Genomic DNA, 141,524 nt, shown 5'->3' on the forward strand with positions numbered 1-141,524 from the left:
TGTTTGTAGGGAACAAAAGTTTTTTCATATCAATGAATGTATTCAGTTCAGGACAGCTAAATATTTGCAGGTTTAAACACAAGCAGGGATTTCAGGAAAACTTCTCTAACACACAGGAAATGAACATTACCATCAAAAACTCTGAAATGCAGAAAAGAAAAAACTCACCAGCTTTAAATACTTAAAGTGCCCTCCACTCACAAAAAAGTTTAGCTTATTATTACTGGACTTGAATGTTTGACCTCTGCTGAGTTCGACACTTTTTACACATTTATCTGAGCTCTTTTTAAATCTAATTTTAAAGTGTGTGCTTACATACTATCACAACAATATCAAACTTACACAAGAAACTCGAAACTTCCAACACTCATAAATTGAAAAGGAACTTGTGAGCAAAGTAGGAGACATCTTGTATCCAGAAGGTACAAGCCGGGGCGGGGCGGCTGTGGCGTAGTGGAGAGCAAGGTAGTTCTCCATTCAGAGGGTCGGTGGTTCGATACCCGGCTTCAGCAGTCGATGTGTCCTTGGGCAAGACACTTAACCCCAAGTTGCTCCCGAAGGCTTGCCATCGGTGTGGACTGGATGATGAATGTTAGTTAGAGTCTGATGGTGGCACCTTGCATGGTAGCCCAGTCATCGGTGTGTGAATGGGTGAATGATATGTAATATACTACTGATTGTAAGTCGCTTTGGATAAAAGCGTCTGCTAAATGACTGTAATGTAATGTAAACTTTTGAAATGAGAAATATTTTCGATTTTTCAATGTGCAAGAATTAATAGATGTAATTTTAAAAATTGTTAACAGGGCCATTTAAATCTACAAATGACAAATGATTATTCAAAGTATATTTCATGTCTTAAAACATGTCAGAGGATCTTTAACTTTACCTTTGTAACAATATTAGTGAAGACTGGAGCAGTTTACAGAGGTTAACACTTTATACCATTAAGGAAAATTCATTAATATGATCAGCCTTTTCTCTTTCAAATCACCACATCAGCTGAACAAACACTTCCAGTAGAATTCAGAGATTTAACAAGCTGTGGTTTACTTCACATAGAATATTTTGGTTACTGACAAAACAAAAGCCCAACAGCAGTCTTTGTATGTGACAGGATATATATGTTGTGTTTTATGTCCTTGTAGTATTTGCTCATAAGGCTCTATTTCTTTAGTCCATTTTGATTTTTATTCCCAACTGTTGCTGTAAAGGCAGGATTGTTATCTTAGCGTTTGACTGTCTGCTTTTATTTGGTTTCTTTTCATTTAAGTTGTGTTTACTGTGCAGGATGTGTGCTTTCACCTTGTTTGTGTTGTAGCCCATTTCCACATGGAAAATAAAGGGATGTAATGTTTGTAATGACAAAAATGTAGAATATTAATTATGAGTAAAAGTTATTAGATACTGAATTAAGATTGAGACAATAAATCGACGTTTGGACTTCAGGTCAAAAGTGATAAATCAAAGTCCCAGGATAGGACGTAAAAATGATACTAAATCAAGATACGGTAAAAATTCTGACTTGTATACCAATCAGTTCAAGGTTGTGACTTACCATCTCATAATTTGAGTATTAGAGTATTTTTATCATTACCTACTTTTCATACAAATTTATTTTCTCTGGGAAAATATATATTTTTCTGAATACTCCATTAAATAATGATGACCCTTCTGTAAACCAAAAATAAACAGTTACACCAGTCAAATGTAATGCTGGACCTGGTTCTCTAGACAGTAATTGAGACGTATACAGTACATACGGTGTTTGTGCTCGGTTAAAATTTGACAAAGTCTGTCTGCAAGAACTCACACAGATGGCTGTTAAAATATGAAAACCTTGTCGCGTAATGTTGGGCTTTTTACAACCGAGCTGCAATCGATTCAAATAAAAACACCATTCGCCTTCTTTTCATTATCTTTTCCCCAACTGCTGTGTGTGTGTGTGTGTGTGTGTGTGTGCGTGTGCGTGTACGTGTACATATGTGTGAGTGCAGTCAAACGTGACCCTTCTCCTCCTTAGTAAAGCAGCGCCTTGACACGTGTTCGGGTAATGGCGCTAATACACTCATAAATCGAAATAAGCCCGGGACTGTCAAATAAAAGAGAGGGAGAGAGGTTGTGTGTGCCTGTGAGTGTGGGTGTCTGTGTTTCTGCGTGCTTGCAAGTAAAGTCTCTAAAGGCTGCCAACAGTCAAACGGGGCTTATCAATGGAATCTCGCTGTCCTGCTGCCGTCTGTCTAAGGCTTTAAAGCGAACACATACACCTCCTTGATTTCTCTCTGATAAGACACTGCTGTGTGTGTGTGTGTGTGTGTGTGTGTGTGTGTGTGTGTGTGTGTGTGTGTGTGTGTGTGTGTGTGTGTGTGCGCACCTGAAGGACGTGTCAACTACACTCATTGAGACAGCTCAGTGCTGTTAACCTGTGTGTCCTCCTCATTACGACCGATATCCGCGTTGCTATGGACGATATGAGAGGAGGCAGATAAAGCAGTGGGAGGGATTTGCATGGTAAAGCCCCCTCTCTCTCCCTCTCCTTCTCTTTCTCACTCAAAGCAGAGTGGCTTGCCGTACACACACACACACACACACACACACACACACACACACACACACACAAACACACCGTCTCTCACTCTTTACAGGGCTTGAATACATAATCGTGCTCTTTCGGACCTGTAGCCCAAGTACATGAAGCAGCAGTTTGAAAAGCTGAAAGCCTGCAGGGCGAGATGGAAATAAGAGAGTGAGAGCAGAGGGGGAGACATCCGAGAAGGGGGGATTTTCTAGATGAGAACCGTCTATCTTCAATATCCTTTCAGGAATTAAGAAGGAGAAAAAAAACAGATTTAATTTCAGATTTATGGCAACGCATTCTCAAAATGGTATCATTGCTCTCACCAAGGTTTCTACCAAGACCTTGAAGCTCTCTTTACTTAGCAAACATGTGAGCCCTCAAGTAAAAATATTCCAATTACCAGACTTGCAGTGAAAGTTTTTTTGTGTTGTGTTCACACCCCATGACTGCCTTCTGTACGATTAATTTTGAGGTTTAGATCTCTCAGTGAGACTGTGACATATGGATGTTTGGATTGGTTTATTTGATTGAAATGGTTTACACATTATGATTACCTCAACATTATTTAGGGTTTGTGGTCGAACCAGTCGCTTTGTATGTTGGATGATTGTCTGGTGTTTATTTAACTCTGGCAACAAGTATTTTTTAGCTATGGTATGTTTTTCCAACAGGTGTAGTTTTAATCTGTCATGCCTTGATTTGTCATGACAAACACTGCAGATAGTTTCAGGATCTAGATTCCATGTTAGAAAATGTCTCAAAAAGTAATATCTCTCCTAGCAGAGCAGCTGCTGCTGCACTGGTGTGAGTGTTTACCGTGTTGGCTACACGACAACCACTCAACTGTGGTCGTCTGAACCCAGACAGAGTTAAAAGTTTACACCTTGAGTCTGCCGGCTCTGCCAATTTTTTTTAAAAATGCTTCAAAACCCAGGCTGGAGCTTATTACTTATTTTTATCAAACTTGACTCAAAAACATAAGAGAGGAGAAAGAAGGGACTATTGTTTTATTTAATCCTATAAAGGCTAAAAAAGTGTGTTTTATAAATACAATAACATGTAGGTATTTATAATTATATGACTAATCTGAGCTGTCCCATTGCAGCAAATCATACTCTTTGAGTGGGTTAAACATGGTGGAAGTTTGCAGTGTGTGCGCTGTCTGCATGTGACTGTGCGTCTGCCTGTTTACTTTATGCAGCAGCCTTTGGCAGCTCACTCTCCCCTCCAAAGCTCTCCTCCCAACTTTAATTAACACATGCACACACACACACACACACACACACACACACACACACACACACACACACACACACACACACACACACACACACACACACACACACACACACAGCACCCACCCCAGAGAGCACAGGGGAGTAAAGAGAACCAGGGAAGGAAAACAAAAATATTTCTCTGACTGAAAAGGGGCACAAGGGAACCTGCTTCCAGTGAAAGTCAATGAGGATGTCAAAGGTTGTGTGTGTTGTGGTTGTGTGTGTGTGTGTGTGTGTGTGTGTGTGTGTGTGTGTGTGTGTGTGTGTGTGTGTGTGTGTGTGTGTGTGTGTGTGTGTGTGTTTTTGTGTGTGAGACCTGGAGGATGCAGTGACTCACAGCTCCTCTGAGTCATCACTAACAGCGATGAAGGGATAGAAGGTAAAGAGACAGACATGTGATTTGGAGAATGAAAGCATAGTGAAGTCGAACAGGACTCCCTTCACACATCAGTGTTGTTTCAGAAAACACTTAAGTGTGTCAGAGTGCACATGTGATTTTGCGCTGACCACAATATGGAGGGTGTGTTTATGTGTTTAAGTGTGATTTCCCACTGAGCACGTACAAAGTGTTTATTTGTACAGCGCTACAGTGAGTAGGAGGACTGTCCTTCAACCAGATGTCTCACTGTCGCTGAGCACAGTCGTGTGTTTACATTAAGTCCAAAAGTTGGCTGCATTCATGTGAAGGAAACATCCAGGTGCTTAACAAGCTGACGTTAAAGCTGCACTAAACTATATTTATATATTTCCAATGGATCTATTGTGAAAGACGTCGTTCATAGCCATGAACCCACAAATAATTATTACCGTACTGTGCAGCTCTACAGAGCTTTGTGGCCTCATTTAGCTCATTGTGTTTGTAATCCACCAACTCCACACTAATCAGCCTTGTTTCCATCCGCAGCAAGCAGTTCAGTGTTTTTCTTTTTTTGTCAGCAAGCAAGCTATGATAAATCTAAACCAAACGAAAGACAGACAATGTGTAGAGACTAGCGGGTGAACAATGAGTAAAATGGAGTAAATTTGGACTCTGATCAGCTATTGTCACAGCAGAGAGTTTGACTTGTCAAAGCAGGAAAAGCACAGGTGTAAATAAAAAACAGACCTAATTCAGTTCATATGTCGCAGTGAGCCAGTGGCCCCATTGTGAACATGGGTAGGCGCGTGACTCTCTATACCAGGAGCCGCTTAAATATATGAACTAACTAACAGAATTAAGCTGGAGTGTCTGACCTTCACATATATACAAAAGTCTGTTACATTCAAGCCCTTGCCAATCAAGTTCAAACAATGCTGATAAAGCTCTCTGTATTTTACAGTATACAGGAGTTTATGCTCTCTGTAGCACCTTTTACGGGGCTAAAACGAATAGTCACACTCACTCTTAATACACTGATTTCTACATGAATGCAAATAGGAATACCAACATTTGCAAAATACTTTTAGTTAAGGTTAATATATAATTTAGCCTCCCAAATAAATGACAAATATTACAGCTTGTGATGCCACAGTAGCTTCCTGTTTACATAGTAGATAGCTTTTAATTGGACAGCGCTACATATGTTTCATAGCAACCATTTAACACATTACTAGTCGTCACTATCCCTATCGCTAAGTTTTACTGGTGCAACTCGATTTAGTATATAGAGTATCATATATATATATATAAATATTTATTTATTTATAAAGTGTATAGAATTTAACAAGGTAATAGGTCAGACTGTGTTTCAGCTTCTTGCATCAATGAATGTAGCTTCAAATAAAATAATTGCAACATTTTTTCTTAATTCCGCAGTGTTTTTTAGCAGTGACAGATGCTAGACTTTTAAATATGGAATATAATGTGCTACTTTCTGCTTGTGTCAAAGTAAAAAAAAATTCAACCATAAAAACATGGATATCACACTGTTTCCATCCAATTAACTAATGCTGATTATAGAAAATAAGAAAATACAATGTAACTTTATTTAATAATGAAAACTTTAAAAAACTTAGAAAAACATTCAAAACAAAAGCATAAGAAACTTGTAAATTACAATACAAATGACATAAAAATGATTAGGCTAAAATTTGAGTTTATGTCCTGGCTTCTTTCTAGTTGTATACATTCAATATTATATTTCGCATTTTATAAAAAAGGACACATAACATATATGTTTGCACATTAATTATTATATTTCACATGTGATATATGAAAGTATTTGAATTTACCACATGTGTAATTCTGTTTCAAATGTGTGTTTATCTTTCCACTAGGAATATCTTACATTTTAAATGCTAAACATCCAGAAAGCATGTTCCTTTAGCTACATTTTCATACATGAAATTACTTTTCATATGTGATAAATATATGAAACAAGTTTTACATCTGATTAATCTCATATGTTTCATTTCATACGGTAAAATTTGAATTCAGGATTTAATTCAGTCAAAAACACACTGCTGCGTCACCTTCTTCCTGTCTGTGGTTCTCCACCACATTGCTCACCTTTACACCTTCAACCGATAACGTGCCGTGTCAGCAGCTTGGTTCACAACATCAGGATGAGGCGTGGTGCAGCTTTGTGATAAAAACTTTTTATCTGGGCGGATTGATTGAGATAAGAACGCGCTGCACATGGGGTTTATATAACAGTTAGTGTTGACTGGCTGTGGACTCCAACCAGCTGAGTCATGTGGCTCCAGCTCTGTGGATGATGTGTTGGTCCAGTGAGAGAAGTAAACAAAGCAGAGAGGACGAAGGGAGGACACATGTGAAACACACACACACACACACACCTGTCCGATGTTTTCCCCAGCTGTGAGTACAGTCTGTCTCTCCCAGGGGCTCTGACAGAGAGACTTTGAACGCCACACAGACTCCTCTCCACCCACCCCGATCATGTCCACACACACAGTCAGACGCACACATGAACTCACTTCTCTCTGTGGTTTAGAGATGTCACGTCTGGCTGAGTTTGAAGTGTATCTACGGGGCTATGATTATTATTCCGCACTACACACACAGAGACGAACACAAACCACACACTCATCTCTGGAGAGCCTCAGTGGAGCTGGGGACTCATCCAGTACGAAGGCTGCAGTCGATGACTCTGCTCGGTGTGGTTTAACGTTGCCTCGGGGCCGGTTTGATCCAGACTTGTGTTCACTCTCTGCCCGCTACACACAACACACACACAAAAACAAGCTCTGTTCACTTCAAGGAGTCATGAGACAAGGACTACTCTGTCTACGGCGGAGTGGTGTCTGACAAAAACAACACAGGTGGTGTACTGTACTCCATCTGTATCATAGTTTTCCTGTTGTTTCTTTCATATAAAGGTTTTGGTGATTGTTATTGGTAATCCATCCCATAGTTTGACTTCACGTCTCAGCTTTTGACTCCAACGCTGGTTGTTTTATAACAGATGATCTGTCAGTCCGGCCCTTCTGGCCTTGTGATTCTTTTTTGCGTTCAAACCTTACATTATATGTATATGTATTATATAAATAAGGTCACTGCCAAAGTTAGGACTGTTTTTCATTCTTTTTCCTTGGTTGTTTCTTTTCCCTTTTGTCTCATATCTTATCTCAAATAATAATAATAATATCCAGGAAAAAAGTTGGGTATTATGTTACCGTTAAAACACATCGTACTGATAAACATTTCAGATGTTTTTCCTTAAAGTAAAATATAAGAATTACACATACAGTTTCTGCAAGGGTTCAAGAAATGAAGATAATATCCAGCATTTGCAGCAGTTAGAATCAGCATGAGTTCTCATAACAGGAAGCCACTGAGAGTCCAGCTGGGTTCAGGTGTTTATATGTTTATGTGTATTTTGTGCGTTCGTAAGTTTCTGTTTTAGACCCTGGTCAAAGTCAATATTAGTTTCCTCCTTTGAAAAACAGAAGGTTGCTGAGGATTTACTCGTCCGTTCACAAGTGGAGGCTAAAGGCATTGAGAGGAACTAAATGTCCCCAGGACAACGAGTCATAAGGTCATGGACCGTTAAGTCATCTTCCCTTAGGTGGTACATTACATGAGACAAACAGCATAAGCCATGGAGTATATCTTCTCTGTGTGTGTGTGTGTGTGTGTGTGTGTGTGTGTGTGTGTGTGTGTGTGTGTGTGTGTGTGTGTGTGTGTGTGTGTGTGTGGTGGTGGGTGGGGGGGGGGGCTGGGCTGTGTGTGTGTGTGTGTACTTGGTGACATTGGATCAGGGAAACAGTGACACACTTTTTCTGCTGAGCTTTGTTAGCAGAACAAACATTACATGTTTTTGTCAGCTTCAATTTCTGTGTGTGTATGTGTGTGTGTGTGTGCGTGTGCTGTCATTACTAAAGGACTGTTAGCAGAAATGACACAGCACCTGCTGATTGTGACATATGAATATATTTTTACAAGCTCTCTGTTACAATTTCCTGTCTGCTAACAGGTCTCGAGGTCGTGACAAACACTGTGGTCAAAATTCACTGCTGAGTAAATTCTAGGAACAATACCACGTCTGAAAAACATTATGTAAGGATTTCCTGTGTAAATGTGCACTGTTTCTGCCGCTAGATATGAACATGTGTATGTTGTATACTTGTCCGATATTCGTGCATGGAAAATCTTGATCATCAACCAATCAACCGGTATATTCTTTGCAAACTCCCTCAAAGAGCCGAATCCAAGCGATCTTCATGTCCTTAAAGAACTTCAGGGTTTTGTTGGTTGGTTAAATAACTGAAATGATAAGCAATTATCAAAAATGTTTTCTACAGCTACATGTTACTGAATAAAGTTGAGCTTTATTTGTTTACTGAGCTCTCCCTGGTCTTTCCAAGTAGCACTACTCACTTTCACCATAGTGGGATCAACTCTGCTATAAACATTATTAAAACCAATTACCAATCCAGACTCACCAATGAGAAAAAAAACTGCTGAGAGAAAGTCAGTCTTTATAATGACTACATACTAAATGATCCGCAACATTACTTAAAACTATTACATTTTACACAATTTTGGACCATTATTATTACTATAGATAAGTAAGTTAAATATTTCAGAAAACATTGTTTGATCAGTTCAATACATCACATGTTAGTGTACAACCAGTTCCACCGCGTCATTCTAACATAATGACTTGCAGGACGTGAACATTGTATCAATAAATACAGCACCAACAGCAAACTTGAGCATCAACATATTGTATATTGAAGCAAACACATACAAGTTTCATACAAGTTCTTTGTGTCTCTAAAAGTATCCTACATTGACAATTGACAAATATTGTTGAAATGAAATAGAGATGTACTTTGTTTTATTTGATAAATGTAGGGCAAGGCTACAGGACACAATTTCTACATTATGAGGTTCCGACCTTTGCTGAGAGGAAAACTAATACTACAGTACTAGTACTGCACTGCACTTGTCTGCTTTTTGAGAATGATACAAGATTGATATCAATAACAGGTGCTGGGCAGCAATTAGCTTATGTTAGATTAAAAACTGGAAGCAGGGGGAAAGAGCCTGGCTCTTTGCAAAATTACACAGAGTGACATCTCTGAAGCTCACTAATTAACACGCTTTGTTTAGTTTAATCCGTCAATTAAAAGTAACAATTTGTGGTTTAAGGGTGGTTTAATCTGTTTCACCTACATGTAGTTTTTTATTGTTACAGTTACCCTGTGGACAGAAGCATAAGACTGCCAGCAAGTAAACATGGATGTAAACAATGCATCATTTAAAATTGCCTTGCAAATGTTTTAAAAGGAAGGAAAAGATTTCAATACATTTGTTAGGCCTCAAGGTTACACACAATGCATTTTGGTGAGTAACACTGAACATTACTTTGGTTTGTTTGCAAGAAAAAACACTCCTTTAAGCAAAGTCTTGCCAGTAAATTCCTGTTCCTATTCACAAGTTTTAATAATACATGTTTCTATCACAGAAGCTGAATGATTACATTTGCTTGACAGTGTTTTGTTGCTGTAGTTTTGACACTTCAGGTATGCAAATGTGGGCAGAGTTCAAGAGTCTGTTTAACTCTTCCGTTGGCCCTCATCCACCTTTAATTTGTCTAAGTCAGTCATTTTACCAGCAGGGACAGTTACTAAAATATGCAGTAACTATGCAGACAGCTGTTAAGGACATAAATAATCCTCATGGGCTGTGTGTGAGTGTGTGTGCAAGCATGTGTGTGTGTGTGTGTGTGTGTGTGTGTGTGTGTGTGTGTGTGTGTGTGTGTGTGTGTGTGTGTGTGTGTGTGTGTGTGTGTGTGTGTGTCAAGGGGATAGCCTTTCGGGATAGAGCAGCAGTGACACCCTGATGTACTGCCAGGCCTTGAGCATGACCGTAAAAAGAGACCTGTGTGTGTGTGTGTGTGTGTGTGTGTGTGTGTGTGTGTGTGTGTGTGTGTGTGTGTGTGTGTGTGTGTGTGTGTGTGTGTGTGTGTGTGTGTGTGTGTGTGTGTGTGTGTGTGCTTTTTGGAAGTTGCAGAAAAGCAGAAAATAATGAAGAAAGATGAGAACAACAGAGAAGAGTGGAATGTGTTTAGATTGGCAGTTAGCATACGGCACTAAATCTTATCTGTAACTGCTAACACCTCAGATGTGTGTGTCTGTGTGTGCGTGTGTGTACACAGACGTGTGTGGAGGTTATCAGCTATCCAGAGTTTTACTGCCCGTGTTAAAGCGCTTCCACCAGAAAAATGTTTTGATCCGCTGCCACACATGGTTAAGCATTCACCATCTGACTCTGCTTCGTTTCCCACAGCGGCCTGAGGGGGAAAGACAGAGAGAGGCAGTGCAGGAGAAAGTCCAAACTGTGGAAAAAGAGGTGTTGAACTGGTCAGGCATGCCTACCCTCACTCTTACCTGACCCCCGAGCTCCCTAAAGCAAATATACCGGCTCACCCTTTCTCTCCCTCCAGGTTTATACAACCTACCTGGACATTTCTTTCCATTACTTCCCCACTGTCTCTGTCTTTCTCTTTCTTTTCTGTTTTTTTTTTTTATTTTGGCTTAATCCTGTCTCTCTCTGTCTCTCTCCCTCTCTCTTTCTCCTGCAGCAATGGGAAATCCTTCAAAATCCATAATTCACGCTTCACTGCTCCTCTCCCTCTCTCTCGTCTCCCCCCATTTCTCCCTCTGCAGGCCTCTGTGTGTGTGTGTGTGTGTGTGTGTGTGTGTGTGTGTGTGTGTGTGTGTGTGTGTGTGTGTGTGTGTGTGTGTGTGTGTGTGTGTGTGTGTGTGTGTGTGTGTGTGTGTGTGTGTGTGCGCGCGCGTGTGAGTGAGAGACCTGAATGTAGATGCAAACCCCTTGTGGAAAAATACTAACAAACATATGGTTCAACACACACACACACGCATAGAGTCACGCACGTTTCCAAACACACATCTTATTAACATGCACACACCACACTCTTGTGCAAATAGTTGCCCATTTTAATGATTCTGTAAGCAAAGCAGAAAAAAATACATTTTAATGATACTGTATGCAAATGAAAGAAGGATTTCCACTGACACATGCTGCACAAAGCAGTATATCAAAGAGAAATCCATGGCACACAAATTCAAATGCATGTAAAGTACCGCCTAGTCTGTCCAAACCTTCTGGGCGTGCACGCCATTTGGGATAGATTTATTACTAAAAAGCTGGTTCAAAGTAGAGGCTCTGCCAGAACGTGTTTTTCTGTAATGCAGAGTAGAGGGCTAATTTGCTGTTTAAATAATTTTTATTGTATGTATGGAAAAACAAATTCCCAGCTGACAGAATAGTTCACTTATATGATAATAAAGCTCTATGTTGAATTTCGGTTACAAGCTGTCGTAAACCCTTTACTCATAAGATATTAACTACGGGCCTCAGAGCAGACATTTTGACTCCTCAAAAGACAAGCACATGAGTGGATGAAGATCAGTCTTTTCTCAGTGCATGAAAGATGTTTGTGGAATAAAATAATCTCTTACATCTCTCTCTCTCATAAAGGATAATTCTGCTTTATTACAACTTGGTTCTTATTTATGTAGTTTTAGTTTTGGCTCTCACTCCATATGGGAACAAGAAGATTGTTCTAACCAATTTCATTTTATGAAATCTCTAAATGAAAGGAGTCAAGACAGGATGTAAAAAAACTCCCTGGTACAATTAGTTCCCAAATTGACCTGATCCATCACACCAACTTCTTACACAACTTGTACATAATATGCACCTGGTGTTGTGTGCACACAGTTTTTCTGTGCAATGAGAGGTAAATTGAGACATTTTGGATATGCAAATTTCAATTTTACCTCAGAATAAATAGTTTCTAGATAATCTGATTTAACTGAACATTTGTTTATTGTGAACATTGTTATCATATTTGATAGAACTGATAGCCAAACCGAAAAAAAGATGCAAGTCAAGAAAGTTCATTCTAAAAGTTAAAGCAACGCTCATCTCTCTCCCTCATATTTATATATCTGTCGGTAATTACACAGTAAATTTGCTGTTTTTTTAATTAAATTGTATCTTCGTCTTATACACTCTCATTTCCTCAAACAAACACCCACACATTTACACACACGCGCAGTAATCCATCTCATATCAGTAGACTCTCTGAGAGGGCCGGAAAGCCAAGGACAGCTCAGACATGTGGAGCAGACGCAGCCAAGACCTCCTGGTCCCACCCCGCCCTCTCTCCCTGTGTGTGTGTGTGTGTGTGTGTGTGTGTGTGTGTGTGTGTGTGTGTGTGTGTGTGTGTGTGTGTGTGTGTGTGTGTGTGTGTGTGTGTGTGTGTGTGTGTGTGTGTGTGTGTGTGTGTGTGTGTGTGTGTGTCCGCCCATATTTATTGCTGCCCCTGAATGTTCATTCCCGTGTGTGCTCTCACACAAGCATGTGCACTTTTATCTGTGTCCGTTAGGTATGTGCACATTTGTGTGTGTGTGTCCGTCCGTCCAGTGAATGTGTGCTGCTGTCTCTCGCTGCCAGATTGGCCTCTTGTCTTTCTCTTTTCTCTCTGGGCTGTGTGGACTTGCACAAGGCCTCTTAGTTATGAATCTGCAGACCTCTCTCCCTCTGTGGCCTCTCAGCCGGTCTCTGCTCCGCCACTTGGCATTTGTACATGCAGATCGTTCAATCACCTGTGTATCTAGGTGTGTGTGTGTGTGTGTGTGTGTGTGTGTGTGTGTGTGTGTGTGTGTGTGTGCTTGTTTGGATGTGCGCATTTGAAAGGTGTATGTCCATCTTGGTCTTTTGGGCAGTTGTGTCTTTACTCATTTGTTTATTTCTTGTCATTTTCTCCAAGCTCACCCCATTTTTATGTTCCTCCACGACACACACTAAACTCGCACTTAACGAGCTTTTGATCCCCAACAGAGCCTGACCCCCATTAATGGCCACCTGTTCTGGGTCTACGGGGAGCGTGCTGTAGTCAAACACCGTGTTGTTTAACATGATTAACACACAACAATGTGGGGGGACGGGGGATTGGAGTGTGCATCAAAAGGAAGCTATTGGTTTTTAATGATGTTTTCAGCCTCTAACTGACTCCATGCAGCCGCACAGACTGGAGAGCATTGAACTGAAACAGCAGCAGGAGAGCGTCCTGTTGTCTTTTGTGTGTCTGGATGGGACTGTGAGTTATTTATGGGGGTCTTTAACACACTGTGGAGACAAGTAGGAGGGCTGGAGAGGTGAGCGTAGCGTTGGATGGAGGGGACGGCTCATTCAGCATAGTCGGTGCCAAAGCGGAGCAGCTTTTCTCCGTCTCCTTTTACAAAATTCCTTCTCAGTCTTACCCGACCCCCCTTTTTTCTTTTCCTTTTCCATCTCTTGTCATCCATACCCGATACTTTCCACAGATCTAAGAGATAATTCCAATTTTTCCCCCCTCAGCCTCTGAATCAAATCTAATTTCACTCAGGTCCACTCCTGCTAATTTACCGTTAATGCTACAATCCTGCTCCACCTCTCTTATCTCTCTGCGGCTCTTTTACTCAGAATCAAATTCAACAGTTATTTTAAAATCTCCAACTGAATCAAATCTAATTTTTCTCACCATCTCTCACACTAATGTGTATTTAAAAAGCTCTAATGCTGTAGTTTCCCTCTGGTGATCTCTTTGTGCTGCAGGATATCCATCCTTCTCTTATCGGTCTGTCTCTGATTCAAGGGCAAATTGGGAAAAGAAGAACGTTTGATATTATGTGTTTAAAGATATCGGGATTATTGAGGAAGGGAAATCTGCAGAACGTTGCATAAACATTGTATTAGATTAATATGATTTCAGTCTAATTTATTGTTTGATTTGTTAGCTTAATTGCAGCATTTTAGTGCTTAAACCTGAAATCATTTTGTAAACGGACCAGTTTAAATTCAGGTAATATCTCATTTCTTTTAATTCTCTGTCCACCTTTTTTTTCTTCTTCTCCCTCTTCTTCCTCTTCTCCCATGTCACTCTCTCTTTTGGTCTGTCTCACACTTTATTTCTCACCCCGCTCCCCTCCCCATCCCACCACCTCCATCACCCCTTTCTCCTTTCTCCCCCCCATACTCTCCTCCAGTGTGTAACCATGGGTGCGAGATGTCCGGTCAGAGAAAATGTTCCCACATATCAAAAGGCTCCTGGGTTCCGAGTGGAAGCGGCCAAGAGAAGGAAAAGGTCAAGTTGAATACAGTGGTGGAGGACGGAGACACGAGGGCAGGGCTGTGAAGGACGGTGATTAATACCAGCAGCAGAGAGGCTGCAGCTCTGAAAGGGCACAGAGAGAGGGAACTCATACTGCACTGCTCTGTCCTTTATTTCCTTCTTTGAAATATCCTTTCATGGCATTGCCCCATTGTGTGTCAGTGTTTTGCAATCAACTTCATTTTTGTTAGATCTATGCTTTTGATAACCTCCACAGAAATGTTAACTCAGTAACGACACATACTATTGCAACATTGCAAGGTTTTTTTATTCATTAGCATGAAGAAACAACCATATTTTAAAACATATTATTTTATATTATTATTATTGTGGACAAATTCCAGGAAAAGACCAAAACCAACATGTATTGGGATTTACCTACCCAACCCAATCATTCATACTTAAGGCCGATATTTTTAACTGTAGTATTTACAGCAGCTGGACAGTGTATTTGACTCAAAATAAACTACATTGCTCATGCTCATTCCAATGAAGGATCATGTCACCCAGTGAACCAGCGGGGCTTACAGTTCGGACAACAATGGAGCTCTGGCACAGAGAAAGAAGATACAAATCAGGTTTTGATTCCACAGACAGTCAGTAAAAATCAATTCAATGTTAGTTTTGGCCTTTTTATAGCATTTGTTGACAATAACTGGTATAGAATATTCCCAAACTTATTCTTTATGCTTTTCAGAGCATTATTATTTATTATTTCCAAGTACGTTACACATTAAAGGAATTTGGCTCTGTGATTAATGGTGCGTACAGTAAATAACAAACACAGTGCAATAATAAAGACATCATTTAAAAATAGAAATATGAAAATATACAATAAAATATGGTAAACAAGTAATTGTAAATATTACCCTTTTCGAGGAGATTATTTAAAGTATTAATACAATAATCACCTCACTCCATAAAATGGCTCTCAACATCCCTATCAGTGTGGCAGCCATTTTTTATTAAGATGCCTTGTGATATTTCTCTCCTTGCTCCTTACTTTCAGTCTTGTCTATCAAAACACCACGTAGCGCCCTCAAAAAAAAAAGAAAATTCAATCACAATAAGCAAATTTGCTCCCCCACAGGACATCATTGAGTGGCACGCAGCAACAGTGCAAGGTACTCCAATCAATGGCCTTGTTCTCTCCACACAGGCCTGGAGCTCGTAATTTGCATGACATTGGACGAGTTAGCAGATAGTCTCTCTCCTCTCTCTCTCTCTCTCTCTCTCTCTCTCTCTCTCTCTCCCACGGCCACAAACACAATTGCATGCATATTATGATCACACGCTTATTGCGCTCCATAACACACAAAAGACAAGGATACTCACACAGGCCCAATGCGCCCCATGTGGGTTCTTAAACTCACACACAAAGTGAGAGAAGAAAACTACAATAATAAAAGAGGTGGGTCGTTCTTATGACACGTAGATGTGAAGTTTCCACTGAACATTAATCTAACCTGCTACAGCCCTCATGTTCTGGTTCCTGTCTGCTGCTGCTGGTGGGCGGATAATAGACTTTGACTGGTGTGTGTGCGTGCGTGCGTGCGTGCGTGCGTGTCTGTGTCTGTGTGTGTGTGTGTGTTCTCTAAATCATCACTTTGTTTATGAGGGCTGGGTAATATACGGTTGGCAAACCCCTCCGTGAAATAGCAGTTGTCCAATCATAGTTTAATAACGAGTTTCAACCGCATAAAGTGGTGTGCAGGGGGCTCTAGAGAGAGGTTTATTTAGTATGCAAAGTTTGTAAGGGTTTGTGTCTTTTTTTTAAGCCTTTCCAAAACACAAGATAAGTGTGAGGAGGTTTGATGTGCGCGTTGCAGGTTAAATACGAAAAGCTTGGTTAAGAAAAGGCACATCCGCTGCATTGGGGCTTAACATTAGCGACTCTGTGTTTCACTCACACTTGGGGAATTTACCTCAAACATGTTTGCTAAAATCATTGCTTGGTCCACATCTTAAAAGGCTTTTGTTTTGGAAAAGTAAACCATGTTGTTTGAAAAAAATTAAAGTTACAAGTACATTTTATCTTTGGGTTTCGTCTCTGCGTTGTGTTGCTCAATTCTAAAACATTTATTTTACATCCAAATGAGGTTATCAGGGGGATAAAATGCAGTTTACAACCAACCTATGAAGTTACCCTTAATTAGCTAGCTAGTAGCAGCTGATAAGATCTGCCATTTGGCTGTCTTCAGTCTGTAAAATCAACGGCCGTTGGCTACAAATGAGAAGGTTGTCCACCTCTGCGTGACATCATGTCATCATGTTTTTTTGGTTCAGCTTGTTTGTCAGCAAGATTACAGAAAAAACTACTGTCCCGCTTTTTATGAGACTGAAAGAAGGATGTAGCATTGACCAAGTAAACACTCATTACAATTTGGAGAGGATTGGCCTTGGTGCAGCTCTGTGCTCTCCGAGTGCCATTCTAGTTTCAAAAGTTACTTTGAATTCTTGAGTGGTAGTACTGTTATCATTGTAAGCTGTATATGTGCTATGCCAGAACGGAAAGCTTGACAGGCATAGCAACAGTAACTAAGGGAAGGTGGGCCTTGTAAACAGTACAGATAAACAACACACACACACACACACACACACACACACACACACACACACACACACACACACACACACACACACACACACACACACTCTCTCTCCTGTCTTCCTGCTCTGTCTATCAGGTGAAGGGCAGAGAAAGGGTTTGTGCAAGCGGCAGCCGGTGGCTCAATGCGATCGACTTGCTCACCGTGGCAACCTGCAGAATTCCACCGCCTCCCCACGAGCCTGGCAGACTATCTGTTCACCCTCCCTTCCCTCCTCCTTCCTTTCCTACCTCCCTTCCTCCCTCCTCCCTCTCTCTCCCCTCCCCCACTCCAGCAGTGCCGGGGAAGCGGTGACGTGGGAGCTCTCAGCTCTGAGAACAGAGAGAGAGAGAAAGAGGCATGGAAAGAAAGCCTGGAAGAGAGCGAGGGTGAGGTGAGGGAGAAAAGACAGAGCTGCTGCACTACAGAGAGAGAGAGGGAGGGAGGGAGGGAGCGAGGGAGCTGGAAAGAAAAAAGATAAAGATCCTCCCTCTCCCAGCACTGGCTGACAATGACACTGGGAGAGTCATTTCGAAGCAATGAGCCAGAAAACGCAGAGCCGCCACTGCCATTCATCCTCCTAAGCACGACACTCAGTCACCACCTCGCCACAATCACATTAATCTCCGGGAGAATAGCACCGGCTTAATAAAATGTATAGCAGACCACTTGTGTTATAAAAACAGCCCATCTGAATTCAGGGACTCATATTCTTTAAAAAAAGAATAGAAAAGTGGATATTGATTGATTTAAAGAATAATAACGTGTATTTTTTAAAATAATAAAAATAGAAAGGTTAGCTCATACCCTGATTTAATTAAAAGATAATACATAATATGTTGTGAATATTTGATTGATTGATCATGACTCGATCTCTAGTCTGTGTGGGCTTACAGGATGCGAGACAAAAAAAAACAACCAAGATGATGAGATACATAATCATGAAGTACTGTGACACAAAGTCAAATAGACGACAATACATTTCATTAAAAAGTCAACTCGACGAAGAAGATAAAAAATAAATCAAGACTCTTTAATTGCATATTTAAAATATTGGACTCCTGAGGTTTCTGTAATGAAATGTACAAAATACAGAAATACATTACAAGTAAATTATTTATTCTCTTGAACCAATCATTCAGAATGTCTTAAATAAAATGGCACAAATATGACTACATACACGGCAGTAAAGTGTCACATCACTTATCCTTCTCCAAGTAGGACATCTTGTAATTGCCTGAATTGAATATTCATGTCCCAGCTACCAGCCCTTCTCCACTTTCTCTTCCTCTCCACAAAATAATCAAAAATACCATTTAATTTCCCCCAATCAGCCCCAGGTCATGTGCTGACGATGAGATGGAAAACACAGCGTGTCGTTAAGCTGCCAGCTAATCAGCGTTGGCTAGTAATCCCCCCCCTTTCTCCATCATGTCTTCCAAACAGGCCCCTTCCCTTCCTCCTCCTCCTCCTCCACCACCACCGCTGCTGCTGCTGGTGTAGTCTGCCTGTGAGATGGATGGCACAGCCCTAATCACCCCCCGCAGTGCACTGTCAGCATGGCTGCAGGCCGCTCTTAACATTTACATCACATGATCACACACGCACACACACAATAAACACCAGCCAATAAGTGAGAAAAATCTACTCTCACTCCTCTCCCTCTCTCTTTCCTCATCCTTCGGTTTCCAGCTCCCTCAGTGTGCCCTGCCCAAGGCCCACCACTTCTCTCGCTGTCACCTTGGATGGATTCAGTTGGATGTCCTGAGGGTTAAGGCTTCTCCTCCTCTTCCTCCGCCTCCTCACACAGCGCCTCGCTGCCGTTACCTCCGGGGCCGGAGTCTCATCAGTCTGCGCAGTAGCTCACCACCAGCTCCAACAGGGGGGAGAGGCTGCCAGAGGAGCCGGGAGGGAGGCCGCTCCCATATCAGCATCCTCTCATGTGGTCCGCTTCAAGGTTCCTCTCAGGCAAGCTTTCAGTCAAGTCTACATGGAGACACACAAACAAACACACACACACACACACACACACACACACACACACACACACACACACACACACACACACACACACACACACACAGTGGTTTACATTTGTGTGTCAGAATTGCAGATTTATAGCACAGTTTGAGACTCTCAGATCGTTCCAGTGCAGCTACATGGGAGAAATGTACAGCATCTTTCTGCACTTTAACATTCACATGGGGGGACAGCTATCATGAAGGAGGCAGAGAAACTAGTGCCCACCCTAAGAAGTCAGTAGACCAGGGTGTGTACTTATGAAATTATGAACTAAAGTGAAAGATACAAGAAAGAAATATTCCTGCAGATCTCTGAATGGGCATCCTGAAGACAGGACGCCCCTGTGGAGGATGACTGGAGTGATGTATGGCATCCCCATGAACAACTGTGGAGAATGCTAAATCAGTGAAGAGACCGAGAACCCTGGACACAAGACTGAGCCAACTCTGTCCACTGAGGAAGAGTGTGAGCTTTATCATTTTAGTTTATATTGTACTCACATGGGGCATAATCCTCTTTAAAGTTGTGTTAGATCAACTCACCATAAACTGACACAGATTAATTATTATTCCAGCATTGGAGTAATGGTTGCACTGCACTAGTTAATAGGAACTTGGAGGTGACAGGGTACATACACAGTGCTCAGAGGGCGGTAGGTTTGGGGTCAGTAAGGGCCAAACACTACATTTTTGCCATGAGGCCCTTTAACAGGTTAATCCGGCCGTGATCTTAGCCTGGGTTTAACAGGAAGCATGTGTTGCAAACTGGAGGTGTGGAGATTTATAGAAATAGGAAACCAGGGAGGTAAAGTCTGAAGAAACATGATATCAAGTTGCATTGTGGGAAGTGTAGTTTCCAGCTTTTTTAGAGCTCCACACCTACTAAGTGATGATCAAAAAGTGAAAAAGCAGCGTTCCGAGTAATAATTATTAATAACTTGAAGAAACAATGCAAGTAATAGTCCACCTTCTCTCCCCTTGTCTCTGCCTCTCTCTCTTAAACACACACACACACACACACACACACACACACACACACACACACACACACACACACACACACACACACACACAATGCCAGCCAAGGTGCTGGAGAGTGCTTGTCTCTGTCCTTGTCTCAGTCCTCATTCCTGACATTTGTGCTACTGCTAAATTGTTGGTTTGGGGGCCTGGTTCAGGTGGTTGAATAACCCATATTTTTTTTGCATGTTAGACGGTGCAGATTGGCTCTTAAGGGGTCAAGTGGGTGCAGGTGATAAAAAACTCTTACTAACCCATCACTAAAAGGGCCTAAATGTTATATCTCGGGCCTCTGCTGCTTCGGTGTTTATTTGTTTTTTTCAGTTTGCCTCTCTTTTGGCACTCTACTGTAATCTAGTAGAGTCCCCAGTTACCTGCTCTGCATCACTAAAGGTTTGGGTGAAAAACAGCCTCCATCTGTGTGACTGTTGTCATTTTATGTATTTTACTGTCTGAAGCGGCCAAAACGTCACTACTGCAGATCATCCTCTACAAGCTGCTGCTTCCCCCCTACTACAGTGTGCTGTTACGAGACAACACATTTCTGAACCCTATCCTAGATGTTTTCTCTAGAAGACTTTGATGATATTGTTGCTGTGAGCTTTATTCTTCCATGTACAGCCAAAACGTTTAGTTCTGCAGATGTGGAGGAGAGTGTCTCCTTGTAGAGCTATTCCATTAGACCGTCCTCCAACAGGGGATAGGTTGGCTCTTTCACCTGCGGGCAAACTTTTCTCGTGTAGCCCAATCTTTCAACCACTAATAAACAGGAATGTTGAATGTTATAAATGAGCGTAAATATGAGTTTTCCTGGAAGAAATTGTGATTTTCAACCTCTCATTTTAAGAAAACCAAAGGCGCTGCTATGATCCTGGCAGAAAGCCCATTTAGGCTCGTATATATGTGCTGCTTATATTTATTTCAGTTAACTATTTTTAGCAGCAGCCCCCCTGCCATCGTGTTTATTTTTGAAAATATCTAATCTTGGCCTGCCAGCTCCTCTCCAAAGCTTTTTAAAGTCTTGCTCCTTCTAAGGGAGTTTGTTTTAGGAGCTCCTTCTTGAAGGCCTCCTCTCTCGTACAACTCTCTGTGGAAACTCTAGTGTTGAGTTTAGTTGCCCACTTGTCCTCTTTCCAGTTCAGAGGGGGGGCTCAGAAGAGCTGGTTCCTGATGGTGGGCCTCTGTGTGTGCTCTTAGTTTTTCCATCCTCTTCCTCTTTAATTTCAGCTCCTAAAAGTGGCTCACCTCATTCAGCAGCCATTCTCTGCTGCTTTGTGGCCTCTATTCAATCTTTTCCAATTATGAAATTCAACTACTGTTATAGTTTCTCAAATTAATAAATCCAGATATTTTGGGAATATTCTTGGTCCTCCTGTGGGTGAAGATTTTTCAGCATCATTTGTTTGATGGTCATGTGGTCAATGGCTTTTTAAGTGTGCTTTTACATATGTAGTTTGGTTCATTTGGTCTGGACCAAGGTGAAAAATGATTCATCAAAGCATTTTAGTTCTGGTCCGGTTCCTGTTCGCACTGACTTTTAACAAACAAACTAAGAGGAATAAACATGAAGTTATTCAGACTGACAGGTAACTCACTGACTGGACAGCTTTGGCGATTGTCATCCTCCATCTTTGGGACCCACGTGGGGAAATCAAATTCTGTTGTCGGATAATAGATTATGAAGCATGATGTGTGTATTTATGTCCTTTGGTATCAAAAATAGCTTACAAAGAAATATCTGATTGTAGGCAATATCGTATAATACATGCACAGCAAAAGGGACAAGAATGGTCTAATTTCAGGATTAATAAATGTTATTTTCTTTAATTTCTTCATATTTAGTCTGAAGCTTCAACAAATGGAATTCAAACAGTTTGTAGACACTGTCTGAATCCAGGTTTAGTGTGTAGAATATATTATTAGATTACTATTTATTTAGTTCTTAGTTTAATAACGCGAAACAAATTACAATCTCACCAGGAATGCATGAAATAAAATACAGAAAATCTGCAATAAGAAAAACTCAGAGGCCCTCCCCTGCTTTCCTAAAACATTTAGACTGCATAACCCTCTGCTTATTCTGACCTCCAAAATCTATTCAGTCCATTTCAGTGGCAAAATGGACTTAAATTTAAAGCACATATGGATTTGAATGCTGATTTTAAAGCAGTTGTAAAGGCTGTTTAATGGCAAAAAGTGTTTTTACAATGATGGGAAAGGGCCAGGACATGTGGGAAATTGTAAGACTTCTCTTTATGTTTTTATAGGCTCTCTTCCAGCATGACATTCACATCATTTGGTTTACGACATTTTACAGCTCAGTTTTGCTTGGCACCTCTCTGCGTGACTTCCTCTCGTGCCAGCTAAATGAATCCCCTGCCTGTTCTACCTGTGCACACACGCGTGTCTCCGTCTTTATGGTGCATGTTCATGACTGCTGCCTCTTGACCTGTTGACCCGGCTGTCCAATGAAACCATGTGTCCACTCAATGCCAGGCTCCACTGCTGTCTCTGTCTCTGTCTCTCCTCCAGCCTCCCCGTCAACAACACACATGTCTCCTACACTGCTCCCTGCCAGACAAGCAATTATTTCCATGTGCAGCATTGGCATCGGAGCTGCAGCGGACAAAGACATACATCTCCCAGGAGTCATGTGATGGCCAAGTAGGCATCGGTTTATGGTTCAACTATGAGTCAGGGGGGGAGAGTCACTGTTGACTGCAGATTGACCACAAATAGTTGAAAAATGAATCGATATGATAACTAGTTTCACTGTGTGTGTGTGTGTGTGTGTGTGTGTGTGTGTGTGTGTGTGTGTGTGTGTGTGTGTGTGTGTGTGTGTAAGCACGATGGATGAGGGAGGCTTAACCCACGTCACTACCAACGCAAGATCTATTATGACCGTGAGTCACCGAGCACAGCGGTCACTGCTCCAGCCGTCATGACTGATACCTGCGTCTGACGTGGACAAACACACATCTTTATCAATTACACGTCTAGATAGAAGTCTGAGTCACTGATGACAGTGCACACCTTCCTCTCTCTCTCTCTCTCTCTCTCTCTCTCTCTCTCTCTCTCTCTCTGTCTGAACGCACAGGCGACACAAACAGCTTGTGTCGTGAGCAGGAGCGCCGTTGACGTAAGCAGGAGGAGTCTTTAGAAAACCTCCCGTGAGACTCATTTCACCCATGAGTCATGTACACCCATTAACTCCTACGTCATTTCAGATAAAAATAACCCCAGTATCAGGATTTGCGTCTTGAATCTCTAATTGCACGCCGGTGATTTATGTATAGCTCTCGCTTTGTGCAAACTCCAAAGCCTTTAGAATTATACTCAAAGGAGGAGATAATGAGTGTGTGACTTCATGAATCCCAAAGAATTGACTCTGTCTCCTCGGCAGGTTAAAAACATTTGTCACACGCCGGCACACGGAGGGAAATCAGATTCTTTAGAAGGCGGCTCTGGAGATTACATTTTTCCTTTTTGTGGTTGCCACAAAGAGAAAACCCCAGAAGAAGTGAGATGTTAGAGGTGTGCGTTCATTCAACACATCACTGCTGTTTATTACTGGTCTGATATGCATCATGTTCATTTCTAGTTACTTTTCAACACATAACAGCTTATAACACGACATATAAAGATCCAATAAATGTAAGAAACTGACAAGTGAGTGGTCGTTATTCTCATGTCAGACATGTTTTATTTAAGCCACATGATTAAGTTTTGTGCAATTAATTATTTTACAAATTACATGTCACATCAAATGGTGAAAATCTCTCTAATGATAAAAATTCTGACAGGTGCTGTGTCAAAGAAATGAATATGAATGTGTGTCTTCAATTTACAACATTATTAATCCAGTTCTTCTTTTCTACCTCTCGCTAACCATTACTGCTAACAAAACCAATAAATAACGTCATGAGCGGGGGCTGAGCTGTTGTTAAAGGTGCATTAAAACCTGCCTGCAGTTCAGTGGTGACTCACTTGTTTGATCTTTGTAAAGAAAGAAAGAAAAAAGCTGAAGTCTCTGATGAAAATGAAACAGTGAAATGAAGCGATGACAGTTTGGGCTGTTCAGCTGTGGCCGCTGACAAACCACAACTACAACCTTTGCACTGCTCTAATGCCGAAAATAACATTAACCCCACTCTGAATGATGTTACATCAGTTTAAAATGTCACATTTAACAGGAGCTGCTCGTTTCAGGTGAAACATCAAGCGTTTTTAGTTTGGTTTTTGAAAAGGTTTAATTAAAAACAAACATCTAAGTCAGAATATCTAAAGCCGTAGGGGAATATGCAGGCTTTCATCTGACGTTAAAATCTGAAAAGCCTGGAATTATTTTGTTTATATAACTGAATCAATTATCCTTTCTTTTACAACAGGAAGTACTCAATCATCTTTTCATTTTTTATAAAAAGCCAGTTCTGTATATTTAGTTCTTATTGAATTGTGACGGTCAGAAGTCTTTTATTCATGCTTAAGAAAAAGAGAGTCTTCTATCTGGTTCGTTCCTCTGAGGTTTAACAATCAAGCTGATTTGAAAAAACACATCTTTATTTCCTTTTGAGCAAAATGTGTGCTGTAATTAATCATATCCTTTCCACTGGACTTTGTTGCATGACACCTCGTCTCCCTTCCATCTTCCTGTTTTTCCTCTGCTGTCATTTATTCTGTAGTCCGGTGCTGTGACGCACACAGTCACTTTTTCCTACGTGGAAATGTCATCTTAATCAGATGCCCTGACTTACAGGGGGAGGCAGTGGCGTCATCGGATCCATGGATCCAAGTCAATTTGTCCATAAACATCAGCTCTTGTGTTCACCTGCTCCTCCTCTTCCCTGTATGTGCAGCAAAAATGCCCTTCACTAACTCCTGTTGATTTCAGCTCCTCTTCTTGTCAAGTCCTAAACCGTGTTTGTGGGTTTCTTTCCAGCACAACACATTTACTGTAAATTGTGTTCTGTTTATTTGGTTTCCTGCACACAATGGTCTCAAACACTCTTCTGACAAAGAGATTTTAAAACGTCTTTAGAAACGAGATAGTCTCCATTTTGTGTTTCCCTCCTCCTAATGCCATCAACTTATTTTCTCCCTTCACTATGTCACTGTTTATGATTATCACTTTTTCCGTTTAAGTTTCCCTTTTCCATAGCAACCTTGTGCTTTAGTTAGTTAGTTGGTGTAGAGGAGAAATGTTACATCAGTGTCTTATCTCACTGGTGAAAGGTGCAGGTGTGGAATTAACTTTACATATTAAAAACTGAACAACTGAGACTGCAAATAATTACCTAAAAGCTATAAGTGAACAAGAAATTAGCTAAATATTATACAACAATATGATTGATTTCCAAGTTATAACTTCCTTATACATTAATGGGTTTGATAGAGTTTTAAGACCAGGATATATCTAATGTTTAAGCGGTTAGAGTTACATTTGCCCCATTCAAAATACTGTCTTCAATCAGCAACTTTCTCTAGAATTTCTTGTGGATTTCTCATGTGTTGCTTTTACTAGATGAAGTGATCCTCTTCATAAATCATTTCATGTGCGGTAATTCTGTCAGTTTCTCTTCAGTGTGGCGTCTTGCACCTGCACAACGCGCTTTTGCAAGAAAACGACCATTTTCAAGATGATAAATTAAGGAATGGAGACACGAGGAGATCGCCATATTTATTCTGAGAAATTGGCAGCAACCTAACCACACCTCTGAACTTCTATTTCTATTATTTAATGACGACCTGAGGAAGAGTTTAGATGTAGATAAGTGAGCAGTTCTACATCGGAATTTTTTTTTTTTATCAGTTACTGAAAAGACACCAGACCTGTTTGTTCGCCTCCTGCGGCACGTGTTTTATTTGCTTGCTGTCTTAATTTTAACAATTGTGCTTAGTTTTGCATAACAATATCAAATGAATCATGTTTTAAACAGCTCAAGAAGCGCCGGCTGCGTTGACGCTGAACGTGATTGTCTGCTGGTTTTCGTTGATCTCGTTAATGCATGAAGCACTGCGGACAGTGAGCGGGACTCTGCGGTGTTGCTCAGGTGAAGTTTCTGTGCGCGCGGTACCATTTAGAACACACGCACGTGCTGCATCACATTCCGTCCGCCCGTGGAACACGTGCCATGTTCCAAAAGCGCTTACATTTGGACAATGACCGTCGCATGAGCGCTGGGTGTGTATCAACATTTGGCATCATCGGCCATTGTTTCCACAGCTTTGATCTACTGTCTACCTAAATACCACATATGTGCTCAGTGCTGGTGTCTGTGTGTGAAACCATCTTGTTGTGTGGCGGGCTGAGCAGCAGACAGGTGACACAGTGGTCGCCTGTTCAGAGCTTCCTGGCCAGTATTTCCTGAGACTAACCCCTGTAATGAAAGCCCCTTAGCTTCTAATTGACCACAGTGTTTCTGTTGCTCGTCCTTAATTTAGGAATGACGCAGCTGAATGAGCAGACTCTGCATGGCGCTGCGCCCTTGCGCGCGCCGAAGCTGCTGAAGCGCGAGCCCCGCCGTGCCGCGCCGCATGCAGAGGAACGACCAGTGAAGAATAACGGCTGTTTTGACACCCAGGGTGCTGACGAAAGGGGCACTTGAAGCAAATATGCACGTGTGAACGAGCTATGGTCGTTTATTTCACGAGATATTTCGCCGCCGATTTGCTCTCATTACCTTATAAGGAGAGACAGTCGTGCCTTTCTGCAATAGGCCGAGCGCTGCAGCCTGCGGGATCCCTGCTCTTTAACCCTTTCACTGCTGAATTTTATTTGGTCCAACCGCCTTAAACAATGCAAAGAGAGCTTAATAGACTAATTGAATATTTTTAATTTCAAAGCAATGCATCGAAAATGTACCCCTGCTGTAGATATAATGTAATGAATAACACTAAACAGTTGGATATAGGAGACAATGGCAGTAAGCAACTGGATGTGTGATTTGTAATCGTCTCTTTGTCCATTTATGGCAATATTTTTTAGGCTGTCCTTAGGCTGCCGTTATTAAAAACTCTAAAGGTTTGGAGCCGGACGTGTGTAGTGTGTCGCTTCAACGTCAGGCCTAAAGCCGGCTCACACCGCGAGTCATGTCTGCACGCTCCCCGTGCCACGCGATAACGGAACCGGCTGGTGCCTGTCCTGTCGGGACTCCCGTTAGTCACAAATGACCCCGCTGGAGTGAAAGCCGGCGGTGGAAGCTGACCTACATCGAGTGCCACACAACCAGGGGCCATCTTTTAACACCGCGAGAAGAACCCACCAGGAAATCCCCGCGAGACGGTGCCATCTGAAATGTCATCTCTTTGTGTGACCTTGACAGGATATGGGAAATGCTATTCATTGTGTAATGCGCACACCAGTGGCCGGGCTCTGCCCTCAATGTACCCATACACGAGCAATGATTCATTATACATAAGCGGCTCAGAGCAGCTCCTAATGGGGAGTCCGTTCCCCTTATTTCACCGGAGTCCCGTAATATACAGGCCCTGTTATGGCGGCGGGGATTAATCAGGGTCCAACGGGCTCTGGCCTTGACGCTTGTTGGGCCTATCGGGAGTTGTCAGGTGGAATAATTCGTTTTGTGATATTGATTGTCTTACAAGAAGAACCCAAATGTATCATATGCCCAAATCATAAACAGATTTTTAATCCCCTGTGTGTGGTCGGCTACACTGAAGGCGCAGGGATGTGAACCCAGCCCGACGTGTCGATGCTAAAAAACACTAAATGAAGCTGCAACATTTGAGCTGGTGAGCAGCACACTCAGGCCATCACGGTTTAGGATAAACACGCTCTCCTCTTTCATAGCACCCTCTTGCAGTTAGATCTCGCTTCACATCCAGCAACACGAGAGGCAGGCATGATGCGTTCAGGATGTCATCTCAGCTCGTATTTTAGAGAACCACATTCAGTTTTTTTTTGTTTTTTTTTAATGTGCTTCTCTTTGGTTGAACATTATGAAATATGTCATGTGGGCATTGATTGTTATCTGTGTGGATTCATGTGTCAGAGGAGTAAGTGTGGGTTTTTATTCCAACCCAACACAACATTATCTGACTTCACATACTGGCAATCCTTCTCATCCAGATAGGGTAGACTGAGTGAAATAACCTGGAGCAAAAAAACTTTATTCCATGGTACACGTCCAGGAACCCTGTCAGAGAGGATATATTTCCTGTAACATTTTTTTTTTTCTCATGGTTTGTGTAACAGCCTAGCAAAGAAGAGGTGTGAACGAGGTTGTGTTAAAGAAGCATCATTCATGGTACCAGTTGAATAACTAGTTACTAGCTAATTTATTCTTGGTCTAATAACAAGTTGAATAATCTATGATAATATAATTCACTCTTGTAGGCTTCAACCAGTTGTTGCCATTTATATACCCTTCACTAAATACCACGCACCTAAGTGTTCTCATAGACAAAGCTGTCTTTTCCTACATTATAACTATTTACATATTTGTCCATATGCCTCCGAGGTCGTGATTACACTGTTTTTCCGACAGCCCCTGAAGTCAGCACGGGAACACCCCCCGCCCCTGTGCCCTCCCACTTGTCTGACGTCACTGCAACTGCTATTTGCATGAAGTGTTTTCTCGCTGCAGCTTCAGCGCGCCTGCAGAACGAGTGTCTCCGAGGAGGAAAGCGAGGGAAGAGGCGCAGTGCAAAATAGGAGGAGGAGGGGGGCTTGTGTTTCACATCAGAGGAGCAGCAGGAGAGAGAGAAAACAACGGCCTGAAAGTGAGGATAAGGTGTCGGATAGCTAAAGCAGAGGGGGAGAAAAAACAAAAAACAGAAGAGCCGCTACTCTTGTATCGGAAAATGGAGCTGCCCGCCGCGGGAGAGCACGTCTTTGCGGTGGAGAGCATCGAGAAGAAGCGCAGCAGAAAGGTTTGTCACAAGAACACTGAAGGACATTTTTACACAAACATGCACATGGAAAAGAGGATCAGTACTCGTTGGGGTTCCTTCACCTTGTTTCGGACTATATGTTCTCTTTTTTTAATGAGATGATTATTATTAAGGGGGACGGTGCAGTGCTGCGTAAAGTAACGTTGCGCTGATTATCTCGTTTTCTCTCCATTCTCAGGGGAGGTTTGAGTATCTGGTCAAGTGGCGAGGATGGTCTCCAAAGTAAGTCCCTTTTTTCTTTTTTTTTTTTTTTTTTTTTTCTTTTTAATAATAATAATACTCATGATGTTGTGAATGTGTGCGAGCGTGGGCGCGCACATGGGCGGTTGCGCGTTCTTGCTTTGGGCGCTAGTCGCGTTGGCCTCGATGATGGATGTGGTTTTTACGATGTATGCAATCCCCAGTGTGCCAATTAAAGGAAGACATGTCTATAATTGATCCCTATGTTTGAGAAGTGCCCATATATCTACAGTTGAGTGGAGGCTGGGCCATTGAACTCCCCCCCTCCACATCCCCCCCACAGCCGCGCGTAAAAGTTACTCATGATTTATTACACGTGCATCCACAGGGAGTGCAAGTGTCTCAGCATGTTGTTTACACGTGGACGTGCCTGCAAGTATGAGCTATGGGAGGATTTACGAGTGGAGAGATGTTTTGGTGCAAAGATAACATTGTGTCCTCGGCCTGTGCCTGATAATGTCTGCCACTGATGTGTCCTCACTGCTCACTGTCTGCTCTCTGAATAGGTACAACACGTGGGAACCAGAAGAAAACATCCTGGACCCAAGACTGCTGGATGCCTTTCAAGACAGGTGAGTTAAGAGTTAGATAAACCGGCCTCACAACTGAGGAGTTTCTCATTATTAATCACACAATCAGGTTTGGATTCCACCTAACCTACATTTCCAGTTCTTCACACAACAGCTGTCTGTTACTCATCCACAGGTTTAAAGCAGGAACTCCCTGAGTGTTTGTAGTCAGGAACTATGCTGCATGTGTACTCTATCTGGATAATCCCATGCGGATGATAATAATAAACTTGCTACATAATGTGCCAATGAAGAAATGCAGTGCCTGGGGGGGGGTTAGGATCAGGATTAACACTGGTGTCATCAGAGGGTCAGGGAAGGGTTAAACTCAGGTCAGGGTTACCAGAGCAAACCGTTACACTGTGTTGCATCTACTTTGTCACCTGATAGTTATTCGAGTGTCAGCATAAGGTTATCATGCTAAATTGCTACCTGTTGTCCCACTATTCAGTCACCACATGCACCTGTGTCATCTTCCACAGGACATGGAAACCACTTGCAGTACCCAATAAAGTCATTATTATTGATTATGCAAAATGATAAACCTACTTTCATAAAAGTTTTATCTGGTCAATTGCTAATTTGGCAAAATGAGTAGAACATTTTCTCTCTTATTGAGTCCAAAGTCCAGATACTATGAATTAAAAAGTATTGTTGTATTCAAACGTTTAACTACTAGAGACAAAATGTCTCTTACTTCTTCACTTAAAAGTCCAGACATGTGAATGTGTTGCATATTGGACCACCATCGGCTTCTAAACCAGTTGTGATGTCACAAACTCTGCTCGTATGACCACCTCTTAATCTCATTGAAGGGGATCACAATGAAACTCTCTCCCATTTGGCAGATTAATGTGGAAGCAGCATTCAAATGTCAAACTCTACTCATACATCATTCTGCACAGTGGAGGTCCAACATCCAAGTGAAGTAACAAAAAGTAGAAAAACATGTTTCTTTCAGTGGACTGGGGCTTTAAATTATGATGTACATCTTTTCTTGATCTGCTCATGAAGTAATGGAAAGGCAAAAGGGAAATGAAGATTGAAGTGAACAGCGAACTAAAAAGTAACTTAGTGACTGTTATAAATCAGAGGTGCATGCACTGTCTCAACTTCTAGCCATAGGAACTTCCTCATGTTCTCTATTAGAGGGAAATGTGTCCATGCTCTTCAAAGGTGGCTACTATGGTGAAATTAGCTGCTTGGCTAATTGCTAAATGGTCCGTTGAGTGACTGACCAGACAGCTCCACAAGAAGGACAGTGTAATTTAATTTCGTCAATGCCTGGCGTGTTAAACTGTCCCTGTCTTTTCTCTTAGCCCCCCCTCACCTTTTGCTTGCAGCAACCTTTCAGGCGCAGGTCACACGTTAAAGCAAAACACCGACGTCACTCTGTGTCTGTTTTTGCGATTACCTTTCTCTCTCTAAAGAGGAGCGATTTTATTGAAACTAATTGCGCGTCTCTCCGGGGAGCCAAATCGTCTGAATGCCAGGCTATGAAAATACACTGAGTTGTCATTGTAATTAGATGTAAGCGGGGAGAGTGGGGGAGGGGACTGACATCACTCCTGTCTGTGGTATTGAGTTACTGCCTTGGAGAGTCTAAGAGCAAAGCTAAGGAAAGTCAGAGAAGGGCTGGTCTTTATCTTCTACTGTGGAAACAGACGTTACACAGGATATAGAGTGTTATTTAGGGTGGAAGGAGCCTCATTTGAATCCACTGTCGCAGTTCAAGTGTAATCAGATACTAAACATAAAGAAAGGTTAGGATACTGTAAAAAGGTAAATACATAACAATGACATAAAGAAATATGCTCCTTTTTAATCTGAACTGAATGAATTTCACTGCATCAGGAAGTGTAACTCCAACCTGTAACACAGGCTCAGCGTTTCCTAATTGAGCCTGAGGAGGACACCCGTGACGTTGTGTTGCCATGCAACGGCGACTCATCTGTGCTAGACAGTTTCACTGATTGGCTGCTGCTTTGTCTCTCCCACAGAGAACGCCATGAGCAGCTGATGGGATATCGCAAGAGAGGACCCAAGCCCAAGCACCTTCTGGTTCAGGTGAGGAAGTAGTGATACTCCATACTTCTGCTGTTTATCAATATTGTAAAATATGAAATACAGCTTTGCTTAAGATCCATTGTGCATCATTCCCGTTCAGATCCCAGGAAACAAAATAGAAAAAGCATGTTGATTTCCAGATTAAAGACAGATTTAAAGGGGCACTCCAGGTATTGTATATCCAACACAGTCTCACAGCACGAAATAAAATGTATTGTTTCTTGTGTTCAGGGACACGGATTGCGGGTTTTTTTTCCCGTGGTCACTCGGCACAACATTTTTTCTGTGACGACCTAGGTTTAGGCAACAAAATAACTTTGTTAGGTTAAGGAAAAACATCATGGTTGGGCTTAGGTTTAGGCACAAATCCAAGAACTGGTTTAGGCAACAAAGGCGACTCTTAGGTTATGGCAACAACAAGGTGTTGAACATGGTCCTACTGGTTGACAGTCTTGGTCCCTCCCATCCGTTAGTAGTGTTTTTTGAAAATGATTAAGTACATCACTAGCTACGACTGTTGCTTAGTCAGGTGGATGCATTTAATTCTTGTCTCCACCACAAATAACACTCCTAATTGACTCTCCATTGGCTTTATTTTCATGCTGAGTGACACGAACCAATAGATTGAATATTACAAACTTCCATGATACTGGGCTGTAATATCTGTTGTGTGTACCTGTTTAACTAAGGTGTTTATTTGAAAATAAGAATATTGATTACAAACAATATATATCCTTATTTTTAGGGACCAGCTCCCTGACCTAACAGTTGTAGCTAAACGCCTGTGAATTGTACATTTAGCGCATCAATCACGGGTCCAAAAGGCTGGGGGAACACCTCAGAAGGGTCTTTTTGTTCCTCTCAGGAGGGTGTTGGTGGTAACACATGGGATAAAGTCAATGACGGGACACAAAGCAGCCAGTGACATTCCTCGGAGCTGAGGTCACAGCCACAGGAGACACTTTGAAATGTGGCTCTGAAGGCCCGGCCGGTGGCTGAAAGAGCTGCACAGTGGCTGTGGGAGGGCTGTGAAAACATGGACGAAGGCCCCTGAAATAAACGGTGTGCCTCAGAAGAGCCCCTCACACATTCCAAGCACTGTTCCTCCAGTGTAACTCATGGGCCCCAATGAACTATGGCTTTTTGTTGTAGCCTGACACAGACACATGTGTAGATACCCAAACAGTTCAACCATTAACCATCAAATGCCCCACTGAGAGGGATGCTTGTGTAAAAACTCCTGTAATTCTTCATGTAATACTGATGGAGGTTTATGTGATGGGGCTTTTTTGAATAACACAAATTACCGTCTGGTTTCACAGGTTCCTTCTTTTGCTCGGCGATCCAGTCTTCTGGCCGACCTTCATGAGGCGTCCCTGGAAGAGGACAGCTGTCAGAAGGCCAGCCCCATCCAGATGCTCCGTCCCCAGGGCCAGCACTACCAGCTAAACAGCAAGAAGCACCACCAGTACCAGCCGCTGTGCAGGGAGCGCGAGGCCGAGCAGCAACAGGCCAACGGCAAGAAGTTCTACTACCAGCTCAACAGCAAGAAGCACCACCACTACCAGCCGGACCTCAAGGGCCAAGAGGCCATATTTGTTAAACCCCGAGAGGTAAAAGCGCCAGAGCTGGCTAACAAGGGATACAACCTTCCCCCAGTGCTGCAGCAAAAGTGGGTCCGGGACAAGGACTCTGGCTGCCTGACCAAAGTCAAGGATATCACCATGGAGCTGAAGAAGCTTCCGGCGGACCTGAATGGCCACAAAGAGCCGGAGAAGGTGAAACCCAAAGAGGATGCTCTAGCGCAGTCTAATGGTGTCAGCAACGGCAAGCTAAAGATCGTGAAGAACAAAAACAAGAACGGGCGGATTGTTATTGTCATGAGCAAGTACATGGAAAATGGAATGAAAGCGGCTAAGGTTAAAAATGGCGACTCTGAAACCGCTGGAAGGCCGTCGCAAGGAACCGACAGCAGCACGGAGAACCACCTCGAGAAGATGAAGCTGGTCAAGAAGCTCGGCCTCATGAATGGATTTGCAAAAAGCCCCAAAGACAAACCAACAGTTCCCAGTTCTGGATTTAACGGACGTTACCCCACAGAAAAGGAACTGTGCCCCAAAACGGCGCCAACTGTGACGGAACAGGATAAACATGTCGAGGTCAGGGGTCAGGGGAAGCTTTCAGCGGATCAGCCTTTACAATTGACAACCAAGCCTAATCTGCTCTCCCTGCCTTTGGATAGGGGAGTTCCCTCCCCACTGGACAAAAGAGGAAGCCAAGGTGGATTTCAAGGTTTGAAGCGGCACCTCTCTGACACCGACAGCGAGGATCACGGGAGCAGTAAGAGGTTTTTGAGCTCCAGGAGTATTAGCGCTCCTAACGCAGTGTCCTCGCCCACCCAAAGCATCAGCATCGACCAAAACGGACACCAGAGTCACATCGGACTGCAGGATTGTGGGTACGCAGACCAAGAGGAACCTATCGACCTGAGCATTGTCAAGTCCAGGCCTAACGCAGCCCGGCCTGAAACACACACACAACCTCAGACTGAAACACAAGCGCACACACAGGATGAAACGGACACACAAGCTCTAACACAAACGGACGTGCAGACAGACACTCAGAGTGAAACTGAAATCAATAAAGAGGAGGAGAATATTAACTCATTGTCGGTTTCTAACCACGAAAAGACAAAAGAAGAGACATTTCCCTCTTTACAGCCTTTCCTCGGGAATATAGTGATCACAGACATTACTACAAACTGCCTCACAGTCACGTTTAAGGAATACATCACAGTGTAACTGAACTGGATACCAACTGTATAAATGTACATTAGATATATTTGTATTTTCGGATGCTTGAATGTACTAATGGACCCTTGATGTTGTTTTCATTTTGTATAGTTCAGATAAAAAAAAAGGTCCTTTAATTGCATTTTTTGCATATTTCTACTTATAACTCTCTGTTGTTATTGCTGGAGATTTAATCACATGCAGTATCTAATTTTTCGCTATTTCAAACTTAGTTTAAAAAGCTAAATTAGGTAAAATAAATGTCTGAACTTTGATTGAAGATGCACTTAACTCTTGTAAATAGTCTTCACTTTTCTATGGATGTAATTTGATTATACACTCAACTGTCTGCATCTCAGAAACAAATGTTAAACAAATGTAGGCTATAGAGAATTTTGTAAGGAAGAAAAATTATATTGAAACATGGTAAATTACACTGTGTGTGTGTGTATGGGTGTGTGCGTGTGGGTGTGAACAGATGGACAGATTTAAACAAGGATGCATGCTGCTTGGATAGATTATGCTATTAGGCATGCTTAAACAAGCAGATAAGGGGAAAAAAGATGCGCCTTTCTGTCAATAAATGTGATTTGTGTTGTTGAAAGGGAACGTGGGATGTTCTTTAAATGAAAGATTATTAACGGTTAATGTTTGATACCGATTTAGTGTTTTTTGAGTCATGCATCTCCAGATCTGATACTGAGCACAAGTCACTTCCATTAATGCAGCAGACATACAACCCTGGGACTCTTATTTATTTTATGTTCTGTAGCAGTGCAGTTACAAAAAGAAATCCCCTTTTTTTTCAATTGAATCACATATATCAGTCACGAATCTGTGTGAACGCTGCCAGTTGAGCTGTGTAATCTAATAGATTAGTACCACCAGCTGGGTGCTCTGTGATCCAGTTTGTCATGTTTCCGTTCTCTCTGCCTCCACAGTTATGTATGGGATTGAATGGATTTGTCCTGGTGTCATATTTTAGTAACTTTTGCAACGTTGCGTTAATGTGAAAGCACACATTCTTGTTATAATCAGATCTGTTCCCTTGTGTCATACATGCCCCCCCCTCTCCTGTTTTCAAAATCCCTTCCAGCACTATGTGATCTGAGGTGCATTGAACTGCTCTGAGAACTGTGATCAGATGCACTTTGGATGTTTTGTGTGCAGACTAAAAAAAAACATGAAGGCTTCCTATGATACATTTTGCAATAATAAAATTGTTTGCAAATGATGTTATGGGCTTGTGTGCAATGTTTCCTTTTTTTAGACTGACATAATCATAGACCAGGGTCATGGCTGGTATCCTATACATCACATGTGACCTTGGCCTCCCACGGGGAATCAAGATTGAACCAGAAAGGGAGGCTGCTATAACGCTCTTACAAGGCCATCCTTACCTCAGAAGTTGCTAAATCTGTACGTGGCTCTATTTGTGGCCGTGTGTTGTGTGTTGTGTGTGTGTGTGTGTGTGTGTGTGTGTGGAGGCTGCAGGCCGTGAGGATTATTACAGGGAGCGTTTATTTTCAGATTGGCTACCAGGACCAGCTATTTGCCTTGCGGGCAAACTGTATACACAGGTCAGTCCTGGTTTACTGATGCAAACAGGAAAGCAATGCCCCTTTAATTAATTTGAAACATTCACAAAAAATGCAATTGAAAAGCAACTGAAGAGGCAGGTTTGCGGTTTAATTCTGGCATATAATAAACGCAACTGATGGTATGGTACATTGACATAACAGGTCTGTGTTACACAACAGTTAAATGTGTTATACTTCGAGAAAACTTTATGAATAATAATTGTTCTTAATTGCCGTTCATTAAACTACATACCGACAACGATGCGTACTGTGAGCTGCAATGGTTTATGGTTTAACCAACACTCATATGTGCCCTTGAAGAGGCTTTTAGTCGTTTAAAGCTCATCATTTTGACTTGAACAACCGTTTATGTCCGATGTGACTTGAATAAATCCTCCAGACCTGCTGAGAGAGACGCAGCAGCAGGAGGCTTCTGGTTTATTTGCTTGACCAACAAGTTCAGGGGAAATGGCTACATACATAACGCAGGGTATTATTTCCACGGTTTCCCATTTCAGCCTTTCATATAATGAGGCTGACAGTTGCTGTTCCTCTTAATAACTGGAGGGAGCTCCGTCCTCCTCTGGTTACAAAGAAACATCCCGAAACATCGGTGTTATTTGCTAGCATTTGAATACAACCTTTGCCTTTTGTGTTTGTTTGTTTGTTAGGGTAAAATGATCGATATTTGCCCTTTCCCGACGTTGTGAACACAACATGACCTGACGAGCGAAATGACAGGCGGCAGTTCCCGACCATTTCCTGGGCTGCAGCCCGCCAATAAAAATTGCTTTCTGTGCGCGTTAACGTGAGCAACGACAGAGAAAATGGCTGTCCTCCCTCTCTGCGCTCCCTCCAGCTTCTTCTCTGTCGTGTCCGTCCGAAACGCCTCGCAGCTGCTGCAGCTGACTAATAATTGCAACAATGTTTTCTGCTGAGAAATTAAAGTGGCGAAATGCCCCCGAAGGATGCACGTTAGAATAACGTATCAGACGGCGTGTTTACAGCTCATGTACAGGCAAAGAAAAGAAAACCGCAAAACCCCAAATAATGTGCATGCTGTGCGTAAAATTAAGCAAGAGCTGTGTAGAATGGGGTAATAACGTGTTGTTGGTGATCCTCTGGTTTCTCTTCCTCTTATCTGCGCGTGCTGGATGTGTGCGTGCATGAGTGAGGCCTGAAAACGCTGTTTTTCATCAAAGTCACTGATGTAATCATGTGGATCCTTTTTTCTTTCTTTTTTTTTTTATAGAAAACTGGTGCTTTTAAAGGAACTTTATGTTAATTATGAACCAAATGTTTTCCACGGAGAGCCTGTTCAGTGTAGGCCTATGGGGGTCTTTCCACGTCCACATAGAGTGATTTTTAAACGTTTCTAAATCCAGTCACACGTGTTTAATAAGAATGTAGGCTTTAATAATACACTTGCAACAAACACAATCTTTCCTTTACTTATGGTAATTATGAGGATTGCTCCAAGTCAGTAACTAAACACAAAACAGGCTTTAGGCCTCCTTGTGCTTTACCATGACGATGTATACATGTGCCAAAAATAGCCTTAATTGTGAACTCCACTGTTTAAACCCTGTGCTATAGAACTCCATTATTTTATGAAAATAAATTAATTTTATAAAAGTTAAAAAAAACTCAACTTAGGTCGTCTGTCATAAAAACACCACATATAAGTCCACTATCAGAATGATACTAAATATTCATTTCTAACTCTTCACTGAGCTTTCTATTTACAATGTCACATCTCTTTGCAAAGGCCAGTTCAATGACTGTATTTGCCTCTTGTGTTTTCAGCCTCATGAGTAACTCGGTGGTAATTTGCTGCAGAAGCAAGCACAGAGCACGTGCAACTTGCTCACAATGCTTCATTTAACCTGCTGCTATCTCCCAGCTGGATCCAGTTCAGTGACAAACAACGACTAAAGCACACATCATCCAGCAGTGACTGATGCCTTCGTGCTGACCTCCGTCCGCGTGTATCATTCAACGGGAGAAACCACACAGGTGGTTTTAACGCAGGCCTGCACGCGCTGCAGGGGTTCATATGTTACCCCGTCATCTGTCGGCGTTTTACGTCTGTAGTTAATGGGATTAGATTTGCTCGTGGCACGCGGACAACATTTGCCAGTAGCTGGTGTGGTGATAACACGTAACAGGCCAACCCTTCACACCACACAGCCCACGTGTCTGCGGCTTCTCGGAATAGGATTTGTAACCTCCGTGGAAATCTGTTTTCCTTCATGCCAAGGGGGATTTTGGGAAAATAAACACCAATAATTAGCGCGTGTACGCATGATTACCTGTACGTTATGACTCAAGGGCTAAACTGGTAACACTGCCCTGCATCACATATCTATTAGTTGCATATGACTTGTAGTAGATTCCGGGTCTGGCAGCGAGGGTTGCTAGAAAAAGACGCATAAATAGGAATTCATCTCCGTGTTGGTTGTCGCACTTGCCGATAATCATCCCACCTCTCAGCCTCTCTCTGTTGCTCTCTTTTATTTGACTTCATGATCCATATTGCCCGTGTGTTGGTGTGTATTTGGCCGGGCTTTCCCATTTTGAGTGCACGTGAGGATCCGGCGTCTTGCCCGGATACAAGCCAACCAATAGTGTTTTAACGGCGGCAGCAGTGCTGCACTGCAGGCGCGCCGAGACCAATCGCATCCGGAGTCTGAGGAGCGCCCGTCTCCCTCTCCGTCTCCCTCTCCGTCTCCCTCTCCTCTCCTCTCCCTCTCCGTCTCCTCTCCGTCTCCTCTCCCTCTCCTCTCCCTCTCCCTCTCCCTCTCCCTCTCCTCTCCGTCTCTCCTCTCCTCTCTCTCCTCTCCGTCTCCTCTCCGTCTCCTCTCCTCTCCCTCCCTCTCCCTCTCTCCTCCCTCTCCGTCTCCCTCTCCTCTCCCTCTCCGTCTCTCCTCTCCGTCTCCTCTCCCTCTCCTCTCCTCTCCTCTCCCTCTCCTCCCTCTCCTCCGTCTCCCTCTCCCTCTCCGTCTCCCTCTCCTCTCCCTCTCCGTCTGCGCTGTGTGTTTGTTTGTGGATTGCAAAATGAGACAGGGACGACAGAAAGAGGAGTGGAATGATTAAAGTACATGTTACAATCATAATTAGACAAACGTCTTCCTCCATTTGGAAAAGCATTCATTCCAAATGCAATGGTGTATTTATGCTCTGAAGATTCCGATATTTACCACCACGTTACGGTTTCACAGTAAAGCTTCATAAAATGTGGATATCTTATACAAATCAGTAGTTTGGTCTTGTGTTTTTAGATGGATGAACTCTCCCTGTGGTCCCTGTGGTCTCTCTGTGGAGGCTTTAGCTATGATTGAGTGGAATAGTCTGGTTTATTTGGCAAATGTGCGCGTGCAAGAAACAAATTAGCAAAGAATGTGAGACTCAGTGTTCTAATGAATATGATTTATCTTTGTTAGGCCGACGCTTTGCTGTCTACAAACGACTGGAATGTGTGTCACAACAGCCTGCATACGATTACTTCGAAGTGATCTATTTGTAAAAACAAATGAGAAAAAAATTGTTTCAGTAATACATTTGGCAACAGTGTGATCTCGTCTGAATAGAGACTTTTGAGGTGGTTAAATGCACAGTGGCCTATTTGTGCACTTTTCAGACACAGTAATTCAATAATCATTTGCACCTAAACGACTTATAACGACCAATATTCTGATGAAAAGACACGATGTTAGTGCTCAGTGAAATACATAATTGACTCTTCATTATCCCACAGTGTGAATTGCTTTAGTCTTTAAATAACGATTATTGTCTAGATGTCTGCGCTCATCGTATGAATATATACAAATATAGGCCAAAATTAGATGAGGGCTCATGGGATAATAAACGTCTATAATTTCTTTAAATTAAGCCGTCGGCCCGAGTCATTCTGTCGGTCAACAATGTAAAAAAATATTCATAGGCTCTACTTTGAATGAACATTCATTCATAGGAAAAGATTTCATTTGTTTTCTTTAAATGCATGTTGACATATTTTATCATCTAAATGTATCAATATGTTGGATTTAGTAGCTTTACTGTTACTTTGGGCTTAAGGTTCGGACTGCCTATTACAATGATGTTGCAGAGTCTAATTCAGAAAGTCAATAGATAATATTATTTAAATAGACAGGTTTCAGATGTTTTAAACATTCAATTAGATTGTGTAACGCATTATTTTGTGCAAAGGCCTTTGTTATATTCTATTAAATCGTCATTGGATATGAGCGTCAATTTAAACCTACTTTCAACCTAATCTGACAATCGCTGTGGTCTGGGAGACTCGCTTAATTAAAGTAGCACGCAATGTTTAAATAATCTATAATAAGAATCGTAGTTTATTAGCCATTTCGACAATTATGACAAAATGATGTAATAATCAGTTATCACTTATTATCGGTTAATCGATCCGGGCTGCATGAAGAACTCGCATTTTAAGACTTGGTTGCTTATTTGTCCATTTTCGCTCTCATTTGTTCTCTGTATGTTTTACTGTTTAGTGAATTAATGAATAATCAAATATATACACTATAGGCTTTTATCTTTTTATTTTTATTTTTTTATTTTATAAAATAAAACTGTTCTGTTGAGCAGCTATCATCATTCTATTATTATTATTATTATTATTATTATTATTATTATTATTAACATCAGGTGTTTTATTCGTATCAATTACAACAAATTATTTAATTTATTATTGCCTATTGCCATTTTAATTTGTAAATCTGTTTCTGTCTTTATTATATTTATCTTAGCATAAAAACGGGCCGGTTGATTGTAGACTGATCAAAACGGTGATCTGGTTCAATAGTCATTTCTAATTAATTGCCACTCTCTTTGTTTAATTGTTTGATTTTTAAAGTCATGATTGGGAATAGGATAAAGCATTTATTTTTATTTTGTTACGTAATTTTTTTTAAATTAAAGACACTCCTCTGGTGTTTACTTACATTTTTTGTGACTCTTATTGCGTTGGCTGGAGCATTAAAAACAATAGGCCCAATAAAAAAGCCTTTACATTTTTTTGATGGATTTGGTTGAGTCATCACACAAACCCATACAGACATAAAGCTGTTAATGGTTTATAAAAGTAACAGAAGCAAACCACAACCTTGTATTTTATTGAACAAATCAATCAGACAGTGACTACAGAGAAATGCGGATGAATATGAAAAGCTTTCCTGGCTGTAGCCAGATATAGCCTAAACTACAATAAAAGCTAATCTTCTAATAGTCTTGCTTAATTGTGGGTCGTGATATCAGCTTCGTTTTCTTATCACTCTATAAATAAAAGCCACTCAACGTCTTGAATAATAGTAAGTGACAGAAATCCCTTGAACTGTCATTTCACCCGATTTAAGATTTTTTTTTATTTTTTATAAATGAGGTCTTTGATTTGAAACTACAAAATCCCATAAGTAGAATGTGTTGCATATAGATGCAACACATTTGATACATATGCCCTAAATCTGTGCGTGCAAAGTCAACCCACATGGGGGTTTAAGATGAATTAATATGAATACAAATAGCCTGAAACGAAATGAATGCGTGCAGTCGATTCACTGACGCGGACTACCAGAGCTCGTGTGCTGATCAGCACTAACACGCCTTTAATAGTCTGCAGTCAGCGGGTTTCCTGCATTAACTGGTGGACACACTGCTGAATAAACTTAACGAAAATAAAGGATCTCTGCGTGTCTCTCGCTGTTGCATAAATCAAGCGGCATTGTTATTTCCTGGTTTCTCCGTTTGCTTGAAGACACAGTCGCGTGCATTTAGCTAAACTCCTTTTGATACCACGTGCATTTTTTGAATATCTCATATAAATTGCGCGAAATGATTCACCCGCGCGGGGGGAAAAAAAAGCCACCATTCCCCCCCCCCCGGAAGAATTTACACGGGCTCTACGCTCCTCCCCTTACTTAGCAACCCGAGCACGTAGCAACGGCTGTACCAATGGGCGTTCTCCTAGAGGTTCCACCGACTGCGGTTCCTTAGCAACGCGGTAAAAAAAAAAAAAAAAAATTGCGCTGACGTCCATTCTGCTCGGGAGTATTATGGTCTGTCGGGAATTCAGAGTGGCTGGGACCGGAGAAAAATATCAGCTCGTTAGCTAGCGTTCACCAAGCTAACGGGAGGTAGCACCGGAGCAAACATGGAGCTGTCCGCCGTCGGGGAGAGGGTGTTCGCCGCAGAGTCGATCATCAAACGGAGGATAAGGAAGGTAGGCCGGAGGTGTACGGAGCGCTGACTGTAAGGCTTCAACACTGTGGTGGTAATGTAAGCTAATGAAGGCACGTCTGTTTCTGCTGCAGGGGCGGGTTGAATACCTCGTGAAATGGAAAGGCTGGTCTCCCAAGTAAGTGCTGCTACACTGAGTCTCCTGCATGTCGTGTCTGGTACTGTACTCTGGACGTGTCTGTGTTAGCTTAAAGCTAGCCACAGACACGTTGAAACTGAGGAGAGGGTAGCTTACAGGCTAACTGTGTGTGTGTGTGTGTGTGTGTGTGTGTGTGTGTGTGTGTGTGTGTGTGTGTGTGTGTGTGTGTGTCCTCAACCCAACCTGACTCTCATGTCTTCATTCACAGATACAGCACTTGGGAGCCAGAGGAGAATATTTTGGACTCCCGCCTGTTTGCTGCTTTTGAGGAGAGGTAACGTTGAGCTGTCTGAGCCAATGAATGCTCACATGTTCAATAAATGTGTGATATATATATATATATATATATATGTGTGTGGTGTCCTCGGTGCACTTTGCTCCCGTCTGTCTCACTGTGTGTGTGTGTGTGTGTGTGTGTCACAGGGAGCGTGAGAGGGAGCTGTATGGGCCCAAAAAGAGAGGACCAAAACCCAAAACATTTCTGCTCAAGGTACATTAAACAGCGTTTTTATTTCATTTTATTAATTGCATGCTCATCCCTAATGACACGACAGTGCAATCACGTCACATTCTTATTCATATGTTGTTGTTTTTTATATCACAACTAAGTTGATTTAATGTGTCTTCTTGTATCGTAACTTTTTACTTGAAACTTTTGCAAATTTATTTCCACCTCATCGTATTTCACCTTAATGCACAAGGTTCCCTAATAATGCTAATCATGCATATTCAGTGTATGCAGCTTGTGTATTAGCCAAACTTGGAATACCAAACAGACACGCAAGATTGCGTTGAAGCGTGTTGCCCAAGGTCCTTAATCTTTTTGTAAAACCCGTTTGCATTAGTCACTATGTCATTAAAGTCAGATGCATAAATGTTTCTACCCTATGGGAAGGAAATCGTTGAGTTAAGTATAGCCTGATGCAGTCAGCAAGGGGCTTTCAGGACAACGAACCGTGAAAATTGCTTAACGACCAACAGTTTATCTCAAAGTAAATACCAGAATCTCTTTTGACAGGTCTGTTGTTAAAACTGGTGCGTTGTAGAATTGTCCAAATAAATAACGTTTGCTGATATATTTGTTAATGCAGTAGCCTATCAGTACATGTTTGAAACCAATTTCTCCCCTTCTTAAGTGTTATACATTGAGTAATAGCTCTGTGCCGTGTCAGGCATGGGCAGTAATTTAAACATTCAACATGTCTTTTCAGAGAAGACATTTTGAGGTGTTACAGTAGGAAGAGCACAGGCGTGAATAATAAAATGAATGATGGCTGAATACCATTTAGCTGCTCAGGTTTCAGGGTCATGGCCTAGTGGCCTGGTCACGCTGTCATGGCTGTCCTACTATAACCAGTCAAAATAACTGCCTTGAAAAAGGCCTGTCAAGTCGACTAAGAAATACAAATTATAGAATAGAATAGTCTTTTTTTTTGTATAACTTTGAATGATAATTTTCCTCTCATTTGCTTACCTTTCAATAGGCTCAGGCTAAAGTTAGGGCCAAGTCCTATGAGTTCAGAGGCGACGCCGTCCGAGGGATGCACAGCACCTACCCGACCCCGGAGCCGGTTGTCACCCCCAGGGCCCGAGAGGGTCTGAGAGCCGTTGTCCCCACCATCTTCCCACCCAGCACCGTCAACCGTGGAGAAAGCGTACGCGTTCGACCACCAGAACTGAGCACCCGTGAGTACCAGCAGCCTTCCCTTCAGCAAACCAGTCCAGACGGGCTCATCCACATACCCAAAAAGAGAGGCCCGAAGCCTAAGCCCCGCTTCAAGGACAGCAGCTGCAGCCCCGCGGTCTTTGAACACCACAAGAGAAGGGCAGAGGAGCAGGTGAGCTACAGCCCTCACAAACTGGCTAAGTTCCAGGGGGACGAAGAGATGAGGCTCTTCAAAGTGGCCCACAGACATCCAGAGATCCACGGTCATAAACACCACCATCACAACCACCACCACCATCACCACAACACACACAACCGGGGAATGTCCGGTGCGAGCTCCTACAAGCAGCTCTACTCAGACCGCAGCCTGCATCCACACAGAACAGACAAGGACACACACAGGACTAAGGACAGCTCCACCTACTTGGCGCCTGTACACTTCAAGCACCAGTCCAAAATGAACCAGAGCCCGAGTCGCCCCGCCGAGCTTCCACGGATGGAAAAGCCTTACTTCTTGGACAGGCCCTCCCCGACCAGGCTCGATGTTAACCTGGATGAAGTGACGTGGAGGCCCTCCATCGGCAATGTGGAAAAGGTCTTGGTAACGGACGTGACCACCAACTTCCTGACCGTCACCATCAAGGAGAGCAGCACTTCTCAAGGATTCTTCAAAGACAAAAGATTGCTTGACTAATATCCTCCTGCCACGCTTTGCTTTCTCTGACTTGCATCAGAATCATTCTGAAGCTTATAGGACATAGTGTGATTATTGAGCAAAGCCGTTTTTGTATTTAGTGTATTAAAGCAAATTACATAATGTGCTTATGTGTATATATTATAAAGTTGGACGTGATCTGTTTAATGTATTGACCAAATCAAATTAATTCCATTTCACATCTTGCATTGGTTGGAAGTGAACATGAACAGATTGCATGTTTCTTTTGCAGCAGCCGGCTACTTTCTGTACAGAGCTTGTGAATTTTACTAATTTGCAATTGTAACTAACTAGAATGTATTTTTTTCACTCTCATATCTTCCACTGTGAGCTCATTTATGAGAAGTGAGGCGATGCTTAGATGAATAAATTAAATCCGTTGATTGATTATTTCTCTAGAATTTGAACCGATTAGACTGAATAGACCGTTCAATTCACTTAGGTCGATATTTAAAAAAAAAATGTACTCAAGCACTTTGAATTCAAAAGTATTAAACAAGAATCCGTTTCTGTTGCATTCAAAGACCCAGACTGTAATGTCTCTAACATTTGTAATTGTAAGATAACGTAATCAATTAAATGCGGACACGCTACGAGTTTTCCAGAGGTGTGTGTAACATTTTTCAATTAACATGGTATATTTTACATTTTCATAGAAAAAGTTCATAACGCTTTGATGTAAAACGATAATTACAGAGTTGGTGTCGATTTGCTTTTTAGACGCTTTCCAATAAATAATTTGAATTTTCTCAATTTCTTTGTGTTTTAATGAGAGTTTTTATTACAGCGTCGTCGGCATCGACATGTTTTGAATCTTCTTTAAAATCAAAGCCTAAACCGATAAATGAAATAATGGATCAAAACACGTTACGTCACTAGGCCTCTGGATCCAACATGTCGTCAGGGTTACTTTCTTATTACTTTACATAGATGTTAATGGCCTCAATGTCTGTTTTATCTTAGGACATTGGGATATGCATGAAAAAATATGTTCTTTTAAATTCCTGCAAGCTAAATAAAGCGTCACGTTAAAGGCCTTTTGTAAGGCTAAAACAAGCCTGCTCCAACGGGCCTACATTCATTTCTGATCAAAGTTAGTTTAGAAGAAAATCCTTTTCCCCCTCTCTTCTACACACAGCAGTCCATAAGCCCACTTGCTGTGGAAATGTCATTTATGAAGGCCTACGCGACGCATCTCAGGTCAGCTTTGTTGAGGCCACTTTATGTTTAGTCATTTGAATAAATGAGTATGACCAAAATGCATCTATTCATTGTTATAGGCCAGAACTGCTATATTCTATATATTTTATTCCGACATGTATTACATTTCTAAAATGTCAGAATAAGCGGCAAATGTATTAGTTTATATATATATATATATATATATATATATAGCATCAACCAGCATACACCGCAGCATTTATATATAAGCAGATGGGCTTTTTAAAATAACAAATTCCAGAGTACCTTTAAATAGAATATTTTTCTTCCTGGCAACAGGCCTCTTTCTCCTGAGTGTTCAGCCGGATGGACCTACTTTTTTACTGCTCTTTCCAGGCGCGACATTAGGTTTACCATTATGGATCTAGTCTACAGTACATACTCATTTACATCCACAGGACACTTAACCCCTGAACGGCGCCGTGTTTTTGTGCAGTTATAATATAAACGAAACCAATTGTTAACTGTGCTTTAACCTTTTTAATAACCGGATCCTTGTCTCTTCCAACGGGTCTCTTTATCAAAAAGTGATGCGTCATAAGCTCCTCGTTTAGATTTAATGCGGCAAACCCCCTTCTCTCACTGACTAAAACAAGAGAGGGAAACAGTCTACATAACCCCCCCCTTCTTATATACTAATAATCATCATAGTAATAACACGACCACTAACACCCAGTATAGGCATGTATATTGATTTATTTGTGATTGTATTCACGATAATACATTTCACTCTTTGATACACAATTAAGAAAATAAATGCAGAAACTACTGATAACACTAAACTACACAACTGTAATACAGTAAGATTATATGCATGACCATTTATATATCATATGTCTTCACATGGTCATTTTGTGGAGAGACAGAGAGAGAGTCCATTTTTTTTATTTTTCCAGAGTTTTCATTGTTGCCAAGTCCATGTGGTCCATTTCTGTTAAGAGAAAAAAAGTAAAGAACAGTTCAAACATTGTCATCTGGAGACAAATTTGTTTTTGCACTTAACAGGAAGCTTAGGAATGTTGATCTATTCTAAAGTGTCAATTAACTATAGGCATCTGTTATTCAAACATGATAATTGGCCGTGTACAAAGCAGGGCTTCTAAACCTTTTGTAACTTAAGGACAACTTCGAATTGGACCACAATAATACACCAAATAAATGAGAGAAAAAGACCTTGGCTGTAAATATGTGTTATGCCTCTGTCAGCTGTAATGACCAAAATACAGTGCTGTGAAAAAGTATTTGCCCCCTTCCTGGTTTCTTATTTCTTTGCATATTTGTCTTACTTAAATGTTTCAGATCATCAAACAAATTTTAATATTAGACAAAGATAACCCGAGTAAATACAAAATGCAGTTTTTAAATGATGATTTCATTTATTAAGGGAAAAAAGCTATCCAAACCTACCTGGCCCTATGTGAAAAAGTAATTGCCCCCCCTTGATAAATAATGAATGAACTGTGATTAACCACATTTTTTGGAAAGCTGTGTTCAATTTCACTAGCCATACCCAGGCCTGATTACTGCCAGACCTGTTGAATCAAGAAATCACTTAAATAGAACCTGTCTGACAAACTGAAGTAGGCTAAAAGATCTCAAAAAGCAACACATCATGCTGCAATCTTAAGAAATTTCATTTAATTTCTCAACAGATGAGAAACAAAGTAATTGACATGTATCAGTCTGGAAAGGGTTACAAAGCCATTTCTAAGGCTTTGGGACTCCAGCGAACCACGGTGAGAGACATTATCCACAAATGGAGAAGACTTGGAACAGTGGTGAAGCTTCCCAGGATTGGCCGGCCTACCAAAATGACTCCAAGAGCCCATCGACGACTCATCCAGGAGGTCATAAAATACCCCAGAACAACATCTAAAGAACTGCAGGCCTCACTTGCCTCAGTTAAGGTCAGTGTTCATGATTCAACAATAAGAAAGAGACCGGGCAAAAATGGCATCCATGGGAGAGTTCCAAGGCGAAAGCCACTGCTGACCAAAAAGAACACAAAGGCTCGTTTCTCATTTGCCAAAAAAAATCTTGATGATCCCCAAGACTTTTGGGCAAATATTCTGTGGACTGACGAGACAAAAGTTTAACTTTTTGGAAGGTGTGCGTCCCGTTACATCTAGCGTAAAACTAATACAGCATTTCATAAAACCAACATCATACCACCAGTCAAACATGGTGGTGGTAGTGTGATGGTCTGGGGCTGCTTTGCAGCTTCAGGACCTGGACGACTTGCCATAATTGATGGAACCATGAATTCTGCTCTCTACCAGAAAATCCTGAAGGAGAATGTCCAGCCATCAGTTCGTGACCTCAAGCGCACTTGGGTTATGCAGCATGATGTGTTGCTTTTTGAGATCTTTTAGCCTACTTCACTTTGTCAGACAGGTTCTATTTAAGTGATTTCTTGATTCAACAGGTCTGGCAGTAATCAGGCCTGGGTGTGGCTAGTGAAATTGAACTCAGCTTTCCAAAAAATGTGGTTAATCACAGTTCATTCATGATTTATCAAGGGGGGGCAATTACTTTTTCACATAGGGCCAGGTAGGTTTGGATAGCTTTTTTCCCCTTAATAAAATCATCATTTAAAAACTGCATTTTGCATTTACTCGGGTTATCTTTGTCTAATATTAGAATTTGTTTGATCTGAAACATTTAAGTGTGACAAATCATCAGGAAGGGGGCAAATACTTTTTCACAGCACTGTATATGTTCTGCTTACCCTCACATTTCAACTGCCTGCTATTATATTAACGTTTTCTCATTTCCAAAATATTTTTTTGGTTTCAAAAACTGATCATAGAAACAGTTTTACAGGTTTCCTGCTGAGCTAAATAGTTGTGATAAAATCACAAACAACAGGAAGAGAGTCAACACACCAACAGTGAGAAATTAGTAACATAGAAATCATGATTCAGAAGAGGAAATACTGAGTGCACAGTGGTGCATTCAGGTACGGTGTGCATTTGGGGTCCGAAGTGAGAGTGTAGACTTGTTGGGACCTCCGTCATCACCTTCATCAGACGGGGTATCCGTAGTTCCTGTCACAGCGAGGGGAGCAGTGGGGGTTCAGCCAGTGCTCCAGGCTGGTCTCCTGGGCCCTTTGATCCAGAACCTGCATGTGGAGCAGATGCTCCTGGGTGGAGTGATAGGGAGATTAAGGTGGAGGCACAGACAGATGAAAATCATGAATAACTGCAGGTCTGTTATGCAACACACACTTGCACAAATGAAACCAAGTGTTACGGGGGGAATTAGTGTTTACTCAGAACTATTTATTTCCCTGGTTTCATTCTCGCTTTACACCTTAGCAGAGCAATAACCAGCGCATGACAGCAAAGAGTGAAATTACAGAGATGAGTGGAGCTAAACAGAGTGAAACAAGCCTCGACTTGAACAGTGATGAATAGATGCATTCAAAGCATTACAATGCACCAACGCAGACATTACTTATAGATATACTGCTGCCTCAGTTAGATTAGTTACACTTAAGTACAGTGACAAAGGCTGAAGGTAGTCTTTTATCAGCTGGTTCACATGGTGAGTGCATGTGAATTAGCTGATAAAACAGTTTTGGGGTGAATATTTTATAAGTCAACATGGCTCTATTGTAAGATAGAAAGTGATTAACAGGTGACATCATTTAGTGTAAATTAACAACTATGTAACTGTGTATGTAAAAAAGCAAAAAAGTTGCATAATGACTGTGGTATGTAATAGAACTAATTGATTTCAAATTGAAAAATATATATTATAATATTATATATATATATATATATATATATATATATATATAAGGTTTCTGCAAACAATCTCTTAGGACTTTTTTATCATTTCAATCTGATGACTTTGTTTTTTTATAATCTGTTTCTGTTTAATTGGTATGTTTATTTTATCATATTAATGAAAAATAAATATATGACATTTTTAGAAGATACTGATATCTTGTCCAAACCTATAGAACACGCTCAATGCAGTTACAATTCATCTTAAACATATTTAGCGTCTATAAACATACAGACACTGGGTTAGAATACACTATAATAATAATAGGCTCATCTAATAAGTTTTTAAGTGTTCATGCATTTTTTTTTTTTTGTCAACAAATGAAACGTATGAGGCATCTCTAATTAATAAATAATTAAAAGGAACAATTATTATTGTGACAAAATCACTGAGCACTGTGACCAAAATGTCATTTCTTAATGCCTCATTTCAGTTTATAAGAATGTATTGCTTATAAAAGGAAGATTAAAATAATGTTTTACAAAACTCAGTGTGATCCATAGTCAATAATCAAGTCAGTGTCCACTTTCTTTAATGTATCTGTTCTCTTTGCTCTGAATGGGCCTTACTCTCATTGGCTCATCAGGATGGCCGGCCTTCGCTGGACGTTCCTGCCTCTTGCTGCGGAGCAGCTGCTTAGCGAAGCTCTCCTTGATGATCGGGTTGGCATCTGAGGGAGAGATTAAGATAAGAGTTCGACTAAAAGGAGGTCAAATGTTTACTCTTGTGTCGTGTGATACGAACATCCAAGTCTTCTACTGGAGGAGAGAAAGAAAACATTCCATAAAGTTGCACATAAAGAGATAAGAGAGTACGATTGTATTTTTGTTTTTACAGATATGAGTGTGTGTATCTGAGTGGGAACTAAGACTGTCTGCTCAGGGTTTAACCTCTGCCTGAGTTATTTTGTTTGTTCTGTAGCCGTTTGCTTGGTGGCTGGGTATTGGCCAATCAGGATGAGATTCCTCTTAGAGCTGTGTTCAGACCCATGAATACACACACACACATACTGGCCTCTGCAAGGGCTCTCTGTCTCCCTCTCTCTAACCCAGGCCTGTTTTTGGGAGGCAGGGTGTTTGGTGGAAGGCAACAAAGTGCCCATTCATCCTCCTCACTCCCCGGGGAGTCGGGCCCATGCATCACGTGACCCCAGCAGGCAGCCGGACTGGCTCTCTCCTCCTCTGCTGCCAGAGGGAGCTGCTGTGAACGAACCCAGCTCTGTCAACACGAGGCCAGAGTTGCTGCTGCTGCTTCTTTGGGCCCTCAGAGCAACGTGGCAACACACTCACACATTCTGCAGTTATCTCGTAAAGAAAGACTGATTTTTGGTTTTCAGAGAAATCTGCGATTGTGGAGATTTGTGCAATTTTACATTGTGTTTTCAAAGCAAGAAAGCACACTGAAGTTAAATCAGTTGTGCTGGAAATGCACGTGATGCATCATCTCAATAAGGTCATGCAACAAAAGCAAAATGCCTTCAGACTCCCCTAAATTAGATCATCATTATTCTGTTTGTCTTTTCTTAACTGGCCTAAATCTGACTAACTCGTCTTTTGACTGAAATTTCAACCCATAATTCATTGAGACTGTCTTCATGCTCTCCTCTGGTAAATCAGATAGATTCCTACCTGTGTAGATGGTCAGCAGGACCAGGCAGAGCGAAAATACCATCAGCTTCTTCATCGTCTTCACCTTTTTCCTGCCTGAGGAGTCTCTGCTCTGAGGGTCCCGTCCAGAGTCCAGAGGGGGTGAAGGGGGAAATTCTCCTCCTCCTCCTCCTCCTCCTCCTCCTCCTACACGTCACCTACAAACTGTCACATACCAGCTCATGTTACTGAGGAGATATTTTAGATAAATCATCATCAGTGATGATAGATTTACTGACATAGAATAATGATTCATATTAGCTATAAAGCTGTAAAATGACTATGCAGGAACAATTAAAAAGCCCCTATGTGTGAGGTCTATTGAGGCTAATGGGAGGCTGTCCACTAGATGGTGGTGCAAACACAGTCCTGGAAATGAGAGGTGCTTTTGAGGCGGTTCAAATCATTTCAGTAAGTGCAAACTGGTCGGGTATTGAATAGTTTCAGGGTGATTCCCCCGTTTTAGAAGGTAAATGTTTAGGTTATCTTCTTTTTGAGAATATTTTATATTTGAAAATGAAGGATAATGTAGAAGTCAACCAAACAGAAAATATACAATTTCAAAATGTATGTGCTGTATGGCATCTATCTATCTGTCTGTCTGTCTAAGATCTCATGTTTGTGTATGATGAAGTTGTGTTATTATTATTATTTAAATAATAAAGTGTTTAACTTGTTTAAACACTTACCTGCCTAAGTATCAACTTGGATTGAATTTTTCTATTTTTTATTCCCATATTGGATTGGAGCCCTGTCAGTTACGCGCGAGGGCAGACGTCATTGTGCGTCACTGTTTCCGTTTCCGCTTCTTGCTGCCCCCTCCTCATAAACTGCGCATGTGTTTCAGTGTCGTGCGCACTTTAATGATAATATTGCTTTGGATAATTCCTGGGCCACAGAAAAGCTTTTATTCCCTCAACGTGATTATCTAACACGCCATGAGCCCACAATGCTGCGCAGAGCGCATGCGTGCTGTGGAGCAGCAGTATGCACACCAAGGAGCTCAGAATCAGAGATGATAGAAAAGTTGAGAGGTAACATGTGATCTCTTCCTTGTTCGCCTAAATATCATCAGGTAAACGAGAAATAATCGAGGTGTTTCACACTTGGTTCTGTCTTTTGTTCCTCAAGAGTAAAGTATTTACATTTATTTAGTAAGAAAATATCTGCTTTTTTAATAATAATAATAATACATTTGTTCTACCACAAACGCTGGAGGTCTATTCTATGTATTTTACAATTCATTAACTCATAAACGCTTATCTGCTAAACATTTGTCAGCAATGGCCATGTTAAATAAAGGCTTTTGAGAAGGTATAAGTGCTCTTGGCCATTGTACCACTGGTAGTGTGAGCAGCATAGACTTCATTAACTAAAGCACAATTTTGACATATTTGAAGCCCACTTTACTAATGTATTTCCATTAAATACTATTAAACTTCTGCTCCACTACATCACTGTGGGATACATTGTACTGTTTACTCCACTATTTTGCATGATCAAAACATTATAAAAAACAATACAAAAGTAGTATCTACTTTTGGCCACATACACCTGTGAATTTTAAGCTGTATTAGATATTTTAATTTAAAAACTATGACACCCAAACAGGTCAAATTATCCAATACTTCACAAAGACTGATTAGAAACGTCCCCAAAAAATGAAAACAGATTCTTTGTTTTTCTCTCCTATAAATCATCTCATCATCTCAGATTATCTTGTGACATTTTGAAAGGGCCTGAAAACCACTGAACAGAACTAAAATGAGCTCCAACGAAAAAAATGCCCCAACAGTGTTAAAAACATAATAATGACATGTACAATGATACATCGGTCACACAGCCATTTTTCTGCACAATAAGTTCACAATGTTTGTACTTTGTGGATTTTGAATGCAGTTTTTTTTTTTTACTTGTAATGGAGTATTATTTTAATTGTCGTATTGGTTTATCCTTTTACTCAAGTAAAGGATTTGAGTCCTTCTGACGAGGACCATTCTGCAAAACACCGCCTACATGTGATGCGTATGGCAGCCTACATGTGATTCCTAATACTGTACAGCTATAATACTACTTAAAAATGGAATGCAGGACTTTAACCTGTAATTGAGTATTTGGTTATTTAACATTGATAATCCTTTTACTTGAGTAACATGATGGGAGGTGAATACTTCTTCCCCCAGTGGTTGTGTGCTGTAGAGCAGTCGTACGTATTTGCGTTTCCTCTCTGTGTGTGTGAACTGCACTATCTTGACATTTACTCATCTCTGAAGCTAAGGTAGCGCGGTGGCTCATTGGTTCAACGTCACCTCGCTGAGTCCTTGTTTATAGCTCGTTATACATTATGTTCAGACTGAAGCTGCTGTTTCTGTGCCGGCGTCCTGCTGGTTTCTGTGAACATGCGTGTAGCGTGTGAAAGGTGCTGTGCGTCCCGTCTCCACTCAGTGTTGTGGACATAGCTCTCCTCTCCTCACTGGTTTCCGCTCACAAAGCCTCATCGCTACCACCCCAGCAGAGAGATGCACAAGGAAGGGGACGAGGCGCAGGAGGACTGCGGCTCCCGGGAGGAGTGGACGCTGCTGTTCTGGACGTCTCTGGCCGTCATCGTCCCGGTCATCATCACGCTGTGGTGCAGCGCGCAGCGCTCCAAGCGGAAAACGCACATGAAGGACTTCTTCCGCAAGAGCAAGCACGGCTGGCACTACACAGACCTGTTCAACAAGCCCACCTACTGCTGCGTCTGCGCCCAGCACATCCTCCACGGGGCTTTCTGCGACTCCTGCGGCGTGTGCGCCGACGAGCAGTGCCTGCGCCGGGCCGACCGGAGCCTGACGTGCAAGGAGATCATGGCTCCGTGTGGCCCGGGCGGAGCCATGGAGCACCGCTGGGTCCGCGGAAATGTCCCCCTGGCCAGCTACTGTGCGGTGTGCAAACAGCAGTGCGGGACTCAGCCGAAGCTCTGCGACTTCAGGTAGCGTAGGTGGTGCCGCAGCCGCAGCCGCATGTGTGTGGAGGCCCACTTCAGTGTGTGGACTCTAAACCTGCAGCCGTGTGCGTAAAAGAGGTGTTTTTTGCACAATCTGTCAGATAAATGATTACATACACTAACATGCCAGATAAGGAAGGGCTGCCTTACACTCGCACCTTGTAAATATGTCATGTCATACCATAATGAGGTGCCACAGCATTTCATTTTAATCTGTCTTTCATTTCCTCTAATGGACTGCTGCTGCTCTCTGGGATAGCAGCAGGCCAGAAGCTGGTTTAATCTCAAATTGTCAGATAAATGACTCTGCTAATCCTAATAATGCAAGGCAGCCTCTCAGGTCAGAGGTCAGTGTCAGAGACCCACCAGCACCCCTGCAGCCAGTAAAGGTTCAGGGTCTTGCTTCCTTCAGCAGGAATTGCTTTTGTGCACTTTCTTGCTGGTTTCTTTATAGATGTGTGTATCCCTCTGCCTTCAGGTGTGTGTGGTGTCAGGCCACAGTGCACGATGACTGCATGGACAGCCTGCCGGCTGCAGACCAGTGTGAGCTGGGCGAGTTCCACAACCTCATCATCCCTCCTCACTACCTCTACCGCGTCAACAAGCTCCGCCGCAGGCACCCTGACGAGTACAGCAAGGTGCTTCAGTGTGCTCATGCTATGGGTTTTATTTGGTGTCCCTGAGCTGTTTTTTAAGAAGTGTGTGTATGTGTGTGTTCCTGTAGCTGGCTTCGTCCTGTGGCAGTGGCTGGACTCCAGTGTTGGTCTTGGCTAACACACGCAGCGGTAACAACATGGGGGAGGCTCTGCTGGGAGAATTTCGCACCGTTCTGAATCCCGTACAGGTCAGGATGGAGCATCTCCTTTTTTTAAATACATGAAGATAAGTCAACATTCAAATTTCTGCTCAAAACATACCTTAAACGTGTCTTTTCTCCTCCAGGTGTTTGACCTGTCTGAGCTGTCTCCCTCCAAAGCCCTCCAGCTGTGCACCCTGCTGCCTCCCGGCAGTGTCCAGGTGCTGGTGTGTGGAGGCGATGGCACCGTGGGCTGGGTGCTGGATGCCATCGATACCATGAAGCTGAAGGTCAGATGAAACCGTCTCTGAGCTATGACAATGATTTTTTTTTTTACAATGTGTCATTTCTTTATCTACCTGCGTACCTCCACTTCTCTCTGCCTTGTTTCCAACGTACCTGCTGCTCTCATATTGTCCTCTATCAGGGCCAGGACCAGTTCATGCCGAGGGTGACCATCCTGCCCCTTGGGACAGGAAATGACCTTTCCAACACTCTTGGCTGGGGTGCCGGGTACGCTGGAGAGATCCCCGTGGAACAGGTTCTCCGTAACATCCTTGATGCCGAGGTGGTCAAAATGGACAGGTGGGGCAGTAATGCAAGTGTCAGTCTTTGCTTTAGGGTCAACAGTATGATATCAGTTCATCAGCTTATGAATTGTACTATTTTATTTGTCCTACAAAGTACGCAAATCCCAGTTTAGAAGTTATGGAAGATCTTCAGATTTGTTCACAGCTTAAGAGAGCAATAAACGATTAAAAAAGTCTAGATTAAAGTTGTTAGATATTTATCTAATTTGTGTTTATTTTAACATTTTGGTCGTATCTTTTTCATTTATTTCTGTTAATTTGAGGGGTTTTTTTTTTAAGAACTAGTGAAAAGTTGTTATTTTACAATCTTGATCGAGTATTTTCAGACTCAATATATCTAAATGTGTTTTCCTTTTAAGGCAACAATAAGTAATCAAGTAAAGCTTCAGTATTTCCCCACCAGAAGTGTATTCATTCCTTCTCTATTTCTAAAATCCTTGCTATCAACCTGTTTGTGTTTCCAATATTCCTTTCAATTTTCCTATATTTTCAGATGGAAAGTGCAAGTGGCTTCAAAAGGCCTCTACTTTCGTAAACCAAAGGTGAGTTTGACCTCTTGTTTTGAATTCTTCTCATCAATATTCTGTTTTGCCTTTACATGCAGATATGTTGTGATTCAGTCAGCCGTTCATATAACACACACACTGCACGTCCTCCTCAGGTTCTGTCCATGAACAACTACTTCTCTGTGGGGCCCGATGCTCTGATGGCGCTCAACTTCCACACGCACCGTGAGAAAACGCCCTCCTTCTTCTCCAGCCGCATCATCAACAAGGTTTGATTATTTGATTCATTTGAATACATAAATCATGTGCAAATGTTAGCTGAATTTGAATAAGCCGAGTGATACAAAGGCTTTATTTCTGAATGTGCTGGCTTCCTCCTCGTCAGAAACATCAGATGTAACAAAGTGCTTTACATTGATTCCTTACTTTTCTGTTTGTTTTTTCCCCTCCAGACTGTATATTTCCTGTATGGCACCAAAGATTGTTTAGTGCAGGAATGTAAGGATCTGGATAAGAGGATTGAGGTACAGTTGCCCTGTGCATGTGTTGATGCTTCATGTTACTTCTGTCTTTACGTGTGTGGTTCATAAGGAGAATGAAACAGAATCAGCCAGCATTTCACTATTTGTGATAATCATGGCTGAAAAATCACTGACTTATGGCTCAATAAATTAAACTCTGTTTGACCTGTTTGATTAAACATGGCTAAAATAAATGACAGAAATAAAAATAGCAGTACATTTGAAAAACCCCAATGAATCGGACGATGCAAGGTTGTGGCACCTCGCCCGGAATAGGGAAACCGGGGCACCCTCCTGGAGCCAGACCCGGTAGGGGAGCTCGCCGGCGAGAGTCTGGTGGCCGGGCCTTGGCACATGGGGCCCGGCCGGGCCCAGCCCGAAAAAGCTACATCGTGCTGCCACCCTGTGGGCCCACCACCCGCAGGGATAGGCATTGGGGTCGGGTGCAATGTGAGCTGGGCGGCAGGCTGGGGCGGGAACCTGGGCGTGCTGACCCCCGGCATCACAGACTAGCTCTAGGGATGTGGAATGTCACCTCAAGGAACCGGAGCTGGTGCGGGAGGTGGAGCGGGAGGTGGAGCGGGAGGTGGAGCGCCACCAACTAGATATAGTTGGGCTCACCTCCACGCATAGCACCGGTTCTGGAACCAAACTCCTGGAGAGGGGCTGGACTTTTTCCTTTTCCGGAGTTGCCCAGGGTGAGAGGCGCCGGGCGGGTGTGGGGATACTCACAAGGAGAACGAGAGGGTCGCCTCTCTGCGACTGGGAATCGCAGGGGGAAAGTCTCTGACTGTCATTTGTGCCTATGCACCAAATGGCAGTTCGGAGTACGCGGCCTTCTTGGAGTCCTTGGGTGGTGTTCTGGAAAGGGCGCCGACTGGGGACTCCATAGTTCTTCTGGGAGACTTCAACGCTCACGTGGGTAACGATGGAGAAACCTGGAGGGGTGTGATTGGGAGGAACGGCCTGCCCGATCTGAACCCGAGTGGTGCTTTGTTGTTGGACTTCTGAGCTAGTCATGGACTGTCCATAACAAACATCATGTTTGAGCATAGGGAGGTTCATAAGTGTACTTGGTACCAGAACACCCTAGGCCAAAGGTCTATGATCGACTTTGTAGTTGTGTCATCAGACCTGCGGCCGTATGTCTTGGACACTCGGGTGACGAGAGGAGCAGAGCTGTCAACTGATCACCACCTGGTGGTGAGTTGGATCAGGTGGTGGGGGAGGCTGCCGGACAGACCCGGTAAACCCAAACGTGTAGTGAGGGTGAACTGGGAACGTCTGACTGAGGATCCTGTCCGCAAGGTCTTCAACTCCCACCTCCGGAATAATTTCTCGTGCATCCCGGGGAGGCTGGGGACATGGAATCCGAGTGGGCCATGTTCAAATCCTCCATTGTGGAAGCTGCTGCTAGGAGTTGTGGTCGGAAGGCGATCGGTGCCTGTAGTGGCGGCAATCCGAGAACCCGCTGGTGGACACCAGCGGTGAAGGAGGCCGTCAAGCTGAAGAAGGAGGCCTTTCGGGCTTGGTTGGCCGAGGGGTCTCCTGAATCAGCAGGCAGGTACCGGTTGGCTAGAAGGGCTGCAGCTGCGGCGGTTGCTGAGGCAAAAACCCGGGTGTGGGAGGAGTTCGGCGAGGCCATGGAGAAGGACTTTCGAATGGCCTCAAGGAAGTTCTGGCAAACCGTGAGACGACTCAGAAAGGGGAAACAGGGCTTTTCTCAGGCTGTGCTCAGCAGGGGGAGAACTGCAGACCCGGACTGGGGATATTGTCGAGCGGTGGAAAGAACACTTTGAGGAACTCCTGAACCCGACCAACACGTCCTCTGTGGAAGAGGCAGAGTCTGAAGACTCGTCCATATGCCTGGCGGAGGTCGTTGAGGTAGTTAAAAAGCTCTTCAGCGGCAAGGCGCCAGGAGTGGATGAGATTCGACCGGAGATGCTGAAGGCTCTGGACATTGTTGGGCTGTCTTGGTTGACACGTCTCTTCACTGTCGCGTGGAAGTCGGGTACAGTGCCTGTGGAGTGGCAGACCGGGGTGGTGGTTCGGAGAGTGTGCTCCAATTATAGGGGTATCACACTGCTCAGCCTCCCCGGGAAAGTTTACTCCAGGGTGCTGGAAAGGAGGCTCCGTCCGATTGTCGAACCTCGGATTCAGGAGGAGCAATGCGGATTCCGTCCTGGATGTGGAACAGCGGACCAACTCTTTACCCTTGCAGGTCTGTTGGAGGGTGCATGGGAGTTTGCTCATCCAGTCTACATGTGTTTTGTGGACTTGGAGAAGGCCTTCGACTGTGTCCCTCGGGGAGTCCTGTGGGGGGTACTGCGGGAATATGGGGTACCTGGTTCGAGCCATTCGGTCCTTGTATGACCAAAGTGAGAGCTGTGTCCGGATACTCGGCACAAAGTCGAGCTTGTTCCCAGTGCGTGTTGGCCTCCGCCAGGGCTGCCCATTGTCACCAATCCTGTTTGTGATTTTCATGGACAGGATTTCAAGGCGCAGCCGGGGGGAGGAGAGTTTCCGCTTTGGGGACCTCAGAATCACATCCCTGCTTTTTGCAGATGATGTGGTTCTGTTGGCTTCTTCAGAACGTGACCTTCAGCACGCACTGGGGCGGTTCACAGCCGAGTGTGAAGCGGTCGGGATGAGAGTCAGTACCTCCAAGTCTGAGGCCATGGTTCTCTTCTGGAAAACAGTGGATTGCACCCTTGGGAGTGAGTCACTGCCCCAAGCGAGGGAGTTCAAGTATCTCGGGATCTTATTCAGGAGTGAGGGTAAAATGGAGCGGGAGATGGACAGGTGGTTCGGTGCAGCGTCAGCAGTGATGCGGGCGTTGTACCGGACCGTTTTGGTGAAGAAGGAGCTGAGCCGTAAGGCAAAGCTCTCGATTTACCAGTCCATCTACGTTCCAACCCTCACCTATGGTCATGAGCTTTGGGTAGTGACCGAAAGAATGAGATCGCGAATAAAAGCGGCCGAAATGAGCTTCCTTCGTAGGGTGGCTGGGCTCAGCCTTAGTGATAGGGTGAGGAGCTCAGACATCCGGAGGGAGCTCGGAGTAGAGCCGCTGCTCCTTTGCGTCGAAAGGGGCCAGCTGAGGTGGCTCGGGCATCTGATCAGGATGCCTCCTGGACGCCTCCCTTTAGAGGTTTTCCAGGCACGTCCAACTGGTAAGAGGCCCCGGGGTAGACCCAGAACACGCTGGAGAGATTATATATCTCGTCTGGCCTGGGAACGCCTCGGGGTTCCCCAGGAGGAGCTGGAAAGTGTTGCTGGGGAGAAGGACGTCTGGAGGACCCTCCTTAGCTTGCTGCCCCCGCGACCCGGAAGGAAATGGATGGATGGATGGATGGACTACATTTGAAGGAGTTTTTGGGCTCTCCTTATTTCTTGATTTTGTTATTCATTAAATGCAACTTGAGTTGCTTAAGCGAGGATACAAGTTTCCTTTGCGAAAGTCTCTCCGTCAACCGTGACGTGTAAAAGAGGCATGAAAATGGACAGCTGATTCAGTTGTGCCCTGCAACACATTTCATGGACGTTACTTTAAAATGAAGGCTCCGAGGCAGCAATGTCTCATTTGGTTAAATGCCTGTTGCCTTGACTCCTATCTCCTTGCGTCTCTTCCTCGCCTCCTCCACTCGCATCTTCTTGTGTCGGACTACGGCGCAAGTAGAGGAGACGAGGAAAGAAATCGAGGATGTACAAACTCGGAAATAGTTAAAGCCCTTAATGTTCTGTTTGAAAAATACCTTTTTGAGTTTTCAATTTCTAGAATGGACATTCACAGATTAACCTGTATGTTAATTAATGAGCTTTGAACGTGCTGGTAGAATTTTATTTTATTTGTTGAGAGCCAGGCTAACTAGTATTTATGCTAAGATAAGCAACTCCTGTACTATGTATCATTTCTGTGAGAATATTGCCAGTGCAGAGTAGGAAAGGATGGGACCACTTAAGCAAGGTGAGCCTTTATCAATACTGTGTATTTGTGTGTCTGTGTGTTCCTACCACAGTTGGAGTTGGATGGGGAGAGGGTGGCACTGCCCAGCCTGGAGGGCATCATAGTGTGTAACATTGGCTATTGGGGCGGAGGCTGCAGACTCTGGGAGGGTATGGGGGATGAACCCTGCCCCCCCACACGGTAAGACCAGCACTGGCAAACAGGACAGTGAGAGATAATAATTACAAATGATGGATAATATAGAAAATATAATGTTATATATTGTTATTAATATATAGTGTTTAAATCGTCCTTGCCATGTCAACTTGTGCGATAAACGCATCGTGAAAGACTGTGATATTGCACTCATGGATTTTTAAATTTTTTTTTTAGTTTATTGAAAGAGAGTTTCAGTAAAAAATTGCACTGTAAAAAATGTCAATTTCATTATTTTTTTAATCTGAGCCTTTTGTGTTCAGTTCAATTTGTTCAATATAAGAAAAGTGTCAATAATTTAAATATTTTAATTCAACAAGAAATTTGTTTAATTCTTCGCAATTCACTATTCTTGTTATGCTATTCTTACTCAAGTGTTTATACCAGAGCCCAGGGTTACCATGGCAACTAATAGCCAACAGCAGACATGTTTTACCGTGCCTACAGGCTGGATGATGGTCTGCTGGAGGTGGTGGGTGTGTTTGGCTCCTTCCACTGTGCTCAGATCCAGGTCAAGCTGGCCAATCCTGTAAGGCTGGGACAGGCCCACACTGTCAGGGTGAGGCAACACACACACACACACACACACACACACACACACACACACACACACACACACACACACACACACACACACACACACACACACAGCGACAGAGCTTCCTGTTTACCTCAATAAGTGGAGAAACACAATGAGGGAGTCCAATTAGTATTAACTGCCATTTGCTTCATCACAGCACTTGAGAATCTGATTTTAAAGTAATCTGATCAAGCAGATGCTGCTCTGCTCCTGCATGTGCTCATATCCTTCCTTGTTTCCCCACTGCAGCCTGAGTGTTACTATGACAACCACAGGGGACACAGAGAAGAAATAATTTGAATACTTTTTGAATAATTTACATAGTTACTGTATGTACATGGTTATTGAAAACAATGATTTAAAAAAAATGTGATGTTCAATTTTATAGATTACTAAAACATACAATAACTTGTACATCATTACAGTAATAAAGTAGTTCTAAGTAGTGTTTTTGCGTCGTGGTCTGTAGACACAACTAAGAAGAAGCTTACTTTGACCTTTGCCTTGCTGCAAACCATCCCCTCAATTTTAAACTGTAAAGCTACTTCAAATATACAATGAGGAGATAAATTCCGGTGGATGACACATGTAGAGTAAGGTAAAACATGGTAAACTCAGATGTGTAGCAACAGAGGTGTGACCTTCTGTCACCAAATTATAAATATAAAACAGAAACAATAGTGAGCCCCAGATGTTGAGCAGCATAATTACAGGCTATCTCATATTCAAGTGTCGGCGGTTAACTCTTCCTCTCCAGCTGGTTCTCAAGAGCTCGAAGATGCCCATGCAGGTGGACGGGGAGCCGTGGGCCCAGGGTCCCTGCACCATCACGATCACCCACAAGACCCAGGCCCTCATGCTGTACCACAGCGCCGAGCAGACAGATGACGACGACGAGGAATCCAGCGCCTCTGAGACAGAGAGCCCCACCCCCCAAGACTCACCCAGGCCCTCGCCTCGTGCGTGACCCGCCCCAGACATCATGTGATCCGAAGCTCCTCTGGTTTTTATTCTCTGTCTTCTTTTCTGCAGCCCAGTGTCTGTTAATCACTCCTTTTAAATGGCACTTCTTCTTCGTCCTCTAACATCTTTGACCACACTTTATCCTCCAATCATGTTCGTAAGAAGAGGTGTATTATGTTTTCAGAGAGCTCACTGGGGTCAAAAGGGTGAGTTTGGAAATGGGCTGGTGGGATTTGTTTTTTGGGTCTCTAATCTTTCCATATGTTGTAACCCAGAGCTCAAGCAGTTCCCCCTCCACAGGTGAGATAGTCAGGAGGAGGTGAATGTTTGTGAGAATGATTGCCGTTTTTTTGCACTGATCCCTTGTGCCATAGCCATCTATAGTCAACTATGAAACTGTGTTCATTCTACTGTATTTAAGATTGAATGCCGAGTGTAGCCCTGCAGCTATCTGTGAGCCATTTTAACCAAGTGGCCTAGGTTCAATTTACCAAACCCCCACAAAGCCATGTCTAAACAGTCAAAACGGTTGTGAAGGGGAGGTTTCCCTGAAGGTACAGCCATAGCTTTGTTGCTCTATTTATTTATTTTTACTCCAGAAAGAGCAAAAAAAGAAACAGCGAGCACATTTTCTGTGTGTGAAATGTTAAACCGCTCAGAATATCTGTTAAATTCCTCCTTCAGACTCCTCATCACGGCGTTGATAGTTTTAAAGTGTTTCCTTCATTTCAAGATAAGGTTTTGAAATGTGTGTGAAAGCCAATAGTTCTCTGAATCTGACGGAGCAAGTGCTCCGTTACAACTGCAGCGTGTTGTTCATCACTGGACGTGTTGGTTTGCTTACTTCATGGTGCCCTCTCTCAAGTAGCTCACCAAACTGCTAGATTGTACTAAGATACAGTCTTGAAACAATATTTTCCTGTAAGAGCTACAGGAAACAGCCTGACTTTATTTTAAAAGTACTGCCAAGTAACTTGTTTAGACAATTAGATTTTGCTTACTTGTACACCTTTTTGTTTTTTCCTTTTCTTTAAAATGTTCTTTCTGTTTACATGTTTTGGGTTGCACTGTTTTGGCACTTAAGCTGATAAATACCTTACACTGCGTAGGATGTAGGTTATATACATGAAACCGTAATGCCGACATTTGATCTTTCTGCCGATAGTGATAACTGCTGATGAGATTAAGATGTCCTGTGTTGTTATTTTACGTTATTCAAGTAATCCTCTTGCATTTCATAATTTGTGATTTACCAAATAGTCCCCACAAGGTGGCAGACTAAAGACAGTATTTTCTGTAGACAGGTCAAGTAGATCATGTCCTTAACTGCTACAGTTTTGAAATGAATACCATCAGCCACTTGCATGTACTTCTGTGTAGTGTTCAGGTGACATTGCTCAGTTGAGCTGCAACTTTCCTGTTCTATACATTATGTGGGCAAGAGGTCATTTGTGTTTCTGTCAGTGGAAAACCTTTATGGAAATTAATGTTACCATGTCAGGTGGTCCTGTTTATTGCAGAATGGTTGTCTGTTGCTCACAGCCATATCCGAAAAGCCTGTCGTATGTTAGTTTATGCTTCTTATGAACATGGAGCCAACTTGCTGCAATAAGGCTGAACAGGGATCAGTTCTTAGCCACCTGATGCCTATGCTTTTGGAATATGCACCTCCTTGGCAGGTGACCAATTCTCGTGGTTTCATCACCCTCTATGTGTTAGGTGAATGTCTTCTTGCTCAAGGACAAATGTTTGACCTATTACCTTATCATCCATGTTTACCAGAGTTGTGTGTTGTGTTGCACTGAAATAGCTTAAATGTAACTGGGGTTTATTGTCTGTTTTTTTTCAGCCACGCTAGCAGCATGGCTCTTGTTTAAGTCACTGTTTTTAGAGTGAAATACCTCGATAACTGTTTCATGAACTGTGCGGCAATTTGGTAAAAAATATGGATGGATGCCTGAAAATGAATCCTAATGATTTTGTTGATCCTGAGTATTATGTTGGCACCACCAACATGTCAAAATGGTGCTTGTCAAATACTGTAGTACTTGATGTGATACTCTTGACGGAAATTACTCACTGAATTCTCTCAACCTCAGCTGTCATTTGAGACTAATGCTAGATAGCATGCTAACATGCAAAATATTAGCACAATACATCCTTACTGTACGAATGACAGCACATGCTAGCCTCCAGCTGAAATCAGAGTTGGACTTTGATACAGGTGTTGATGACAAAACGGCTTAAGGCTTCACTCAAAAGTATTTTTATATTAACAATGGATAGAATTAATATGTGTAATGTGAAACGGGTTACTGGTAGTGGAGAACCCAGAGACGGTCATCGACAACTCTGCCGTTACCCTTTGATTTCTAGAGAGCTTTAGCGTGTTTCCATTTCTAGGTTTGGTTTTATGGCTTCCCTGTTTTGGTCAGATGCCCAGCACAAACTTAACAAATAGTAGTCTCCTTTTTAAAAAAAATCATATTTCAGCATACTGCTTTCATTGACATTCCCTCATTTACAAAGTGTTGCAATGGGTCAGTAAACTGTAACAAACATAAATATGAGCACTATACATGAAGGCTGCCATCCTTATGGAAACATCCAAATCTGAGATGGTCTGCTCAAATCTCTACTTGCGTCATTTGTTTTCCACCTGCATTCTGCGAAGAAGTCAATGAGTACAAGCCGATCAGAGGCAGTAGGGCAGGTTTTTCACAGAATGCAGGTCGATCAAACTGCTGTAGATAACAGGCCGGCGGATGGGAGGGCACTTTAACATTTCCAAAAAAACTCTCTTGCACAGTTGTTGCTCATATGCCATTGGTTAGACTACCGCGTGCCAATAGTGGCAAGTGTGTCTTGAGATTGCGGCTAGAGATCAAAACAGAGCTACAAAGACAGTGAACATTGCACTTGCATTTGTTAGGTTGCCAGAAACATGATTTCAAATGAATGCTTTTACTGTCTGTGTCTGCTGGATGCTCAGTAGGGTTTTTTTTTGCTAATATATTTGGCATAGCAACTTTGAAAAGCCACAATATATTTTAGTGGGATGTTCAGCTTGTTCTGGAGTTATGCCCCAAAGTGGCTAAAGCAAAAACCTCATAATGCAGCTTTGATCTGATGAGAGTTGACAACGCAGAGCTGAGCCTGATAAGCTGATCGAAGGATTACCCTTTTCGATTTATGTAACAATGCTTTTCTTCTGGTGCCACTAGAGGAAAGGATTTATTAATAGCAAAGTGCTCCCTCCATTTTGAAACCATCCAACAAATGTGTGTTTACTGTTGTAATGAGATGACACCTCAGAAGGTTGCTAGCGTGGCTAAAGACCTTTACTTGTTTCCTGGTTGGGGGTTGAGCAACATGACTGTGATGTTATTGGTTGTTTTGATTGTTCCCAATTCAATCCTGTCAGTTTATTATTATTTGTTAAATCTTGGCAGATACAGAACTGTATTTATATAGACTCAATTTCTTAAGGCAAATTCCACTGTGTCGTGTGTACCGAAATACTTTCATTATTAATTAATATATATATATATATATATATATTTGAATATGCTTACTTTTTTGCTGTCAAATATCTGTAGAGATAAGAGAACCCTAAAGCTGATAAGAATGTGCAGAAACATAATACATTTTACTTTGACCACGATATGGTCCTTATGTGGCCTTTGCTAAACAGTAATGAGAATACAAAGTAAGAGAGAATAAGATTTTTTTATTGGTAACAATCATGTAAATCATTGGTGTTTAAAAAATGGTAGTAAAAAGAGGGTTTGATGAAATTGTCATTACAAGTGACAAAGACAGATTTTGATTGAATTGAATGTAATGAAGCGATCTTATGAATTTGAAGACATTCCCATAAATATTTTCATAAATAAGCAACATGTCTCTGTGTTTTAATTATGTTATATTATAAAGAATTTAAGAGGACTGCTCCCTTGATCCCTCGTCAGAGATCACAGCTGCCATACAGTATGTTCCTGCTGGGTAGAATAAAACCTTCACTCTGATATCATTATATTTGGATGTGTTAATCATTTAACAAATGCAGAACTCAAGGTGTTTGTAAATGTTCATTTCAAAGCTACTGCATATCCACAGTGACTATTGTTGAAAGTAATGCAAATAAGCACCAAAGGTTTTGTGTATGTGTGTCTATGATGCTTTTTAAGCCATATAGTAGTGCCAGTTATGCTAAAGGATAAGGATAGTGGCTACTTGGATTTATCTTCTGGGAATGCAGTATTTATTGGAGTCAAATCCTTTAGCACTTGGCATATTTCCTCCTGGAGCATTGGGGGGCATTTTGTCTTGTTCTGAAAGGACAATATACAAAAAGGTTTCTTTAGTAGTTCGTCCATTTTGTTAGAGTGCTGCCACATGCCAAATTGATACTTGAGTTGAATTATGTTAAACAGAAGTACAACAGTGTGTGTGAACACCTGAACTTGTCATTTTTACAGAAAAGTAATGTTTTCTTAAGTTAATGTAGAAGCTACAATTTAAATTGCAACTCGCCCCCAGTTTGCCAACATCTTGGCACACACCGGTAATTCAGGTTGTGCAGGTCTCTAAAAGGGCTATAAGCAGTTGCTCTTGTCACTGCTAACTCTTCCATCTGCTGATTGGGAAATCTGACAATTGCAAAATGGTCCAATCAAGGAGATACCTGTCAGTCTGTTTAACTTCCTGTTTACTCCCTTGGTTTGTTCCTAAAAAGTCAGTGTCAACAGGAACAAAACTAAATGTACCAAATGAAGACAACTGCAGGTGTGAAAGCACTTTAAATAATTTGCATTCTGAGACTAATGTCCGGTGGCATTTTGTTTGTTTTAGGGTGCAGTTCTGTTTTTCTGTTGTCGTACTGGATATGGGGCCCTTATGTGTTCGGGGTGATAATCACCCGACTGAGGAAAGGCTTCTTAGCTTCCACTAAACCAACTGCTGCCACCATCATGGTCCTTTCTTTAAGGCATTGCTGCCCTTTGGGACCACTTGGCAATCTTGTTGTCTCAGTCTTTTTTTTTTTTAAATATCTTTATCGATACATTTTTATTGCCTGCTTTCTTTGTGATTATTATTGTTAATTCATACACCGGGACCTGAGTTCTTACTTTTGTTGCCTCTAATGCACAACATCTCTGGAATTACAATAAAGGATCCTTATCTTCTACTGGAGTCCTCCCTCATATGCACATTCTATTCAAAAACTCAGGTACTTTACATTTTACTAATGTGCATAACAGTTTCATGGCAGCCAGATATAATGACTTTGTGTATTTACCAGCAGTCCACTGTCCAGGCTTTTGTTGCCATGTTACATGGATGAATCATCCAAGAATAACACCCTTATCTACGTGTTAACTGGGCCACCACCTTCAAAGTAAATACTGATGACTAATGCCTTTAGAAAAAGAAAAAAGCCCAATTCAAACAATTATGATCGCATGTCAGGAGAGATGCTTTTCACTCTGCCTTCAAGTGTGGTCAAGAAGTTAAAACACTTAAGCCTTTAGAACTGCAAAAATATATGTTTGTTTTTCATTCTAGTGTCTTTTCTTATTGTTCAGTTGTAATCTTTGATCAATCTCTGGCACAATAGTTTCTTTCGGGATTAATAAAGTTCTATATTATATTATTGTATCTTATGACCTGGTTCCTTACAATCATACTGAACCCTTTAAATGCACTTGATTTATACCATCTGGGTGTAGAAATATCTTTAAAATTAATCTAATGGCATATGTTTAAGAAGATATGTTACAATCTCAGTGTCCCATGGTCACATCTCTGTCTGACTGCTACAGTCTTTTTGAATAGATTAATATAACCATTTGATATTGTGTGTGTGTTTTATACCCTTTTACTTACTTGTCGTTTGTCCTGCCATAAACGGAGGACCCTGATAAGAGCCCTGTGGCTGACCCTGCATATACTGAGATGGATTCCAGTATGCTTGGTTCCCCATAAAAGAATACATTTGTCCAGGAAATGGCTGGAATAATGGCTGGATGGGGGGACGACCTGGACTGTGGGACCTGGGCTGCCTTTTCTGCTTTGGAGGCTTGGTTACTTCTGAAACAGGGAAAGTGAAAGGAGATGATCGTGTTATAAAATGCTCGTTGAATTGCTTTACTTTTTTTTTTCTATTTTTTTTTTTTAGCCCTATAAAAGCACCAATATGCCAGACAGAGATGTATGAAGATACTTCATCTCAAAACTTCGGTAAGCACATTACATGCAGATATTGACAGCAAACTTTTTCTGTGACTTCGAGGCTGTACAGACCTGAGTGTGACTGTTTATCATTCACATAGGAATACATTTAAGATAGGCACATATTGACTACAGTAGGTAATACTGTATTTAGATAAAACCTTCATAGAGATTAATATACCAGATTCAGGTTGAGATCCAGTACTTGCCAGTGCTAAGACAGGACCTGCTTTTTTATCTGTGGATGGTAAATTGACTACAATTACAAAAATCTCAGGTACACAAGGCAAATCATTTTCCATTTTCAGTAGCCCACCACCACAAAACACACCGTTAATAAATACAACATTTGATTTAATCTCCAGTATCTCCCAATACACAAACTTACCAGATGCAACAAAGCCAGGGTTAAGTTCTGCAACAGAATTGGACATGATTGGTTCCATTAGAATTTCATGATATATTTCCAAATTTAAACTCTCCCACTTAAAATGTACCTGCACATTCACCTGGTCTAAGTATGAGTAGTCTGGCCTCAACAGGCTGTTTAAGGATCTCTGTCAGATGCTCCTTCAGCAGAGCAGAAAAGGCCTGTGTTGCTGTCACCTTCTTGGAGTCCAGGTTGATTCGAGGGACAGAAGGGTCATTAAACTTTGTAGCTTTGAAGTCAGATGAAGCCTGCAAAGAAAAAAAAATACTTATTAATGGGATTGGTCTGCAAGATAAATGGACAAAATAGGTGCAGGGTGCAGAGGCTTCCATTGTTCTCTTGTTTTGATAGGGCTAAAATCAAAAATGTTGAAATTAGAGCTGCAATTAATTATTATTTTCTATCTATTAATCAATATATCTTGTTGATTTCAGATAATTGTGAAAATGACCAGCTGCAATATCCAACAGCCAAGGCATACATATTCAAATTGTTTTTTAAATTCAAATAACAGTCCAAAACCAAAATATATTTGTTTCCCAATTATATATCTCTGAGAAAAGCATCACATCCTCACATCTGAGAAGCTGGAACCAGCTGTTTTTTGCTTTAAAAATACTCAAATTAGTTATCAGTCATCAAAATAAAATCCACATAAAATAGAAATAATACTATCAAAATAAAATCAAAATAGTTGCCTACTAATTTTATAATCTACAAATTTCTGCAGCTCTAATAACATTTAATACATTTGCTTTAATACAAATTGTGTTAGCTGCAACATCCACCCAAATAATATACAAGCCAATTCCTCTTTCTCGCCTCAAACATGCTGTCTCAGGTATGCATAAAGAAAGGCCATTTTAAAATAACATGAGAATATTCCCAGTGTATATATTACATGAGACCAGTTTCCTATTTTAATTGTTATTTCTCTCTGCAGTTTATTCCATCTCATTTCAGGCTGAACATCATCTCCCTCTCTTTTATATCCCTCCTTCATCTTCCTGTAACAATGTTCATCCCACCTGTAGAAAGGCCAGCGTATGGGATTGACTCAGCAGCCTGTTGATATGTTCTTTGGCTTTGCTCATTTTGACAGTATTGTTATTCAACCTCTTCATGAAGTCCCGAAGTTTAGTCTGGCAAATGTCAAGCTCGCCGTCCACGTCATGCTGGGCCTGACGTTCTTCTTGGTCCAACATATTCCGCATCTGCTGATACAAAGCTGCCAATGCCGTCTTCCTTTTGGTTGCTGCGTCCTAGAAAAAGGACCAAGATAGGAGCCATAAATAAATACATGAACAGGTAGCCTTATTAAAAGGACAAACTGACATGATGTAGTGCCATCACGTTTCATTCGGTAAAGGAATCACTGATGATTTGTTTCCCATTTTTTGTGAAAAACATGAACTGTAATAGATACAAATTACCTTCAACTTGGTCTGCGTGTTCTTTATTTGAAACACAGCAGTCTCAGTCTTCTCAATATTCCCATCCAGCAAAACCAGCTTGTCTCTCAGGCCAAGCTACAAAGACAGATATCAAACATAGCTTTAGTATACCGAGAATTATGTTATGTTTGAAACAAACCTGCTCACTTATTTGCTACAGCCTCAATGGAGGGCCTAGAGCACAATGCAAACATTACATTACATTACAGTCATTTAGCAGACGCTTTTATCCAAAGCGACTTACAATCAGTAGTATATTACATATCATTCACCCATTCACACACTGATGACAGGCTAGGTGCCACTCTAACTAACATTCATGCAACATCCAGTCCACACCGATGGCAAGCCTTCGGGAGCAACTTGGGGTGTCTTGCCCAAGGACACATCGACTGCCGAAGCCGGGTATCGAACCACCGACCCTCTGATTGGAGAACTACCTTGCTCTCCACTACGCCACAGCCGCCCAAACAATCCAAACGGCAGCACCAAAGGTCACATGTTTTTATGATGCCAAAATACATTTATAACAACAGCCTACTGCAATAGTCTTGAATGCCTGAAACCTTGGTAATATATTTCCATCATAATGTCCATTTCTAAGTTAACTTCTAAGTTTGTTATAGAGAGAGTTTGATTGGAAGATTGACATCAAGCCCATGTCTTTATAGTTACAGTATGTGTAGCATGAGCCAGCAGGTAACTTAGCTTAGCACAAAGACAAAAACATTGCAAACAGCCAGCCTGTTTCTGTCCGAAGTTCAAAAAAATCTGCCCATCAGCATCTCCAACGCTCACGAGTTAATAGGTGCAAGGTCCGAGCCAAGATAACTGTTCCCCCCTGTTATGCTAAGCTAAACTAAGCTAAGCCAACCGGCTGCTGGCTCCTACATATTTAGTGCAATGTTACAGTCGTGAGAGAGGTATCAATCTTCTTGTCTAACTCTGAGCAAGAAAGCGAACAAGCATATCTCTCAAACTGCACCTTTCAATAGGTGAGGACCGGACAAAATTTCCTTACTTTCCTCATAGTACTCTGAAAGTTGAAAACTCATGATCGGTCCTCACAAAGATAGATGTAAAAGTACACACACACACACACACACACACACACACACACACACACACACACACACACACACACACACACACACACACACAAACAAACAAACAAACAAACAAACAAACAAACACACCTCTTTCAGGTTCCTCTGCTCCTCGGGGGATATGAAGGAGCCTTGTCTTTCAAAGACCCATTATTGGGTTAGGTGCTAACAGAGTTTAAAAAGAACTAGGCAATTATGCTCACGTTATCAAGCCTACCTCCTCATTGATATCTCACACAAAAACAGCATCCCTGCTACAAAGTCATTCTTTTTTAAAATAATTGCAAATCCTTTTTATAGCCCACACATAAGCAACATACATGCATTTTAAAAGAGAAAAGCAAACAAACTGTATTTAGAGCTAAATATATTCTACAGGAAAAGTAGTCCCAAAAAGTTGCGTTCTGTCGATTAATGTGGACAGATACACTGTCACTTCAATGCTGTAAGAACCACAAACCAACTCCCATTCACCTTTTATTTTTGGGGGGATTGCCCCTTTAAATTAGGGATGCACTGATCCAATTCATACAAAGTGTTTACCAGTGTTGTTCAGTGATTAATAAGCTCAATTAAGATTAATAAGTATCAGGCAGATGCAGGTAAACAACACACACACACACACACACACACACACACACACACACACACACACCTCTTGCAGGTTCCTCTGCTCCTCAGGGGTTATGAAGGAGCAGCCTTTGTGCACCTGCTGGAGGCAGAGGCTGCAGATAGGGCGGCTGTGTTGGCTGCAGAAGAACTCCATCAGCTTGTGGTGGTCCGGGCAGATCCGCTCTGACAGGTCGCCGAGGGGCTGACTCAGCTGGTGGAGCCTAAAGGTCGGGTTCTCCCGGTGAGGCCGCAGGTGCTCCTCACAGAAAGAGGCCATGCAGGTGAGGCAGGTCTGCGACGCTTCTGCCTCCATACACGTATCGCAGCGTATGACACCCTCTTCCTCGGCTTTGCTCTCCTCTGCTGCCGGGGTGGCCTCGCTCTTGTTCGTCCTCAGGTTGAAGGTCTCCACGACGGTGCTGAGGACCGTGTTTTTCTTCAGCTCCGGTTTGGTGGCGAAGTGGGTCCGGCACTGAGGACAGCTGTAGGAGTCCTTCCAGGTGGCGAGGAGGCAGTCCTGGCAGAAGTTGTGTCCGCAGGGGATGGTCACCGGACAGTCGAAGGGACTCAGACAGATGCTGCAGGTCAGCTCGTCCTCCAGACTCATCAGAGAAAACGGACTCGCGTCCATTTCGGCCATGATGAAGAGTCAAGTGACGCTGCTGGGGAAAACGAAACTTAACTTTTTTTGCCCACGCCACTATTATGTTTTTATTAAATACTAATCGCCCACAAAACACAGTTGAAACACACCCTTCCCGAGCTCAAACGGCGTTGTGTCACAAGCAGCTCTACCTATACGAGCCCCAACTGACACAGACTCAAGTGACTATACGACAAACACTGTCCCTATAGGGACAGTGTTTGATACAGGTGGAAACAAGGCTTATGTGAGCAGTGCCAGAAACAGGCTGTGATTAAAAAAAAAAAAGGGAGAAATACTTGAGAATTTGTGACCCCGGGAGATAACCAGTAGAGGGTAATGAAAAACTGAGTCTCCCAGGAAATTTGGGAGGGTTGTCAAGTGTGTTCTGGGCCCAGATCTGAATGAGACAGACAGAGATGGCGGTTTATATCAATGTTGACATGAGACAGATGAGATAAAAGAGGGAATCTGGACTGCTCCTTAAACCACTTGTGGCTTCTTAAAAAGAAAAAATGAATTGTGTCAGAGAGAGAAGCTTATTTTTATTAATAATTGGTTTAATACAAATGAAGCAACCAACAGTGTTGGGTACAAAGAAAACAACCACCATACAGGAAATTAACACAAAGGTTGGCTTTAAGTTAATTTCTTAAAGCTCGCAGTTTGAGTAAAATCCAAAGTTCTTGTACACTTGAAAATAGTAGATGCAAAGAACAATTAACCTTAATTCAGTTGAGGATCAGCAAACATACATATTGATCTGCAAGCCACTGGAGTCTGCAGATAATCAATCACAAATTTTACGAGCCAAAAATAGAAGGCAAAAGCAATAAGTCACATGAAATAAACTTTAACTCCTTTACACTGCTAAGCATAGCCAACCCCGTCATGCTATTTTAGCTTGGTGGTAAGAGCAAACCGGTGTCAACACTCATTTTGTTATGGGAAATCTCACAATAGTTTCACAAAGATATGTGTCACAAACCCCAATTTTCAAATGTGTTGATAAATAGTGAAAAAAGTAGATATACAGGTTCAAACTTTTCATGCAGTGATTTACCGTACCTTCAACTATTGTCATGTTACCTAAGAATAAAGGTCTTTACTTGAAGTGCATAGACTAAAATGCCTCACAAAGATCTTTTAACTTAACCAACAGTGAACTGATTAATTCAGCTTTACCAGTTTATCAGTAAAGTCTCTCTGGACAACAGTGTCGTCTGAACCCCTTAAATGCAGTGAGGTTAGTTGAACGAATAGAACCATGTTCAAACAACTTCATTGTTAATATACCGTATGTTGTGTAGACAGATCTCTTCTGTTTGACGCCCATACAGTTTGTCGTTTAACACCTTTTAGCATCTGCAAGATGAGCATGATCGTGGTGGAGCGTCATACTACAAACCCGGGTTAACTTGAATCACCCAACAAATAATCCCTGTGAATGTAAATATCTAACTACTCTTCTACCGCTTTACCAAAAGCCAACAGAGCATTCTGATGGCTTTTTGGTTTAATGTGCCCACCAAAGATGTAAAATCATGTGACATTTTATGCCTATGGGGCACACCATGCAAGCATCACATCCTAGGTTTAAATTTGACCAAGGACCATTTGCTGCATGTTATACTTCTCTCTCCCCCCCCATTATTTCCTGGCATAAACTCCCCCGATAAAGGCAAAATGCCCCAAAAATATAAAAAAAGAAAAAGACAGACTGCCTGGACTTGATGAAAACAGTCTATATGACTTCTCATCAGCCAAATCAGTCAAAGAGTTGAGGAAGTGACGATATAGGGCTAGTTGATGCGAATATGCACTTATCTTGACAAAGTTTCAATACTTTGTCCCGTTGGGTACACTCAAAGAAATAAAATAGGAGTAGAGTGGACATTTCCATTCAAATTAACTTAGCAGAATGTTCAGAACGGATGACATTTTTATGTAAACCGTGGCCATTGTGACCGTTGCAGTGGTCTTACTTTTGTGAACTAAACCGACTTACGGTTACTGAGGTGAGGTTTTGCAGTTATGACTAAAACGAGTATTATTTGTACAAGAACCAGTAAATAAGCCAGAGTGGAATAGGCTGGCTAGCTAACTAGCGTAAAGCTAGCTATGCTAACTTGTTTTGTACTAATGTACTAACTTTGTTTAATCACCACGGAAAACAGTACTCCTATTGTACTTCTATGGGTGCACAGCCAATCATATCATAGAAACAAATCTATTTCTAGCCAATATCATGGCAGTCTTCTAGGAATTTGCAACTCATCTTACTAAGGTAAGGTGGAATCTGTCTTTTCCACAACACTTACTTACAAAAGTTGGATAAATCGAGGGAAAATAGGAACCTTAGGGTCACTAGAAATTATTCATATCTTTATATATGAAAAAAACTTGCTCCAGTGCACTTCAAAACAATCATTATGTCACATGCGGACTTCATATGAAACCGCTGTACTGACATATGCTGGAGAGTGACGTCATTAATTCACTTCTTTATCCGATTACATTCACAATACAGGAGACGCACTAGCACACACACACTGTACAGTAAGTGTACAGTGTGCGTTATGTGTGCTCCGTTATAATCCCAGTAGAGAAGGAAGTAGATCAATTCTCTGAAAATTGAAACCAGCACAAGAAAACCCAGCCACCACTCCTCCCAGCTTCATCCCATTAAGGCAACTGGCTGAGGTGACTGACAGCACACCTTCTTTCATTACTTGCTCTTTCATTTTTTGTATCTGTGCATTTACGGTTATTGAAATAAAAGAAATTATTAAAGGGAAGATAATTTCTCCTGCTCATCTTTTGCCATCAAACACAGCATTATGTCTGAATTCCTTCTGCATGCAGTATAAGTTATAATATAGCTTTAAAAACACATTTTTATCTGTTTTTTAAATACTTATCATGGAGTAATTGGGACAAGTTAGTGCGTCCTAATCCCTTAAACTGCAGTTTATACGATGGAAAACATGAGGTATATTGCTTTTCTTGTGTTTTGAAAAGTCAGCTTCATTTTTTTGGTCCCATAACTACAAATTTAGCAGCATAGCTAACGACAACAACAAAGGACTTAGCTATGACATGCCATTCATTCTTGACATCCATTTCAGTTGTGATGCTTCAAGCTGTCTGTGGATAATCTTAGACTTTGCAGAATAAACTCCACCATCCATTCCTTCATTTTCTTGGATTGAAGCAGAGCTAACAGAAAGACACTTAGCAGTAATCACTAATAGTGTGGGGTTATCATTATTTGACCAGACCCATTCCAACATCACAAAATGCCAATCAGTTGCAGCTGTACAGCCAACAATGATTTTCCACTTTATATGAAGACACTGGACAAACATGTTGGCTGGGGGGAATGTAACCGACCAGCCTCTTGTTAAGAAAATAAAGACTGGGTTTATGGGGACAACTAGCAAAGTATTATTTTCCGTTCTTAATGAGCGTCATTAAAAGAAAGGGCTGACTGTGTATATGTGTTAGCCTGCATATGCCGTGAATGTGCATCTGCTCCTTATGCCTGCAGCTTGCACAAAGAAACGGACGAGCCACTTGAGAAAATCCAGAAAGCTGGATACACGGCTTCAGCAAAGGGGAACACAAAGGAGTGGAAGGGATACGCCCTGTCGGCCACGTTATAGAACGTAGCAGTACCCTCCTCACAATCCAACAGCACACCTATGCGCTTTGGATTGGGATTCACCAGCACGGTCTCACTGCTGTTATACCAGGCTGACAGCTTGACGTTAAACCACTCGACACACCAGGACTGGGAGTTGCGTCCCAGCCGACTGGTCGGACCTTTGCGGTCAATGCTTTTGTAAGCCAAGCCGATGCCAATGAAGTTGTTGCTGCTCAGTTTGACCTCCCAGTAGTGTCGTCCTCTAGAGAAACCCTTGGAGGCTAGCACCTGGGAGCAGACGGCAAAGCGCTCAGGGCAGTCGGGGTAGCTCGTGTGTTCATCTGACACAGATGCCTTGGTGAAGTTTTCACTCAGTGAGATGCGTTTGTGGGCCGTCTTTGGATCCAAATTGAGAACCGTACCATCTGGGAGGGGGAAATAAAAAAAGACCATTCAAATTAGAAACACGGTTGCTACTAAAGTAGGACGGGAAGACACCTGCTGAACTCATTCACTTACATTTCAGAAGTTCGGTTCTTTTTTCAGCTGATGTTATGTTTGGGGGAATGTCCGGCGTTTCTACAGCAAAAAGACAAGAAAGAAATTTGTCATCAGGCTCAGGGTTAAAAAAATCAAAGCTTTAAAAATCGAGAGTTTACGGCATATGTCAAAAAGTTTTATAAAGCCTCTTATGGCTCCAGAGGGAGCTCCTTAAAGTCTGCTAAATTGCCTCAAGTGATGTCACTTGAGTCAGTGTCGGTTGGGGCTGAAAAAACAAAAAAAAACTGGGGGTGTGGGGTGTATTGTGGGTAATTTAGGTGCCAGGATTTGACAAGGAAGATTAATGTAAGGAATAAACAAGATGATATGGCTGGTTCCGCAGCATCACTTTTGAAATATATATATATATATATATATATATATATATTTTAACTCTCCATGATGAGTCTGACAATGTAGCATTAATAAATAAAATAAAAAGTACTCTTTATTTTATTTAATGGATGGTGTCTACCTGGTGTCTCTTTGGATTCAGCTGCAGGAGTACAGTCTTTGGCTTTGTCATCCATCTCCAGCAGGTCCTCCACTGAACGGGATTGATTCCTTTTCCCCATATTGTCTTCTGCGGATTGGGGAGGTTTTTGTTCTGATAAGATGTAAAACAGTGTGTTTGTTACATTTTCAAGAGCTGTTAACAACATGCATGCATTCATTAAAACATTACATCAAACACTGACCAGGTAGAGGCAGTAACATATTACAAAACATTTCCCTCATTGATATAAATTGGATGGACAAAATATTAAAAACTTGTCTCAATATATTGCATTAGAGTTCAATAGCACCAAAACTACAGCCTCCTAAATGACCATTAAGTTGAAGCAACACCTCTCTCAAAAACGGAACATTATTACCTTCATTAAGGTGATATTTGTTGTATTAGAATTAGAGATACACAATCTACTCTTTCCGATCAGATACCTGAATTTGAATATGTGTGCCGATAACGCTATAAGCTCCTATACCAGAGCTCCTTTTGAATACAATTTTCATTGCATTGCAATTTTGCATTTAATTTAAATGTATTCCAAAGCATTTATTTGAATTGTAGATTAAGTGGGCTTCACATACAAACAGATCTAAGAGTGCAAATTGTTTTGGCAACTACTTTAATGTTTTGAAAAACTATGTATCAAGCGCAAAGCAATGCCTTCACAGTCTGGCTCTGTTTCCGGAAGCTCTTAGACTTTTTTGCATTGTATCTTTTTGGTTACTCATATTTGTTGAGTGATCAGTGGTCTTGTTTTGGGATTATTGTTTGCTCCTTTATTCGATTCATTCATTTGTCATGTTCAGTGTTTCTTGTTGTTTTTTGAGACACTCACATTAGGAGTCCTCTCTGGTTTTACTTCCCGCCTTTGCAATTGCTGTTCCACCCTGATTTGTTCCACCTGTGTCTCTTTCCCCTGCTCTCTTTGTGTGTTCAGTCTGTATGTTTCCCCTGTTTTATTGTGAGTTTGTCATTGCTCCTAGTGAGCATTGGTTCACCTTTTTTCCCTTGTGTTAGTTCATCTTGTAGTGTTTTTAGTTTCTAGTTTATTTTCTCAGGACTGGCCTTTGTGGATGTGTTTACTGCTTGTTTCCTGTATATTTATTAATGCATCTGCATTAATAAATATACAACAGTCTGGATTACAAATACCCACAAGGTTCCGGGCTTTGAGCAGCCACTTGACCACCTTGTGCTTAAGACGCTTATGTTACAAACTAGTTTATATGCAGTTGTCCCAACATTGCCGGAGGGATATTCTCTAATATTATTACTAAGGCGAAACCAAATGCATTGAAGCTTTAATTGTTGTCCTGGTAATAGACGTCCAAATCAGTATGAGTATGCATTGCTGTTTTTGTTTAAATATAGGCTAGGCGTTGCCACAAAAAATTCCAAATTATTCATTATGCAAATATATTAATTATGTTTTGCGCTGTTTGTTGTGAGTGTGCGCTGTCCCGGGAACTCAGAAGTAGACCACAAGTTTGAGGAAAGTATGACAGCTTGTGTAATTGCCACCGCCAATTTCTGTAACGAGTGTGTAAATAATGCAACCCCGGATACCAATATGGGACCAGTCCCTTCTCTAATAAGAATGCATTAGTGTCAGCTAGATGTACCTAATTAACTGGTAACTGAATGTTACCAATAAGTTTGATGATAAATACATTTACTTACTTTGAGGTTTCTTCTTTGGGCCTGATTTGGGTTGGGGACATGGACCTGTCCATTGTGGCCCTGGATTAAAAAAATAGGCAAAAAAAAGGCATCCTTGAACAGTCATGTCTAATAAAATGCTTTTCAGTTTTTTAAATTCATCTCATGAAGCATTTTTGACGAACAGGTTAACATACCAAATGACCAGTTTACAGGTAGAACCACCTTATAAGCACATGTCACAGGTTCATTTTATTAGTCTTTTAATGTTATTTTTAATGACTTAAAAAAGTTATCCAAACCACCACACAACGCAGCTTCAATATGGAATGTTTAAAGATTAGGTATAAATAGTTTTCATTTGATTTCTGATTCCACCATGATCCAACTCACCAAGAATGCCAGTGTTATTATCTGCAACAAAATTGGACATAGTTGGCTTCACTGTACTTTCTCAATGCATCTTCAACTGTTACATTTCCCACTTATGAATGTACCTACACCAGCATCTAACAAAAGATTCTTATGGTGTAGGTTTAAGTAGAAGGTGATACAATCAAAGTGCAGATTGGTGCACTCTGTCTTGCTGTGTGTATAATTGTATATTAATATCTTACTTGTCCTAGGTCCTTGCATAAATTGAGGACGCATAAAATAGCCTGGTGGAGGCTGAGGTGGATGCCAGCCTGGATGTGACTCCATATAAGGCATACGAACTGGCTGGAATAATGGCTGGACGGGCGGACGACCTGGACTGTGGGACCTGGGCGTTTTTTTCTGCTTTGGAGGCTTGGTTACTTCTGAAACATAGAAGGTAAAACGAGAAGACATTTTGTCAGACGTATGAAAGTATTTTATCAAAACTTCATAAATATAGCATTCACATCAGACACATGTGTCAATGTTTATCATACAGATAGAAATTAATTTACCAGATTCTGGCTGAGATTCAGTACTTCCAGAACTTGCAGGTGCTGAGCCAGGAACTGCTTTTTCAACTGTGAATGGTAAATGGACAGCATTTATAAAGCGCTTTATAATTTGCCTCCCGTCCAATTCACACTCTAACACCGATGGCAGTAGGAGGAGCTAGTGATTCAACCATCAACCCTGCATTTAGTGAACGACCCGATCTACCTGCTGAGCCACAGCTGCCCCAGTCAGTCCCAGTAGCCCACCACCACAAAACACACTGTTAATAAATACAATATTTGATTTAATCTCCAGTATCTCCCAAGACACAAACTCACCAGATGCAACAATGTCAGTCTTAAGTTCTGCAACACAATTGGATTTGATTGGCTCCATTCTAATTTCATGATACATTTCCAAATTTAAACTCTCCCACTTAAAATGTACATGTTCATTCACCTGGTTTAAGTTTGAGTAGTCTGGCCTCAATAGGCTGTTTAAATATCTCTGTCAGATGCTCCTTCAGCAGTGTAGAGAATTCCTGTGCCGCTTTCATCTTCTTGGAGTCCAGGTTGATTTGAGGGGCAGTAGGTTCAAATTTCACAGTTTGGGGCAGGTTAAATGAAGCCTGAGAATAGAGAAACACATTGTTGTTTTCTTGATGCAACTTGGTTTTGTTTAAAACAGTTGAGATAAAGCTATACTATTTTCTGTTGTGGGTACTGAAATTGAAATATGATGGGAATGATGGAAAAATAAAGTTGTCAGCAAAAATGTCAGCACGTTTGCCGTTGTTTGTGCTGCTTTGTGCGGCTGTGGCGTAGTGGAGAGCAAGGTAGTTCTCCAATCAGAGGGTCGGTGGTTCGATACCCGGCTTCGGCAGTCGATGTGTCCTTGGGCAAGACACCCCAAGTTGCTCCCGAAGGCTTGCCATCGGTGTGGACTGGATGTTGCATGAATGTTAGTTAGAGTGGCACCTAGCCTGTCATCAGTGTGTGAATGGGTGAATGATATGTAATATACTACTGATTGTAAGTCGCTTTGGATAAAAAGCGTCTGCTAAATGACTGTAATGTAATGTAATGTAGCGCTGTTAGCAATGTTAGCCGTGAGTTGCTGGCTTAGACATAGCCATGTTGAGAGCCATTGAAAGCAAAAGAAAGGCCCCCAGTCCCTTACATTGCACCTTTTAAATGCTCATTTTAGTTAGATTAGTTTTAGTAAATACTTGTACAGATATTGCACATAACTACAGTTATATGGAGCGTGTTTCATGAAAAACACAAAATGGCGTTGTCAGTGGTCGGTTTGGGCAGCATTGAGGCAGACTCACTGTCGGAGGGTTTTCTAACCCAATTCCTAATCACGCTTATTGGTTTGGGATGACACTTAATATGGCGGAGACGGGGTAGGGGCCGGTGTGGAATTGGGCCGTCCTGTCTCCTGAACATTTGAATTTGTCATGTGTAAATTTAATTAAAGAGATTAAATCTGGTCAATCCTAAAAAAAGTTTTAACTAGAATTAATTTTGTCAGACATCAGGCTTTGGTTTAGCTTAAACCCATATTGGTGGATTAAATATATTATATGATAAAATTGTATAAGGATAAATTCACATTAATTCAAGTACAGCTTAAGCCTTAAGCTCCAGTTTCCCGTCAGAAAGGGCTGTCTGACAGCGATGGTAAAATGGTGAATTTTTTTTAAATATAGCGTACACTTAAACTGATAGTAGTATTTTTTAGGTGGGTCTTTCTTTAAGCTGATAAATAACATTTTGCTGCTTTCTCCCATCCACAGCAGTACATTGTTTTTCTCCCCTTCTGGTACTCCTGTCTGTTTTTATCTACTGTAGGAAATACATTGACTTTGGATAAGTAGCTCATACATCTCCACAAAAAAATTTCCTTAACCCTCCAAACCCAAATTTGTCCGCTTTTGCTTTCCTCACAAATAAAACTATAAAAATCAGCTTCCAGTTTCTGTGCAGATTGATAATCACAGTTGTCTCACCTGTAGGAAGGTCTGAGTTTGGGACTGGCTCAGCAGACTCTGGATCTCTTCTTTGGCTTTGCTCAAACTGTCGACGTTCTCATTTAACTTTTTTGCGAGACCATTTAGTTTAGTCTGACCACTGTCCAGCTCACGGTCCACTATATTCAGAGCTTCACGCTCCTCCCGTGTCAACATATCCCGCATCTGCTGATACTCAACTGCCAAAGCCTTCTTCCTGTTGGTCGCTGAGTCCTTGGGGACAATCATGAGAGGATCCATAAATAGATCAGTAGAGCACAAGACAGGTACACACAAAAAAACAGAAATACCTTACAATACAAAAACTCACTGTTATGGATTACAAATAATCTTGAATCTCCTATTATTGATTTCTTGAGTCAAGCTTCTTCTTTCAAGGCACTATTTATGGCATTCATTTAAATGAAAAAAACGGTAAATGTGAAATGTTGAGGGTTACCTCTAGCTTGTTCTGCAAGGAACCCATTTGAAGAATAACATTCTCATTCTTCGTAATCTTCCCGTCCAGCAAACCCAACTTGCTCCTCAGGTCGGACTACAAAACAGAGAAACATGACTCATTATATTATTTAAGACAGAGACACACAGCTCAGAGAGAATCAGGATTAATTTTGCACAGAGCCTTGTCTTTCAAAGACCCATTATTGGGTTAAGTGCTAACAGAGTTTAAAAAGAACTAGGCAATTATGCTCACGTTATCAAGCCTACCTCCTCATTGATATCTCATACAAAAACAGTTTCCCTGCTAAAAAGTCATTCTTTTTTTAAATAATTGCAAATCCTTTTTATAGCCCACACATAAACAACATACATGCATTTTAAAAGAGAAAAACAAAAGGAAACAAACTGTATTTAGAGCTAAATATATTCTACAGGAAAAGTAGTTCCAAAAAGTGCTCACAACAACGAATCCTGTTCTGATCGGTTCATGAACAGTTCTCATTGGAACTATTTTCTACTAAACGAAAATCCCTATGAAACTGTTCATGTGGCGTTCTGTCGATTAATGTGGACAGATACTTCAATGCTGTAAGAACCACAAACCAACTCCCATTCACCTTTTATTTTTGGGGGGATTGCCCCTTTAAATTAGGGATGCACTGATCCAATTCATACAAAGTGTTTACCAGTGTTGTTCAGTGATTAATAAGCTCAATTAAGATTAATAAGTATCAGGCAGATGCAGGTAAACACACACACACACACACACACACACACACACACACACACACACACACACACACACACACACACACACCTCTTGCAGGTTCCTCTGCTCCTCAGGGGTTATGAAGGAGCAGCCTTTGTGCACCTGCTGGAGGCAGAGGCTGCAGATAGGGCGGCTGTGTTGGCTGCAGAAGAACTCCATCAGCTTGTGGTGGTCCGGGCAGATCCGCTCTGACAGGTCGCCGAGGGGCTGACTCAGCTGGTGGAGCCTAAAGGTCGGGTTCTCCCGGTGAGGCCGCAGGTGCTCCTCACAGAAAGAGGCCATGCAGGTGAGGCAGGTCTGCGACGCTTCTGCCTCCATACACGTATCGCAGCGTATGACACCCTCTTCCTCGGCTTTGCTCTCCTCTGCTGCCGGGGTGGCCTCGCTCTTGTTCGTCCTCAGGTTGAAGGTCTCCACGACGGTGCTGAGGACCGTGTTTTTCTTCAGCTCCGGTTTGGTGGCGAAGTGGGTCCGGCACTGAGGACAGCTGTAGGAGTCCTTCCAGGTGGCGAGGAGGCAGTCCTGGCAGAAGTTGTGTCCGCAGGGGATGGTCACCGGACAGTCGAAGGGACTCAGACAGATGCTGCAGGTCAGCTCGTCCTCCAGACTCATCAGAGAAAACGGACTCGCGTCCATTTCGGCCATGATGAAGAGTCAAGTGACGCTTCTGGGGGGAAAACGAAACTTAACTCGTCGAGCTCATGATGAAACGAAAGTAAAGAGAAACTCGTTTTAAAAGGCAACATTTATTCTTAATATCGACGGATTTCCTCTAGTTTGATGTATTTTGTTACCAAAATAACATTGTTAACTCAATCTGGCAGTCTTAAGACGAGGTTTGGACATTACGCGCGACGCCGAGTGCGGAAATCAATTTTACATTTATCTAGTTTGGCCTATTAAAAAAACAAAACACGAACAGGACACTCGGAAACACAGTTTATATACATTTATTATTGTGTGTGTTAATCATCCACAGTACCTTGAGTCCTCCGGTGTACTGTTCTGTCGTTCCGCTGCGGTCCTGTCTAACTTTATTCCTCTACTATGGTTTTGTTTTCTGCGTTTGGTCCGCTCGTCCACACACACACACACAGAGTTGTAGATCAATAAAAAGGATATTTCTGAGAAACGCTCTCTAAGGTGTAGACTTTTTTTTTTTAAAGTTCCGGTAACTCTGTAAATGTTTAGACATGTAAAGCAGAGCGATCGGAAAACTACTATGTCATCAGACCAATTCGCGCATGCCCAGTGTTGCTTTGTGTAATGAGCAATAAAAAAGATTGCAACTACTTTTAAAATTTGACTTTTACATGACTTACATGACTTTTACACTTTTACATGAGATTATGGCTAAAGAGCCTATATATTATATTGAGATATAGCCTATAGTCTTTAACAATAGATCAAATGGAATGTTTAGATTTAAATTAAAAACGTTCTATTTAGAAAAACAGGTCAAATGGTCGTGCTTTATGGTAAGAGTATTTTGATCTATTAACTCAGTCGACAAGGGTGTTAGCTTTTTAATCCAACTGTTTATAAATATAATTATCGTTCCATATACATAAACTTAAGAGGACCAATTGAAAACAACATTTTACCTCATGTCTAAAGGATATTAACGTCCACTACAATTCTGTAGTCAGTAAAAATGTAAAAAAGCAACAAAAGACCCAAGCAATATTGAAACGTATAAAATGGATTCAAGGATCACTTATTGTAATTATGCAACACAGAGATTCACAACGAAATTCAGTTGTAGCCCATGTGTAACACAACAAACACATGACAAAAAAACAAATCAAAAACAGTAGTACATTGTTGTACATTTTGTGAATTTGCATCAGGAGGAAAATGTAAACAGCATCAACAAAAACAATTCTTGGAAGATAATTTGTCCACCAACTTTGACTGTGTTTGAGCACCAAGCATCACGATGTAAACGCATAGTCCACCTCTTGTCCCATCGGAGTCCTGCACTCCCTTCAAGTGCATCTTGATCCAGGATGAACGATGGAGTCAGGTCTCTGTGAAGATGTGGGATCAACAGTCACTGACCTCCAGCTGCTTTCATCATCTTACTTTTCTGTGACCGGGCATCAGACAGCCAGCAGTAGGCTGGGTAGTGGAGTAGCCTTTGATCCTAGCTGGGTCAGCTTAGCTTCCATCTCCCCTCTCCTCCCTGGGGTAGTGTGGGGTAGTTGGTGCTGTTTGGTCCAGCAGGTCTGGCTGGTGGGCAGGGATCAACTCAAAGGCCGCTGATGAATGTATTCTGTCATATGCCATCAGTGATAAACACGAAAAAAACAACAAAGACAAAAATATGCAATCATTCTTTAAAATTGAATTTTATTAATAGAAATTAACTTTTTGGATTTAGTTAATCACAGTCACTTTATTAAATTGTCTACTGTTCCTGATCCCATTTTATATTAATAATTGTAAAAGAGGTTATTATTAATAATCTGTGAAAAAACGTTACAGTTTGAAACATGAACTAAATGTGATCCAGTTCATTTATGGTTGCCTTGTATGTGATGACATCAGCTGACAAGAAGTAAACTTGAACCCAAGCTGTTGCCTAGCAACACAATTCAGTTGAAATGAGCTAAAACAGACAGGCAGAGAGTGAATGTATACAGACAGAGTTTTTGATCATTAAATCATGTGAACATGTTCTAGTAGAAAAAATACAATTATGAACCTGGAAATGAGCATAACATGTTATGTTTTAAGTAGCAGAGGGTCAGGGGTCCAACATGTTTACCTTCTTAGGTCACATGATTCTCATCATATTTGTCAGAGTTCTGATCTTCGGTTTCAAATCACAACACTTAAAGAGAAAAACAGAGACCGTCTGATGCCGCTGAGCTCTCATTTTTGTTTCTGGTGAGTACTTTATCAAAATAATATGTTTAGTTGACTAAAATATATAATTGTCATTTTACTTTTCAAATATTTAATTATTAATTTAGTATTTTGACAACGATGCCAATAATGGCTAGCCCATGTCACTTGTTTACTTTTATAGCAAACCAAGAAAATGGAGAATAACGTTACTGAGGAGGAAAACATTTCTGGAGCCACAGGCCGTCGTGGCAGCATGAAGAAATTCTGGGATTACATTGTACGTAATATATTTCTGGCTTCAAGTCTTACAGCTGTTGCAATGGGTAAGTTACTTAACATAAACATTTGGTTGGAAAATATGTATTGTTAGCTTAGTAAGCCTGTAACGTTAGACCTGGCTTGTTTAGCAGACGGTTAACCTAATTTTACATCATTTAGGAAAGTTTTATTTCATTAAATGTATTGTCAAAGATTATCTGTAACGTTAGGAAGGGATATTAAGAGACTGAAATTGGAATTAAATTTTAGTTGAAAAAATAAGTTCTAATTTAAAACCTTATTAATCACGTAACTTAAACCAGTTATAAGACACTTTTAGGAAATGGTAAAGAGGTTTATTTCCCAGGATGCAACTGCATAATTAAGTTACGTCTCTAATTGTCCAAGTTTTCATTCGCTTAACACCAAGAATTCCCTGTCTATATGTTGCTCTGCTGTTGCGAACATTATCTTGTTGCCAGGGCAACCACAGCATCCATTGAATAAGATTTGGTGTTTCTTCATAATTTATCACAAATGCATACTTTTACTTTTTGAAAGCAAGTGTTACGGAAATAGGTGAGTACAAAGTATTAAGAGTCACAAATTGTGATGGATTAGAAAAAAAAGACCCCCCAGATACAGAGGATTTATATTTCTGGTGCATCACCAGGTTGAACGACTTAATTTTGTGGAAAGTTTAAATCAATACAGTTGTTTTAAAACATTAACCCCAATGATTATTCACTGTAAACTCACTTAAACATTCATTTCTATGACAAATGGTCAAAGACAGTGAATTCACAGACATAAGACACACGATGCAGGCATGACTTCATCACAAGTAGTTTCAGTGCTTTTGGTTCCTGTTATAAAAGATAAAGCATATGGCATTAGTAGTAGTGATGAATGGAGGCCTGTAGCTTGGCTCGTGTCCTTTCTAAGGTGAATGAGAGAATTCTGATTGACATGTCAGAATTATTTATTTCTACAATTGATAATGAATTTGGTTTTAAAAGCAGCCATGACACAGAAACATATTGTTCATATTTGCTGATTGTTGCCAGTTACTATTGTTGCAATTCCACTTTGTTTATGGGTTTCTTGGGTACATCAAGTATACAAAACATACAACTTTTATTTGATTGAATTAATTGATTTGAGATTCATAAACAGAGTGTTAAAGACACACCTCAGTATTTGCTCAGTCTGACAGCTGTGCACACCCCTTGATGTTTAGAATAGCATCAGTTTTAAAAACACATCTCTAAAATGTCTTTGTAATTGTCTCACAGGTATTGTCCTGGGCTTTATTCTCAAGTTCTTCGTCCCTATGTCCGAACATGAACAACACTACCTCAGCTTTCCAGGCGAGATACTCATGCGGATGCTTCAGGTGGTGACCGTTCCTCTCATTGTTACAAGTGTGATAACAGGTAAGCCACAGGAGTATTTCACACACTGTTAACTGTAACAACATGCTGTGCACACAGCTTTTAAAAGAAACATACTGATGGCTTGGCAATTTGAAGCTTATTTAACCCTAAATAACCTTCAAGCGAGTCCGTCTTACACTTGATGAACACCAGCAACTGTGGACACAAGTCACAATAACATGATAATGGTAATAAAGTTTTAACATAGATTATTTTTCATTGGAATAATACATACTTTGAAATCAACTAAATATGCATTTAATTAAGCCGAGTTTTACACTCAGGCAGGCACTGAGTGCCTGAATAATACAGTGTTTTTATATACTGACACCAGGAACATATTAACCTGTAACGTAACCTGTTTTTCCTGTGATGTTACTTTTAGTCCCCTCACTTTCCCATTACATAACTCTTAATGTTACTCTCATAAACTGTGTGACCTTACTGACTCTCCAACCTGTAGTCTGCAGATCGTAACTTGTGTTGTCTTTTCTAGGTGTTTCTGGTCTAAGAGTTGAAACTTCTAGAAAAGTCGCCGTACGTTCAGCAGCATACTTTTTCTCAACCACTCTTTTTTCTGTGACTTCAGGTAAGAGAAATATTGTACATTAGTTTTATAATGAAAGCCTCTGTCACCATGGTAATACAGCTATTTCAATTAGGTGACACATTTACTAATTTCTTCTGTTAAGATCTTGAAGAATGTGTTCTTTTCCATATTTTATTAAACCTTTCTCACCGCAGACATTTTGACGTGTCAGAAGGAAAAGTTCAGATGTTATTAATATATCAGTGAGCCAGCATGAAGGCTGCAATACGAGGGCCAATGTATAACTTAGTGGAAATCCTCAATATTATTCATTACACCTGTGTTTGACAAGTCCCAATGACTGTTGTGAGCAAAGGCTACTATAATACAAAGTAAAAGTGAGTTTGTTTGTGGTCACAAAAAGCCACAGTGCGGCAACTAAACCCCCACAGGTGTTTTCACTCGGTGGCTAATTAGACTGCTGCTCATGTAGAGGATGTGCAGAGCGATGCTGAGTCAGATTATGTGTTGTCACAAAACTTCATGTACCAATAAGAATGATGAACTGTCTCCCACATTAACATGGTTGCAATGATGTGTTCTCCTGTCAACCTCATCAGTCATTCACAGTACGGTGTTTAAACATGCTTGATAAAAATGTGAATGAATGTTTGTTTTCATATAATTGTGTTGATGTATTGTTTTCTTGCTTTGCACTGTTTTATACCATGTAAAGCACTTTGTAAGTTTTTTGTGAGGCACTTTGAAACATTTTTTTTTTATTGGTTTACAGTAGTAATGCCTACCCAGCCCATTTAAATCTAGCTGCTTTGTAGTGTTGTGCTCATACTATTTATGAAAGAGCTACAGCAGACTCTGTGGATTCTGTGTTGTAGGGTTGATACTGGTGCTGGTGATCAAGCCAGGAGTTGCTTATGCTGAGAGAAAAGAAGATAATGAAGACGAGGAGTCCTTCTCCACAGTGGACGCCTTGTTCGATTTAGTACGGTGAGAAGAAAGTGTATATTCTGACATAACTTCTGGTTTCTCTGCACATTCAATTCAGAAGGTTTTTAGATCAGTGGCACTATTTTAGAAAGTGCTGGAGCATCAAACTACAGGATTCACATTAATTACGGTTTTTCTTAAGCAGAAATAATTTGATATTTCTGGTGTTTTACCATGTTGTTGATAAAGTTGCATTTGACGAGTGATTTGTCAACATTTCAAAGCCCACTGATGAGTGTGACTTTTGTTATTTCTTGTAGGAACATTGTCCCACAAAACCTGATTGAGGCTTGCTTCCGACAGGTACGCTTTTCATTAAGGCATATTAATAATTTCTTCTCTTTCCATGTAATATTCATGATTTTAACTGTTCCTTTCTATTATAGCACAAGACTGAGAGGATGGAGTTTAAAATTGAAGAAGATGAGCAGGGTTATAGTGCGGAGACGGTAAATATTTTCCCATGTCACTAAGAAGATCATTTTGTGAAGTTAGCATTTGCAGAGATAATCTTTGATACAAAAAATTGCTCTCAGACTATTATTCTTAATGAGTTTCTGGTCTTTTTACAGAATGCAACAGAAGTGCGACTTGTGGGCCAGGATGTCGAAGGCGCCAACACATTGGGCCTGATTGTCTGGTCTTTTATTTTTGGCATAACCCTCAACAGGATGGGACAACATGGGGAAGTTCTTGTGGAGGCCCTTACTGTCCTCAACGAGGCCACAAAATATGTGGTCAACCTGATTCTGGGGTAAGGTGAAACAACATACCATTAAATATATGATTGACTTAATATCAAATATAGTCCATATCCTACAGTTTGAAGTATTTTTGCTCAAACACCAAATGCATTACAAATATGGGTCTTTCTGCTCACAGCATTCTACTCCTGGTAAATGTTACTTGTATTATAAAGGAGTTTCAGGTCATATTTCAAGTCCCTCCATTTTCTGAAATGAGAGAAAGATAACTGGTTTTGTTTTGTACTAGTATATTAATGCGATCAGTTAGTCTTTTATGTTTTTCATTTCATGGTTTTCTTTCCAGTTACTTGCCTTTTGGAGTGCTGTTCATGATCACAAGCCATGTCATTGAGGTTCACGACTGGGAATCAACCTTCAAACTCGGAAAGTTCATGGTAGTAGTTATTATTGGGTATGTTCACCTTTTTACTGTATTATCATTGAAATGACATCGCTCTTACAAATGAAGTTGAATTCATCAGTAAGACAAGTTAAACTTGTTAGCTAATGTTAGCAAAGTTTAGGTATATCTATATAATCCTATAATGGACATTTTGCTGACTCTTGTGCTATTACTACACTATGTCGTTGCAGTAGCATTATTCCAGAATTTTCCCTTGGGGCCACAAAAGCAGCTGTCTTGATAAAGTTGTAGTAGTCTTACAATAAATTATATATAACAAAATGTACGATACTTCATCTCACTTAGAGAGTGAAAGATTCACAAAGTCAACAAACTGACTAACGGCAGTTACAAAGCAGTACCTAGCTAAAGTTGCTAACATAAGCTCCAAGAAGCTACTGTTCATACAAAGACCAAATAAGACTGTAGCAGCAAAACCCCTGTTCAGTGTAATGAAGTGAGGAATGGTGCATTGAGTTGCTTATGAATTCAACTCTAAGTTTTTGAGAGGCGTGTAGTTTCGTCTTTAAACGCTACAGTCCCGCTTTAAGGCTCCTACTGTGATTGTTTTTGAATAATCAGTATTGATGGTGCATTCATTGTGTTTTTCAGGCTTATAATCCATGGAGCAATAGTTTTACCACTGATCTATTTCCTGTGTACAAGACAGGACCCCCGTGTGGTCATCAAGGGAGTTTTACCTGCCTTAATGACTGCACTTGTCATCTCGTCCAGGTAAGATGATGTAACACAGAGATCTGTGATCACTGCTTACTCGTACATTCGTCATCAGAGCTAACCGAGCTAAGTAACATTTTTGAGAGATTCACATTTCTAATATTTTCATATGATTAGTGCACAAACAAAGGACGCCTTGTGTTTCTCCAAGCTCTGCCACACTGCCGCTCACTTTCCAATGTTGTGAGGAGCGACTCAAGATCGACAAAAGAATCAGTCGCTTCATGCTGCCCATCGGGACAAACATCAACATGGACGGCACTGCCCTTTACGAAGTGGTCGCAGCAGTTTTCATTGCCCAACTCAACAAAATCGATCTGGACTTTAGCCAGTTGATCACCCTCTCGTAAGCCGCTCCTCCTCTTCTTTAGGAAATCTTAGAATCATCATCATAGACAGAGTTGATATTGGTGTAAAGTACTCTAATATAAGGCCTTTAAGAGGAAGAGACTTTACAAATGCATGGTACAGTTTTCTGAGTATAGTATGTGTGTTTGATCTGCAGTGTGACATCAGCAGTGTCCAGCATAGGAGCAGCAGGGATCCCAGCTACAGGAGCAGTGACCACTCTTTTTGTTTTGACGGCGATTGGTTTACCTGCAAAGGAAGCTTCCATTCTAGTGGTTGTAGAGTGGATCCTGTAAGTCTAATCTGAAGTTAAAAATGTGATGAATGGATTTCTACAGCTGCCTTTTCTGACTGCTTTGTGTCAGCTATTGACAAATTTGATACTAAGTTTGTGTGTTAAGTCCTTCCTGACATCTATTATCCAGTTTTAAACTAGTGATTTACCAAATTGAAAAGAAACTTCTGAGCTAGTAAGGAAGGTTGAGATTTCAAGGAAACATGTGGAGCCCTGTCCAATCAAAACCAGTCAACAATTTAAATTGGAAGCCACTGTAGATGCACAAAGTGCACATAACTGATATAACAGTTTTAGGAGGACTTATTAGCCAATCCTTTGAAAATATTCACTTTGTTTTTCTTTTTATTTATTGTGTATGCTTATTGTGTATGCATGTAGTTCACAGTTAAAAGTATTCATGCAAATTGAAATGAGTGGGAAAGATAGACTATGCTAACCCACGTTAGCTGATGTGTTTTGTTCATTCAATCGGACATTATTAAAATAAAGTTTATTGCGTAATTATTGTTCAATGTAATTTAAAACCATTTCACTTAAAATCAAAGTTTATAACAGCATTCCGAGTGTCATGTCACACATGTATTACTTCCTTTAAAAAAAAAAAAAAAAGAAACAAAATCCATGTAAAGCAGCATATATCCTCTGCTCTCATAGACTGATGTTGTCTTTGCCTTTCAGAGACCGCTGCAACACGGTTATCAATGTCATGGGAGACTGCATTGGCGTGGCACTCGTTAACCATGTGTCAAAAAAAGATCTGGAAGACGTAGAGGAGCAAGGACAGGAAATGGAAAGGTACAAGTCTTGATCTCATGTTTATTTTATTTTAACCCAGTTCATTTACAGAAAACATGAAGTCAATTCTTCAATCTGATGCAAATTATTATTCCAAGAAGAAATAAGGCTCGTAGCTGAGAGGAGCAGCAGAAATCTGATCCCTAAAAATATCTAAAATGCCAATCTCCTCACACCATTGATGACTGTGTTGTGCTTTGTGTTGCTAGGATGCATGGCAGCGATGCTGATGGCCGAACACCAGATGAGATCCAGGTCCACATCAGCAGCCAGGCTGACACCCCATCAGCCCAATACTGTGATGCAGAGGACCACTTCCAGGACGAAAACCAGTCCAAAGAGGACTCTATTCTTAAGATCCTGTACGCCCCTCGAAAATATCTGTCAGACGAAGACAGCGATGACGACGATTACGTGTAGATTCAGCTTAGAATGAACAGTTACGCACAGGGTGCACTTTGAAAAGAAGTTAATAATTGAATTAATGTTATTGAACTGAACTGGATTTATTTCAGTATTTATTGGGAAATAAATACTAAAGAAACTGCAGTCATGTACTTAAATATGTCATAACATAATAGTAAAGTGAGGGAAATGTCATTCTCAAACTATTCTTTTACTGCAACTGCAGCATGGGGCACCCTGTAATTTGGAGTCTGTCCATGAGCTGCAGTGATCACCCGTTAAAGTCCGGCCAAGGACCTTTGTTGCCTCTCTCCGTCCCTCATTTCCTGTCCTCTCTGTTTACAATAATAAATAAAATGTCCCCAAAATGTGCAATATCACATTTAGTTATGCCTTCCTCAAAAATTCAAAGCAAAATAATATATATATATTTTCCCCAACATCGTACATAGTTGTTTTTTGTTACTGAAGGATAAATGGTCCTTAAGCATATTGAGCATGAGAATTTGGCAAATAATCTGTATATATGTGTGTGTGTGTGTGTGTGTGTGTGTGTGTGTGTGTGTGTGTGTGTGTGTGTGTGTGTGTGTGTGTGTGTGTGTGTGTGTGTGTGTGTGTGTGTGTGTGTGTGTGTGTGTGTGTGTGTGTGGCCACAGAGAATATTCTGAAAGAGAAACACTTCAGTATTTCTTTTATTAATCTGAAAAGTTTACAAGTCACACACATCTGCAGTTGGGATACAATGAAAGCTGAAATGCAGTCAAATCCTGCAGGTTTCATGTTCACATCAGTCAGAGTTTGCCCACTCACATCATGTTCTAAATATGTTCATAAAAAATGATCAAGAAACCTGTGACTTCCACATGAACTCTGTGTATGTATTTACACAAAACTGTGATACTGCAGCTCTAAATCTTTTTACTGTCGGAGTTCAGTTGCTGTTGATGTGTGGCTTTTCCAAATGCTGTGTGTTGTTTTGGCCACTGTTGTTGGCTTCACTGAGCTGGTGAAGGTCCTTCAGCAGGGCCGCAAACTGCTCCTCCTGTGAGCACATAGAAAACAGACATCAATATGTATTCATCCGGTCACTCATGTATGCAATTCAATCCCTGTGTACTGTCAAAGAAGGTGTTTCTCCCCATAGTATTTAATATTATGGAAAAGATGCATTGAATGTGAACTGATAACAGCTCATTATTTACTCAACCACAGGTGAAACATTAAAAAGGACAGCAAACACGCTCCATTTCAAATGTATTTAATTTAGATTTAAGGACTCCAAATTAGCATTGAATCACACAAATGGTGCAAATATTCTGCTAAAAAACACTTGAAATTAATGCTTTTCACCTTGATGCTGCAGAATTTAACAAATCAAACTCAGTAGTTACAATTTAGCCTGTGTTTGGTAATTAACTATACTCTATAGTGTTTTATAGTTCTGCAAAAGTTCAGTGCAGTTTTGACTGACATGTGGATAAATAGATAAAAAGTGAATCATGGAATGAACTAATGAAGCTTGATAGTCATCTTTTTCCATCTTCTTACCAGTACGTTCATTCTCTCGGCTGCTGCAATGGCAACATTTAGCTTCCTCTCATCTTCCTCCCTCTCCTCCTCAATCACACCCAGCCTGTGACGAATAGAATATATGTTCATATAGACAAGAACACCAAAATGATATAGAACCATCTAATAATTTATTGCAAATTAGTAATAACAGTTAGAACATATGCTAGCCCTCAGCTTTCTACACCTGATACAATTGAAGTATTAACAGCTTCATTAATCTTTAGAATCTGCAGAATGAAAACACAAATCCATGATAAAATAAAATGCAGTCAAAATTAAACATATTTTAAACATTTTGCAAATGCAACATGCACATTACTTTTAAGCTCTACTGTTTTACCTGAAGGTGGCGCTGGCGAGCTGCTCTTCTCGTACAGCCAGCTGATTCCGGAGCTCGGTCACCTCAGCCTGCAGCATTGCATTCTGGTCTTGGCTTTGGATAATGAAGTCCTCCAGGCGCTTTGCCATGTCCAGCTCACGCTCTGTCACCTGCTCTATCCCCAGACGGAGCTCTGACAGCTCTTGAGCATGCTGGGATGTGAATTACATTTTGACATTTTATGAAATTCCATTCCATTAGCTATACCTGCTTATCCTTTAGAAGGTCATGGCGGCTGATCACAGCTGACACTGTGCGCCAGTCAATCACAGGGCAGACAGTCATTCACGCTCACATTAACATTACACGCATTTAGGGTCACCAATTGACCTAAGCAGCATTTTTTGGAGAACTTGCAGAAAACCCATGCAGGCACTAGGTGAACATGCAAACTCCACACAGAAAGGCCACACCAGTCCAACCGGTTTCTGACACTGTGCATTTTATGAAATGTAATAATGAGATCTCACACTATACAGCCAGAAATATGTCACTATAGTGGGTATCAGGTTTGACATACCCTATCCAGTAAGTTGAACTGCTCAAACTCAGGCTTCATCTCACTTGACTCCCTGTTGTGGCTGATTTTGATCCATGGAACTGGTGCAGGTGCACGTTTGATGCTGCCATTCTGAAACAAGAGCGAAGATAGTCTACTTCATTCCTTCTAATTAACCTCACAAAGTCACACTGTCTCTTTGCCTACATACATGTCAAGAATAGGTTAATTACATTTGATTGAAAATGCAATATTTCAAAGTAGCCAACTAGAAAAATGTGAGGTATTTCTAGCAGTCTTTACACCTGTGGCATGAGCACATGACCTGCTGAGCTCAGTAACCAAAATAGCCGAACCAGGCTCACAGTTACTCTTTGTACTCACAGTATTTGGTGATGAGATAAGTGGTTGGTTGGTCTCCATCTCTTCTTCGTTGTCAGCTGTTGGCAAAGCTTCAGAACTTGTCTGCCTCTTCAAGTTATGTTTCGCCTGACCAGGACGTCTGTGTGGAGCACTCTGAGTTCTGGTGACTGGCTTCCGCTCTCTCATACTCCTCCGAGCCCTGCCATCCCTGTTGAAGTAATGAATAAAAAAAATTCTAATTATGCTAATTCTTTTTTACATTCATTAGGATATGTTTACGTTCATAATGATAATTTTGTTGGAGTGGCTTTGGAGAGGGGCCTGAAGGGATGGGCTGTCAGTGTTGAAGTCCTAGTGACTTTCTCAAGAATATCAACCCTAACTTTAAAAAACAGTTGATCTACTTCCAGCCTCTATGTATGGTCATGAGCTCTGGGTTTTGACTCAAAGAATGCGTCTTTGTGGACACACGTAGCTATATAGGGTGAACGGCTCCGACATCCTGAATGAGGTTGGAATTTAACAGTCACTCCTTGGCATTGAGAAGGCCCAGTTAAGGTTATTTGGGCATCAGATTAGGAAAGCCTTCCTGACACTTTCTGTGAAGGTATTCTCTGCGGGTCGAACTGAGAGGGATCTGATTGGCTGACCCAGAACCTCCTGATCGGATAACATGTGCCATATGGCTTGGTATCTGGCCTTCCTGCATTGTAGCTACCACAAGCTGAAATGTGGCATAAATTAAATGGATGAATGGATGGATGAGTGTTTAGAACATTGGTAAAAAACTTAAGAGGTAGTCAGAAATGGTCTTCTTGGTTATTGACATCTTAATAGCAATATTGGCTGAGCCCAGTAACAAACAACTATCGTACCCATCTCGTGGGCTTTTGGAGTCCACAGGAAGCTGCTGGAGGGATGATTGATGAGGGCTGTACTTGGCCAAGTCTTTAGGAAGAATGTACATTGGCTTGGCTTGTCCCATTTGGCTGCAAGAAAGAGTCAGCTAAGTAACATGTAACAAAACCATATTAAGTTGTTGAGAAGTCAAATATAATATAGGGCTTCAACATACCTGCTTATTAAGATCCGGCGTGCTTTGGGGCCAAGTGACTCTGTAATCTGGTTCAGAATCGAAGGCAGAGGGTGCAGCTTTTCAATTGTGTCCTGAGGGTGAAACAAGCTGCATATTAGGTCCTATTTAATATACTATTTAAACATCAGGTCTGTACCTTGATACTTTGTATTGATAAGAAAAAGTATATTAAGGGAAGCTGTACATGAACACATCAATCAAGATGTAGTTAATTATGCTGGCAGATTGAAATGAAACACAAATGTCCAGCTCTTTATCCAAATAGCATCTGGATACAGATCACATTTTTACTATCAGGTGTAATTGACACGTTTAAGCAGGCCATTGGAGACTTGTCCTGTCAGGCGTCTAATGGTACTTGTACTGTATGTTAGTCTCCAAACTGTCTCATGGACACTGAAAACTATACAGTATGCAGAACAAACTACTGATCCAGACACAAGCTTGAAGTTCATGTAACCACAAATGTAAACTTGTGCAATAGTTTCGGAAACCTTTACAACTGACAACCAAACTGGACTGTTTTCTGTCCTACCTGGTCCCTCTTATAGATGATGTCTACCAGAAGTCCATGGAGCACAGCCAAGCGAAGTGGCAGATCCACATAGCCATCGAAGGAAGACATTGGGATTTCTGTGTCTAGATTTGACACCGTTTGTAGAAAACCTCTCATTCCATCCCAGTGCTGCTGCAGGAATTCGTTCATAAAGAGCATGTACTCCTCCTTCTCTCCAAACCTGAATCAGAACAACAGATTTAATTTACTTAAGCCACTTAAGGTAAACTTAGTAGATTCTTCATTCTCATTAGATAAAAAAGCTACTCACAGGGTGAAGTTGGCCAGATTCTGGATGACTTTGGCAGTTAAGGTGAGGGTACGCAGGGTGTTTGGCTCTGGATAAGGCTGCGTCAGGCCAAAAAGAGAAGGACTGAGGATAGCAGGGCATAAGAATCGAAGGAATAGAGAAGCAGAGATGAGACGCTGGCCAATCTCTGGTCTGCCCTGGTCCTCACACAGCTCCACCCAGCTGGAGAAGATCTTGTTTAACTCTTCAGGAAAGGATCTGGAGGAAAGAAACATATCTAGCATCAGCTTTGTGACTTGGACTTTTTCCTCAGTGCAACCATTAGCCTAAACAGTGAATATTTGATATTTTATGTCTTCTTCTCTCACCCATGGGTCTCAATAATCTTCTGTACCACTTCCTCACAGGCTTCCATCAGTTGCTTCTGGTTGTTTGACAATTCAGAGGCAGGGCATTTACGAGGGTCAACTTCACAGTTCTCCACCGAGGCGTAAAGACGGTTGATGAAGTCCCCTTCATTGAAAAGACAGCATAGAGTTCGATGAATACAATGCACCAATCAATACCAATTACAAGAAGCCATCTTTACCACTGAGATTCCCTACCTAGTGTGCCAATGAGGTACTTTTGGCCAACCAGCTTCATGTATTCATCTATGGCTTTAGTGGCCAATGTGTTCTCTCTGAAGATCAACGCCTCCTTCTCTCCAAGACGCTCCACCTCTGCACTGCCCAGATCAAGGAGGAACTCCTGAAGCATACACATTTAGATTAGAAAACAATTGTCTGATTATTCCTTCTTGTTTGTTTTTTCAAATCAGATTTGGTGCCGTTAACATATGCATTTTCTTTGAGACTCCACCTTGGCTTTGCCAATGCTCTGCAGTACATGGACCAGAGCTCCTGCCAGCTCTTCCTTCTCCTTCACATTCAGAAGTGGCTCCAGGTTTCTGCACATTTCCACATAATCAACCGTCACATACTCAGCAAACTCTTTGTATTTCTCCATGGGCAGCACCTGCAAATTCTGAAAACGGGCCCTGATGCGGAGTGAAGCCTGTGGACCCAGCAGTTCTTTGTTCCCCGCTGAGCCTAAGGCCTTGTATGGAGTAATGGGATACCACTTCTCCTGGTAGGTTCTCCCTTGTATATCAGCTAAAGGTATGGCCACACTACCCAGCGGGTTCAGGCTGCATTCATCTCTGGAATGACGCTTTTTCTTGGGGTCTTCTTCTCGGAAGAGGTGCAGGGTGATTTGGGAGACACATGGCAGGTTGTCTAGCTCAAATAATTCCCCCCAGAATAACTGACAGCCTCCAACCACACCCCCACTGCCCCCCAGGCCTCCTGAGGACCCTGTTGTAGAGTTGTCCCCTGCCAGGCTTGAGCGGTTAGGCGGCTTGCCGACAGCTCGGCTGCTGGTTCGGGCAAACAGGGTCCCGTCCAGGTGTACCTCACAGTAATAACTCCGTTTGGGTGGCAGATCCTTAGCTTCATTTACCCACAGACTCAGGAAGTTCTCTGTGCGCTCGATGTTATCCTGTGAACAGAGATGCATTTAGCTCTTTTTATCAGGATTTTCGATTTTCGACATTGTATTGAAACAAATGGCTGATGGCTTACCTTGTTGGGCTGGGCAGCCCTTCTCAGGTCTTCAATCCAGCGATCACGTTCCGCAGCTGAGGAGCATCCAAAGCAGTGGGTGTTCTCAGAGTTTATCACCTACATTGAAACCAACAGGACCTTGTTAGCTTTACTGGGATATAAAGTGTAATTTTTCGACACAATGGAGAGCACTTTATGATACTCCTTGAGTAGCCTATATCAGAGACAGAATGCACAAGTCAAAGTTTACCTCAAAGCAGTACTTCTCCCCCAAAATGGAGCTGTGGACTGGCCTGATGACAGTGCTGGTGTCTGCACTCAGATCTAGAGTCCCCAATGCACTGACAGGAATTGACACAGACTCCCGGGAACCATAATGCCTTAGAAATAATCAGAGTTGAAGAGTCAGTCAAAATGGAAATTATAAAATGTGAAGTCTGAAATAACATGATTTCTCCAGGGTAATACAATTATCTTTCGCCAATGCCAACATTGTTAGTGCCCATGGGACTCAAGCTCTTTGTAGAACTTCCACAGAACTATGTAGGTACTGTGGTAGGTTACATACATATTGATAGAATTTCGACTTTCTTGTGAAGGCCTTGTAGAGATCACCTTTATTGCCATGCCTTGGTGTATAGACATTCATGGTCCCCAGAGGTTGATACCGACTGACATGGTTAACATAATACCTGTGCATCAGCATGTAAACCTTGTAATTGTCAGCGTTTTAGCATACTAACGTTAGCATTTAGCTCAGCCTCACAGAGATGCTAGTGTGGCTGTAGACTCTATACATTGATCCCCATAAAGATGTGGACAGTGCAAGAAGACAATGACAAGGGTAACAGTTTGAAATACTTTTAACCCACTATGATGTAAACAAGTGCGAATCAAGACTTTTTATCTGCACTTAAAATCTCATAATCAAGGTTTCTTGTCAAATCTGATGTTGTGGAGAACAGAGCCAACTCAACAAGGAATGTTTGAATGTCCAAGTATACTTATGGGCACTGTTTTTGCCTTCATAAATATTATAGTGTACTTTACCTGCTCCCTTTGTTTAGTCCTTTAGAGGTAATTTGGGTGTTGCTGTTCCTCTTGGCCCTGTTCTCAAGACGTCGCTTGATCAGTGCCTGATGGTGAAGAAAGCACACATGGTGTATCAGGGCAATTATGTATTCCGTCAACAGGAAATGCCGGGCTAGCAGTTATCTCTGGTGTGTACATTACTCACCCTTACACCCCCATCTTGATTCTTTGGTCGAGGGCCTCCTGGTGACCCCACATGGTCAGGACTACATTCTGAATAAGGGGAAGAAATTAACTCTTTGATATTGACAATGAGCTGGAAACATCATTTCTTTGTCAGTTTATTTCAATATTCTTGGTAATGTGTGTTAGTTTAACCAAAGGCAATTATACACGTAGAAATATAGTTTCTTTCCTTTTAGGGTTTGTGTTCAATACTTTGAATCTTTATTATTTCCTGGCCTCAAATATCTAAACCAATTGGGTCCAAACCCCTCTCAAAACACTGATCCAACATCAACACCAGCACTAATTTCTGCACTTTCACTGAAGAAAGACTAAACTCTCAAACCATTAGTTAAAGCTGTGATATTAGCAAATACCTTCAGATTAGTCAATACAGGATGTGGTATTCAGCTGCACTGCAGCTATCTCAGTAAACTTAACTAATTGTGTGTACTTCGCTACAAGACATTATTGAAACCCATGTAAAGCTTTGTAGAGGATTCAATTCGAAAATCACATTCTGCCATGATTTATCCTCTTTTCTCTCTTCAGCATCATTTTTTAAACCCTTCATTTACAAGGGGAAGAAATCTATAAAGTCAAAGATGTGAATGTAGAAGTTAGAAATTGTAGAGTACTGTTAGATGGATTTTCCCTTACCGAAAGCCCCACCACAAACAAGCCAGCGTCTAAATCCCATCATTTAGTCCGGAGTCGTTCCACAGTCTTGTTACTTTTATCTCAAGTGGTGCAGCCTTTTTGAACAATCCATTAACATCAGCCTTCTCTCTTCATCAACATGATGATGGTGACACAGAGCCAACCAGCCAAATACAACACAGGATCACTTCCACAGTGCTGCTTCTTCACAAGCTAAACACCTTGAGTGGGAAGCAGATTCTAACTATGCCCTTACTGTCACTACTAGCTCTCATTGGGCTGTTAGAACACCCAGGCGAGATGTTATCTTCCCCAAAAAAACATAGAGGAAGTAATTTGTCACTCGCACGCATAAACATTCAGCCATTTCCTCTGTGACTGTCTGCAAAATCATACAAAGTGTTGTGCTGTGATGTCAGTAGCTGCTATGCTGGTCATACTCCAAATTTTCTATGGTTTGGCTTAGTGTTCTTTATTTTGTGTGTGGGTGAAATATTAACCTGAGTCGATATCAACGAGGTTCTGCATGCTGATGTTGGACAGGTAGCTGCTGACTCGGTTTCGAGTCCACATCGTGGGCTGAGAAAGACACGCACACACATATTTTATCATTTAACTGGATGTGTATTGCTCTCACCTTTCTGTAAATATTTTTTTTCACATTTGCTGCAAATGTAATAAATTTTGGTGAACCACTGGGATTTGATTCGTGGCGTGTACGTGTGTGTTGGTACCTCTTCCTCTGGAGAAATGAGAATTTGTCCATCTTCAAGCATACAGTTGCTAATGTCCCACAAGGGCACCTCCTGAGGCGGGGCCCATTGTAGTCTTGGGAGTTCAGCTGGTACAACCTCCTCCAAATCTGCCACAGAAACACACACACATTGATATTTTATTATTATTATTATTATTATTATTTATTTTCTCTATGGAGCAGTTAGAGAAATGCATTGAACTGTTCTAAGCTGTCTATCCACACTATATGATCACATCTGATTTCTCACACTCTAGAGAACCAACTATATAGTCAAATGATGAATGTGAATAGTTTATGAACATAATTACAGGCACACGCTGGCCCTTGTTTGCTTTTTTGTGGTAATTATGGCATGACGGCACTTATCTCTCACAGGACTTGGCCACTCCCATTTGTGGAGTTGTCTGCGTCACTGATGCTATCGCTCTCTTTTCGTGACACACCAGGACGAGCTATGCACATCCTGTGATTCCTCGGTAGTTTTCCCTTGGTGTACACATCCTTCAACATGTGTTTGCATGACACTTTAGCTTTCAATTGTATGTAATAAATTAGATTTTCTCCTTGTTTATCAATATTTATAATACAATGAAATCTCTTTTACAGTTAATTGATTGTTACTAAGTCTGTGTTTCCAACGTTTCTCATAGTTTCTGTGGTCTTAGTCAGCCGAGGCCCAAAGTTATACTTCGACACCACGCTGCTGAAGACCAAGGCCGTATTACTGGGTCCACTAGAGTTAAGGGAGGCTTGGCAGAGCCTGAACCAGGACTGTTTGGGGCAGACTGTCAGACCCTACTGCAGTAAATGAGAGGTTTTCTAAAAGGACTCTGCAACACTAGTACTTTTGTCCACAGGAACTGCCAAATTCAACACAAAAATAATTTAATTTAGCTTTAATGTTGTTGTTTTTTACACACTCTTGAACTCTATTTTTTTACACACTCTTGAACTCTATTTTTGTAAAAAGAAGCCACACACCTCAGTGCCACATAGTGCAACTGGTTCAAGATCTGATTACATTTAATTCAGCCATGTCCTTCTCAAAATCTAAATGGTAAGCCTGTAATGCTCTAGCTTTGAGTTCCTTCTCAGCAGAGCGGATGTTCCTGTGAGAGTTGCTTGTAAATTCTGCTTAGTATCGCTACTGGTTTGCTGTTCTTCCGTTACAGCTACAGTTCTGGGTCATTTATCAGCAGTTTTGACCTTTTTTTGGGAAGTGAAGAGTTTGGTCCTTGCCATGTTCCCCTTGATGGTCTGTCAGAACTGATAAAAAAGGTCTGGGTTCTGATAGTCTGCTAGGTTCAGTCTTTTTTCAAAGTGGGTGGAAAATATCCAGATAATTTGCATGAACAGACACTTTTTCTAAGCATGAACAGACACTTTCTGTGTTTAACAAAATCAGCAGTTGTGTGTGCTCTAGGTCCAGCAATGTTTATTTACATTAACACCTTTTGCTTCACACATTTGTGTTTACCACTGATTTTGACATCCAATTTGTCACATGTCTATAAATCTTTAGGTAATGATACTGGTATCTATTCTTGAGGTTACCACATATGCAGATTCCCTTTGTATAGTTATCAGGCTCAGATTAGAGGTCAGTTGTCATCACAGACAACTTACATTGAAAGCTCTGTATATTCAATAAACTTGAAGATATTTAATTGAGCTGCTGTTAAATGCTGTTTAAGATACCATCACAATGATGTTGCAACCCAGTGATGTCTGGTAGTTTTTATTTTTATTTTTCAATATTATATAGCTTTTATGAGATCTGCTCTTTTGCTTGAAATTTTGAAGTTTTTAAATAGAGATTTTCAGAATAAGTTTTCCATTTAACATCAATTTATATGTAAGCCTCACTGTAGCTTTTAAATAAATAAGTTTCAGTATCTCAGAATTTAACCCCCTAGAGTCTTTAACTCATTGCAACTAGTGCTGTAGATATTGTAATATAACTATGTTATAGATAATGATATTTTACTTATACTGTTCTGTTCTGTTCCTCATTAAGGTTGTCTTATTTTAAGTTTGTTTGTTCTATTAGGGTTTTATTACTGAGTTTGTCTAATATGGCACTAGATGTTGAAATACTCTTCACAGTATAACAGCCATATTTATCATTTGTCATTGTGAAGAAAGTCACATACACACCACCTACTGTAAGTGTGCACTCTACACACTGTTAAAGGAAATCATGCTTAAACCACATTTTACAAGAATTCACTGTATTAACTTCATGAAGATTAATCATTCCAACCACAGAGCTACTTTCAAACATGAAATTCGAAGACTGAACAATAAAGTTGATATAGTTCGACTATACTGGTGTTACCTTGCAGTAATGTCGGGGTGCTGTTCCGAGTCTGCAGCTTGGGCCTTTTGAGCTTCTGGGACACAGTCCTCAGGTACTTTTTTAGGAGTGCCCCGCCGCCTCCTTTCTGTGCAGGGTCAGTGGAGGAGACAGCGGAGGACTCTGCAGAAGCTGACGATGATGCTGCAAACAGGGACCCGGGAGGCTCGGACAGGGCCCTTCTGAAGGGGTTCTTTCTGGCGCCTTTATCCGACTTGAGTCCCTCTCCACCTTTCCCACCTGATGAATGTTTGTCTCCAGGGTCCTCGCTCAGGGCCTTCCGCCAATTCTGCATCTTGTTCCATTTGTTGGTAGCCTTCTGACTCTTATCGATTGTGGATGTGAAGGCAGCTGCTCCTCCTTCTCCATCTTCTTTCAGGTCATCCAGTTTTCCCTTGGAGCCGGTATGCCACTTGTACGTGTTGAGAGGGTCGGTGGTCTCAGAGGTTTGTCCTTGGGGAGGATCCCCAGACGATTCCTTTTCCTTCTCTGGTGATCCCTGCTCCTTCGGTGGTTGTTGAGCTGCAGGCTCCAAATCTTTCTCCTCAGTGCCCATTTCAAGATTTTTAGGGTGCGTCACTCAAGTTTTGTCTCTCCTCTGAAGGCTGCATCAATCAAAATAAGAAGTAAAATGCCTTCATAGGAGACCTCACCTGTTTTCCTTCTGATTCACTGCTATCTTTGATACTGATTTGAGTGCTAAGGATGTCAAAGTAGTCGGTACCTTCACTAGCTCTGTCTCTCTGCTTCTCTCGTTTCCTGTCTTGCCAAACGTTATCCGACAACAACATGCAACTAGCTGCTCTGTCTGGGGTTGCTTTGGTGCAGCGCAAACTCTCACTCACAGGGCGCCTGCTTCCTCATTAAATGCCACAGAGAAAATATTTTTTTTCTTTGTTTTATGTTTTCACCTAATACTTCCCTTCTTTCTCACTTCCTGTTCTACTTTTACGCCAAAGGTAGTCCTCCAAATTGAATCTCTGACCGCTTCTTTAGTAAACACATGACCTAAGATGTCCTGAAGAAATCAAGATGTAATGCCAATATTTTTCAAAGTGTGATTTGATATATAGTTCAGCTCCAACTCCTCAAAGGGAGTAAACATGCTTGCCTGTCTCTTCTTGAGTCAGTCACACTATGAGTATACTATGAGAATGAGAACTGTGGTTTTACATTCTGGGTTCATTTAAATGATGGCGGAAGCAACTTCATCTCTAACCTGTACTCTGTCTTCTATCACTCATGAAACTCTGCAAAGATACTTGTTTGATAAATGTGATAAATCACTAGTTCTAATACACTTTCTCCTATTTTTATGTTCAGAATTTTACTTGAAGTAATATGAATGACAAATTAACAACACGTCTCTTCTCTAATGAATATTTTTATGATATAACATGTAAAGGTCTAGAACACCAATTCCACCAGTGACTATTATTAACTATATGATCAATAAAGCAGTCTATCAGTAAAAGAGTGACAGTATCCACTTGTTGTCAGATACCTGTTGGTGGGAGTTTGGACTGTTGACTGTTAAAATCAGTTTCCTGTCAAAGCGAGGCTGCGTTTCCTGCTGAGATCGGCTTGTAAGACTCTGAAAACCACTTCCTGCCCTCATGCTGCTCTCTGCTAGTACACACCTGCAGGACATGTTTCTGTGTCCCAGCAGGGCGAAAAGTATCAGCAACACCAGCTGTTGCCTGATGGGGTAGAAAATAAGTGGACAGCAAGTTACTGATGCCTACATATTGTATGTACTATCAACACATAAATATAGTATAAGTATTAACTGATTTTAAACAGCTTTTTGTGCAAAATCTGGTTAAATCTCCAATTACTCTAAAGTAAGCTTCAAATGAAACCATCTATAAACATTCACAAATACATAGACATATATTATTTTAATTTAATTGATCAGTTATATGAAGTAACTAGAAGTTATACTTTTGTCTTGTTTTATTGAGGCCCTCTGCTGGTTGTGTGCTGGTACTGATAGTGGTATTGAAATTATTTTGAAAATGTCACTGAAGAGCTGCCATGATTAGTCGATGAATCCATCATCAACAGAAAATGAATTGCTGGTTCCAGTTTCTCAAATGTGAGAATGTGATGCTTTTCTTTGTGATACATTATTGTAAAATGAAGAACTTTGGAATTGTGGACTGTAATTAAGACAAAACATGTCATTTCTTGAGCCAAGGGTAAAATAGACAGGACATATTTTCAGTGTTTTCTAGACAAAACAATTAAAAAACTGATCAAGAAAACAATCAGCAGATGAATATACAATGAAAATAATCATATTTGTATCATTATAATATATAACATTTTACCATATAGTCTAACTAATGAAAGGGTTTATGTTTCTCTTGCATGGATTCAAGATAAGACTTTTTCACATAGATGTATATATATTTTAATCTATATTCCTTTCACCTTCACTTGTAGCTGTAAAATACCATCATTCATTTAATATAAAAAATATCTGAACCTATTTCAGTCATTCCAATCCATCCAATAGTTGTCAGTAAATGTAATTGAAAACCACAAAAGTCAACCAGTGCAGGGCGCTAGTCTGAGAACCATGAATGTCTTTTACAAACAATAGCCCAATCCTTGTAGATATTCCTCTGGGTTAGTAGAACACTTGGCCTGCTGATGGCACTAGATGAAAAGTCAGTAGGATTCCTCCTCCAGGTCCAAAAAGTGCCACCTCTACATTTATCCGCATCACTAGTAGGATGACATAACAATTTCTAGTTTAATCAGGAAAGACAACACACGTTTACATAAATTCAGAAGCTTTATTTGATAAAAACTGATAGTGAAGAAGGCGAGGCCTCTCAGCTGTGAGGAAAAGTAGAACATATTTAGATAAAAGCAAATGCAGTTGGGTACAATGTGATTTGTTCTACTTTTGCTGTGGTGAGAAAAAAACTATATATAAAGAGCATGTTGTTGCTAAAACCTTAGTTTATGGAAATAAAGCCTGTTAGCATTTATGCCTCCTGAATTGCAATGTGTTGTAACTGCAGCCATTGCCCAGCAGAGAGCAGTGCATATCCTGGTATGTACTTAGGCAATCCATTTCCCACAGCTGTTACTGTTATGTTTCATTAAGAATACATGCTCCTAATCAAATTCTCCACAGCTAATTAGACATAGTATACAAGCATCCTCATACTGTTTTTGTTTTCTAAATTACTTTTATGACTCTATCTGTAATTGTTATTAGACGTCTTTTGAAACCCTCTCCATAGGTCATGGCTATTTCGAACACACACTGAGGACTTCCAGAAGGATAGAGGGCAGAAATAGGTCACACATCCTTCACTTGATGATACATAAGGATTTTTTTTTGCTTTTATTGGACTTTGAGAGAGCAGGTGATGAAGGAAAGAGGAACACAAGGAAGGAGAACGAAGATGCGAGGAATGAAGACCACGCTGTACATGAACGTGGGCTGTCACAGGAGCATAGTATTTGCCTTGATGATGTATTTGATCTGTTTTTGCTTACTAATGGTGAAATTCACCCTGGCAGAAAAACTGAACAGCACATAACATGATGACTCTTTGCAATGACCTTGATTCAATCTGAGCCAAATCTGATATTTGCTGGCAAATCCTCTTTTCATGGGAATGTTATCCTCAAGAGATCACATCCTCCATAAATACATTTTCCCAGCCAGACCATACAATAACATTTTTATGCAACATTTTAATGCAACTGCCGTCTTTCTTTAACATCTGATTTGGTGGCAGACCTCAGTGTGCAGACTCAACTAGCCTGCCAGTTAATGCTATCATCCACCGCCATCACTAAACCTCTTATATAATTAGGATCTGAATGTACTTAACTCTGGGATATAAACAGAATTTTATAGGCCACAGCAAAGTCTACACATATTTGTGAAACACGTGTATATGAAACATAGAGTAAAACACATTTGTTCATGCTAATCTAAATACTTGAGTATTTGATTCTTAATGGAAAAACCACTTAGATGGGTTTGTGTTTTTCCACTTATTTAACTTTTGGGTGTTATTTTGTGACAGTTATTATCACACCATGAGATACTTGCAGGGGGACCTGTCACAAATAACACCTGCTTCAACAGCAGAGGTCTTGGACTACAGGTGTATAAATATATTAAATCAGCACCTAAAAAAAGCTTGTTTTACGTGTAAGCGATACAAAAACTCACAGTTCAACAGCACCATTCATTACCTGTGGCCAAGAATAGCTCACTGTCTCCATTTACACATGGTATTTGAGGGTTTGGCATCTTGCCAAGTTCACACACTTTTGAGGATAGATGAACCAAAGACACTCCACAGTCTATGATTCTGAACCGCTAAAATAACGAGAGGGGTTAAAAGAAAGAGAGTGTTGGTGTCACCCATTGCTTTTAATTATTGTGATTGCTATTAATTATCTCAATTTACACTGATTTTACACATTTATACATCGTTTTTTGGCATTGTTAGACAGCAACAGAAAGACTGAGACACAAACTGAAGTTGTGGGTATTGTAAGACGAGGACATTTATAAGGCAGTGAAGGTTTAAAATGCCATTGGTTGCAACATGGGAAATTAAGCAATTATGTTTGAAGCTTCTCCCACACTTTAGGCTTTAATTTATTTTATTTTGCAAATCTAAATAGCTGGAGTGGCCCTTTAACTAAGCAGGTCGATCTCAAGACTCCCCCACCTTCTGTCCATCCACAATCTCATATATTCTTAATAGCAACATCATTTCGCTACTGATGCCATTATACTTTGCATTCATCGGTGGTTTAACAGACACAAACAACACTGCAATGGAAACATACAGTATGTTCTTGAAGTATGACATGCTGATGTGATGCAAAATAAAACTACAGATAAACTGTGCCCATCTTTTTATGATGACTGTAATAATAATAATAATAATAATAATAATAATAACTTTATTTATATAGCACCTTTTAAAAACAAGGTTTACAAAGTGGTCGACAGACAAGCCAGCAAAACAGTGCAATAGAAGAAACATTAAGAACAATCGTTAGGATAAAACTAAACAAAGAAACAAAATGAAATAACAAGTGACAATCAAATAAACAAACAAAATAATGAAAATAATGAAAATAATGAAAATAATGAAATAAATAAAATCAAGTGATATTGGTAAAATATAGTAAACAAATATAAGATAAAATACCAAGACCAAATGAAAATGAAACAATAAAACGACGACATCACATAAAAGCCATTCATAGCAAATGCTCTGATATAAAACAATAAGGCGGTGACTATACTTTGCTCACATAATATTTTTCCTCTGGTGCTTGTGATTCACTGTGGTCAGGCAGTGGGGTTTTTATGAAAGCAGCACTGAGAGGTGGAAAAAACCCGAGTTGAAAAAAGGGGGCGGAGCCACGGCGTCACATGACCGGCATGACAGCGAGAGGAGGAGAGCGCCGAGAGAGGGACACCGGAGACACTTCATCCATTCAGCAGTGGTTCAACACCGGACCGCCGTGTAGGAGGTCGAGTTTGTCCTGCTCTGCCGGTCATCGTCAGCCTGTGAGGAGGACTCGTCTCACGGTCAGGCTGCTCTCTAGCTGCTCCTGCTACATGGCCAGCTAGCACAATAAAGCTAACTGTTAGCTTCTGGAGCAGCTTCACACCCAGGAGCCCGGCGGAGAGGAGAGCCGAGGAGGGGGATGGAAAGAGCTGGAGCCGATAAACCTTTCAGGAGAAGCAACGACTAACCAGACTAAACCAGCCCAGATTTGTTTACTTGTTTAAATCAACGGTAAGCACCACTTATGGTATTGATAACAGCGGTAAGTTAGCGCTAGCTTTGCGGGCTAGCCTCTGTTAGTCAGCTCTGTTATTGTGTAAGCTAACCTTAACAACAAGCCGGCGTGGCACATGTTGTGATCCACGACCAAGGTGGTTTTAATAACAATAAGTAAGCTGTTGTCTAGTGTAATCTGTTTTCATATGGAGCTTGAGCACAGACTTTACAGTGCATTCATGTCACCTGAAACCTCCTGATCAACACGTGCCTGTTTATTAAAGTAATTGTCTTGTTCTGTCGTGTCTTCTGAAGTTGCTGACAGACCCTGAAGCATGACGGTAATTATGTACAGCAGTAGCCATCGTTAGCCATAGAGGAATACTGTGGTTTGTATTCTGTGGGTCCTAGACCCGGTCATTATTAGTCTGCCTCCCCTGATCCCTCTGTGAAGGAGTGCTGGGACTTCAGCTACCCCCCTCCTCCTCCTCCTTACTTGCTGCCATGTCCCCATCACTGCATTGCAGGAGTTACAGACGTGTTTCAGCATGCTCAACAAATGCGGAACGTGAAGTTAAAGCCACACTTTGCACTTCTTTAAAAAATTGCCTGGAGTAAGCAGAATCGTTTTACTTTACACCACATTCTGTTTAGTTGCCATTAAAACTTACAGTATGCACATATGCACGTCTGTCAACTACTAATGTTCAAGTGAATATAAAGATACATTTTTCTACATATGTTTTTACTTTGTGTGTCATCCTGTTCTCTATCCTCTGCTCCAGCATGTGGAATGTGCTGTTTACATTTTTAAAGAATGAGCACCACCTGTCTTTTTTTTTTTTTTTTTTTTATCATTAGGTAGAGTGTTGTTGTGTGTAGCTGTCACCCCAAATTCTGCAGAGACTGTAGATGGACTAGGCTTAGTTATAGGCTATTCCCAGTAGTTTGCAGTGAGAAGCCATTGCAGTGGCGTAGTCTCTGTTTGATAAATGAGCGGGGCATGCTGCATCCATTGATCGGTGACATCCTCGGTCACGGCTCAGGAGAGCTCCCTTCTGCAGCCCATAACTATACACGGATTTCTAGTTTATTGTGCTGCTTGCACACACACACACACACACACACACACACACACACACACACACACACACACACATACATACACACATACACACATACACATAAAAGCACCTGGCATCATTCAAGCAGTCGTCCAAAACACAGTCTCGTCTTTTAGGGCCAGGTGCCGCCGTAATGCTGTGATTTTGGTACTCAGCAGCACACAGTTATTGTTATGATGGCAAGAGTGAATGAAATGCGGCCTTACATCCCTGCTCTCTGCTCTCCCCCCGCTCCCCCCCCCAATTTGCCTGTGATCATAACTGGTTCTTTCTTTTCTGATTTGATTTATTCTTATTCCTGTTCAGGTTGTTGGTGTAACTGCAATCTCCACCATGGTGCAGAAGTACCAGTCACCTGTGCAGGTGTACAAGTATCCCTTTGAGCTGGTGATGGCGGTAAGTGTCTTTTCCGGTATTCACAGTCAACTCTCTGTAATATTGCCTGTAATCAGCGCAGAGTTATGTAATGGTGGCGTGTGGGCGCTGCAGTGGTCACCCTCAGAAGGTAGTCATTTGAACAGAATTACACACCTTGCATGTTATTCGCTCACAGATTAAAAATGCTGTCGCTGAAAGCAAACTGCATTGAGGTTATCCCCGTGCAGAAAACACACACATTTTCTTTTGTCCTAGTCCTTGTGTTCATTGTTTAGTAAGGTGTGCAACCATTGTGCTGTACATTTGCACACTCAGCATCTGAAGCTATAACACGTCAAACAGAGGTACTAACTCAGATTTAGTTAAAATATTCAGTGCCTTGCAGAGCTTTTAGTGTCAGCCTTGCTGCATGTTGTCGTTCACTTTCAAGCATTAGTTCCCCTGTTTAGTGCAGAGAGACTTTCATGTCCGGCTCCTCTCTTTTTGCTCTTTTTTTAAAATGGCTTTCTCAGCAATATTCCTTGTGCCGTCTTTGCTTTCTCTCCCTAACGTTTGGAACTTGAGTTTCCTTTTTCTGCATAAAGTTTGCCATGCAAATCTGTCAGTCTTTGCCCCAGTGCAGTCAGACAGGGGATGGGTGGAAGGTTCACTAAATGGCAGTCAGCAAATGCAAAAACACTTACGGATTGAGTCCCTGCAGTGTAGTGCCTGTCTCTTTGTAGTTTGACAACACTGGGTCTGAAAAACAATGAAAGAATAGATTTTCTACATATTTCACACCTCACCGCTGTATTGTGTAAGAGAGATTTATTTTCCTTTTAAATTCAGTGGGAAAAGAATGACAGGCAATTGTGTGCTGAACCATGAACTATAATCTCACAGTGGATGGATGGTTTGTTCAGCAATGTTTTGACCTCAGCTGCTGTTTGCTAGTAATGTGGTATTGGTGCACGCCTGAAGAGTCCTGGCCTGATTATACAACTGTCATTTTCAACCAAACAGTCTAACTGGTCAAAGATGCTCTATTGCTATTCCTACTTAATTAATTTAAATGATCTCTGAAAGTTATTTGGGAATTACATGTATTTAACAGTCATTTGTCTTTTGCTGCACTCTTTAAATGGAAATCAGCTTTCTATATGAGCCTGAACGAGGATGCAGGAAGACTAAATCTCCTTAGCAATGGCTGGTCGAGAACTGGGCGAACAGAACGCTATTAATAGAGGGCTGGTCCTTACACCTGGGTCTAAGGATGCAGCCGAAGGAAGGAATAGTAATAATAGCAAAGTAAAATTACATTATATATACGATGGAAATGACCCACTTCATAGGCTTCTTTGTAGATGGAACAGGCTTACTTTTGCAAATGGAGTAGCCCTTGGTGTTTTGTAAACTAGGGCAGCAACGCATAAGGTGAATGTTTAAAGTTTTAATTCACTTCATTCCAAAGTTTTCCTCCAGTGGTCAGAGTGAAGTAGAAAACCAACGCTGTGGTGTCTGGGTTCATAACATCACCAGGAGGCCAACGGAGCTGCTTTCACTAAAACTATCAAGTCACATGGTCTCTGCTGTTTTGTCTCAAGGGGGTGACTACAAAGAGAGACAAAAAAACTCAGAACAATGACAAAGAAGCTCAAACACCCTCAGGGACGCAAAAAAACAAAGGAAACAACAAAGAGAACAAAGAGAAAAACAAAAGAGACTCAAAAAAACAAAAAGACTTAAAGAAACAAAAAGAGATCAATAAGAACACAAAACAAAAAGACTTAAAGACAACTAAAGACAAAAAAGACTCAAAACAACCACAATGACCACAAAGAGACAAAACAGCTACAAAGACTCACACAAGGACAACTAAGAGACACAAAAAGACTCAAAACAACCACAATGACCACAAAGAGATGCAAAGCAAACACAAGGAGAAACAAAACAACCACAGTGACACAAAACGACGACCAAGAGACTCAAAGCCAGACAAGGAGACAAAAACTAACACAAGATGAGCACAAAGAGAGGCAACACAACTACACAGAGTCATGAAACGTCTACAAAGGGACACGAAGAGACTCTAAATGCAGAAACACGTGTTGTGAATGATGGTGATGCTAACAGAGCATCCATTGACTTCCACTATTATTTGTCCTGAGGAGCAGAGTTGAGAAGATACACAATATATAAACATCATGTCAGCAAACAGTCTTTGTTCATAACCAGTTATGAGTTAGCATTAGTTAGCTGAACATTAATGGAGGCAGAGAATCCGTGTGCGTGGTCTGTTTTTAGTTACATCCTCCCTGTGGCTCTGGTTCTTTAGCTAACGAAGCTAAGCTAGTTACACTGTGTGTGTGTGTGTGTGTGTGTGTGTGTGTGTGTGTGTGTGTGTGTGTGTGTACCACCACCGATACATCACAAAAGTCTTTAAGACATATTTCATTTTCAGATGTTTTCCAGATATCTGACTGATAATATCTTCCAGACATTTTTCAGATATTTAACCAATGTTTTCCAATTTATTCCCCAAGTATTTTTTCTATATTATACTGGCATTATTTTGTATATATATTTTTGATACTAATCTGATATTATTTTGTACATCTCCTAACATTTTTCAGATTTTTAACAATACTTTCCAATTTCTTTCCTAAGTATTTGCTGTATATTATACAGGCTTTATTTTGTGTATTTTGTCATACTGATAATATTTTGGATATTTTCCAAATATCTTTTCAGATATTTTACCAAATAGTCTCCAAGTACTTTCCCTGATATGTTTTGTATATTAAACTGGCATTATTTTGTAATATTTTTCTCTACTCTACTGATATTTTTTTGTCTTGACATTTCTTCAAATATTTTCTGGATGTATTTTTTGATATTTTAACTAAATGTTTTGGGGACATTCCCTGGTACATTTTCCATATTTCACAGATACTATTTTGCATATTTCAGACATTTTACATCTCATTCCTGCAAAACGTAGAGCCTCAAACAAAGAGCAGCACATAATCCTTCACAAGGCGTCTAATGTTCGACAGATAGGCATCAAGAAAGTCAAAATATGACCCCTGAGTTTGGCCCCATTGGCTCCCTCCTCTCTTCTTCTTCTTTTTTCTACCCTCTCCTCTACTTGTTTCTTCCCTCGTCTCTTCTTCTTCTTCTTTTTTCTACCCTCTCCTCTACTTGTTTCTTCCCTCGTCTCTTCTTCGTCTTCTTTTTCTACCCTCTCCTCTACTTGTTTCTTCCCTCGTCTCTTCTTCTTCTTTTTTCTACCCTCTCATCTAAAAAAATATTTTAAAGTTGCCAGAATTCCCCCAATTTTCACTCTTCAGGCATCATTTTTTGGGTCAAAATGTAGATAAACTTCCTAGTTCCACCCATAACACTGTGGAATCCAACAGACTTATACATTTGGTCACAGCAGCCTGAAAGTGAGAGAAAGTCCAGCTTTCTACTCCATAGAGACCCATGTTAATTCAGACACCAAAAACATCTTGCACAGAGAACAGTACCCCGTTTCTAGATTGCCACAAAAGCCATTTTTTACACTACAGACACAATTTTTACATATTCTTTTTCATCAAATCGTCCTGCCTCTCATGGTCTGGTATTTAGGGAAGTAGGAACTACGGTTTGGGAGATTTCAGTAGTAGTTTGAGAGGTGCGCCTCAGCTTAAACTCCATTTAAAGCCTATGTACCTGTGAGTCTCTTTGAAATCATATTGCTATGGTAACCTGTGATGCTGGCAGGTGATTGATGTGAGCTAATTAGTGCAGTTTGACACACACAGAGACAATGACACACGCACACACATACACAAATGACTTGGAGATATTCAGGCGGAGGAATTGTTATAACGTCTGTCTGTCTGTCTCTCTCACTGTCTGTCTGTCTGTCTGTCTGTCTGTCTGTCTCTCACTGTCTGCCTGTATGTCTGTCTCTCTTGTGAAAGTTTGATTTAATCATAATAGACTATCACTATCGATTATCTAAATATTTGAATATAACTAAATGTTTGAAACTCGGGTTTTATTCTTTGCTTAAAGAATAAACTCTATTGCATCGAACTCTGTCTGTTTCCAGTGTTTTTCTTCAAACTTCATCGAGACTCCAACAGGTATTTATTAATAAGAAGAAGGAGCTGAGCCGTAAGGCAAAGCTCTCAATTTACCAGTCCATCTACGTTCCAACCCTCACCTATGGTCATGAGCTTTGGATAGTGACCGAAAGAATGAGATCGCGGATACAAGCGGCCGTAATGAGCTTCCTTCGTAGGGTGGCTGGGCTCAGCCTTAGAGAGAGGGTGAGGAGCTCAGCCTTAGAGATGGGGTGAGGAGCTCAGCCTTAGAGATAGGGTGAGGAGCTCAGCCTTAGAGATGGGGTGAGGAGCTCAGCCTTAGAGAGAGGGTGAGGAGCTCAGCCTTAGAGAGAGGGTGAGGAGCTCAGCCTTAGAGAGAGGGTGAGGAGCTCAGCCTTAGAGAGAGGGTGAGGAGCTCAGCCTTAGAGAGAGGGTGAGGAGCTCAGCCTTAGAGAGAGGGTGAGGAGCTCAGCCTTAGAGAGAGGGTGAGGAGCTCAGCCTTAGAGAGAGGGTGAGGAGCTCAGCCTTAGAGAGAGGGTGAGGAGCTCAGCCTTAGAGAGAGGGTGAGGAGCTCAGCCTTAGAGAGAGGGTGAGGAGCTCAGCCTTAGAGAGAGGGTGAGGAGCTCAGCCTTAGAGAGAGGGTGAGGAGCTCAGCCTTAGAGAGAGGGTGAGGAGCTCAGCCTTAGAGAGAGGGTGAGGAGCTCAGCCTTAGAGAGAGGGTGAGGAGCTCAGCCTTAGAGAGAGGGTGAGGAGCTCAGCCTTAGAGAGAGGGTGAGGAGCTCAGCCTTAGAGAGAGGGTGAGGAGCTCAGCCTTAGAGATGGGGTGAGGAGCTCAGCCTTAGAGATGGGGTGAGGAGCTCAGCCTTAGAGAGGGGTGAGGAGCTCAGCCTTAGAGATGGGGTGAGGAGCTCAGCCTTAGAGAGAGGGTGAGGAGCTCAGCCTTAGAGAGGGGTGAGGAGCTCAGCCTTAGAGAGAGGGTGAGGAGCTCAGCCTTAGAGAGAGGGTGAGGAGCTCAGCCTTAGAGAGAGGGTGAGGAGCTCAGCCTTAGAGAGAGGGTGAGGAGCTCAGCCTTAGAGAGAGGGTGAGGAGCTCAGCCTTAGAGAGAGGGTGAGGAGCTCAGCCTTAGAGAGGGGTGAGGAGCTCAGCCTTAGAGATGGGGTGAGGAGCTCAGCCTTAGAGAGAGGGTGAGGAGCTCAGCCTTAGAGATGGGGTTCAGCCTTAGAGATGGGGTGAGGAGCTCAGCCTTAGAGATGGGGTGAGGAGCTCAGCCTTAGAGATGGGGTGAGGAGCTCAGCCTTAGAGATGGGGTGAGGAGCTCAGCCTTAGAGATGGGGTGAGGAGCTCAGCCTTAGAGATGGGGTGAGGAGCTCAGCCTTAGAGATGGGGTGAGGAGCTCAGCCTTAGAGAGAGGGTGAGGAGCTCAGCCTTAGAGAGAGGGCGAGGAGCTCAGCCTTAGAGAGAGGGCGAGGAGCTCAGCCTTAGAGAGAGGGTGAGGAGCTCAGCCTTAGAGATGGGGTGAGGAGCTCAGCCTTAGAGATGGGGCGAGGAGCTCAGCCTTAGAGATGGGGCGAGGAGCTCAGCCTTAGAGATGGGGCGAGGAGCTCAGCCTTAGAGATGGGGCGAGGAGCTCGGAGTAGAGCCGCTGCTCCTTCGCATAGCTGAGGTGGTTCAACATCTGATCAGGATCACCCTGGACGCCTCCCTTTAGAGGTTTTCCAGGCACGTCCAACTGGTAAGAGGCCCCGGGGTAGACCCAGAACACGCTGGAGAGATTACATATCTCGTCTGGCCTGGGAACGCCTCAGGGTTACCAGGAGGAGCTGGAATGTGTTGCTGGAGAGAAAGACGTCTGGAGGAGCCTCCTTAGCTTGCTGCCCCCGCGACCCAGTCCCGGATAAGCAGAGGAAGATGGATGGATTAACGCAGTAACATGCGCTAACATGAACGCTGACATGCACTAACATGCACCAACATGAACGCTCACATGTACTAATATGCACTAACATGAATGCTCACATGCACTAACATGAATGCTCACATGCACTAACATGCACTACGAAAACGCTCACATACACTTATACGCATTAAAAGGCACACTCGCATGCAATAACAGGCTCTAACATAAACACTCACATGCACTTATGTGCACTAACATGAATTCTCACATGCACTAACATGAATACTCACATGCACTAACATGCACTAAAAGACACACAGCCGGCCAGCTATGTGAACTAAGTGAGGAGAAACTGTGATAACAACGCACACAGAGGGAGAGAGGCTTCATTCTCTGTTCAGGTAGACATTACTCCCCTATACCTTAACAAAGATGAGAGTTGATGCTATATTTATGCTCTGAAAAATGTGACTCTTTAAAGGTCCCATATTGTAAAGATACAGGACCTATATTATAAGACAGGTCTGTCAAGTGCAACATTAATAAAATAAAAATATCGAAATGCTCACTCACAGCTGGTATTCAGAAACTGTGCCTTCAAAGTATTGATCCTTAAGATTTCAGTCCTGCTTGATTTAGAATTTCTATCGGAGTGAAAACAAGGGAATTGAACTGAGCAGTCTGGATTCATGGTACTAATGTGCTATTCTGTGTGAATTGTGTTCATAGTTTTCTGTGTGTAGGGCTATACAATGGAGAAAAAATGTTATACAGCATTTTTTTCCAGGAATGTGTCCCATGACATGGCAAATGTATAAATATAACAATTATTTCATCAGCGGGTCAAAGGCTCAATCAGCCTTCAGCATGTGATAGTGTTAGCAGACTTAAGCAAACAGAAATGTGCTTAAATAACCCGAAATAAACTATTTATGTTTTACAGCAGAGACATTACGCGAATAATTTGACTTCATACTAAAGTATGAAGTCAAATTATTCGCGTTTACATGTGACGCACATCAACATTTCTTGATAAAAAAACAAAACGTGACCGGAAGTTTTCATTTCCAGTTGTACTTCCGGGTCGACTGTCATGGCGGCGCCCTGGTGGAGCAGAAGGTAGAGCCTGAACCGCCACAGAGACACCAGAGACTACAGAGACCACAGAGACTACAGAGACCACAGAGACAGCAGCCGGCATGCCGTTCAGAGACCTGCTGAAGTGGAACACCAGGGTGTCTGCGGTCTACGCCGTCGGGATCTGGACCATGGTCGGGTCCTACGCGCTGGTCCGGTTCTCACGTCGACACGAGGAGCCGCCAGGTGAGGGACATGTGTGCTCTGTGTGTTGCTACATGCTTTAAGAGGCCAGTCCTCTATGAGTGACGCATGCACTGAGGTCGTTAGACCTTCAGACGGGTTCACGGTGCGCGTTCACAGTAGACATTACGGTACGAGCGTGTTTATAGTAGACATTACGGTACGAGCGTGTTTATAGTAGACATTACGGTACGAGCGTGTTTATAGTAGACATCACGGTGCGCGTTCACAGTAGACATTACGGTACGTGCGGACTTCAAATTAAAAGCTTCATGAAAGTTGACCTCTGCGTTTAACCTTTCCTACTCATTGTAATGCTGCTGTAACTTAGTTATGTTTCATTCAATTAGTTTTTACCTTTAAAATCCCTCATAACTCATATATGAGACTTTAATGAGACATCTACTTGGGACTATGAATTTGACACTAATACTGACTTCACTATCTGTTGTTACTGTGGAGCTTTGCTCTATTCTCTCTGTTTCAGTACATCCACATGAACCATATCACCATTTATAGTAACGGTGTGGTTAGTGTAGTATGAATATCATTTATTCATGGATGGACTTTAATAAGATGTTTGGGTACTTGTACCCTACTTGAGTATTTCCATTTTATTTTTAAATATATACTTTCTACTGCACATTTGTCTGACAGCAATAGTTGCTTTGCAGATAAATATTTTAAAGTACTTCAATACGTTTATTTCTTACTTTATTTATCTATATTTTGATTTGTATTTATTGTTTAGTCAAGCTGAGAATGTTTACTACAATAAATAACATATTTGAACACCTCTCAGTATCAAATACTCCCATTAATTTACACATGGTTACACAGTTGTTATACTGTATTCACTCAGCCCAGTTTACATAGACATGATGTCATATTTCAGTTCTAACTGCTCACTCTTTACTTTGCCCTTTGAACTCAGTCAAAAAAGAAGAAGAGTTTCAAGAGCCAGAAGATCCAAATCAGGTCGTCCACCTAACGGCTCACTCCAAAACCGTCATCGTCTACAGGAAAGACTTTGTCCCGTACAGCACAAGGATCTACAACTTCCTCCGGTCCTTCAGCGGGGGACCTGAGAGAGGAGACGGGGACAAATGACCACGGACACTGGGCTTGTCAAGAGCACGTTCTCAGAATGCACTATGAATTTATGCTTTCGTGTGAGGATACTCTCTTTATTTGTGAAAGAAATTCCAGCACACTCTGCAGGTCTGAGGCAGCAGCCATGGTGTTTGGTGATGTCTGAGCCCAGATATATATTTTATTATTTATTTGCCAACAATATTCAGTAATGTTACTGTCCGCGCCTGTCCACAATACAACGGTGTATGAATGAACCTCATCTGTTAATTGTTTGAGGCAGAAGGTGTCGTGCTATTTGAATATGTATGATTGTTTTACAGAGCTTGTCATTATCTTGATTGATGACTGAGATGAGCACTACCTTTGTGAAGCTTTAAACGGTTGATGTGCATAAGAGAGCTGCTGATAAGTGTTACTAATAACATTAAAGGTGTTTTTAGGGTTAACTCTAACATTACTAATAACATTAGAGGTGTTTTAGGGTTAACTCTACTAATAACAGGTGTTTTTAGGGTTAACTCTAACATTACTAATAACATTAGAGATGTTTTTAGGGTTAACGCTAACATTACTAATAACATTAGAGGTAACTCTAACATTTTTTAGGGTTAACTCTAACATTACTAATAACATTAGAGGTGTTTTTAGGGTTAACTCTAACATTACTAATAACATTAGAGGTGTTTTTAGGGTTAACTCTAACATGACTGAGGTAGCCAAATGGAATTCATCCATCTGTGTTCCCAAAAATATATCAGAGCACCTTTTTTTTTTTCCTGACCCAGTGTAAGCAATGTCCGTTCATTCAGTCTCACATCAACGTTGCACTATATTGTCATTTAGTCAAATGTGTGCGGCTCAGATTCGTCCTACAGTTGGCCTGTTGTATCAATTTAACACATTTAGTTGTGGAGGGAAAATAAGCCCTCTCTTTCCTTGCTTGTAATAAAACATATTTAGAGGTTGCTATTCATTTATTTAGAGTCAGATCCTTTAGTGAAGTGTTTAACATCAGTACATGTACATAGGAGAAACTTAAAGGTCAAAGCACCAACTCTATCTCTATCACAGTTAATTCAATTCAATTCAGTTTATTTTGTATAGCCCAGAATCACAAATTACAAATTTGCCTCAGAGGGCTTTACAATCTGTGCACATGCGACATCCTCTGTCCTTCCCTCACATCGGCACAGGAAAAACTCCCCTAAAAAACCCCTTTAACAGGGAGAAAAAAGGAAGAAACCTCTGGGAGAACGACAGAGGAGGGATCCTTCTCCCAGGATGGACAGAATGCAATAGATGTCATGTGTACAGAATGAACAGCATAACAGAGATACAACACATTCAATGTATATGACATAAATGATTCATATAATAAGACTACTTATAATAACAGCAGCAATTATTACAGTAGAATTATAATTATGAAAATAGGGATAGTAATGTGATTAATAATAATAATCGAAGTAGCAGTGGGTGTCAGTCGGCTCACAGCAGGAGGCACGACTACGGTCCAGGTACCACAACGATTCATGGAAACCTGCAGAGCGAGAAAGCAAAAAGGGCTTCAGGGTGGAAGTAAAGCTAAAATGCTTAATGGTACAGGTAATAGTAATAGTAATGTGACTTAGTAATAATAATGGTGGTAGCAGTCGGTGTCAGCAGGGCCGTAGCAGGATGCATGACCATGGTCCAGGTACAGCCACGATTTATAGAAGCCTGCGAAGCGAGAAAGCACAAAGACTCCAGGGTAGAAGCAAGTCAATAACCGTAATAGTACAGGCAATAATAATAGTAATGTGACTAATAGTGATAGTGGTAGTAGTAGTGGGTGTCAGCATGGCCTCAGTAGGTGGCACGATGACAGTCCAAATATAACCCCGATTCCTGGGAACCTGCGAGGCGAGAAAGCACAAGGACTCCGGGGAAGAAGCAAAGTCAGTAATGTGCATAAATAGGAGATTAATACATAAAGATGGAGGAAGAGGAGAGAGGAGCTCAGCGTATTCTAGGTAGTCCCCCGGCTGTCAAGGCATATAGCAGCATATCTAGGGGCTGGACCAAGGCGAACCTGAACCAGCCCTAACTATAAGCGCTATCAAAAAGGAAGGTCTTAAGCCTGCTCTTGAAAGTGGTGAGTGTGTCTGCCCCCCGGACTGGAACTGGAACCTGGTTCCACAGAAGAGGAGCCTGATAACTGAAGGCTCTGGCTCCCATCCTACTTTTATATACTCTAGGAACCACAAGTAACCCTGCATTGATTGAGCGCAGCTCTCTAGTTGGGTAATATGGAACTATAAGTTCCTTAAGATAAGATGGTGCCTGGCCAGATAGAGCTTTGTAGGTAAGTAAAATAATTTTAAATTCTATTCTTGATTTAACAGGGAGCCAGTGCAGAGAAGCTAATACTGGAGTAATATGATCTCTTTTCTTAGTTTTTGTTAGAACACGTGCTGCAGCATTCTGGATCAACTGTAAAAATCTAAGAGACCTATTAGAGCAGCCTGATAATAAGGAGTTACAGTAATCTAGTCTAGAGGTAACAAATGCATGAACTAGTTTTTCTGCATCGCTTTGAGACAGGATTTGCCTGATTTTCGCAATGTTATGTAAATGAAAAAAGGCTGTCCTTGAGATCTGTTTTATATAAGAGTTAAAAGACAGATCCTGATCAAAGATAACTCCAAGGTTCTTAACGGTAGTGCTGGATGCTAGAGCAATGCCATCTAGAGAAACTATATCGTTAGATAATTGATTTCGAAGGTGATCTGGGCCTCGTAGGATAACTTTAAGAAGTTACAGGTCATCCAGGTTTTTATGTCCGTAAGACATGCTTGAAGTTTAGAGAACTGGTTAGTTTCGTCTGGCTTAATTGATAGATATAACTGGGTATCATCTGCATAACAATGAAAGTTTACTGAGTGTTTTCTGATAATATTCCCCAAGGGAAGCTTGTATAAGGTAAATAAAATAGGTCCAAGAACAGACCCCTGTGGAACTCCGTGACTAACCCTGGTTTTCATCGAGCTTTCATTGTTTACATATACAAACTGAGATCGGTCTGATAAATACGACTTAAACCATCAAGTGCGGTTCCTTTAATGCCTATTAGATGCTCCAATCTCTGTAATAGGATTTGGTGATCAATGGTATCAAATGCAGCACTAAGGTCTAGCAATACAAGTACAGAGACAAGTCCTTTGTCTGAAGCTATTAGAAGGTCATTGGTAATTTTCACCAGTGCCGTCTCTGTGCTATGATTCACTCTAAATCCTGACTGAAAATCCTCAAATAAACTATTGTTATGCAGAAAGTCACAGAGCTGATTTACTACTGCTTTCTCAAGGATCTTGGAGAGGAACGTATAGGTTAGATATAGGTCTATAGTTAGATATAGTCTATAGTTAGATATAGGTCTATAGTTAGCCAACACCTCTGGATCAAGAGTAGGTTTCTTAAGAAGAGGTTTAATTACAGCTAGTTTGAAGGCCTGTGGTACATGGCCCGTTAGTAAAGACAGATTGATCATTTCTAATAAAGAATTGCTAATTAAAGGTAAAACTTCCTTAAGCAGCCTAGTCGGAATCGGGTCTAAGAGACAGGTGGAAGGTTTAGACTTAGAAATAGTTAAAGTCAATTGTTGAAGGTCGATGGGAGAAAAGCCATCTAAATATATTTCAGGTTCTACAGCTGTGGATCGATCGGTAATGGTTGAGGGCAGTAGATTATAATTTTTTTCTCTAATAGTTAGAATCTTATCATTAAAGAAGTTCATGAAGTCACTACTACTGAGGTTTATAGGAATACACGGCTCAACAGAGCTGTGACTCTCTGTCAGCCTGGCTACAGTGCTGAAGAGAACCCTGGGGTTGTTCTTATTTTTCTCTATTAATGCTGAATAATAGGCTGCTCTAGCATTACGGAGTGCCTTTTTATATATTTTAAGACTGTCTTGCCAGACTAACCGCGCTTCATCCACATTGGTGGAACGCCATATCCTTTCAAGTTTTCGCGATATTTGCTTTAAATCGCGGGTTTGAGGATTATACCATGGAGCAAACCTCCTTTATTTTATTATCTTCTTTTTTAGAGGAGCTATAGAGTCTAGTGTCATTCAGTGAGCATGCAGCACTATCAACAAGATGGTCAATCTGAGACGGACTAAAGTTAGCGTAGGAGTCCTCTGTTATATTGAGCAATGGTACTGAATAAAACCCTGAAGAAATTGCTTCTTTAAATTTAGCTACAGCATTATCAGATAGACATCTAGTGTAGAAACCTTTGCCTAATGGCGTACACTCTGGTAGAAAAAATTCAAAGGTTATTAGATAATGGTCCGATAAAAGAGAGTTCTGTTGAGAGACAATTACATTTTCTATTTCAATACCATATATCAGAACAAGGTGGAGAGTTAAAACAGTGAGTGGGTTTATGTACACACTGACAGAAGCCAATAGAATCTAATAATGAACTAAACACAGTACTAAGGCTATCATTATCCACATCCACATGAATATTAAAATCCCCTACAATAATAACTTTATCTGTCTTAAGGACTAAACTAGATAAAAACTCTGAGAATTCAGATAGGAATTCAGAATACACACCTGGTGCGCGGTACACTATAACAAATAAAATTGACTTTAATGCTTTCCAGGTCGGGTTTGAAAGACTAAGAACAAGGCTTTCAAATGAGTTGTAATTTAATTTAGGTTTAGGGTTTATTAATAGGCTTGAGTCAAAGATAGCTGCTACTCCACCTCCTCGGCCTGTGCCTCCAGGAATATGAGTATTAATATAACTTGGAGGAGTTGATTCATTAAGGCTAACGTACTCTTCATGACACAGCCAGGTTTCAGTAAGACAAAATAAATCAATATGATTATCTGATATGAAATCATTTACAAGTGCACCCTTAGATGACAGAGATCTGATATTTAAGAGTCCACATTTAATTGTCCTGTTTTGATGCACTGTTGCATTGGTTGCCTTAACTTTTATTAAGTTATTTTGTATAACTCCTCTTCTGTTGACTTTAAATAATTGAAGTGGCCGTGGGGCAGACACAGTCTCTATAGGGTTTTGGGTGGGTAACTGGGTGGTAACTGGGTGGGTAACTGGGTAACTGGGTGGGTAACTGGGTAACTGGGTGGGTAACTGGGTGGTAACTGGGTGGGTAACTGGGTGGTAACTGGGTGGGTAACTGGGAGGGTAACTGCTCCAAAGGAAGCACAGAGAAGTGTGAAAGACTGCAACTCTGCTTCTGCTTCCTGGTCTGAACTCTGGGTCATGGATTAGGTCCACTAATGAACTGGGTCAGATTTCTAGAGATGAGATCCGCTCCATCCAAAGTAGGATGGATGCCTTCTCTCCTAAACAGACCAGGTTTTCCCCAGAAAGTATGCCAATTGTCTACGAAGCCCACATTGTTTGCAGGACACCACCTCGACAGCCAGCGGAATGATGACATGCGGCTATACATCTCATCATTGATCAGGTTATACATCTCATCATTGATCAGGTTATACATCTCATCATTGATCAGATTAGGGAGAGGGCCAGAGAACACTACGGAGTCCGACATTGTCTTTGCGTATGAACACACCGATTCCACGTTAACTTTAGTGACCTCCGAGCGACGTAATCAGGTGTCATTACCGCCGACGTGAAAAACAATCAAACTGTATTTACGTTTAGCCTTAGCCAGCAGTTTCAAATGGGACTCTATGTCGCCCGCTCTGGCCCCGGGGATGCAGTTAACTATGGCCCCTGTCTTCGCTAACTTCACGTTTCTCAGAATGGAGCTGCCGATCACCAGAGCTGGTTTCTCAGCGGGTGTGTGTATGTATATGTATGTATGTACAGTATATATATGTATATATATGTATATATAGATAACTAGAGTTGGTTTCTCAGTGGGTGTATGTATGTATATGTATGTGTGGTATGCTCCAAAATATTTGATTTAATTACTTTAATAGTAATTTTTGCAACTGTAATATACGTGATAGTCACGTGGGTGAATGTTTCATATGCATTATGGAGAGATCAGTAAATGACAGCAGCACTCAGGTGGAACGGTTGGCACGGGAGCAGTTGCACCCCGTACTGTCTCTTTGGGGGTAACTTCCGCCCACATGCCAGATCACGTCTGGCTATGTGACAAACACCGTGTTAAATAAAGAGAATGAAACATTAAATAAAGCTAGTGAAAAATTAAATAAAGAAAATGAAACATTAAATAAAGACATTAAAATATTAAATAAAGATAATGAAACATTAAATAAAGAAAATAAAACATTAAATAAAGATAATAGATGATATTGCAGCACGAGTGCATCAATTTAAGATCTTAAAAATAAGAACTTGAAAATTTAAATTATGATTATTTTGTTGGTTTTATATTATATTATTAATATATTTTATAACTCCGCTGGACAGTGAGACGGGATTTATATATATTATTATTATATTTGTTGATGAACAAATGTCTCAATAAAGTTATTGAATTAAAAAAAAAAAAAAAAATCTACCCGGCTTGCAATGGCGGTGTCGCTATAGAATGGTTTCCCGGTCACAGTGTGTATTTCAGCGCCGACACACACACCCACACGCTGTAATAAAGCATGTATTGAGGATTGTGCCTTATAAAGACCAGTGAAAAAAGCTAATGGCACACCGGTATACAGGAGGATGTTTGTCCATTGAAGCATCCGTGAAAACATCATTGCAGTCTGGATGATGAACTGAATGCTCCGTGTCTTATTGCTGCTGCATTCATGCTGTATTTTACAGGTTAGTAGTGGGTGAGAGTCACCTACATTAACTCCTAAAGCTTAGCTTGATCACCACGAGTGTCATTGAGACATACTGATGTTGTTGTGATTATTTTGTTGGACTGTTAAAAAACTTTGAAACTCCGCTGGACAGTGAGACGGGAGACACGCGCCACTAGGTGGGCGGTGACAACAATCGCCTGAATAGGTGTTTATTTTACCTGCGCGTAGTCTTGCAGGCAGGTCGCTATAGAATGGTGTTTACTTTACAGTGTGTATTTCAGCGCCGACACACACACACGCTGTAATAAAGTCATGTATTGTTATTGTGCCTTTATAAAGACCAGTTATAAGCTAATGTTCAATAGGTTTGTATTGAAAATGTTTGTATGTCAAATTGTGTTGAATTTGAATAAGATGCAGTCTGGATGATGAACTGAATGCTCCGTGTCTTTATTGCTGCTGCACACGTCCATACTTCACTGGATCTTCCTCTCTTTTTCTTCTCAACATGTCCAGCATCATGGTGTTGAGTCCAGGCTTGGAATCCACAGAGCTCATCCACCTTTATCAAATGAAAAAGTAGTTATTATTAAGTAGCAATAATATAATAAAAATGTATTTGAACCAGTAATTTCCTATCAATAAAGTGCAATTAAATGTAATGGCAAATACCTTTGCAATGTATGTGGATGTGGTAGGTGGAGGTGGAGAGACTCTCTCAGGTAAGAGTAGGCTTTGGGCCCGTGCAGGTGGAGAGTGAGGGCAAACTCCCTCTGCTCTTTAGTGTACTCGTGGCCCTGTTTGGACAGGAGGCCTAATGGAAGATCTGAAATGCAGATAGCACAGAGTAATTAGTAAGTGACTGAAAGAGTATGAATGTCATTATGAAAACACCAATAGGCTAATGTGTTTATTTCCAGGCAAGGCCATATGAATGCAAATATGTAATCTTGTCGTGGCTGTAGACAAAAGCCAACAATCATTGTCTTAATAGCTCTAGCTTAAAGATGCACAAAAGCCAGGAACCATGACTGATTGCTCTAAACAGGTGCCCATAAACACCTGCCAACAAAGGTACCTGGCTATTGTGTGTCTTGAAGCTAGAGCTATCAGACTATGATTGTTGGCTTTTGTCTGTGCCAGATGCTATTCAAACTATGAATGGGGGCATATTACAGACGTTGTCAGGTATTTGGAGTTTAAGTTTGATATATGAAATTCAGACAAGCCAAGCATTTGAACACATTATTGCAGTTGTATTTCTTTGGTTACAGCCCTAAGATATACATGACATTCAAAGTTTAATTTCAATGTTACCTGAGTATAAGTCAAGCCTCTCTTGCAGCTCTTCATTTATGAGGTTCTTCCCCCTGAGGTCCTCCAGAAGACAACGCACTGTTTTCTTCGCACTCTGCTCTCGGGCCTTTGAGTTCCTCATCTCTTTCTCAAGACTCTCCACCCTAGCCAGGGCTTCATTGAGTCTAGTCTTGAGAAGAGTGGGAGATGGAGGCAATGCATAAGTGTGTTCCTAGTAAAAAAGGACAAAACAGTAGTGAGTAATGTTTATGATGCCATGATGCTCACTGCTGTTTTGGGGCATAGCTAGTGTAAATACTCACAAGGTAGTTAGGTGAAGGTTCAGTGACTTGTAATGATTGTAAAGAACAGTCAATTACAAGGCTCGCTTCAGCCTTCCTTGAGGCTTGTGTAGTCCTGGCTGCCACTTTCTAAAACAGAAGAACAAAATACTTGAACAGGTGTATCTCATTCTCAATCATTCCAAATGAACACACACACACACACACACACACACACACACACACACACACACACACACACACACACACACACACACACACACAATAAAACCATTTTCAGCAAGCTTAGTGATGCACTTACTCTTTTGAGATGTGTTGGGAAACTGAACACAGATGGTTTAGTTCCATCCCTGAGCCTGACATTTTGGCCTGTCCGGTCAAAATCCTCCGGCTGAAAGTGCTGGCTACAGAGCATTGACCTCTCATTGGCAGAAAAGTCTTCCCTTTTCACAGCCACTTCCCACTGTCTCCTCAACTGCTTCTCTTTGGGAAACCTTAAAATTGCGAGAAAGGTTAGCTAGCCAGTCAGTCAGATTCATAATACAGATGTATCTTTAAAAAAAAAAAACATTTAAATAGAAATAACGTTTAAAACGTCAATTTCGGCCGGCGACTGACTGCAGGTGCATCTCACAGGTGCATGTAGAGTATCGTGACATTTTTTCCGTAGTTTCATTCATTACGTGACACCTTCATATATTGTAGAACCATTACATATACAGTGGCATGTTTTGAGCCTTTTTTTGTTTTAATCTAGTCTCTTTTTTAAATACATCACAGAGAGAAATTAAGGCCAGTCGCTCAGCCGAAACGCAGCTTTCCGTCGCGACCATAAATGCTATATAATTACATTATACATACATTGTAATTACTCACAAGCAAGTAGTGGTAGATTATATATATATATACTGTATATCCTATATTTCTTGACAATATTATCTCCTGTTGACGAACGATAGAATAAGGCTTTGCTCACCATGTCCGTTTCACGTTAGACTAGCTATAGTCTGATTCTGGTGGCAACTTAGCTGTCTCAACAGCTCTTAGCTCTCAACATAACACATGATCTACGTGACATGACTGAATTTTACAATTACAAATAGAAACAATTGTTTAGTCTTACTTGTGAAAGGTAATTCCTTGCGATCTTGTTTGAATCGTCCTGACGGTGGTGCACCCCCAAGCGGCGCATGAAGTAGGCATCTTCACTCCGAAGACGAAATAACTCCCGTACCAAGATGGCGCCGACGATTTATGCCGCCCAAGGCCGAAGGGGGCGTCTACCTATATGATGTCTATGGGAGCTACGTCTGGTCGGCCCGCACCGACTACGGGGGTGGGCTGGCTAACTGCAGGAGCCAACGACTGAGCTTCAATGGTGCGGAACTGGGCCTCTGACTCACTGAGCCTCGCCTCCAACCTAGCAAACAAACTACATTTGTTACATGTACCCGTATCAGTAAAGGAGGCAGAGGCATGGCTGAACATGAGACACACTGAGTAGGAGGGAGAAGGAGAGAGAGAAGGAGAGAGGAGCGCCATCGCTAGCTGCTAAGCTAAATGAGGCTAGCTAGCGTTAGCAGAACTGAACAACGTGTAAACTGTTGGTTTAAGCGAGAAGTCGCAGAATTAAGATGTGATATGAGTGTCCAAGTGTTTTAAATGTAAAACAGGTAATTAGCCGCTATAATAAAGAATGTTGTACGATGAATCATTTCATTAATGTGAGATATATTTGTTATATTCACTGTGTAATAAGGCCTCACATCATGCTGAAGGTTAACATCCTCTGCAGCGTAACAAAATAACAAATTATCAAAATATCAAAGTAACAAACTATCAAAGTAGTAAAGTAAGTAAAAAAGTAAAGTAACAAATTATAAATGTATCAAAGTAACAAATATCAAAGTAACAAAGTATCAAAGCAACAAGTATCAAAGAAACAAAGTATCAAAGTAACAATGTATCAAAGTCACAAAGTATCAAAGTAACAAAATATCAAAGTAACAAAGTGACAAATAAAATGTGATCAAAGTCAAATCAAAGTATCAAAGTAACAAAATATCAAAGTAACAAAGTCACAAAAACAAATCAAAGTCAAAAGTAACAAAGTATCAAAGTAACAAAGTAACAAAATAACAAAGTATCAAAGTAACAAATGATCAAAGTAACAAAGTATAAAGGTAACAAAGTAACAAAGTATCAAAGTAACAAAGCAACAAAGTATCAAAGTAACAAAGTATCAAAGTAACAAAGTAAAGTATCAAAGTAACAATGTATCAAAGTCACAAAGTAACACAGTAACAAAGTATCAAAGTATCAAAGTAACAAAGTATCAAAGTAGTAAAGTATCAAAGTAACAAAGTAACAAATTATAAAAGTATCAAAGTAACAAAGTATCAAATATCAAAGTAACAAAGTATCAAAGCAACAAGTATCAAAGTAACAAAGTATCAAAGTAACAATGTATCAAAGTCACAAAGTATCAAAGTAACAAAATATCAAAGCAACAAAGTAATAAAATGTGACAAAGTATCAAATTAACAAATTAACAAAGTATCAAAGTAACAAATGATCAAAGTAACAAAGTATAAAGGTAACAAAGTATCAAAGTAACAAAGTATCAGAGTAACAAAGTAACAAAGTATCAAAGTAACAAAGTAACAAAGTATCAAAGTAACAAAGTATCAAAGTAACAATATATCAAAGTAACAAAGTATCAGAGTAACAAAGTATCAGAGTAACAAAGTCACAAAGCAACAAAGTCACAAAGTCTCAAAGTAAAGTATCAAAGTAACAAAGTATCAAAGTAACAAAGTAACAAAGTAACAAAGTATCAAAGCAACAAAGTAATAAAATGTATCAAATTAACAAAGTAGCAAAGTAACAAAGTATCAAAGTAACAAAGTAAAGCAACAAAGTCACAAAGTATCAAAGTAACAAAGTATCAAAATAACAAAGTATCAAAGTAACAAAGTATCAAAGTAACAAAGTAACAAAGTTACAAAGTATCAAAGTAACAAAGTATCAAAATAACAAAGTATAAAAGTAAAGTATCAAAGTAACAAAGTATCAAAGTAACAAAGAAACAAAGTATCAAAGTAACAAAGTATCAAAGTAACAAAGTAACAAAGACACAAAGTATCAAAGTATCAAAGTAACAAAGTATCAAAGTAACAAAAAGTATCAAAGTAACAAAGCAACAAAGTATCAAAGTAACAAAGTATCAAAGTATCAAAGTAACAAAGTAACAAAGACACAAAGTATCAAAGTAACAAAGTATCAAAGCAACAAAGTAATAAAATGTATCAAAGTAACAAAGCAACAAAGTAACAAAGTAACAAAATCAAAGTATCAAAGTAACAAAGTAACAAAGTATCAAAGTAACAAAGTATCAAAGTAACAAAGTAACAAAGTATCAAAGTAACAAAGTATCAAAGTAACAAAGTAATCAAAGTAACAAAGTAACAAAGTAACAAAGTAATAAAAGTATCAAAGTAACAAAGTATCAAAGTAACAAAGTATCAAAGTATCAAAAAGTATCAAAGTAACAAAGTATCAAAGTAACAAAGTATCAAAGTATCAAAGTAACAAAGTATCAAAGTAACAAAGTACAAAGTATCAAAGTAACAAAGTATCAAAGTAACAAAGTATCAAAGTAAAGTATCAAAGTAACAATGTATGAAAGTCACAAAGTATCAAAGTAACAAAGTATCAAAGTATCAAAGTATCAAAGTAACAAAGTAGCAAAGTAACAAAGTAAAGTATCAAAGTAACAAAGCATCAAAGTAACAAAGCAACAAAACAAAGTATCAAAGTAACATCAAGTAACAAAGTATCAAAGTAACAAAGTATCAAAGTAACAAAGTATCAAAGTAACAAAGTATCAAATATCAAAGTATCAAAGTATCAAAGTATCAAAGTAACAAATTAACAAAGTATCAAAGTGACAAAGTAACAAAGCAACAAAGTATCAAAGTATCAAAGTAACAAAGTATCAAAGTAACAAAGTAACAAAGTATCAAAGTATCAAAGTAACAAAGTAAGTATCAAAGTAACAAAGTATCAAAGTAACAAAGTATCAAAGTAACAAAGTATCAAAGTAACAAAGTATCAAAATAACAAAGTATAAAAGTATCAAAGTAACAAAGTATCAAAGTAACAAAGTATCAAAGCAACAAAGTAATAAAATGTATCAAAGTATCAAAGTAACAAAGTACCAAAGTAACAAAGTATCAAAGTAACAAAGTAACAACGTATCAAAGTATCAGAGTAACAAAGTAACAAAGTAACAACGTATCAGAGTAACAAAGTATCAAAGTAACAAAGTAGCAAAGTAACAAAGTAAAGTATCAAAGTAACAAAGCAACAAAGTAACAAAGTATCAAAGTAACAAAGTATCAAACTGTCAAGGTAACAAAGTATCAAAGTAACAAAGTAACAAAGTATCAAAGTAACAAAGTATCAAAGTAACAAAGTATCAAAGTAACAAAGTAACAAAGTATCAAAGTATCAAAGTAACAAAGTATCAAAGCAACAAAGTATCAAAATAACAAAGTAACAAAGTATCAGAGTATCAAAGTAACAAAGTATCAAAGTACAAAGTATCAAAGTGACAAAGTAACAAAGTATCAAAGTATCAAAGTAACAAAGTATCAAAGTAACAAAGCAACAAAGTATCAAAGTAACAAAGTATCAAAGTAACAAAGTAAAGTATCAAAGTATCACAAAAAGTATCAAAGTAACAAAATCAAAGTAATCAAAGTATCAAAGTAACAAAGTAGCAAAGTAACAAAGTAAAGTATCAAAGTAACAAAGCAACAAAGTAATAAAATGTAACAAAGTAACAAAGTATCAAAGTAACAAAGTATCAAAGTAACAAATGATCAAAGTAACAAAGTATAAAGGTAACAAAGTATCAAAGTAACAAAGTATCAAAGTATCAAAGTAACAAAGTATCAAAGTAACAAAGTATCAAAGTAACAAAGTAACAAAGTATCAAAGTAACAAAGTATCAAAGTAAAGTATCAAAGTAACAATGTATGAAAGTCACAAAGTAACACAGTAACAAAGTATCAAAGTATCAAAGTATCAAAGTAAAGTATCAAAGTAACAAAGTATCAAAGTAACAAAGTATCAAAGTAACAAAGTATCAAAGTAACAAAGTAACAAAGTAACAAAGTATATCAAAGTAACAAAGTATCGAAGTATCAAAGTAACAAAGTATCAAAGCAACAAAGTATCAAAGTAACAAAGTATCAAAGTAACAAAGTATCAAATATCAAAGTATCAAAGTATCAAAGTAACAAAGTAACAAAGTATCAAAGTATCAAAGTAACAAAGTATCAAAGTAACAAAGTAACAAAGTATCAAAGTAACAAAGTATCAAAGTAACAAAGTAACAAAGTATCAAAATAACAAAGTAACAAAGTATCAGAGTATCAAAGTAACAAAGTATCAAAGTAACAAAGTACCAAAGTTACAAAGTATCAAAGTAACAAAGTATCAAAGTAACAAAGTATCAAAATAACAAAGTATAAAAGTATCAAAGTAACAAAGTATCAAAGTAACAAAACAAAAGCAACAAAGTAATAAAAGTATCAAAGTATCAAAGTATCAAAGTAATCAAAGTAACAAAGTAACAAAGTATCAAAGTAACAAAGTAACAAAACAAAGTATCAAAGTAACAAAGTATCAGAGTAACAAAGTAACAAAGTAACAACGTATCAGAGTAACAAAGTATCAAAGTAACAAAGTAGCAAAGTAACAAAGTAAAGTATCAAAGTAACAAAGCAACAAAGTATCAAAGTAACAAAACAAAGTAACTGTATCAAAGTAACAAAGTATCAAAGTATCAAAGTAACAAAGTAACAAAGTAACAAAGTATCAAAATAACAAAGTCAAAGTCAAAGTAACAAAGTATCAAAGTATCAAAGTAACAAAGTATAACAAAGTAACAAAGTAACAAAGTATCAAAGTAACAAAGTATCAAAGTAACAAAGTATCAAAGTAACAAAGTATCAAAGTATCAAAGTAACAAAACAAAGTAACAAAGTAAAGTATCAAAGTAACAAAGCAACAAAGTAACAAAGTATCAAAGTAACAAAGTATCAAACTGTCAAGGTAACAAAGTATCAAAGTAACAAAGTAACAAAGTATCAAATAACAAAAGTAACAAATATCAAAGTAACAAAGTAACAAAGTATCAAAGTAACAAAGTAACAAAGTATCAAAGTATCAAAGTAACAAAGTATCAAAGTAACAAAGTATCAAAGTCAAAGTAACAAAGTAACAAAGTAACAAAGTATCAAAGTATCACAAAGTATCAAAGTAACAAAGTAACAAAGTCAAAGTATCAAAGTAACAAAGTAATCAAAGTAACAAAGTAACAAAGTAACAAAGTAACAAAGTAACAACGTATCAAATTATCAGAGTAACAAAGTATCAAAGTAACAAAGTAGCAAAGTAACAAAGTAAAGTATCAAAGTAACAAAGCAACAAAGTAACAAAGTAACAAAGTATCAAAGTAACAAAGTATCAAAGTAACAAAGCATCAAAGCAACAAAGTATCAAAGTAACAAAGTACCAAAGTACCAAAGTAACAAAGTATCAAAGTAACAACGTATCAAAGTATCAGAGTAACAAAGTAACAAAGTAACAACGTATCAAAGTATCAGAGTAACAAAGTATCAAAGTAACAAAGTAGCAAAGTAACAAAGTAAAGTATCAAAGTAACAAAGTAACAAAGTAACAAAGTATCAAAGTATCAAAGTAACAAAGTATCAAAGTAACAAAGTAACAAAATAACAAAGTATCAAAAAGTAACAAAGTAACAAAGTATAAAGTATCAAAGTAACAAAGTAACAAAGTATCAAAGTAACAAAGCAACAAAGTATCAAAGTAAAGTATCAAAGTAACAATGTATCAAAGTCACAAAGTAACACAGTAACAAAGTATCAAAGTATCAAAGTAACAAACTATCAAAGTAGTAAAGTATCAAAGTAAAAAAGTAAAGTAACAAATTATAAATGTATCAAAGTAACAAAGTATCAAATATCAAAGTAACAAAGTATCAAAGCAACAAAGTATCAAAGTAACAAAGTATCAAAGTAACAATGTATCAAAGTCACAAAGTATCAAAGTAACAAAATATCAAAGCAACAAAGTAATAAAATGTGACAAAGTATCAAATTAACAAATTAACAAAGTATCAAAGTAACAAATGATCAAAGTAACAAAGTATAAAGGTAACAAAGTATCAAAGTAACAAAGTATCAGAGTAACAAAGTAACAAAGTATCAAAGTAACAAAGTAACAAAGTATCAAAGTAACAAAGTATCAAAGTAACAATATATCAAAGTAACAAAGTATCAGAGTAACAAAGTATCAGAGTAACAAAGTCACAAAGCAACAAAGTCACAAAGTCTCAAAGTAAAGTATCAAAGTAACAATGTATCAAAGTCACAAAGTAACAAAGTAACAAAGTATCAAAGCAACAAAGTAATAAAATGTATCAAATTAACAAAGTAGCAAAGTAACAAAGTATCAAAGTAACAAAGTAAAGCAACAAAGTCACAAAGTATCAAAGTAACAAAAGTAACAAAGTATCAAAGTAACAAAGTATCAAAGTATCAAAGTAACAAAGTAACAAAGTATCAAAGTAACAAAGTATCAAAGTAACAAAGTAACAAAGACACAAAGTATCAAAGTATCAAAGTAACAAAGTATCAAAGTAACAAAGAAACAAAGTATCAAAGTAACAAAGTATCAAAGTAACAAAGTAACAAAGACACAAAGTATCAAAGTATCAAAGTAACAAAGTATCAAAGCAACAAAGTAATAAAATGTATCAAAGTAACAAAGTAACAAAGCAACAAAGTATCAAAGTAACAAAGTATCAAAGTAACAAAGTAACAAAGTAACAAAGTAACAAAGTATCAAAGTAACAAAGTATCAAAGCAACAAAGTAATAAAATGTATCAAAGTAACAAAGCAACAAAGTATCAAAGTAACGAAGTATCAGAGTAACAAAGTATCAAAGCAACAAAGTATCAAAATAACAAAGTATCAAAGTAACAAAGTATCAAATATCAAAGTAACAAAGTATCAAAGTAACAAATTAACAAAGTATCAAAGTGACAAAGTATCAAAGCAACAAAGTATCAAAGTAACAAGTATCAAAATATCAAAGTAACAAAGTATCAAAGTAACAAAGTATCAAAGTAACAATGTATCAAAGTCACAAAGTATCAAAGTAACAAAATATCAAAGTATCAAAGTATCAAAGTAACAAAGCAACAAAGTAATAAAATGTGACAAAGTAACAAAGTATCAAAGTAACAAAGTATCAAAGTAACAAATGATCAAAGTAACAAAGTATCAAAGTAACAAAGTATCAAAGTATCAGAGTAACAAAGTATCAAAGTAACAAAGTATCAAAGTAACAAAGTAACAAAGTATCAAAGTAACAAAGTATCAAAGTAAAGTATCAAAGTAACAATGTATGAAAGTCACAAAGTAACACAGTAACAAAGTATCAAAGTATCAAAGTATCAAAGTAACAAAGTAGCAAAGTAACAAAGTAACAAAGTAGCAAAGTAACAAAGTAAAGTATCAAAGTAACAAAGCATCAAAGTAACAAAGCAACAAAGTCACAAAGTATCAAAGTAACGAAGTATCAGAGTAACAAAGTATCAAAGCAACAAAGTATCAAAGTAACAAAGTATCAAAGTAACAAAGTATCAAATATCAAAGTATCAAAGTATCAAAGTAACAAATTAACAAAGTATCAAAGTGACAAAGTAAAAAAGCAACAAAGTCACAAAGTATCAAAGTAACAAAGTATCAAAGTAACAAAGTAACAAAGTAACAAAGTAACAAAGTATCAGAGTATCAAAGTAACAAAGTATCAAAGTAACAAAGTACCAAAGTTACAAAGTATCAAAGTAACAAAGTATCAAAGTAACAAAGTATCAAAATAACAAAGTATAAAAGTATCAATCAAAGTATCAAAGTAACAAAGTATCAAAGCAACAAAGTAATAAAATGTATCAAAGTATCAAAGTAACAAAGTACCAAAGTAACAAAGTATCAAAGTAACAAAGTAACAACGTATCAAAGTATCAGAGTAACAAAGTAACAAAGTAACAACGTATCAGAGTAACAAAGTATCAAAGTAACAAAGTAGCAAAGTAACAAAGTAACAAAGTAACAAAGTATCAAAGTAACAAAGCAACAAAGTATCAAAGTATCAAAGTAACAAAGTATCAAACTGTCAAGGTAACAAAGTATCAAAGTAACAAAGTAACAAAGTATCAAAGTAACAAAGTAACAAAGTAACAAAGTATCAAAATAACAAAGTATCAAAGTAACAAAGTACAAAGTAACAAAGTCAAAGTATCAAAGTAACAAAGTATCAAAGTAACAAAGTATCAAAGTAACAAAGTATCAAAGTAACAAAGTATCAAAGTAACAAAGTATCAAAGCAACAAAGTAATAAAATGTATCAAAGTATCAAAGTATCAAAGTAACAACGTATCAAAGTATCAGAGTAACAAAGTAACAAAGTATCAAAGTAACAAAGTAACAAAGTAATCAAAGTAACAAAGTAACAAAACAAAGTATCAAACTGTCAAAGTATCAAAGTAACAAAGTATCAAAGTAACAAAGTAACAAAGTAACAAAGTAACAAAGTATCAAAGTAACAAATGATCAAAGTAACAAAGTATACAAAGTAACAAAACAAAGTAACAAAGTATCAAAGTAACAAAGTAACAAAGTATCAAAGTAAAAAAGTATCAAAGTAACAAAGTAACAAAGTAACAAAGTATCAAAGTAACAAAGTATCAAAGTAACAAAGTATCAAAGTAACAAAGTATCAAAGTAACAAAGTATCAAAGTAACAAAGTAACAAAGTAACAAAGTATCAAAGTATCAATCAAAGTATCAAAATCAAAGTAACAAAGTAAATCAAAGTAACAAAGTACAAAGTAACAAAGTATCAAAGTAACAAAGTAACAAAAGTAACAAAGTATCAAAGTATCAAAGTAACAAAGTATCAAAGTAACAAAACAAAGTAACAAAGTAACAAAGTCAAAGTAACAAAGTATCAAAGTAACAAAGTACAAAGTATCAAACAAAGTAACAAAGTATCAAAGTAACAAAGTATCAAAGTAACAAAGTATCAAAGTAACAAAGTATCAAAGTAACAAAGTATATCAAAGTCACAAAGTAACAAAGTAACAAACAAAGTATCATCAAAGTAACAAAGTATCAAAGTAACAAAGCAACAAAGTATCAAAGTATCAAAGTAACAAAGTAACAAAGTAACAAAGTATCAAAGTAACAAAAATCAAAGTAACAAAGTATCAAAGTAACAAAGTAACAAAGTAACAAAGTATCAAAGTAACAAAATCAAAGTAACAAAGTCAAATAACAAAGTATCAAAGTATCAAAGTAACAAAGTAACAAAGTATCAAAGTAACAAAGTATCAAATCAAAGTCAAATACAAAGTAACAAAGTAACAAAGTATCAAAGTAACAAAGTATCAAAGTAACAAAGTATCAACAAATAACAAAGTATCAAAGTAACAAATTATCAAAGTAACAAAGTAACAAAGTATCAAAGTAACAAAGTATCAAAGTATCAAAGTATCAAAGTAACAAAACAAAGTAACAAAGTATCAAAGTATCAAAGTAATCAAAGTAACAAAGTATCAAAGTAACAAAGTATCAAAGTAACAAAGTAACAAAGTAACAAAGTATCAAAGTCAAATTAACAAAGTATCAAAGTATCAAAGTATCAAAGTAACAAAGTAACAAAGTAACAAAGTAACAAAGTATCAAAGTAACAAAGTAACAAAGTATCAAAGTAACAAAGTAACAAAAGTATCAAAGTATCAAAGTAACAAAGTAACAAAGTAACAAAAGTAACAAAGTAGTATCAAAGTATCAAAGTAACAAAGTATCAAACAAAGTAACAAAGTAACAAAGTATCAAAGTAACAAAGTATCAAAGTAACAAAGTAACAAAGTATCAAAGTATCAAAGTAACAAAGTAGCAAAGTATCACAAAGTATCAAAGTAACAAAGTCAAAACAAAGTAGCAAAGTATCAAAGTATCAAAGTAACAAAGTAACAAAGTAAAGTATCAAAGTAACAAAGCATCAACTGGTTTATGTCCCTGTTCTTTGGTTTTTCTACTGGTTTTCATCACCTGTCTAATGTGCATGATCAGGTGAGTCTCTTTAACAGTTTCACTGAGTCGTGTTTGAGTGATCGGTGGTTGTGTCGAGGAGCTTGTCGGGAGGAATGGCGTCCTCCGAGACGCCTCCTCCGTCTATCCGGCAGGGAGTGCGGATAGTCCCGCCGGAGAGCAGCGTCTCTGTGGAGGAGGTGCTGCTGGCTGTCGGGGAGCAGGTAGGACACGATAAACTCTGCTTTGCATCCAGAATGAACAGAGCGGTGGTGGTGTTCCTGAAGGATGTGTCTGGTGTGTATCAGCTGGTAGAGAGCGGAGTGGTCATCAGGGACGCGTTGGTGCAGGTGTCCCCGCTGTCAGCTCCCTCCACACGGATCACCGTCTCAGGTGTTCCTCCGTTCATCCCCAACGAGGCGTTACAGAACGAGCTGCGTAGGTTTGGCAAATTTGCCAGTGGTTTAAAAACGGTGAGTCTGGGATGTAAAGATCCCAAACTGAAGCACGTTCAGTCTCTGAGGCGGCAGGTGTTCATGTTTCTGGACTCCCCGTCACAGACACTGGAGGTGTCCTTCAGAGTGAAGCACGGTGACGGCTCCTACATGCTGTATGCCAGCGCAGGACAGCTCAGGTGTTTTGAGTGTGGAGATGTTGGACACAAACGGGTTGCATGTCCGCATAAGAAGCAGGCCAGCTCTGCTGACGCTGCCGCGGGCGCCGCGCCTCTTGCCGCTCCTCTTGCCGCTTGCTCCTCTTGCCGCTCCGGCGGCTAGCGGACCTGTGGGGGACGCGGGCGCGGTGGCTGGTGTAAATGTAACTGGTGTAACTGGCTCACAGTCTGAGGTTAGGGACACGGATGAGGAGGAGGAAGATGAGCAGAGCCAAGCTGAGGAACAGCAGGCTTCTGTTGCTGCAGAGAACAGCGAATCTCAGTCTGCAGACACTGAAGCACAACCCCAGCCAGCAGAAAACGTGGAAGAAGCAGCTTCCACAAGTCTCACTGTGAGCACCAATGAGAAACAGGGTGTTTCTAACAGCCAGGTGTCATGTGGAGAAAACATGGTTTATGACTCTGAGTCAGACACAATATCTATCAGCGGAACTCCCAACAGAAATTCAATTCAATTCAATTCAGTTTATTTTGTAGGCCTATAGCCCAGAATCACAAATTACAAATTTGCCTCAGAGGGCTTTACAATCTGTGCACATAGAAATAAAGATCTATACTCCCTAGAAGACATTAATTACTTTCTTGATGAGACATTCAAAAAGTCTGTCAAAGTGAGCGACTATT

General features: G+C 40.4%; 10 protein-coding genes across 14 annotated transcripts; 5 read left to right on the forward strand and 5 right to left on the reverse strand.

Annotated features, from left to right (window-relative positions):
• Positions 1-28,715: 28,715 nt before the first annotated feature.
• LOC129095884 (E3 SUMO-protein ligase CBX4-like) lies at positions 28,716-35,918 on the forward strand. Its single transcript, XM_054604491.1, has 5 exons — positions 28,716-29,010; positions 29,210-29,253; positions 29,778-29,843; positions 31,841-31,907; positions 33,230-35,918. The coding sequence occupies exons 1-5, from the start codon at positions 28,942-28,944 to the stop codon at positions 34,706-34,708; spliced, it is 1,725 nt and encodes a 574-aa protein (XP_054460466.1). The 5' UTR covers positions 28,716-28,941; the 3' UTR covers positions 34,709-35,918.
• A 6,365-nt stretch (positions 35,919-42,283) lies between these two features.
• cbx8b (chromobox homolog 8b) lies at positions 42,284-45,810 on the forward strand. The gene is made up of 5 exons (XM_054604700.1): positions 42,284-42,523; positions 42,615-42,658; positions 42,888-42,953; positions 43,103-43,169; positions 44,164-45,810. The coding sequence occupies exons 1-5, from the start codon at positions 42,455-42,457 to the stop codon at positions 45,037-45,039; spliced, it is 1,122 nt and encodes a 373-aa protein (XP_054460675.1). The 5' UTR covers positions 42,284-42,454; the 3' UTR covers positions 45,040-45,810.
• Positions 45,811-47,068: 1,258 nt separating this feature from the next.
• Positions 47,069-52,449, reverse strand: c9h17orf67 (chromosome 9 C17orf67 homolog). Its single transcript, XM_054605168.1, has 5 exons — positions 52,409-52,449; positions 51,702-51,884; positions 50,643-50,743; positions 49,302-49,423; positions 47,069-47,212 (listed from the first exon to the last, which is right to left on the reverse strand). Exons 2-4 carry the CDS (start codon positions 51,754-51,756, stop codon positions 49,307-49,309), a joined length of 273 nt encoding a protein of 90 aa, XP_054461143.1. The 5' UTR covers positions 51,757-51,884; positions 52,409-52,449; the 3' UTR covers positions 47,069-47,212; positions 49,302-49,306.
• Positions 52,450-53,665: 1,216 nt separating this feature from the next.
• dgke (diacylglycerol kinase, epsilon) lies at positions 53,666-64,208 on the forward strand. The gene is made up of 11 exons (XM_054605281.1): positions 53,666-54,690; positions 55,184-55,343; positions 55,430-55,549; positions 55,648-55,791; positions 55,929-56,086; positions 56,585-56,633; positions 56,753-56,866; positions 57,050-57,121; positions 61,138-61,265; positions 61,728-61,839; positions 62,618-64,208. Exons 1-11 carry the CDS (start codon positions 54,239-54,241, stop codon positions 62,825-62,827), a joined length of 1,719 nt encoding a protein of 572 aa, XP_054461256.1. The 5' UTR covers positions 53,666-54,238; the 3' UTR covers positions 62,828-64,208.
• A 129-nt stretch (positions 64,209-64,337) lies between these two features.
• On the reverse strand, positions 64,338-73,425 carry LOC129096483 (E3 ubiquitin/ISG15 ligase TRIM25-like). The gene is made up of 7 exons (XM_054605282.1): positions 72,703-73,425; positions 70,921-71,016; positions 70,516-70,749; positions 69,567-69,735; positions 69,446-69,472; positions 68,713-68,916; positions 64,338-67,157 (listed from the first exon to the last, which is right to left on the reverse strand). The coding sequence occupies exons 1-7, from the start codon at positions 73,297-73,299 to the stop codon at positions 67,066-67,068; spliced, it is 1,419 nt and encodes a 472-aa protein (XP_054461257.1). The 5' UTR covers positions 73,300-73,425; the 3' UTR covers positions 64,338-67,065.
• Positions 73,426-73,828: 403 nt separating this feature from the next.
• LOC129096480 (E3 ubiquitin/ISG15 ligase TRIM25-like) lies at positions 73,829-85,043 on the reverse strand. 3 transcript variants are annotated; one of them, XM_054605278.1, is made up of 12 exons: positions 84,798-85,043; positions 83,864-84,479; positions 83,045-83,140; positions 82,585-82,818; positions 81,030-81,198; positions 80,591-80,656; positions 80,276-80,458; positions 80,052-80,072; positions 79,680-79,739; positions 77,964-78,095; positions 77,468-77,527; positions 73,829-77,373 (listed from the first exon to the last, which is right to left on the reverse strand). In XM_054605278.1, exons 2-12 carry the CDS (start codon positions 84,458-84,460, stop codon positions 76,841-76,843), a joined length of 2,151 nt encoding a protein of 716 aa, XP_054461253.1. In that variant the 5' UTR covers positions 84,461-84,479; positions 84,798-85,043; the 3' UTR covers positions 73,829-76,840. The 3 variants fall into 3 exon arrangements, with proteins under 3 accessions (XP_054461253.1, XP_054461251.1, XP_054461254.1); XM_054605276.1 differs by having other exon boundaries at positions 83,864-84,482; XM_054605279.1 differs by lacking the exon at positions 80,052-80,072 and having other exon boundaries at positions 83,864-84,482.
• A 1,818-nt stretch (positions 85,044-86,861) lies between these two features.
• LOC129095406 (excitatory amino acid transporter 3-like) lies at positions 86,862-93,647 on the forward strand. Its single transcript, XM_054603831.1, has 13 exons — positions 86,862-86,991; positions 88,222-88,362; positions 88,859-88,951; positions 89,788-89,899; positions 90,160-90,202; positions 90,286-90,348; positions 90,472-90,653; positions 90,950-91,057; positions 91,661-91,783; positions 91,938-92,132; positions 92,292-92,426; positions 93,111-93,227; positions 93,437-93,647. Exons 1-13 carry the CDS (start codon positions 86,862-86,864, stop codon positions 93,645-93,647), a joined length of 1,653 nt encoding a protein of 550 aa, XP_054459806.1.
• A 664-nt stretch (positions 93,648-94,311) lies between these two features.
• On the reverse strand, positions 94,312-105,967 carry rasal3 (RAS protein activator like 3). Its single transcript, XM_054605274.1, has 19 exons — positions 104,964-105,967; positions 102,603-102,730; positions 102,369-102,447; positions 101,189-101,256; positions 101,002-101,087; positions 100,202-100,331; positions 99,970-100,068; positions 99,209-99,886; positions 98,953-99,097; positions 98,716-98,860; positions 98,369-98,605; positions 98,077-98,278; positions 97,521-97,612; positions 97,321-97,434; positions 96,467-96,653; positions 96,104-96,214; positions 95,545-95,735; positions 95,181-95,265; positions 94,312-94,674 (listed from the first exon to the last, which is right to left on the reverse strand). The coding sequence occupies exons 1-19, from the start codon at positions 105,535-105,537 to the stop codon at positions 94,564-94,566; spliced, it is 3,462 nt and encodes a 1,153-aa protein (XP_054461249.1). The 5' UTR covers positions 105,538-105,967; the 3' UTR covers positions 94,312-94,563.
• A 4,463-nt stretch (positions 105,968-110,430) lies between these two features.
• Positions 110,431-121,221, forward strand: LOC129096490 (small integral membrane protein 26-like). Of its 3 annotated transcripts, XR_008531431.1 has the most exons (5): positions 110,431-110,782; positions 112,198-112,287; positions 119,314-119,565; positions 120,497-121,129; positions 121,160-121,221. XR_008531431.1 is itself a non-coding variant. In XM_054605290.1 (4 exons), the coding sequence occupies exons 3-4, from the start codon at positions 119,442-119,444 to the stop codon at positions 120,670-120,672; spliced, it is 300 nt and encodes a 99-aa protein (XP_054461265.1). In that variant the 5' UTR covers positions 110,431-110,782; positions 112,198-112,287; positions 119,314-119,441; the 3' UTR covers positions 120,673-121,139. The 3 variants fall into 3 exon arrangements, 2 of the variants coding, with proteins under 2 accessions (XP_054461265.1, XP_054461266.1); XM_054605290.1 differs by lacking the exon at positions 121,160-121,221 and having other exon boundaries at positions 120,497-121,139; XM_054605291.1 differs by lacking the exons at positions 112,198-112,287; positions 121,160-121,221 and having other exon boundaries at positions 120,497-121,139.
• A 6,665-nt stretch (positions 121,222-127,886) lies between these two features.
• Positions 127,887-130,296, reverse strand: LOC129095407 (THAP domain-containing protein 6-like). Its single transcript, XM_054603832.1, has 6 exons — positions 130,158-130,296; positions 129,336-129,528; positions 129,056-129,163; positions 128,754-128,964; positions 128,109-128,262; positions 127,887-127,998 (listed from the first exon to the last, which is right to left on the reverse strand). The coding sequence occupies exons 1-6, from the start codon at positions 130,235-130,237 to the stop codon at positions 127,887-127,889; spliced, it is 858 nt and encodes a 285-aa protein (XP_054459807.1). The 5' UTR covers positions 130,238-130,296.
• Between the last annotated feature and the right edge of the window lie 11,228 nt (positions 130,297-141,524).

Source organism: Anoplopoma fimbria, chromosome 9, assembly GCF_027596085.1.
Source record: "Anoplopoma fimbria isolate UVic2021 breed Golden Eagle Sablefish chromosome 9, Afim_UVic_2022, whole genome shotgun sequence".
NCBI classification, from domain to species: domain Eukaryota; kingdom Metazoa; phylum Chordata; class Actinopteri; order Perciformes; family Anoplopomatidae; genus Anoplopoma; species Anoplopoma fimbria.

Coding starts and splice junctions, on each gene's coding strand:
- LOC129095884 (XM_054604491.1), top strand. CDS start 28,942: ATGGAGCTGCCCGCCGCGGGAGAGCACGTCTTTGCGGTGGAGAGCATC. Junction 29,254..29,777: donor TGGCGAGGATGGTCTCCAAA/GTAAGTCCCTTT, acceptor CTCTCTGAATAG/GTACAACACGTGGGAACCAG. Junction 29,844..31,840: donor CTGGATGCCTTTCAAGACAG/GTGAGTTAAGAG, acceptor TCTCTCCCACAG/AGAACGCCATGAGCAGCTGA.
- cbx8b (XM_054604700.1), top strand. CDS start 42,455: ATGGAGCTGTCCGCCGTCGGGGAGAGGGTGTTCGCCGCAGAGTCGATC. Junction 42,524..42,614: donor TCAAACGGAGGATAAGGAAG/GTAGGCCGGAGG, acceptor TTTCTGCTGCAG/GGGCGGGTTGAATACCTCGT. Junction 42,659..42,887: donor TGGAAAGGCTGGTCTCCCAA/GTAAGTGCTGCT, acceptor CTTCATTCACAG/ATACAGCACTTGGGAGCCAG.
- c9h17orf67 (XM_054605168.1), bottom strand. CDS start 51,756: ATGAAGAAGCTGATGGTATTTTCGCTCTGCCTGGTCCTGCTGACCATC. Junction 50,744..51,701: donor CCTGCTGACCATCTACACAG/GTAGGAATCTAT, acceptor TCTCTCCCTCAG/ATGCCAACCCGATCATCAAG. Junction 49,424..50,642: donor ATCCTGATGAGCCAATGAGA/GTAAGGCCCATT, acceptor CACTCCACCCAG/GAGCATCTGCTCCACATGCA.
- dgke (XM_054605281.1), top strand. CDS start 54,239: ATGCACAAGGAAGGGGACGAGGCGCAGGAGGACTGCGGCTCCCGGGAG. Junction 56,634..56,752: donor TCTACTTTCGTAAACCAAAG/GTGAGTTTGACC, acceptor CGTCCTCCTCAG/GTTCTGTCCATGAACAACTA. Junction 61,266..61,727: donor GAACCCTGCCCCCCCACACG/GTAAGACCAGCA, acceptor CCGTGCCTACAG/GCTGGATGATGGTCTGCTGG.
- LOC129096483 (XM_054605282.1), bottom strand. CDS start 73,299: ATGGCCGAAATGGACGCGAGTCCGTTTTCTCTGATGAGTCTGGAGGAC. Junction 68,917..69,445: donor CCCTGGCTTTGTTGCATCTG/GTAAGTTTGTGT, acceptor TCCCTGTTTCAG/AAGTAACCAAGCCTCCAAAG. Junction 67,158..68,712: donor TATGGCAGGACAAACGACAA/GTAAGTAAAAGG, acceptor TTGTCCTTTCAG/AACAAGACAAAATGCCCCCC.
- LOC129096480 (XM_054605278.1), bottom strand. CDS start 84,460: ATGGCCGAAATGGACGCGAGTCCGTTTTCTCTGATGAGTCTGGAGGAC. Junction 83,141..83,863: donor AGCAGAGGAACCTGCAAGAG/GTGTGTGTGTGT, acceptor TCTGTTTTGTAG/TCCGACCTGAGGAGCAAGTT. Junction 77,374..77,467: donor AAGAACCGAACTTCTGAAAT/GTAAGTGAATGA, acceptor TCCCCCTCCCAG/ATGGTACGGTTCTCAATTTG.
- LOC129095406 (XM_054603831.1), top strand. CDS start 86,862: ATGGAGAATAACGTTACTGAGGAGGAAAACATTTCTGGAGCCACAGGC. Junction 90,203..90,285: donor TTGAGGCTTGCTTCCGACAG/GTACGCTTTTCA, acceptor TTTCTATTATAG/CACAAGACTGAGAGGATGGA. Junction 91,784..91,937: donor GCACTTGTCATCTCGTCCAG/GTAAGATGATGT, acceptor TGTTTCTCCAAG/CTCTGCCACACTGCCGCTCA.
- rasal3 (XM_054605274.1), bottom strand. CDS start 105,537: ATGGGCACTGAGGAGAAAGATTTGGAGCCTGCAGCTCAACAACCACCG. Junction 100,332..101,001: donor GGACTAAACAAAGGGAGCAG/GTAAAGTACACT, acceptor ATTATTTCTAAG/GCATTATGGTTCCCGGGAGT. Junction 100,069..100,201: donor GGGAGAAGTACTGCTTTGAG/GTAAACTTTGAC, acceptor GTTTCAATGTAG/GTGATAAACTCTGAGAACAC.
- LOC129096490 (XM_054605290.1), top strand. CDS start 119,442: ATGCCGTTCAGAGACCTGCTGAAGTGGAACACCAGGGTGTCTGCGGTC. Junction 119,566..120,496: donor TCGACACGAGGAGCCGCCAG/GTGAGGGACATG, acceptor CTTTGAACTCAG/TCAAAAAAGAAGAAGAGTTT.
- LOC129095407 (XM_054603832.1), bottom strand. CDS start 130,237: ATGCCTACTTCATGCGCCGCTTGGGGGTGCACCACCGTCAGGACGATT. Junction 129,164..129,335: donor TCCCAACACATCTCAAAAGA/GTAAGTGCATCA, acceptor CTTCTGTTTTAG/AAAGTGGCAGCCAGGACTAC. Junction 128,965..129,055: donor AACCTTCACCTAACTACCTT/GTGAGTATTTAC, acceptor CTTTTTTACTAG/GAACACACTTATGCATTGCC.